Here is a 144179-nt window from a genome sequence, read left to right as displayed (position 1 = left end):
GGATGACCAACATCCACTTAGCTACTCGGCGACTAACGCCACTGAGCTACTCGGCTTCACTAGGTCTTCAGCTCCGTCTTCGGGTCTTCAACTCGGTAACTCTCCCCCGAGTGCTCTCGCGCGTCCCCCTTTATACCCCACCTGCGGACGTCGCTGCGAGCACCCACTTATTCGACCAATCGCCGGGTGCTGGCTACGATCCTCTTTTCCCACATCTCATCGTGCCTCACCACTCACTCCGCGCCGCCTCGTCATCTGTCACTCCCGGCGCGCGCGTCCACACCACGCCCACAACGCGTGCCCAACCCCGCACCCCGCGCCGCCCCGTGATCCATCACTGTCACAGTCGGCGCACGTCAATACCACCACTACATCACCCCCTACCACATAGCTCGCAGCCGCCCCGGCTGCTACAAAAATTACAAACCCTCCCTGTGTGCCCCGTAACACAACACAACAACAAGAACAACAACTAAGCTAACAACACAACACGACGCGAACACCACCATCCGCAACCCTCAACCAATGCCACCGCGACAACAGAACAATATATATACAAACCGGCGAGTGACAATAGCAATGTGTATACAAAAAAAATAAATGGAAATTTTTTTTTTTTTCTTTCGACTCGTGCAGTGTCCCCTTTTCTTCCGAGCGTCCCTACAACGGGACATTATCCCGGCAGAGGGGAACACCGGGCGAGCTCGGTGTAGAGCACAAAAAAAAAACCCGTCCTCATGAAAATTGTTGAGACCTAGCCCGAGTCCGCCTTGCCGGTCCGTCGTACGGCACCAGACGCGGTTGAACGTCCGGTGGTGCCGGCGGTTCAGGAAGACATCGGCCAGGCATCGAGGACTCGTGCGTGCCCCGGGGTTCAGGCTCTCGATGGTCAGCAGCCGTCAAGCCCGAGGCACCTGGGGGTGGGTCAGGTGGAGACACGTGAGGATCAGCCTGCGACACCTCCCTCCCCGAGTCGACGGTCACATCACACGCCTGGTCGTCACGGCACAGAACGGGGTCACACGGTGCCGCATAGGGCTTCAGTCGGGAGGGGTGCACATACCAACGGCGTTTCCCCCATTTAATCTGTATACTCTGGGGCCGTGCAACCCGCACAATTTCCACCGGTCCCCTCCAAGGTCTCAACAACTTGGGGGACGTAGCCAACGGTGCATGTGGACAATGCAGCCAGGCCTTATCGCCTGGTTTCCAATCATGCGTATGCACCCTCCGCTCATGCAATTTCTCGTTTGCAATTTGCCGCGCCCGCGAATTCAACCTTGCCCCCTCCCGCGCTTCAGTCAATTTGGCGATATTAAATTTGATGTGGTCTGCCAATTTAGATTTTGCACGTGGCTGGGAAATCCCCAGTTGGACGTCCATGGCCGGATCGGCCTCCCGCCCATACATAAGAAAAAATGGGGAAAACCCTGTCGCCGCATGAGGGGCCATTCGATAGGCCGCGAGTACCCCCGGCACCTGTAAGTCCCAATCAACCTGATCGTCGCAGACCTGTTGGCACAACATAGACGTAATCGTTCTGTTCAGACGCTCAACCATCCCGTCAGTCTGCGGGTGGTAGGGGGAAGTACGCACTTTCTTTGTACCCAACAGGTCGCACACCTCGCGCAACAAAACGCTCGAAAAATTCTTCCCTTGATCCGTCAGCAAGCGTTCGGGGGCGCCCTTGTCCAACACATAACCCTGGACAAAGGCGTCCGCCACCGCCGCAGCCGACTGGTTGGCGAGCGGCCATGCCATAGGCCATCGGGTGAAGTATTCCACGCCAACCAGCAGGAACCTATTTCCCCTTGGTGTAACCGGAAAGGGCCCCAAGATGTCCAACGCTACCAATTCGTTTATACGCGAAACCTGAATGGATTGCAGCGGTGGATTAGCCGCCAATGGTGGCGGTTTCCTTTTGGCGCACTCTACGCATCCCTTAAGAATATTCGCCACGTCGTTACCCATCCCCGGCCAATAATAGTCTCGCTGGATTAGGGCGAGCGTTTTGTGAAAACCCAGATGCATGAGCCGTTCATGAGCTGCCAGAACAATCCTACCCCGCATAGCAACAGGCACCACGAGCACGTGACGCCGGGACATGTTGTCCCACCTCATCAACAGGCCCTGTCTGCACACCCAGGAACCGACCCGCGCCTCCCCTTGTTCGGGAGCACCAACTTTCCGACGCAGCGTAAGTAGGGAGCTGTCGGACATCTGGAGGCGGCCCCACTCAATGAGGGGCAACGACAACAGCGAATCCCTCCCCGTGGGGGCGTCCTCTCCCGGGGTGTCAGTGGCGGCGAGCGCAACTCCCGGGGCGCCGGCGACCGGGGGTTTGCACCGCGCTGATCCCAACAAACATGTGCAGTCCGTGCACGGCGGCAACCGCGACAAGGCGTCCGCGTTTGAGTGCCGCAACCCTTTTCGGTAAATCGTCGTGAATTGGTAGTCTTGAAGGACCTCCAACCATCGGGACAATTGGCCCGATGGCTGCGCCACGCGCATAGCGTATTGTAGAGCCGCATGGTCCGTCCGGACCGTAAAATGACGGCCGTAAAGATACGGCCTGAATTGCTGTGTAAAAACACAATGGCTAACAATTCACGACGAGTTACGCAATAGCGTTGTTCTGCGGGGGAAAGAACCCTACTACCGTAGGCGACCACCCGTTCAACCCCCCCGACCAACTGTGAGAGCACCCCCCCGATACCCGTATTGCTGGCGTCCGTGTCAAGCAAAAACGGTTGTGTGAAATCGGGGTAACACAAGGGGGGAGCCTGCACCAAAGCGTCACGGAGGGAGCAGAACGCATCCTCCTCCTCTGCCCCCCAGTGAAACCTCACACCCTTAGCCGTCAAAGCGTGCAGGGGCTTGGCTATGGTGGCAAATTGCTTGACAAAACGACGGTAATAGGAGGTAAAACCAATGAAACTACGAACCTCCGTGACCGAGGTTGGCGTTGGCCATGAGCTGACGCAATGCGTCTTAGCAGGGTCCGTCGAGATCCCTGAACGACTCACGATATGGCCCAAATACCTGACAGATTCCCGAAGCAGAAAACATTTAGCCGGTTTAAATTTTAGCTTAGCGGAACGCATCCTGAGGAACACCGCTCTCAGTCGCTGGAGGTGCTCCTCGAAAGTCCGACTAAAGACGATAATATCGTCAAGATAAATCAAACAGGTATCCCATTGGAGGCCTGACAAAACCAATTCCATGAGTCTCTGGAACGTGGCGGGGGCGGAATGTAAGCCCATGGGCAAACGGTTGAATTCAAAAAGGCCCCCAGGTGTGCGGAAAGCAGTTTTAGGTTTAGACTCGTTATCGAGTGGCAATTGCCAAAATCCAGAAAGCAGATCGAGTGTGGAAAAAAACTGCGCTCCCGCCAAGGCATCCAGCGACTCATCCATCCTGGGGAGCGGATACGCATCCGCCATCGAGATTTTGTTTAAGCGGCGGAAATCGACACAAAACCGCAAGGACCCGTCCTGTTTCTTTACTAGGACAATAGGAGCACCCCACGGACTAGAAGAGGGCGAAATGATATCGGCCGCCAACATATCATTAACCGCCGATTGCACATGTTCCTTCTCGGCCGGGCTTTGCCGGAAAGGATTCTGACGAATAGGGGCCGCGTCCCCTGTAGCTATGTGGTGGCGCAACAGGTCAGTGCAGCCGATATCGTACTTATGTTTGCTGAACACGTCAGCAAACTCAATGAGCAAACCCCTCAATGCTCCCAATTGCACCCCGGACAAGTTAGCAGAACCCGCACACAGCGAGTCCAACCACTCAGTCCCCTCATCACTTTGAGGATGCGACTCGACAGTAAAATCTGCTTGAGCCACGAGCCGTTCCTCAACGGGCAGCGGCGCGGCGTGAGCCAGCACCGTACCCTGCGCAATTACGGCCGGCCGCGACCCCGTATTCAGGACCATTACGAACGGCTCACTGTCCCCTCTCACCATGGTTTGAGCAACCGCTAAGTCGAGGCCCTTACTGGCTCTGTTTGACGGCCCCAACAGCACCCCCTGTGCCTCCGCACCCACCTCGAGTGGCTTCCTGAACCGAAGGGGTACTAACATTTGCGATCCCGGGGGTACCCGTACAGTGTGAGTCGCCAGCGCCTGCACCGTCGCACAAACCGTGCGCACTTTGATAGGGCTCGACAAGAAGGCAACCCGCCGACCTGACGGAAGCTCTATGCAGGCCTGATCAATAAGAATTTTGATGGGCATTTTTGACAAAAAGTCCGTACCTAGCAAACAGGGAACGGCCAGCGATGATGATACAAAAATAGGGCCCGCTAATTTAATGTCCCCAATGCAAATAGTCGCCCGAATCTGGCCGATGATCCCCAGGGATCCCCCATTCGCCGCATAAAATGGCACGTCTACCGGCAGAAGGGGTCTACTTTGGACGGGAAGGATGTTATAAATAAGGTCCGAGATGATGGTGGCCGACGCACCCGTGTCAACAAGCACCCGGACCTCAACCCCGTCAATGAACCCCGTTACCACGGACGACCCGGCTGACGCAGCCACGATCCTGTGGGCCAATTCGGACCACTCGACTGCTTGCGGGCCGCGTACGGACCCCCCCCGCCGAATTGAACCCCCGGCACCCAGCCGCGAACCCCCCACCGCGAAGCGGCGACCCGAATGTGCCGTGTTTGTGGACCGAACGTGTGAGGTGCCGCGACTCGCCGGGTTTTGTTGGGATGACTTGTGGCCCTGGTCGTCGTCCCGACGTGGTCCTGCGGTGCGCGGACGCGGGGCCCGGCACCCGGCTGCGACGTGACCCCGAAGGCCGCAGTTGTAGCAGACGACGGACGTCGTAGGTTTCGGTTGCTCCAGCTTGCGGGGCGAACGTGTGGGCGAACGACCTCCCGTTCTCCACTCCCCCGGACACGGTGCAGCGAAGGCCCGCTCCTGCACCGCAGCTGGCTGAGGTTCGGCGATCGTGGCGGCCAGTGCCGCATTCCCCGGCCATTTGCAGACGACCCCCGGCTTGCGTTTGAGGACCTCGTACGCGTGAATGCTCGTGGCGATCGCCAGGGAGCAGATCTCCATCTCGTCTGCCACGTTGATGGGGACCCCCAACTCGTGGGCCAACACCAGCAGCTGCTCCGTCACCATGGCGTCCTTCCCCTCCTTATCCATGCGGGGAAAAGCCGCGTCCGCCAAGGCGAGCAGTGCCGTGCGGTAGGCTAGCGTCGTTTCCCCAGCCACCTTCCGCCGATCGTAGAACTGGTGGCGGCACGTGGAGGGCGGCCCGAACACCTTCGCCATCAGGTGTAGTGCGGCCTGGAGCGTAGAGCGGGACGACCTTGCAGCAGATGTGAAGGCTGCAAGCGCGTCGTCGTCAAGCATCGCTGGCAACGCACGCAGGGCAGTGGTGTCGGACCACCCCGACATCTCCTGATGAGCGAGGAACCTTCGTTGGAAGGCTCCCCAGTCGCCCCCATCCGCCTTGAACGCCGACAGCGCGGGCAATCTTTGCTGGAGGACCCGATCGTCGTCGACGTCGGAGAGATTTTCCCGCGCTCCGCTGGAGTTGTGTAAAATGTCGGCTCGGTTGTCAGGCGCAAAATGGAGGGCTCCGGCGCGCGCCGATGACGTGGGCTGCGCTGCGCGGAGGTGTCCGGCCACGTGGCGTCCGTCTTTCCCGCCAATCGGTGGCGGCCCCCCAAAAACGGCGGCAACTTCCAGGCTCTTGGCGCGAAGCGCCCTTTGGCGGGAATCCTCCACCGTCGCTTCCTCCACGACCCCCGCAGCCGTTTTTCCGCTCGCCGGAACGGAGATGTCGGCCAAGACAGCGGCGGCGGCGAGTAGCAACTCCGCCAAGCGGGCGTGCGCGTCCTGGAGGCCGGTGTCGGAGGCAAGCGGAGCGTCGGCCATCACCGCGAAGTGCTGCATCGGCGGCAACTCCTCGTCCTCTACTCCCGAGGTCGGTGTCCCCGGTACGCAGTCGTCATCCCGACCTCGCTCGTGGGTACGGGTAGTCTTCCTTGTGTCCATACTTCTTGAAGACAGGTTTACTTCTGACGCCAGTTGTAATGTAGTAACTCCACGGGAGACGACTTCACGGGTAACACACTCTTTATTTTATCAAACTTGGTTACAGGTGACTAACACCTACTTTGTATCTCGGGTGACAAACACCCACTTCGCTACTTGGCGACTAACGCCCACTGAGTTACTCGGATGACCAACATCCACTTAGTACTCGGGTGACAACCACCCACTTAGCTACTTGGCGACTAACGCCCACTGAGTTACTCGGATGACCAACATCCACTTAGTACTCGGGTGACAAACACCCACTTAGCTACTTGGCGACTAACGCCCACTGAGTTACTCGGATGACCAACATCCACTTAGTACTCGGGTGACAAACACCCACTTAGCTACTTGGCGACTAACGCCCACTGAGCTACTCGGATGACCAACATCCTCTTAGCTACTTGGCGACTAACGCCACTGAGCTACTCGGATGACCAACATCCACTTAGTACTCGGGTGACAAACACCCACTTAGCTACTTGGCGACTAACGCCCACTGAGCTACTCGGATGACCAACATCCACTTAGCTACTCGGCGACTAACGCCACTGAGCTACTCGGATGACCAACATCCACTTAGCTACTCGGCGACTAACGCCACTGAGCTACTCGGCTTCACTAGGTCTTCAGCTCCGTCTTCGGGTCTTCAACTCGGTAACTCTCCCCCGAGTGCTCTCGCGCGTCCCCCTTTATACCCCACCTGCGGACGTCGCTGCGAGCACCCACTTATTCGACCAATCGCCGGGTGCTGGCTACGATCCTCTTTTCCCACATCTCATCGTGCCTCACCACTCACTCCGCGCCGCCTCGTCATCTGTCACTCCCGGCGCGCGCGTCCACACCACGCCCACAACGCGTGCCCAACCCCGCACCCCGCGCCGCCCCGTGATCCATCACTGTCACAGTCGGCGCACGTCAATACCACCACTACATATGGATGGCTTTATGAACGAATCTTTGTTGATAGCTAGTTAGCTTGCAAAAACTACCATCTTAGAGAAATCAATTTCGTGTGAGCCAGCCGCATTAAAATAATGATCAGCCAAGGCAGAAGTAATGATCTTACTGTGTTCAAATCTTCCTTATGCTCACGAACACGATCCGAGACATGTCACTTAGTTTTACAATGTAACTTACCGCAGATACAGCTGAGTTTGTAAACGCTGGGATATTGCATGTCAGGAATCATGTCATTCAGAGATAGGATCAGATCACGAATTTTATGTACTGTGTTAAATCGGACCTGGATCTTGTGTTTGGACATGATTTTAGAAATCCTTTTGGTGACCCCTGCTATGTATGGCAAAAATATGTTTTTTATTGGATCCTCAGATGACTCCTTCGTCACGGTTGGGGTGATGGCTTTGCTGATTGTGTAGTCAAAATATCCATTCGCCTTGAGAGCTTGGTGTATGTGTTTGAGTTAACTGGTTAGGTGTTCATGGTCGGAGATACATTGAGCTCTATGGTGTAGCGTTTTCATGAGGGAATTATTCTGGGATGGATGGTGGTGGGAATCAGGTTTTAGTTAGGCATCAGTATGGGTTACTTTCCTGTAGACAGAATGGCTCATTGAGCCATCTGGTCTCTTTTTGATATAAATTATATTTCAATATAAATTATATTTCGTGATACTTTACATGTTTGAAGGATGTGTATATTGATAATAGGGTTTTCCCCTTTTTTCTGGCAACAAAACAGGTGTTAAGATGTTAAAACACCAAACTGAAACCTTTTACAAGGAATCATGTCTGCATTGACCACAATGCTTATGGTCAGAATGCAAACAAAAAACATGCTCTGATAATATATGCATTGTCCTTGAAACTGATTGGTCCACACCAGAGACAGCTTTATTTTTAGCCTGGTCTCAAACAGTGTTAGACCAGAGGACGCTAAAATATGATAATAGTTCAGTTCATTTATTAGGTTTCGCCCTGTGAGCCATGCGGCTCTTGAACCGCAACAAACAAAAACATTAACAAGAAACATCTTAAAGTGACTACGCGCAACAAAAACATCCAGGAAAAAACAGCAAAGTCTTCCAGAAAAAGCACCGTATATCAACGCTGTGTGCAAAAATCCCAGTGGGATTAAAGTTATCAGTCGAACTCTGTACTACAACAAACTAATATGGCTAAACCAAAACGTTTTCGAAATCACCAAAATATATCTATAAAAACAATGTAACAGTGATCATAGGAACTGTGATTCAAATTTAACAATAAACGATATACATAACATGTACGACCAAACTTTGCAGCCATAGCTGGCAGTATGAGTCACTCCATAACAGCATCAGTATCAGTAGGAGTATCAACATTTTTCAATGCACCTTTGAAGATCAGCACACTATTATCAAAACTCAAGATCATACTTTGCAGCAGTCATCCGGAGCGATACATTTGATTTTAGGCCACTGAATAGCAGTGGCAGCTAGGGGTGTATACCTCTTCTAGAGCAGTTTTGAGTGAAGATCTCACAGGTAGTGATCCAAGTTGCAGTTTATTGGCGAAAGCATTCCAGACCCTGGGGGCATCAATAGCAAATGCCCTTCCTCCAGTATTTGTACGGCAATAAGGAATGTGAACCTGGTAAATGAGCGAAGACCTTAGGTTACATTTGTTCTTCGAAACAGTGAGGAGATCCAGCAGGTAATCTGCTGATTTATTTGTAAGTACATCGTGAATAAATAAGATCTGATGCACAAGCCGTTGATCATTAAGAGAATTTAAGTTTGACCCAATATAGAGATCGCAGTGGTGGGTCCTATACGGGCAGTTCAATGCAAATCTTAAGTCCGAGTGATACATTGAGTCAAGATTCTTCAGTACATTCAGTTTTGAATCAAGGATGACCACAAGATACTTATAGATCTTGACTTGTTCTATTTTTAAAAAATTTAAGGAATGTAATGGGAGAAAAATAACTTCCTGCTTATTCCTGGTGAGAAGCATAGTACCTTGGTTTTGGAGATATTCAGGACTAATTTAAGAGCAACTAGCTAATATTGTAGTTTGCTGAAATCACCCTAGAGCTTAGCAATCACGTCATCTGGAGAGCGGCCAGCAGTAATCAGTATCGTGTCATCTGCAAAAAGATTTACTCTGGAATGATCCAGGTCAGTCAGTGCCAAAGTCATTGACATAAAACGAGAACAAGAGGTGGCCGAGGATGGAACCCTGTGGAACCCCTTCTGTTATCTTAACACTGTTTGACCTTACTCTTTTTGACCTCCAATCATCTATGAATACAGTTTGGGTGCGAGAAGAGAGGTAATTGTTTAACCATTCCACTGCGTGTTTGGAGAGACGGAGGCAACTTAGTTTACTAAGCAGGGTGTTGTGGTCGACTGTATCAAAGGCTTTGGACAAGTCAAGAAAAAGACTGGCGCAGTACTGCTTATTATCAAGGCTACTGTAAATGTGATTTAGAGTCTAATGCAGCAGATGTGGTGCTGTATTTTTTTCGGAACCCAGATTGGTTTCGATGTAAGAGATTGTTGTCGGACAGCAAACTGCTAATTTGGTAGTTCATTTTTTTATTTATTCATCAACGCGGACAAAATTGAGAAAGGTCGGTAGTTATTTGGATCATATTTAGGGCCCCCTTTGTGAAGTGGACGAACATAGGAATGTTTCCATTCTAGAGGTACTGACGCTTCTTTGATGGACAGGTTGAAAATATGGGCGATAGTTTTGTAAATTAGGTGACCAAGAGTTAGCAGAGCAAAGACGGGAATACTCTCCGCTCCGGTAGAGGAGGACCCTTTGAGGTAGGAAAGTTGTTTCAGAACATTACTTTCATGGATAGGCTGGAAACTAAATTCGTTTAATGTTTGGACAGGTGTGTAGGAAATTGCATGAGCAGGGGTGACTCCCAATAAATGATAAAAAAAGGTCACCAGCTTAAGAAAAATGAAGGTTAAAATTGTCGACTACTTTTTGGGTCTCTGAAAAATAGTTTTCATTTCGGTTAAGCTCAACGGAAAGATTATCTGTGTTAGGTGCCCTTTCGATACATTTGACTGTTTTCCAGAAGATCCTGGCATTGCCATGTGATTCCCGGAGAGTGGAGGACAAGTAAGCATTTTTTACATGCCGTATTTTTTTGACACATCTATTCCTTAAAATCCTCAATTCTAGCCAGTCTTTGACCAAATTACTTCTCTGAGCATATGCCCAAGCCTTGTCCTTAGTTTTCATGAGCTTAGTAATCAAAGGATCAAACCATGGTGGGCAGTTGCCTTTAATTTTAAATCTAACTGACGGAGCATGTTTGTTGATAATTTGGAGAAACGTATACCTGAAGGTCTCCCAAGCCGTAGTCAGGTTGGGGATATCACAGACCTTGTCAATATCCGAGTGAAGCACATCATTAGTAAATGCCTGTATGCTGAAGTGTCTGATGGAGTGCTTATCAACCAATTTAGGGGGAGCTTTGGGTTTGGCTAACGATCTCACCCCAAATAGGAAGGAGTGATCACTAAGGTTATAACCCAGAACACCAGTAAGTGGGAAGTTGTGAGAAGCATTAGTCAATAGGACGTCAAGCAGAGAAGACTGTCCCGGATTTTTTAGGTTGGGTCTTGTGAGGACATTTATTAATTGTAATAGGTTAAATTAATCTGCAAAATATGTGGCCACGGCCGGCGGGTTTAGCCAATTCCAATTCCGATCACCCATTAAAATAATTTCACCTTTAGGGAGGCCCCCAAGAAGCTCCCTCAGTGCGTTCCCAGCTTCAACATCCTTACCACTAGGTGGTCTATAGCAGCACACTACCAATATCTGTAGATTTTTAGGGAGAGTGATATTTTTTTAAACAAGGATTGAGCTGGTGAACATGCAATAGCACTACGAACATATATGGCAATTCCACCTCCTTTAGACCCTTGGTCAAGTCGAAAAAGGTTGTAGTTGTCAATCGTAATCTACAAGTCATTGACGGCCGGAGTGAGAAATGTTTCTGTAAGGCAGAAAATGTCCAGGTCCAGATTTGCCACTTTTAGTTTTAGGTGACTTAATTTAATCACAAGCCCTCTGATGTTGACGTCGAAAATACCAACACCTTTTCTGCCAGAAAAATCTATGTAATTAAATGAGTTCTTTACATTTGGGCCAGGGTGAAGCTCAATACCTCCCAGAAATAAGAAAAGTAGAGTTAATAGTTTGCACAAATATTTTCTGTGAAAGGATGAAGTGCGGCGAACCTTGGACGAATAGCAGCAGCTTGCAGATGGTGACATTTTAAAAAGCAAAATGAAGTTAGGAAGGAGTGCTGGTGAAGTAATAGGACAGAGATAGGGTTTAAAAGGATACAATTATGGAGTGTAGAAGTGGCTATAAGCTATTTCACTAGCAGGTGTAGTGGCAAATAGAGCATCAAGTATGGACGAGAAATAACGACGGCTGCCAGTGGTGGAGTTTAGTTTGGTACTAGATATGGCCGGGAGGGACAGCAGTAGGATACACAGCAGAACTGCCATCTTTAAAATAACAAAGGTCCACAACAGTTAAACACACAAGTGAAAACGTACAGGTAGGCCGAGCACGAGAAATGTATTGCCATACTCGTCGCACATGTACTGCTTCTCGCCCATGTGCTTGAGAGTTTGTGGTGGCGGTCAGCTCCAGGTCACGAAATTGAATAGTCGTTCAAGTTATTGCTGTTTGTAAGCACACCTTTGTGCGTTGCTATTTCTCTCTGCTAGTGTGGATGTGACCTAACACTTCACTCTTTTTTCTCTCAAGGAGAATATTCGCGAACAGGGCAATAACCTGATCAAGCAGGTGAAGGGTAAAAACCTCAAGGAGCGGGTCAAGACGGTCGAGGGCTTCCTGCAGAAGCTTCGGCTCCTTGCTGACGAGGAGCGTTTCTGAGCAAACCAGGAAGCAGCAGTTAAGGCAGGCTAGGGAGTAGCAGCTCAGGCAGATCCAGGGAGCAGCAGCTTAGGTAGACGCAGGGAGCAGCAGCTCAGGCAGGCCCAGGGAGTAGACGCTCAAGCAGGCCCAAGGAGCAGCAGCTCAGGCAGGCCCGGGGAGCAGCAGCTCAGGCAGACCCGAGGAGCAGCAGCTCAAGTAGACCCAGGGAGCAGCACCTCAGACGTATACTGCGTTATGGCATTACTATTCGCATGAATGACGCTCTATAAAAAATACTGCATGTGATAGCTACAGATCTTATGAGCTGTTATTGAAGAGTCATAATGTCTTGTTCCTTCATATCCAAGTCGAGTGTAATCATGTTACCTTGTTGGTTTACCCCATGAAGGCCGACAGCATATTATGTGCTATACGCCAAGAGTATGAATCCTTGCAGTCACGAAAGCTTCAAATCTAGAACACAGTGATTTGAGGAAGATCTCGTCAGGCTTTCTAGAGCTTCTTCTCGTGGCGGCATGAGCCGCCAGTTGCAGGAGTGCACCTTAACCTCTGCAACATTCATGAACAGCTAGGACCAAGATAACATGACAGATAATTAATCCTCAAATTTACATTGAACAAAATTACTCAAAGATTAAGGGGTGACATAATCTGCAATTTATGGATCTCGGTAAAATTGGTAAGTTATTAAACACCTTCGGTGAGTAAACAAATGAAAGTTTTAACATTTAGGCCTACTAATCTGGTACTAGGCGAAGCTTGTGGTAAGATAATTGATCTTCAATTTAGTTAAAAAAATACTTATAGATTAAGAGGTGACTGATAATTTCCCATCGAAGGACCTCTGCAAAAATGTTCACACTTCAGCAAAAAAATATTCTTGCTGTGGTTTTCCCACCTGATGATGATTGCTTGTGTTGCAATTGAAACGTAGTGATTTAATTTATTTTATACCTACGTGACTTTACCGAAAAAAACAAAGAGCGTGTATAGATTGCTAACATGTGCCCCCCCCCCCCCCCATACCCAACTCAATAATAAACTGCTAATTCAGAATCATCATCTGTATTTATACTGGAGGAATCCGATTATCTATGAAGCTCGTTTCACATATGTCCAGCAGGGCGGATCATAACGTTACAAAAAAATACTAAAACACAACAAGAGCACAAAGTATAGGAAAGGCAAATAAATCACTTAAAAATACAAATAAAACTAAATTATTTGGTATATTACCAGGTAAGCCCACTGAGCTATTAACTTATTTTCCAGAAGCCACCTGGCACTGTTGCAGAAGAAATTCAAAATTAATGCATACGTCCTTATATACAACACATACCGTCAACAAACGCACGCGTTGTTCCGTCAAATCTCACCAACAGATAACCGGGAAATCTGCACAGCGATGGTACGAGACAAGAACCTGATATCGCGTCTCCGGGACTCCGAGTTCCATGTGCTCCTGTCCGACCCATTCGCCATGTGCGGCGATGTACTGGCGCTCATGCTGGGCATCCCCTACGTCTACTCGCTACGCTTCACTCCGGGCTACATGGCCGAGCGCCTCTGTGGAGCGATGCCCGCACCTCCGTCCTACGTGCCCGTGCCCATGTTCTCTCTGACGGACGAAATGAACTTTTGGCAGCGTGTGCAGAACTTTTTGCTGTACAGGATTTTTGAAATGGTCGCGATGCACATGGGGCAGGAGTCGAACAACATCTACAGTGAGATTCTTGGTAAGTCTCTGAACGTGTGTATGTTGTTGTTTATTGTTGATCGGGAGTGGTAGGGTTAGCAGTCAGCACACTGTGCTACGAACCTGGTGACCCGAGTTCAATTCACACTCACGGCCAACACCAGTGACGATTATATTATCTGAACCAGTCCTGGGCCTCCCCTAGGTATACTCATCCTCAAATGAGTACCTGGTGCAGTGTGTAAGCATCACCACTTAGGGAGACAGAAGCGGTCCGGCGTGGTGCTGGCCACCTGCCCGCTCGTGTGACGTGTCGCCATTCATAGGTGCTACTTGCTAACACCACTTGCCCCAATAGTCTGTTAAGACTACGTGGGATTTTTGTCTTTGTTCATTGTTGGTTCCAGAGTCGTTCATATATGTGTGCATGCATATGTAGTGTCGTGTGTTTCTTCTTCCTTCTCACTCGAGGCTTGTGTGTTCGTGCGGGTGGCGTGCGTCGCACACACTCAGTCGGAGATGAGGTAGTCGCAGTAGGCAATGTCCTCCCCTTTTATTGTTGTCGAGTTCACGCCACCACGCGGGCCCCCTCTCTCTCACGACCACACTGCCGCATGCCCCATCCCAGACACAACCCTGTCTAGATTGCACCGGTGGCATCGACCGGGACAGCCAACTATTGTCCGGCCACGCAATGATCGGGCAAAGGCAGCAGTGATGAGGGCGGCGACAACGACAGCGACGACAAGACGAGTCCAATCCAAGAACTAGCAGCCCGGAGCTTTCGTTCTCCGCTGCATAGATCCCCCTCGGTGTGGTTTGGCTCCGCCCTAGCCATGCCTACCTTCTCGAACCAGGGATTCCCCACGAAGTTAACCGTCACCCTTGCCCTAGTTTCCGCCCTGCCAGCACACCCGTGTATATGCTCAACGGTGTGTAAGCTCAGTGCCACCTGCAGTTGCAGCTACTGTACAACAGTCGGCGCTATGTCACTACACATGTGTAGTGGCATAGCGCTGGCTGCTGGCAGAAAAGGGAATCTGTGGCTTACGGTAGTCTTGACATCAGCAGGCCAGGATATACACGAGAGGGGGATCTTGGGGAAAGGTCACAGAAGGGGCCCACCAGGTCCCCGCTAGTAGGTTCCAGAAAGGGGGGTGGCTGGGGTGGAGCGAGGCCACGCTGACAGTATAAGAGGGGCCCCTGTTGCTGAAGTCCATCGTCGCCATTCTTCTTGTCATCTTCATCATTCTTCTTGTTATCTTTACCATTCTTCTCATCGTCGTCTCCGTCTCTACCATCTCGGGGCGCCACTAGTAAGACAGCCTACCAACTGTTATAGCTAACATAACAGGTTTTTTGGGTTAGATCGCGTAAATAGATAAATGTGTCGTTATAACCCGTCACCACCCGACACAGCCAACTAGTAAGGGTTGTCACGTAAACAGAACATGCCAATTCATCACTAGTACAGCACACCGGTGTGTTTAGAGCCAAGCCACATCATTTACAATCTGAGTATGGCGTTTTGCCAGTAATTACAACTAGCTTCATTAGGAGACAGCCAGGTTTGTGGAGAAGTCTTACTGTTTCGTTCCTTATAAAGAGGGGTAGATGTGGTGACCACACTTCTGCGCGCTTGTGCAAGTGGGGGGGGGGGGGGATTAATTAGTCACATTATGCATGTGCATTATGCGAGCCTTTTGAATGTTGTCCTTCCAGTCTATTGTGTGTATTAAAATTCCTCGTGCCAATGGTAATCCCTTTTGAAGTATGATGCCCTATTTAGTCATGCATTTAAATAATGTACGCAGCACAAAGACAGTAGCTATTCGAATGGTTAAAATAATTTTTATTTGAAGCTTTTGTGACATGCAGGAATCCATACTCTTTGGTTCTTTCGGTAAAGTCACGTAGGACGATTGCTTGTGTGGTGATCGAAACGTCGTGATCTATTATTTTTTCTACCTACGTGACTTTACCAAAAGAACCAAAGAGTGTTTTTCATTTTATTTCCATTTCAATAGATTATCTAGTTAGTCTTGGCCAGTAGTAGCTAGTTTTGCACGTAACTTCAACATTATCAAATTAAATTGAGTGCCCTTGTTGGCACGCATGCTCCTCTACTGCTGACAGTTGTATTTGGGAGAATTTAATATTTCTCTGTTCTTTTAGTATCGTGCTGATCATTCGTCCTTTTTGCCCAACATAACATTTCCCACATGTACAGTTAATCCTGTACACACCTTCTGTTGATAGCTTCGGTAATACATTTTGTATTAGATAATAATTCCTGTATTTTTATGTACCGTGCCAAATCTGGCTCGGATATTTTGTTTTTCCAAACATCTGGCTAGTTTATCAGTTACTCCCGCAATGTACGATATTTTGATCGTTTTCATTACTTGGGCAGTTTCAATGTTCGTGTTATTTGATTTGGCTTTGGCATTTAATGCCTTGTTTATTTGTGCATCACTGTAACTGATCATTTGCAGCGCTTCTTTAGAATGTTGAATTTCACTTCTCAGACTGTCACCATCTGACACTTTCTTAGCTTGATGATAAGAGCAGATTTCTGTGAGGGGTGATGGTGTGAATCTGCATTCAGATAGGCGTCAGTATGCGTTTTCTTTCGGTAAACACTGTGTGTTATTTTACCATTTCGACCTCGTCCGAGCAGAATATCCAGAAATAGTAGAGTTTTGTCAGCTTCCACTTCCATGGTGAACTGGATGGATGGGTTTTGCGAGTTAAGATAATTTAGAAATGCGTTCAGTGTATCTTTGCCGTGTGGCCAGACCACCAATGTGTCATCCATAAAACAAGCAGAGGGTTTTAGTGTGCTTGAAGCTATTGTTTTTGTTTCAAAATCTTCCATGTACAAATTCGCTATCACAGGAGACAAAGGAGAGCTCATTACTGCTCCTTCCTTTTGTTTATAGAAGTCACCTTTCCACAAGAAGTAGGTGTTTTTTAGAGAGTATTCAGCTAGTCTTGGGATAGCTTTGACTTATCCGTTGGTCGTTACCAGAGTTCCAAGTAATTTGACTCGTTGACTGGAACCCTTATGAACAGAGAAGTCACATCAAAACTTACGAGAATATTATTAGGGTTAAACTTAATATATTTCATTATATTTAAGAGATGTTCAGCATTTTTGATGAACGAAGAAGTCCAACTAATGTAGGTGCTGTATTTGTTTCGTTATGTATTGTGCTAATTTGTACGTGGCAGAGCCTATTGTACTAACTATGGGTCTTAATGGGACGTCAGGTTTGTGAATTTTTGGTAGCCCATGAAGTATTGGTGGTTTTGATGCCCTTGGTTTTATCAGTTAATGCTCTTCCTTGGGAATTGATGACTTGGGAATGATAGCCGTTGTTTTACGTTCCAATGTGCTGGTTGGGTCTCGTTTCATCGAGTAAATCTTTGATTTGATTTTCATAGTCCTTACGGGCATCACAACAGTTGATCGGCTCTCCAACACACCGGTGTGCTGTGCTAGTGATGAATTGGCATGTTCTGTTTACGTGCCAACCCTTACTAGTTTGCTGTGTCGGGTAGTGGCGGGTTTAAACGACACATTTATATATTAACGCGATCTAACCCAAAACACCTCTTATGGATAATATTGGTTGTGAAAGCCTACGTGTTAAACTGTTATAACTATGTAGTGATAATAGACGGACTAAATAGTAAGTGTGTTAATCCCGATGGTGCTCGCTAAATAAAGAAGTGCCTCCAAGTCTTATCGTCTCCGAGTTAGTCACTACACATGTGTTCACATATGTCCATGCGCATCGCTATGTGTGTGCGTAAGTGCATTATGGGGAGTGGTAGTGTAGCAGTTAATGTGATGTGCTTTGATCTCCGGCAAATGGTTTTTACAGCTCCACGTGTTCTCTCACAGGAGAAGGGACTACACTATGTCAAGTGATGAGCGGTGCCGAGTTATGGCTCATCCGGACCAACTGGGACCTCGAATTTCCACGTCCGTTCCCTCCCAACTTTATCTTTGTCGGGGGGCTCCACTGCAAGCCCGCAAAACCATTACCTGAGGTAAAAAAAATCACTAGATTATACACTATTACAGTCTGTTCTCCTATAATACGTGTTTTTATAACATGAACTGGATACAATGCAATGAATATATGAAGGGACACTTTTTTTAACGCAGATGCAAACTGGAAACAATGCAATTGAATGAACAGAACTACGTCGCACGAGTTGGAAAAAGCGGTCATATGGCTGCCTCAGTATTAGCATCATCACAAAAAGCGGGACACTGCTGGATGCTTCTATATGTTATCCTGCATATGCATCTCACGTGGTATCGCGGACTGTGCTTTACCCCATGTTATTTATTGTACCGCGATCTTTTCCATAACGCGGCGTTATTCTGGAATGCAACTACTACCGCGTTATAGAACAGCCTGGACTCGGAAGCTGCTACTACAATCCGTGTCTCGTGAAGAACATGTTTGGGTTTCCCTCTTTAACAATTGTCACTGTACGTTTTCTCTCTGTGTGCGTTACCAGGACTTTGAAGAGTTTGCCCAAAGCTCGGGTGAGCACGGCCTCATTGTGTTCTCGCTGGGCTCCATGATCAAATACATGCCTATTGAGAGGGCTGAAGTGATCGCCTCTGCACTGGCTCAGCTCCCACAGAAGGTACAGAAATTCCTCGCCAACCACGGGTGTTAGGTTCCTGGAAAAGGCCGCGGTAGGTAAAGTACAGGGGGCCTATGGGAAATACGGAGTTAGGGGAACCTGTGAAGGCCGAGGTCTACCCCACCACCCTCGATGGGCAGGTGGGGCGCGACGTCCGCCTCCTCCACTCCCTCCTCCACCATGTCGATCGGCTCCCGCCGGGCCCCCGCCGACTGGGTGATCACCCCCCTCGTGCTGGCACTCTTTCTGAGGGACATGGCTGCAGCGCTAGCTCACCGCCACACGGGGTTACTCCGCACACGCCCACGTACATCACCACTAATACGAAGGCCGTTGTGTGAATATGCGCGCGCGCGCCTTCGGGTGGTTAAACCCTAATCCGCTTGCACACAAAGTCTAATGCCAGGGCTGCTCGAATTTGCGCACGCGCCTCAGAGTGGTTAATGCTATTGTTGTCGCGTGAACACGCACGAGCATCGGCGAGCAGGTTTAGCGCGCCCCGCCCTGATACTCGCGCGGCTCAGCTGCACGGACGCGCGAGCATCGGTGGCCGTTTATGTTTTACTCCATGCGCGCCTCACACACACAACTCAAATTACCAACAACACGCCGAGGTTCCACCCACACACGCACAAATCACATTGCACCGATACTCTGGACTAAAGTTTATTAACGGCGCGTCTAAAGAAAAACCGTGTGTGGCCCGAAGCAAATATTCTACCAGCAGCACCTAACCTATTACTATCCAATCCCTTAGGTGTACCCCCACTTTATTACTCACCTCACAGATGCACTCACGGTGTCGCACGGATGTTGTGGGAGTCGGAGGGTCGACGATCAGAGACGACTCTGCCTAGGATTGACTCGTAGCGGCACCTGCTGGCGTCTCACGGAAGCTGCGAGTGGCTGGGAGTCGGTCCGGATGGTTGAATGGCTGGAGAAGTCCCTAACCATTCTTCACTCCCTCCTATTATGCCCTGGGATTCCGAAAATCCAGGGTATATGACGTCATCCTGCGTAGCCAATCGTGCGCCTAACTTTCGATTTTCGAACGTTTCGCGGCCGTTACCTAGGGCATTATGTCACGCTATCCCCCCCCCCGTCCATTGTTTCCGCGCACGCATTACTCACCCCTGACTCAGCCGGTAAACGCTGAGTGGCCGCCCGGCTCAATACACACCCGTGGTGTCCACAGGGATTTCCCTCCCCCTTTGAGGGGGCCGCAATGTAATTTGGCCTGGGGGGATTGGCCAATCTCCTGGCACCAGGAAACTGTGGGACATCCCTGATAGGGGCCTTTCGGATGAAAACCCATGATGCCAGGCGACCCCCCACCGGGACCCTACATGTGTGTATGCGTTCAGGGCGGGTTCGCAGCACTTGCGGAGTGGCTCCGTGATCGTGGCACCACAAACCACGTCCTTGGTCAGACTCGTTATAGCTTAACGAAGTTGCCTGTTTTTTCTTCACTAAACACTAAAATAATATCGTACATTACACAATGACATAATAGAACATAATAACCATTCAATCAACGTTATACATATTTTAATATTAACGATGATGATGGCAACTAGGTGACGTGGGAAGGGCTGGTTTGAATGAGGGAATCAGCCCCCCCCTCCATCTTCTTCCAGGCCACAGGTGCAACATGAGTAAGTGAAACATTATTGTGTCCTGTACAGTATGTCCAAGAAAACAGACGGGCAGCTGATCAGCTAAGCCGCGTTCCGGGTGGCAACTGTAGCATGCAGGGGCGGCCTGTCCATATAGGCGAACTCGCCGATCGCCTTGGGCGTCAAGCTAAGTGGGACGCCAATTTCGAAGAATAAAATACAAGTAAAAAAATACGAATAAAATTACAAAGATATAATTTCAATTTTCATGCGCATACATAGGGAATATGAATTATGATTCATTTCTCAACGTTTACGATAATTATTTCACGTAAAATATTTTATTTAATGCAAAAATAAATACTGTGAATCGGACTGAAATGTCGTCTAGCTGTCGTGTACAAATCTATAAATAAAATTTTGTGTTTCTATTTTATCTGATCTCAGAAACATTGGTTGAACAGTTGGACAGATGGACAAAGCGAATAATTATGACTTAAAAAAACGCTTAAAAGACGTTAAATGAGAAATAGGAGTGGTTAAATCTTGACTTAAAGCTTTCGTGACTGCAGGAATTCATATTCTTTGGGTCTTTTGGTAAAGTCACGTAGATAGGTTCAAAGAAAATAACAACATTTTCATTCAACCTATCTACGTGACTTTACCGATAGACCCAAAGAATATGGGAGATATGAGTATTTTTTTTACAACTTTATTAAAAACCTCAGCCTGGATCTGGCCTCAGGGTTCGGAAGTGGGGGCGCCTAGGGTGCTAGTTGCTGGCAGCTCGTCTAAGGTCACCCCTGGTAGCATGGAGAACTGTGGGGGCCGACGTCTGCCCCATAGCTCACAACGTTTGCCCCCTCCACTCCCTCCTCCACCGCGTCGATCGGCCCCTGCCGACCAGGTGATTGCTCCGCCCCCCCCCCGTGTTAGTGCCCCCTCTAAGGGACCACTAAATCGCTGGCTCACCGCCGCACAGGGTTATTCCACACGCACACACACTAACGCTAATGCTACGGCGGCGGCAAGAACGCGTGCGCCCCTGCCAGCTGGTTAAACCCTAATCCGCTTGCACACAAAGGCTATCAATAAAGCCTCTGCATAAATATACGCGCCGGCGGGTGTTGATCCGCTACCCCGCACCAGCGTTAAGACGCGCTCTAAAGTGGCAGCGCGAAAGCGCGCGCGCGCACCTGCAGGCGATTCATTTAACACGCACGCGCGTAAACATGCGCGAGCGTCGGCGAGTGGTTTTAACTTACCCTGCCTCTGCCCTAATACTCGCGCGGCACAGCTGCACGGATGCGCGAGCATCGGCGGCCGTTTATGTTTTAATACACGCGCGCCTCACACACACACTCAAATTACCAACACAATGCCGAGGTTCCACCCACACACACAAAATTCACACTGCACCGATACTCTGTATAGGAAGAGCTTAGCCTAACTCTGTCTACGAACCCAGTCACTCAAACGTCCTACCACGTACCTCGAAGCTGTGTTCACGGCGTGGCAGGGACGCTGTGAGAGTTGGAGGGAGAAGGACGAGATAAAACTTTACCTATCACTGCCTCGTAGCAGCACTCGCTGGCATCACACGAATGCTGCGAGCAGCTCGAGGAGACAAGACAAGAGTCTAAAATCGTCCTGGGCTACTTTTTGTATTTTCTAAATCATGCGCTTACCTGCGGCGGCGTCCCCCTTGACCGTCTCTACCGTGGCCTAATCTCAGTCCGCGGCGGCGGGCGCCGGCCACCCATTGTCTCTTGTTGCCCATTGCGCTTTTCTTGCCTAATATTCCACCCTCCGTCCCCCCCCCAATGTTGTGAGTAATTCTCTTAGGTTTTGTCGGTAAAGTCACGTAGGTAAACATTTTTAATTAATAAAAGTAAAATAAAACAAATTAAAAAATTTCACGACGTTTCGGAAGCAACACAAGCCTCCGTCTTCAGGTGGAACCGTCACAGCCACGACAGCTGTATCAAGTAAATGAGATATCACAAGAAATACTACCCCGTATATATAATAGTTGAGGGGGGAAGGGCCAGGAACGGCACACTTTTTTATTAATATGGTAAGGTGAGGCTTAAGACCAAGAGTAGACTGCATAACAAAGGACTGTGCCTTCGTTATGGAGAGGTGCGGTTTGTAACTAACACATGGCATACATAACAAAAGTGTGAAAAAAGAAAAGCAAGTAAAAACTAAAACTGGTAAAACAACAAACTGGCTGTCTATCAATAACCTGTAATAGTTGTCTGTCAAATAAGATGGTCCAAATAAGTGTAGTTACATCTTTTTTGCATGGTTAATCAGATCTTTCCAATGATTACTCAGTTTGTAACCCTCATCACGGTTGAAATTATGTCTGTGTTTGTATATTTGTATGGTTTCGTGTACAAACCTTTGATGGTAGCCAGGAGGTTTGCAGAGCACCTTGGTCTCGGAAAAGACAATTTCATGAGAGCCCACAGAGTTGTAGCAATGATCGGCAAACGTAACTCATTGCGGTTGGCCCAGGGAACATTTTCTTTCTGCGCCCATACAATTTTAAACCAATTTTAGGGGCATCACAATGTAACCTGTCCTGCGAGGGTCTGCCAATCTCCTGGCACCGGGAAACTTTGGGACTTTCCCTCTAATAGTCCTTTGGATTAAAACCCGATCTGCCAGGCAATCCCCCGCCAGGACACTACGTGGGTGCAAGTGCTGCGTATGTGCGTGTGATCAGGGTGGAGGGTAGTGGACAATCGCGGCACTTGCGGAGTTGCTCCGCGGTCGTGGCACCACAGAACGTCGGCCCTGCGGAATTTATAACAATGACGTCACAAAACACAATTACGTCACGCTGTAATGCAATGACGTAATACCTCTCTCACGTGACTTCCTTAATGCCGTGCATACTCGTGGATACTAAAATGTCCAAGTCGCAGTTGGTAAATAATAAGCCGTGTATACACCAAACCGCAGTTGGCAAATCACGGGTGGCGAGGGATTTCTGCATTTATATCGGTTTAAAAAATGTATGAGTTGATGCTGCTGCTGTTGCATTGGCAGTGGTGCGCAAGTAGAAATAACAAACGAAAAAATCTCAATTCGTTCGTTAAAAACAACCCTATGTGTATGGCCTTGAAGTAATATATATATATAAACTATCAAAATATTTTTTTTTACCAGGGAATGTCCAATGAGCTTTATAGCTCTTTTTCAGAAGCAACCTGGCCACAAATGATATGTAATAGGGGCCATTACCATTCTTTATAGCCCATAAAGATAGAAGCCAGGGATATGAAGTGGATAATACGAGTTGGAGAATGCACTTCACTACATGGGGCCTAACGAGAATTATACTTTTAAAACATATCTTCTGATGAACCAGTTTAAAAAAATTGGCTTATAAATAGATAACTAATAGTAGCTATTAAGTTCCAGACACACTGTTAAATGACTTTACCGAAAGAACCAAAGAATATGGATTCCTGCAGTCACAAAAGCTTCAAATCAAGATTAAATAAACTTATTTTGCTTGCCACTAATGAACCAAAATACTTTAAAGATATTCGCACCATACGTAGCCAACTGTGATAATTGGAGATGCGGGGGAAGGACAAACTAAACACAAAAATGCAGTTCTAAAGTACTGACTCTTCAATCGAGATTATTTCAAAATCCATAGCTTCAGTGGCTTCCTAATATCGGAAAGAAGAGCGTTCCAGACGGCCATAAAAGCGCATTTGAAAGTGCGCGATGCAGTGACCATCTTTGTTGAAAGCCTACCAAAAGCCCCCTTGTTGATCTGGACGAGATCAACAAGGTATTGTGGTTCATAGCAAGGTGTTGTGTGGCAGCACTGCAATTTATTTGCCGTAACGTTTAACAGTAATGCAGCAATTTCAATGCTTACATTTGAAGGTGAAATGCACGGGTTTGTTTTGCACAGGCCACCAGTGCGTAGTGTCTTCATAACAGTATCTTGTGATTTTATTGGGTAACAATAGCCTTCTGATTTTGCTTGATTTCTAAAAGAGCTATTTGAGAACACCAGTAAGCGATGACAATTAAATAGCCAATGCACTGCCCGAACAATCCAAGCAGATGATGCACACGCGTTATGTTTTCTGCAAGAGAAACGCCGAGACAGGCTGATGTTCTGCAGATTTGAACAAAGAAAACGTGCACGTCATTGCATTGCTTCGATTATTATAACGCGTTATGGAAAACTCGTGTTATAACAAAAAATATATAATATAGGGGGTAAATCAGTCCACAATAAGACGTGAGATGCATAACCAGGCCAAACATAGACTGAGGCGCATGGGTAGCATCTAGAAACATGCAGCAGCATCCATATGCCTTGTGTGATGCTACGCCGAGCCAGCCATATAGCCGCTTATTCCTACTCGCGCGACTCAGTTCCATTCGTTAAATCGCGTTATATCCAATTTGCATCTGCGTTATAAAAAGTGTTCCTTAATACATTCATCGCGTTATATCCAATTCGCGTTATGAAAACACGTGTTTTAGGGTAACCGACTGTATCTTGCTTCCCTCATTTCGTTGTACACCCCTTCTCGCCCTCTCCACTCACAACCCTTGCTGTCTCTGTCTCTGTTCCCCCTCCTCCTTGTGCCCAATCACAATTCCATGCTCTCTTGCTTCTGACCTGCCTTACAATGGAAGGAGCTGCCTGTCCCTATGCGTCAAACAATCAGCCAGCAAGACCTTTTTTTCCGAATGCAGCAAGTCCGCGCTTAACGTGGGGGTTGCGTTCCTGAAAATTGCCTTAAGCAAGCGAATTCGCGTTAAGCCAAAGTACATTTTCCAACGAGGAATATTGGTGAAGGAGGTGAATGCCGTTACAGACCGTAATTTTACGATTGATTTTATCTGACAGTACACTATATTTTACGTGTCTCTTTCTAAATGTGTTGTGTTTATATAGTTTTTTTCCAAAAATACGCTAATCGTCACAGTCGTTCATTTATATTTTAAGCGCGTGAGAGACATATATTATTGGTTCTTTCGGTAAAGTCACGTAGATAGAAAAAAATACGTTATTAAAAAATAAAAAATAAAAGCCAAAAAAACCACGACGTTTCGATCGCAACACAAACGGTCTTCATCAGGCGGAGAGCAAAGAGGGGGAAAACCTCCAACTGCAACTGCTTATAAGGGCTTTCAGAGTGAGCAAAGCTGTGCGGCGTAAACAGCATGGGCGGGGCAGCCAGCGCCAATGTAGGAGCAAAGCACCACAAGAACCAGGAGTCAGAGGTCGCAAACGGGTTTTGATTCCTTACCCGTACCCGTACCCGGCCGCACCAGGGTCGCAAACGGGTACCCGTACCCTACCCGATACCCGGCTACCCGTACCCAGTGGCAGGACGATAGTACCAGCAGTGGCTTCACTAGGATTGGTGTCACCCAGTAACTCATGGTGTCACCCCCCATGGACTTCCTTTCGTACCTGACTACACATAATCCTTAGTAATGTTTGTTTGTACCAATGTTAATTGTAAATCATAATTCCCGTATATCACTGAATGTAATGGCAATAGTAGTGATGTAAACAACTAGCAAAATACAAATTACATCTTTAAATTGCAATATCATACGCACAACCTAAATGGATTTACATTTACATAGTTCCATGTGGTTAAATGAAAATTCGGTAAGAAAGCAATATAATTCGAAGTAAAAACGTTAAAGAACTTCATCAAAATTACGTTCATTTTAACATTAAATATTACCGTTACATGAGATATATTAATGGATTAGGTTTGCATGATCAATAATGGCCCAAATAATGTAGAAGTTGTACACAAATGCATATGTAAATATACTCCTAAATGAAATAATGGGGAAGAAGATGAAAACCTGCTCCCGGTCTTCCCTGCTACGTGCGAAAGCACAACGAATATCATCACAACGGCGGCCGAATGTCCGACAAAGGTATCCTGACCTGAAAAGCAAAAGCACAGAGAGGATTTCACATGATCAGAGCAATGTGAATGTCTGTCATAGCAACATACGTAAATAACGACCTGAAGGACACGTTCCAGGTCGTGCCACACACCTCGTCACACTACATCGTCATCAAGATCAACGACGTGACAGTGGTTAATGTCTACAAGCCTCCAGGTATGGAATGGCCATGTCCGGCATTACCGCAGCCGAGCCACCCTATCATCCACATAGGCAACTTCAACAGCCACCACACCTTGTGGGGTTATAGCGCCAACGATAGAGCTGGTGAACAACTGACATCATGGGCAGCGGCAGAAGACCAGCACTTGCTCTATGACGCAAAGTTGGCGAGGTGGAAAAAGTAATCTACGCCCGATTTATGTTTTGTGTCTCGGGACCAGAACGGAAATCCGATGCTGTCGACGAGAACAATCCTAGACGACTTTCTAAATATCAAACATAGACCTGTAGTGATCCATATCGATCTTCAAATTCTGCTCTTCCGCTGCGCTCAAAACCGAGTTGGAATGATACCTCCACGCGCAGTCAACTACCGTCGCTTCGTTGGTCTCATCAAGGCAGTTGCCAAGGCCAACATCGCAAGAGGCTTCAGAAAAGTCTTCACTCCATGTTGGGCTACAGGCAGTGCCTTACCTGTTGGACCAGGTCTACCTCCACCCCCCCCCCTCCCGTGCCTATTTAAAGCCACAACAGCAGATCATTCTTTCTCAGCTGGTGACGGACGCTTGAGTCGCGACCGAAACGTCGTGTTATTTTTATATATTTTTAAATCCTTTATATTAAGTTCGCTTGCTTGCTTGCGTGCTTGCTTGCTTGCTTGCGTGCTTGCTTGCTTGCTTAGGACCGTGCAAATCTTTCGCTCGTTTTTTAACTCACTTCCCGTGGTCCAATCGAGCTGACATTTTCCACACAGACTCGTTGTGCGAGACAATTAATGTTCGTGAAAATTTTTTTAAATTTTTTTACACTTTTTAGGCAAAAAATAAATTATTTTACATTTATTCAAATACCACTCATTCATGGCTTTGGCTGAACGTCACAATGTAGGAGCCCAGCGCGTAACCCCTCCACAGACCGTGGCAGAGTAGCGCAGTTGGTATCACCCTCGCTTCCCATGCCAAAGGTCGCGGGATCGATCCCCGCGTCCTCCACAGGCGAATATATTTTTTAATCCTTTATATTAAGTTCACTTGCTTGCTTACGACCGTGCAAATCTTTCGGTCGTTTTTTAACCCACTTCCCGTGATCCAATCGAACTGACATTTTGCACACAGACTCGTTGTGCGTGACAATTAATTTTCGTGAAAAAATTTTTCCGAAATTTTACATTGTTTAGGGAACAAAAAATTAAATATTTAATTACCAATTGCTTAATGCTGCCAGACAATCATCTGACCCATAGGTGGCAGCCATCTCAAGCCAGAGGACGAGAGGACTCTAGCCGCCACGCATATAAAGGATTTATAGTGAAAAACTTTGTTTTTACGGGTTATACTTGTTCTACCTACGTGACTTTACCGAAAGAACTAGAGAGTATAGATTCCGGCAGTCACGAGAGCTTCAAATCAAGATTATATTTATGGAATTAAAAGATAAAATACATTAATATTATCCAGTACTCTACATATATGTTATGCATTTATGAGTTACTAATCTTCGTGTGTGTCGTCTGCTGGCCTTCCCGTGTCGTCTGAATCTTTCACAAAACTCCCAAAAAACTCCTAAAAAATTCCCATTTAATTTATTATGCCGACCCCGCGATAAATCGAAGCCGCAATGGGGAAAGTCGCGATGCAGAAGGATCGACTGTACGTGCATTTGCTTGCTGGTTGTACCACAACTGTCGTGTTAGGTCGTGTGGAGATACACGGGAGAGAAGCCGTCTTCCCTGGGCTCCAACACCAAACTGGTGCCCTGGCTACCACAGAACGACTTGCTGGGTACGTCCTGCTTGTGGTGGTGTCATGATTAAGCGGGGAGTGATGGCGCAGTGGTTTGCGCGCTGTGCTGCGAAGCCGGCGGCCCGAGTTCGATTTCCAACATCGGTGACGATTGTTTGAACTGGTCCTGAGCCTCCTCCCCTAGGTCGACTCGGCCTCAAATGAGTACCTGGTGCGGTGTGTAATCATTGACCACTGGGGAGACAATGACAGCCGTGCGTGGTGCTGGCCACCCACCCCATCATGTGCTGTTAAAGCCTTTTTGGGTGCTTGTTAGCAGAACCTGCCCCAACAGTCTGTTAAAGAATATATGGGGGATGTTTGTTATTGGTGTCATGATTTTAAAATATGATTCAACTGCCCTAAAAACCTATTATTTCACAGACGCAGTCCTACGTATTGAGTCCAAACCTGGACGTTGTTTGCTCTCCTCTTCCCTTTCGTAATCCCCAAGAACCCTCTGTCTCTATCACTCAATCATTGTACAACCTCTGTCAGCTACATCATTCCATTGTGTCATCGTTTTGTCAGCTATCTATGCCAGGCAACTTGTGTTAAGGCGCTCTATACATATACAATTAGACTTGATTTTGAAGCTTAAGTATAGCAGTGACAATGGACATTAGCTTTGTCACAATACTCCAATCCCTCCAATGTCCGAAATCCTCCCTTCCTCTGGAGCATCATATATTTTTCGTTTGTTTTATTGCCTTGCAAAAGATATCTATTTGTCGTCCTAACATCTTAACACTTGTTTTATTGCCAGAAAGGGTAAAACATATTCCTATATTTATCATGTTTTGTTTATTGTAATTCCCCCCGTACCTCCGATTAGCATGGTTGGCTACGTATGGTGCGAAAGAAGTTCAACATGCACACGTACATCACATATTTCCCCCTGCGAGCACTCTCCCGCCTCTTCCCTTTCATCTCCATCTACTCTCCTGATCACTCTTCGCTCCAGCAGTCAAAGCTCCTGGTCAATATAAGCTCAACCTCCTCTGCTAGAGCCTGGATCTCCTCTGGCGTCAATCTCCTGTCCCTTTTCAAAGCCAGGCTCAGGATTTCCCTACATGTGACTGATTGACTGCGTCTCTATGTAAAGTAAGTATGATCACTGTTTCTGTACATAATGTTGAGATGTGGTCATAGTTATACGCGATATAAAGCCACAGTGTACTGTGTTAATTCTCCATAATAACGTTCGCTCTAATCTAAACGTGTTGTTAAACCCACCACCACCTGATACAGCCAATTAGTAAGGTTTTTCACGTAAACAAAACGTGCCATTTAGTTACTAGTTCAGCACACGCGTGTGTTGGAGAGTAAACCCACAACGTTTACAATTTGAGTACAACGTTGCATATATGTTGTGGATTTACTCTCCAACAAACCGATGTGGCGAACCAGTAACTAATTGGTATGTTTCATATACGTGACAAACTTTACTGATTGGCTGTGTTGGGTTTGTGGCAGGTTTAACGACACATTTATGTTAATTCGATCTAACCGAAAAAAACCTTCATCGTTGATAACATTGGTCGCGAAAGCCCATGTGTTAAACTAACATGAATGACATTTGCACCGTCTCTCCCCTCTTTTGAAGGGGTCTGTTAATCGGTATTATTGACGCAAGCACTATCTCTTCTGACGTGAATCTGTTCAATTGTTACCGACTCTACAAAGGGGGTTGCTGCAAAAATCTAACATCGAAACAAATCAATTACTTATCATCAGTGTAGTAACGCTAATAGTGAGGCTCCCTTGCTGTGAAAGGCCACCCAAAAACTCGCGCCTTCATCACGCACGGCGGGACTAACGGGGTCTACGAGGCCATCTACCACGGCGTTCCGATGCTCGGCTTCCCGCTTTTTGGCGACCAGAAGGACAACCTCTTGAGACTTCACAAGCATGGGGGTGCCATCGTGCTGGACATCAACACGGTCACTGCCCCAGAGATCCGAGACGCACTGGGCTTGGTCATCCATAACAGCAGGTGTGTGTACAAAATACAGGACGTCGTGGGTTCGATGATGACCCTGACGCCTGTTGTATATTTTGAGTTTGCATGTTCTCTCTCCCCGTGGTCGCGTGAATTTTTCTCTGGGTCCTCCGGTTTATCCATCAAAATTTAGAATCAATATGCGTTCAGAATCTTTGGCTGATATACATTTCAATTTGATAAGGCACTTCGTTCAGCTATCATTTGTGGCCAGGTCGCTTCTGATAAAATAATCTATTTAGCTCAGTGGACCCTGCCTATATGTATAAAATATATGTTTTATGTAGGTTGAACTTTTTTCACACCATATGTAACTCACCGTGCTAATTGGAGTTGGGTTAGCCCCGCAACATTGACAGGATGTGCAACGCCATTGCCGATCTACGGAACTAATCCACCCACCGTACTTTAAACCGTGCTGGTTTTCCAATAATTATAATAATGCCATTTGTGATGGTCTGGAGAAGCCTTCATCCAGTTTTTGCGATGCTGAAAATAACGTAACAATTATGCACCTTCATGCGTTTACTTCGGAGGCGTTTTAATGGAGCATTAAAACGTGCAGCAACCAGATTGCTGTACTTTCTAATTCTCTGGTAAAACGTGCATCAATCTGGTTTCCTGAAACAGTTATTATATTAACATAAGGGAATATCTACATTTTACACGTGAAGATGTATTGATTCGTTTCAAGAGATACCACTACAACATTACTCTAGATACAAAATATTAAGCTGTTATATCACAACTGCAGTTGTTTGAAATAAAATGTTGCATGGTTCATCAGTTATATTAATATGCATTGTTTCCAGTGTACTGAATGCAGCTTACCTCAGCAATGCCCACTCACCCTGGCGGTCGTGGCCTAAGCTCGGCCACCTTGATAAACAGAACGTACACCCACAGTGTTAGCTTTAACCCATATCTACCCTTAATCGATAGTTCACATTTAAACCATTATCATTTACGATGGACTTAGTTTTCTCAATCGTGCACTTGCTTACACAAACAAGTTTGGCAAGTCCTCACACTACAACACATTTTTGCTAGAGCGCGATTCTTCCATTCGGGAACACTTTTCTCACAACGTAGAACGTGCCCTAGTACAACGCGGAATGCACCCAGTTATAACACGAACACGCCGTAATAACGTTGGACGTGCTAGTTATAACGTGTAAGATGCCTATTGTAACGCGGAACAAGTACATACTATCTCGCCAAAACTTATCGTTACATTATTCACGGGGAAATTGTTTTTTTGCCCGTTTTTCGCTGAACGAGGCACTTTTCAGGAACGCGTGAAAGATCATGTGTACACGTACATTATATGAAGCTTTCCAGTGTGAGTTTGCTCGGGGAAGTATAGCATGCTATTTCGTTTTCAACAACATTGGTAGGGCTCGTGCCAAGCGTGCAAGAAGCAAAACATGCAACAGGCCTTAGATAGACGCTTTTCCAAGGGAGGGTGCGCTTCGGGCCAGCAGAACTGTGATGATGAGACATCTGTTTATAGAATCAGAATATTTACGTATGCTGGAGGAATCCGATGAGCTATGAAGCTCTTTTTCACAGATAGCCAGTCAGGGTGGATACGAACGTAAGGACAACAAACAGTTACAAAAACACAACAGGAGTGCAAAATATAAGGGGGGGAAAGCCAATCACAAAAAGCATACACATGAAACTAAACTATTTTATTTCATCATGTAAAGCCCACTCAACTATTAAATATTTTTTTTCAAAAGTGACCTGGTAACAAATGATGCCTCCACAAAGTGGCTTATCATGTGGAAATGTATAGCAGCCACATAATCTAAAGGCGCGACCACGGAGAGAGACACGTACACTCCAAATATACAACAGGCGTCAGGGTCGGGATTGAATCCCCGACCTCCTGCATACCAGGCGAGGTAGTTAACATCTCGCCACTGGCTTGGGGATCCAAGTGTTAGGTAACCCATTTGATTTATTTTGCCAGTTCAACAAAAACATCCTTTACGGTATAACTTTGGCGCTGCTATGTCTGCTATGCAGGCAACACGGGCCGGCATTAAGTGTTGCCAGATTCCCTTGTGTATACCATGGAAACTAGCACGTGTTGTGAACGCATACAGATGGAGATTCTGTTCTAGGCTCACTCTCGCATCGCCCCGTGATACTCATCACTGATGCTTCAGCGTCTGGGAAAACACCGGTAGCACTGCATTAATGCATGTTGAACTTATTTCGCACCGTACGTTGCCAACCATGCCACATTGGTAACCGCAATGGTTGGCCATTCCTTTGCTCTGCAACGCGTGACGTCCACAGTTACCAAGAGAGCATTGAGCGCCTCTCCCGCCTCCACCACGACCAGCCCGAGCGACCGATAGACCGCGCGGTTCACGCGCTGGAGTTCGTGATGCGTCACGGCCACGCGCGCCACCTGCGGCCCGCGGCGCATCGACTGACCTGGTATCAGCTGCACTGCCTGGACGTGTTGGCCTTCCTGAGCGCTGCTGCAGGGCTTGCCCTCGCGCTGCCCGTCCTCCTCTGCCGCCTGTGCTGCCACCGCAGGAAGGCGGCCAAAGTGGCAGCTAAGAAGAGCAAGAAGGAGTGACCGGAGTGTGGACACGGTTTCGCATCTTCGAATCAAACAATAGTTGATGGTTTGATCCTCACGTAACACAGTGAGAATCACAACACCATTGTTATTTTCTCTAACCCATGAGGTGAATATGCTCGTGATTCTAATGAACGAAATTTAGCAGGAGATATATGTTGTGGTCGTATCTCTTTGTCACGTTGGAGTGTGTTACCAAACCCCCTTTGTTCGAACACAGACAGCCGGAACGACAGAGCTAAGAGTTAGCAGGGGACCATGTTTACTTCCGTTTTTACAATTACATGGTATGAATCAATCGCACACGTTTCAGAAGAATGCTTATTATTCTCACCCTTCACATCTCAAACTCTTTAAACATAAGGCTACGTAAAGCCCAGACCTACATGGTGAGCAAAAATCAGTCCACAATAGAGCATATAAGACCAAACTGTTGAACTTTTTATTTTTGTGAATTATGCGCATGCATAAAATATCTTCTGATGTGCATACAAGTCAGTTCATCAGCCTTGGACCACGTTTATTCACAGAACACGACGCCACGTATGTTTCTTGAATTAATATGTTTTTGTTATAACACAGCGTTGAGCACTTGTGGTGTCTGTGTTCATTGCCAAACACGCACTTCTACAGATCTATGAGATTTGGCGCAGTGCAGGCTACTATCTCAGTTGGAAGCCTGCGGTGCAAAAGTAGTTAGGAGGTGTTAACTCCCTCGCCTAGTATACGGGAGGTCGTGGGGTTCGATCCCGACCCTGACGCCTGTGTATTTGGAGTTTGCATGTCTCTCTCTCTGTGGTTGCGTGGATTTTTCTCAGGGTCCTCCGGTTTTTCCTTCCACGTTTAGAATCAACATCACACGCTTAGAATAATTTGGATGCTATACATTTACACACGATGATAAGCCACTTTCGTTGAGCCATCATTTGTGATAGCCAGGTTGCTTCTGAAAAAGAGCGTGATAGCTCAGTGGGCCTTACCTAGCAATATAACACGAAATATTGCGTAATATTTTAGTAAAAAAAAATGTTTAAAAAGTTACATGGCACATCTGATGCTTGGGTCATTTCCTCACCTATTCTTACATTTGTGTGTCGCGCTTCATTCATTACACTCACAATTAACATTTTTGTACATATCAGTTATCCAAATGGTTCACAGCATTGTTAAGTCACTAAATAAATAGGCAGGCAATATGTCACCTTCACTTGTCTTGCCTACCAACCAAAAAATAAAGAAAGATTTTCGCATCTCATTATCCACACCGTCTTCTCCAACACACAACCGGCGTGTTGAAGTAGTAGATAATTTGCACATTTCTTTTACGTGACAAACCCTTACTCATTGGCTGTGTCGGGTGTTGGTGGGTTAACGACACATTTACATTCACTAGACCTTACCCCCTCCCAAAAAAACGTTACTTTGAATATACTTTCACATACCCACACATACACATGTCATGCATTCATGGATATGAGTGTTCAGTAACACCTCCACCCACTCCCTCCTGCTGCTGGATATACTGGACGTTATTTTTTTTTGGGCATGAAGCAATCAATCAAACCAATAGGCCTCGGGATTCTTATGGCCGCCCGTTTGATCACATCCATTTAACAACTAAAAGCCAACCACGCAATTAATTTTATTACACATGGGATATTTGATCCGATGAATTACCCCGAGAGCACGGGGATTTATTGAACTAACAAACAAAAACAGCTGTCTAACTGAACATTTCTCCTTAGTAGGTGTACAGTGCAGAAAATCGGAAATTTTACACGAGAACGGGTCCAGTCGCGGCCTTGCATTTAGACCAGGGGTCGGCAACCAAAATAACAAGAGAGCCATATTTCAGAATTCGCATATCTGTCAACCCTTTATCAGTGCCTACCTTAGGGGCCGTCCATAATTGACGTCACGTACCTAGGGGGGGGGGGTGTCAGACATTTGTGACGATGTGTGACGAGGGGGGGGGAGTTTGAAAAATGTAACGTCACATTCAAAATCGCAACTTTAAATAAATATAGAATTGTTATAACAACACTAATTGTTATAACAACACTCCTACAACATCAGAGTGCAGCGCCACAAAATGGAATTATGATTTTGGGGTGGGGGGGCAGAGGTTTGTGACGTCATATTTGAGGGGGGGTCTGACTTTTTGTGACGCCAAGTGACGAGTGAGGGGGGGGAGTCAAAATCGTCCAAAATCGCCTGACATCATTTATGGACGGTCCCTTATTATATACCAATTCAGACCTGATTGGTCACCCCGTGCCCTTATTAATCTCAACGTTCATCCTACAAAGTCCCATCACAAGTGTAGTGGTGATAACTATTCGCTGTTCGCAAGCTGTGAGAAAGCGGATGGTAAACAGGGTTTTCCCGCTCGTTCAAACGGTCAGGGTCAAATCGGGTAAGGTGGGATCCAAACGTCAGATTGGGAAGGACCAATCGGCGGGTTCCACAAGGTGGCCGGTGATTGAACAACCCGGCCACGAACTGGTATAAAAGCCAGAGCGCTGAGAGCTCTTGGCCAGTTCTGCTACACAAAGACCCAAGTCGGCCGAAGACATCTAGGACCCTGGACCAAGCCCTCCAGCCCTTATCTGGGCTAGGGCTCAGTGTAACCATTGGTCATGGAGAGATCCCCTAGGTCCAGCCAGAGGACGCTGGGATAGCAGATAGCAGGGAGATCAGAATACGGGAAGACCGTATGGGTTGACAGGTATGAATTCGGTATGTAAACTAAATATTACCTGGTTACACCAGCCCACAGAGGATTATTGTGTCCGTCCGTCCGTCGTGCATTCAAAAATGGGAGGGGTGGGGCTGGGTGGAGAGGGGAGGGTTGGGAGCGGCTGGGTGGGGAGGGTGGGGCTGGGTGAGGGGTGGGAGGGGTGGGGCTGGGTGGGGAGGGGCTGGTCACCCCGTGGTGCCCTTATAAAACTCAACGTTTAGCCTACTCACGCCGGCTTGTGCCCGCCCTCATAGTCGGCCATATTTGCGGGATACACCACGCCGCCGTTGACCCTGGCCATTGACCGAGCAACCCAACGTTCCTACCAGCTCCCTTTGCAGGAATGTGTTTCAAGAGCTGCAATGCATAGTGAATTACGTCACGAAGCAGCAATTTAAAGAGCTGCATGCGGCTTCGGAGCCGCAAGTTGCCGATCCCTGATTTAGACCATAAACTATTTAATGTAAAAAAATAAAAATAAAACTCCCAGCAGAAAAACTGCACTCTTGCAGGTTAACACCCATTTAAAACGAAACAAGGATGAAAATCTCAATTAGATATGATATTTAATTTGAGGCTACCTCAAACATCCTCATGACAACATCTGGAAAAGAGATTAAAAATCCAGGAAAGTTAAAATCAAGAAGTCACCTGAAATGGCTTCCTGAAAGAGATGACACGACCTCACAAGAACAATCAATCAAATTTAAAGTCGGTATTAACCATGAACATGAATTGATTATCATGTTATTATGATGCATGTTTGCCAATGGTTAAGATTATGTGCTTCATCCGTTATAGCTGCTCATGAATATGCTAGCCTGTAGCAAAATGGACATATTATTTTAAAAAGTGCTGAAAGTGTGATAGTATCCATGAGAGAAATAAACTAAACCTTTTAATATACTTTCAAACCGCACTTCATGTATAGCTATCAGCTGAAATGAAGATCGTTTTTCTTATTCTTTGGTTCTTTCGGTAAAGTCACATAGATAAAAAAAAATACTTTTAATCAAATAAAAAATATTAAAGCAAAAAACCCACGACATTTAGTCGTGGGTTTCGTCGTGGGTTTTTGTCTTTATTTTATTGGCTTTCCAAATTCCCCTCTGCAATATAATTTCGTTTTGCATAATACTTCCATGTTCTGCCATGGACAGATACGCTGGTCTGAATATTTAATGCATCTCTGATGCTGTGCGCCGACTGGCAGCCGTGAGGACTAATCACGAGTGGCAAAACAGCATACAGCCTAAGCATATGGGAGTGAACACAAGAGATGGAAGAACAAGGCCAAGGGTCAAAGAGGAGGGGGTCTATCAGGATGCTCCCAGAACCCGCGAGAGACTTCGCGAAGAGGAGCGTGGCCAGGGGCGGGGCATGGCCGCGCGAGGGGGGATATAAGGGAGAGAGAACGGAGTTCTGGGCGCGCGGGGAGTTCGGGGTCATCATCGTCGTCGCTGCTGTCTCTTCGTCGTCGTCGTTGCTATGTGGCTGTCTCACTATATAGTTAAACATTGTCGTCACTATATAGTCAACCAGCTGTATAGTCAGCCATCGCCGTTGTCGCTGTATAGTCAGCCAGTTATATAGTCAGTCAGAGATACGAGTTAGTGACTGTGTCATTAAAGTCGTAACTGTATGCCGACGAGAAATAAATGGGAAGCCCTCTACAGTCCGTGTCTGAAGTCGCTACGTTACACTGTGATGTGAGTGCTCATCCTTTACCCTGTTTGAACAATGTAATACTAGCCAAATTGCACCTTCTGTGATATAGCAACAACAACTGCCAGTTGCCACTAAGCGGTGGTGACCTCTTTCGCACCGTACGTAGTCAACCGTGCTAATCGGAGGCTCGCTGGCAGGAGGTCACGGGACCCATGGCACCTGGGTTTGTCACGGCCATGGGTTGACTGACTGAGATGAAAACAACCACCTCATCTAATATACACCCCTCAGATGCCAAATCAGGTTGTCTACATATAATCGGTGTTAACATGTTGTATTTTATTTACGGTGACAATTTATAAACAATTTATAAACTTAGCAATACGATTGGCCATACTGCTCACAAAGGCTCATTTAAATGTTTTAACGGTTACAGTCTCTTTGTAATGTGGGCTATTTTATTTTTGCTGTGCCTTAAGGTTCATTACATATCATATGTTCTATACCCGTTACACTGGACATGCTGTGATTAACCTATTCAGTGCTCAGCAATTTATCACAGTATTGGCCAGGTGAATGAGCCTCTGGATGAGGGAGAATATTTGTATCAGATTGTGGTCTGATTTATACTTTACATAGGGATCAGTATGTTTTACAAAAATAAAGCTCAATTTTTTTTCCATGTGTATTATGTCCAAGCAGATCATCCAGGAAGCGGAGGGTGTTTACCCTCATAGACTTCTGTGTTTAAAAAAAAATAAAGGTTATAAAAATGTATTTCAGGTTATACCTCCCATGTAGCCAAGAAACAAATGTGATGTCCACACATCTGAACCAATGAGATGGTCAAAATGCACTTGCAGTAAGTGCTCGCGTCTCATCTGGTGTCGTGCTTGCCAGGGACATTTTCAAGAACTTAAATGCCATTTGAACCCAAGGCCGAATCTTGGCACATTCTGATCTTAATTGTCGAATATACAGTCTGTTCTCCTACAACGCATAGTTTTCATAACACGAAGTGAATATAACGCGACGAATGTATTATGGAACACATTTTTGTTTATAACGCGGATGTGAATTGGATATAACACGATCGAGTGAACGGTACTACTTCGCATGAGTTGGAATAAGCGGTTGTGCGGCTGCCTTGGCGTAGCATCACTCAAGTTGGAATGCTGCTGGATGCTTCTAGATGCTACCCACGTGCCCCAGTCTTTGTTTGGCCTGCGTACGCATCTCACGTGCTATCATGGACTGTGCTTTATCCTATATTATATATAAGCTGCTTTGCCCGTCCTAGGACGGAAGCTGTAATGTTTACGAAAAAAAATGGGCAAAGTATAATTGTATTTTGTGTAATTAAATGGCAGTGAATCTTGCACGAAAGTATGTCATCAAACACTTCACTGCATTTCACTGTAGCGATGTATTAATGGCAGTGAATCTGGCACAAAACAAAGTCATAAAACACTTCACTCCAGTTCACTGTAACATTGTATTAATGGCAGTGATTCTTGCACAAAACTACGTCATAAAACACCTCACTCCATGTGACTGTAGCACTGTATACAACTGACCTTCAATTTGTTTAATTTCACTGCTCTGATACTTTATTCTCTTCGTCTTTAAGTCGCTGGGGTTGAAATAAATTGGAAATCGATACAATATCTGGAAAATCACCGAGAAATGTCGATTTTACCATAATGTAGAAGCATAAATTAGACTTACTGAAGAAATAAATAAAGGCACCAAATCCACTTTGTTGCTGCGTATAATAATTTATTAGATTCACTTTCAATAAAGAAACGTCAAATTAAAAGCGAATTTGCGAACAAAAAAAGTATTTCCACTAGATCTTCTGCGTGAGTGTAAAAATCCACTCACTCATGAATATTAATGACGTGGAGTGACGTTACGTGTGAGACACACAAACAGACATTCTTGGCTCATTATAGTAGTAATTATTTAATAGAACGCGATTTTTTCCACAACACGGTGTTTTTCAGGAATGCGTAATCGGAGAGCAGACTGCATGTAGATACTCATGCCAATCAGTATAGTTTGGTGCTGTTTTCTATTTGGAAAAGAGATGCTACTGAGCGTGTAGTCACATATGCCAGTTGAGCACACTACCGTAATATGGGTACACTACGTAAGTCATAATAATAGACCCTGTTCATCCATTACATCCTTTATTGGAAAATCTGCACTATTGTGGCTAATTCATCATCCCTATTGTCAAAACCTAAAGCGTCCATCTAATTGCCTATTAAACATTCATTGTACAATAATTGGAATACTGTAGGTGCAAACCTGTCAATACCTTACCAGTGCCTCCCTTATTACAGACCAATTCAGAGCGTATTTTGTCATCCCGTACCCTTATACATCTCAACGTTCATACTGCAAAGTCGCATCACAAGGGAGAAACACAAACAGATAGACAAAAGTTGTTTTGCCCGTATTGAAACGGTATGGACCTGAAAACGAAATATCCCTGTACAGTACAAGAATACGGGTAAACCGCATCGGTTGACAGGTATGTAGGTGACAAAGTCGTTATCGTTGCAGCACCACCAACATTTTGCAAAAACCATGTTTCCTCCCTTAACGTCGTAAATGTTCTTTTAAATAATATCCTGAAGAAGAAGATTTGTGCTGGATATAAAGCCACATTTGCAAATATGATTTGTAAGTTTGATAATGTGTCATTTTTTCAGAGACTACTACTCTGTGGTGTTATATTGGTGTGGTATGGGATTGTTGTGACGTTGTTATTGCTGCCTTGCACAATCTTTATCGGAAAAAAACGTAATAAGAATGTAATATTGTATGATTTTATATTTCTTGACTTGCTTACCATTTTCTCTATTTTGCTATCCTATTGTGCAGTTCTATTGTTTTCTGATGTAACTCACTGACCGACCCATATTGGACATCTGTGAAAAAGATCGGATTCCTCCTGCAGTCTAAATTAATATTCTGATTCGGAGGTGAATTGTTGCATAATGCATAAGGAGTTGTTTGCTTGTAAAACAATTCTGGCCTTAATAATGATAATACTTTCATTTTATGTAGGGTTATTTAAGCTAATTTCATCCCACAACGTTGTACATTCATTATATATAACGTCAAAATCCCATTAATAGCCACTACTAAGCAAATGAAACCCCCCCACCATGCACGAAACTCTTTGGTTCTTTCGGTAAAGTCACGTAGGTATTAAATAAAATAAATCACGACGTTTTGGGCGCAACACAAGCGTCCGTAATTAGGTGGGAAAGGATGGTCTGCTGCTGAGGCAGACTGTTTTAAAATTTGAAATGGGTGTAGCCCAAGGGTCATAAAGAAGTGGCCGGGGCTAGTGATGTGAATGTGAGAAATTAGCATGTAACTGTAAGATAGGAGGAGAGCGTCCTCCTCGACGAGGGCACTGAAGTGGCTATGTTAATGTGAGAGATTAGCATGAAATAACAGCTGACATAGGCAGGTAGGATGGAAACATCACAGTCAGTTAAGACTTTACCTGGTTAATAACGTTCTTCCAATGATTGCTCAGTTTGTACTCATCCTCTCGGTTGAAGTTGTGTCTGTGTTTATATATCTGGATGGCTTCATGAACAAATCTCGGAAGGTAGCCGGTAGGTTTGCAGATTACCTCCGCCTTGGAAAAATAAATTTCGTGGGAGTCCACAGCGTTAAAGCAATGATCGGCAACGGCAAATGTATTGGTCCTACCGTGTTTCAGATCTGCCTTGTGTTCACGAACGCGGTCCGAGACATGTTGTTTCGTTTCCCCAATGTAACTGCTGCCACAACCACAACTCAGTTTGTAGACACCAGGGTATTGCATGTCAGGAATCACATCCTTTACAGATGGGATTAAATCACGGATTTTGTGTACTGTGTTGAAACGAACCTAGATCATGTGTTTGTTTAACATTTTGGACATCTTTTTGGTAACCCCTGCTATGTATGGCAAAGTTATGGTTTTGGTTGGATTCTCAGAAGGTTGTCTCCCCATAGCTGGGGAGGCAGCCTTGCAGATTGTACGGTCCGAGTATCCGTTCATCCTGAGGGCTTGGTGTAGTGCTCCAACTGACTTGCTAGGTGGGGCTGGTCGGAGATGCAATGGGCCCTATGGTGTAGTGTTTTGATGAGGGATTTCTTCTAAAATGGCACCAAAATAACAGTTATCTGGACGAAGAATTGCAACACCATTTTTTTAATGTCTGTAAAATGCAACAACGTATGTCACACCGTGCTCTGTGCATAATGCAAACTCTAATGATTAACTACACTTAAGAGTCTGGATGACCAGATGTGGGGATGGGGTAAGTTATTTTACATGCAAATTGACTAGTGCTAAACTGTTGTGAATTTATGACTGAGTTTGTCATGGTAATAAGCAGAGTGACCCTGCATTATTGAAGGTGTGTGATAACGTAACTGCACTTCGGATGAATAAGCATAATTGTGGTTGATTCAGTGATTTCACAGGGGATGGAATTACGTCTGTGTTTACTATGACTGTGTGAGTCAACAAAGTGTTTGGTGCGTGCGATACCTCTCGTGTCATGCGTGAGAGCAGGGGCTTCCATTGGCTTGACACGAAGTGCGAAGGAGCGCCATGGTGCCAAGATTTTAACTGCCTCGCTTGGTATAAAGTAGGTCGTGGGCTTTATCCCGACCCTGATACTGCTCTATATGTGGAGTCTGCGTGTTATCTTTCTCTCTCCCGGTCCTCGGGTTTTTTCTCTCCACATGTCGACATGGGCTTATAATATTTAGCTATTGCTATACATTTCCACGTGATGACAAGCCACTACGTGGTGCTATTATTTGTGTCCAGGTCTCTTCTGAAAAGAGCTATAGAGCTCAGTGGGCTTTACCGAGTAAAAAAAAAGTTTAGTATGATGTATTGTGAGAAGTGAGTCTCATACTTGCATGGTGTAAAGTGAACTTCGGGAATTATAAAGTGGGAGGTGTATTGCACGGCCCTGTATGGTGTGAGCCAATGAGATGATTAATGGTTCATCTGCATAATAATTACAACTATTTGAACTTGGGATTTTGCGTGCGTGCGATGGGAATTTCAAGCATTTATCGGCAGTATGGCATATTTTATATCCCGATAACATACGTCTATCTATGTATATGTAGGGGTTATTACGGGAGAAAAAGCGGACGGGAAACACAGGGGTGTCTGCACCCACACACACGGGTGTCTGCACCGACGTCCGCATCCGTTAACCACTGGGGGCCATGGGGGCTCTGTGATCCCCCATAACCCCGCCCCTCCGAGGGGATCCCTATAAAACGCGGGGAGCCAGAGAGCTCGGGGCCAGTTGAACAAGAAGCTGACCAGTGAAGTCTGAAGACCGGCAGATTAGGCCCTGGGACTCCCCTGTCTCGCTGCCCTTGTCAGGGCCGAGCTGGGTAAGCCAGCGGCGCGGCCCAAGAGCTTCCGGACCTCTGCTCTTGTAAGAGCAAGGTCGGCTTAGCTGGGTGCCGGGATCTGTGCTTACCAGGGCCAGATCAGACAGCCTCCCGTAGCCTATTAGAGGAGGACTGGGAACAGGACAGGGGACTTAGTACTAGGGGTGGTTTCCCAGCTAGTACGAGTGAAGGGGCCGTTACCCCTTCAACTATTGTGTCTGTCCCTGAGTTAATAAATAGAGTGTGCCTCAACTCCGTCGTCGTCTCCCTGAACTCGCTACATATATGTTGAACTTCTTTCACATCGTACATAGACAACCGTGCTAATCGCAGGTGCAGGGGAAGAAAAATCACGGGTACCTTGACCATGGTTAGTTGAAACCTCGTTTGTGCTGTGCTGTGCATTGTCCGCCACCATACTTCACGATGGCGGGGCACACATCGTGTTGGATACATACCACCGCACCTCAGATTAGCCACATACGGTGTGAAATAAATTCAGCGTATTTCATACCTGTCAACCCATACAATTTACCTTCTTGTACAGGGAAATTTACTTTTCAGTTTCATACGGTATATATCCGTTTCAATACGGGCAAAAAAACGTCAATTATCGTCTATTTGCTTGTGTTTATCCCTTGTGATGGGACTATAGAGGATGAACGTAGAGATGTATAAGGGCACGGGGTGATATAGCAACTCATCCCGTGACCTTATGGGTAACAAACTTTACATAACCCATGAAAACCGCATCTCAAAAACCCAGCTGTATGTATGAGTGTCAACAGGCTTACATCTAACATATATCAAAGTCTACGAGCCTAATTAGGTTTTTGATTGAGTGCGCACTCTCCTACATAAAGTGGGTGATATTTCTTCCCACATTGTAAGTCGGGTTGTCTACTGCATGCTCAGAGGACTGGCCCCACGATCCGATACCGGTGTAGGGAATTGTGGGGTGTCACTGTGCAGTGCCGGCCCTAGAGAAGCACGGCGTGTGGTGTAACGACATCGCGGAGACCACAATGGTGTGGGTGTAGTACCGGCCCGACCACCATCTCTGCGACAGTTCACCAACGTTGGGGAGAGAGCGCTGCTCATTCCGCACCCGCCTCGCTGAACTCCTCGAATTACCGGAGCGGTGCAAAGAGCCCGCCAAATCTGAGACTGCGTCGAGTTTGCCTGTGGACATTCCATCCCTCAGGCGACGACTACCCTTTGTTGAAGAATTTTCAGCCACCGAAGGTGACTGGGTGGCCTTCAAGCACCGGTTCCAGACAAACTGCGACTTGGTGGGGTGGACAGAGGGGGAGGCGCTGAGAGCGCTGCCCGCTGCGCTTGACGACGACGCCTTAGCGGCGTTTTTCACCATCCCGCCGTCGGAGAGGGCTACAACAAGCCTTTGCTCAAATGGCGGCAATCTACGAACTGCCATCAAATGTTCGCCAAAAGTTCACTGCACGGAGGAGAGGGGAGCTAGCAAAGGCTGGCTTCCTGAAGATGAACCACGACGGAGTCAATTCGCTGGTCCTCTGGAGATTGTTGATCTTGGCAAAGGACAAAGACAACTTGTCTTCTCTCAAGGTTGAAAGATGCATTGAGGCGCACCTGCTCTTGCAACGACGTAAGGGGTTGGTGGCGTGTACCGCGCCCCGTGAGGCACGTGATACACCCGAATATGTGGAGCCCGTCCAAGCCTGCGCTTCAATCCAAGGCGGAGGCTGGCGGGGGGATGGCATAGTGCAAGGGGGATGAACAATACGTTTTCCCCTTTTTTCTAGCAACAATCAGGTGTTAAGATGTTAAAACACCAAACTGAAACCTTTTACAAGGAATCATGTCTGCATTAACCACAATACTTGTGGTCAGAATGCAAACAAAAAACATACTCAGATAATATATGCATTGTCTTTGAAACTGATTGGTCCACACCAGAGAGAGCTTTCTTTTGAGACTAGTCTCAAAATGGTGTTGGACCAGAGGATGCCAAAAGGCGATTGATGGAACTGGTTCTGGCTGACCTCCAGTGGGACTCGTGCCTGATATATCTCGACAATGTTATCGTTTTAGCCGTATGTTTAAAGAACATCTGGAACGGTTACGTGCTGTCTTTCTTAAAATGCGTGCGGCGAATCTCAAATTTAACTGCAGAAGTGTCACTTGCTCCAAAAATCTACTCGGTATCTTGGCCACATAGTCAGTAAATCAGGGATAGCAACAGACCCGGACAAAGCCACGTGTGTGCATTCTTGGCCGACCCCCACGTCAGTGGGGGAGGTGTGCAGTTTCATTGGTTTTGCGTCTTATTTAAGCCATTTTACTCTTTTGTCGCCGGGTTCACCACTATCGCCAAACCTCTCCACGCCTTGATGGCAAAGGGTCACGGGTCCTTGGTGATACATACGGAGAAGATAGGGTAATAAAACCCTCGGAATACCTGTGGTACGAACTTTGGTAGATCACAAATCTTGGTTAAATATAAACCAAATAATAATTATAAAGTATTAGACCTAGGGTCATTCAGAAGAGATACAAGGCGAAATAGGTAAATCACACACGACCAAGACAATAAGTATTCCATAGAATCAGAGCCTCCCCAACCGCCTTTGTCTTGAAGCAGCACATGGTAGCAATAAATTACATATGCAGGGAGGGTGCCTCCCCCTGATATATCAAACACCATGAAAAAATTCCAAACTACGACGGAAGTGCTGTAAACACTGCTCAAAATATACCTTGAGTCACTTACAGAGTCAAAACCGCGCAAAGGGATAAGGGGTGGAAAATCATATTTATTTTTTCTCTCAACTTGCAGCCCATAAGATTGAACGGAAAACATGGTGACAAGAGAACACTTCAAAAGACGGCGCCCCTCTTTGTGAGAGACAACAAGAAAAATGTAACACGTCCAACCGTGAGGGAAGATAATGGGGGAACGCACTCCAACAAAAGAGAAAAGGACCCCCCCCCCCCCCGCTTCCCTGTGAGTGGCAGGCTCTGGGGCATGGCCTCGAGATGAACCATGGGTGTCGTGTCTCGCAGAGAAAAGGGGCGATGTATTGTGAAGAGTCGAGTTCGGCATGGACCGACAGAGTATCGCTGAAAGTTTTATTCTACATCTAGCCTCATGTTTTGAGTCGCTTGCTGCAGAGTGGAGAGTATATAGGGGAGTACCGTGAGGGAAAAGAGATCGAACCCAAATAAAGGACACAGGACAGAGAGAAGCGTCCGAGTCTTTTATTACACAAGGAACGCTGTATTGCGTAAGCCGTTAATTCAACAAGAAGCAAGAAGACACACACACACATAACGCGCATATCAGGACTAATAAGAATGCTCCAAGAGTTATCTTGTTTCGAAAAGGATCATCCTAAGATGGTGCGTTAACTATTAGCTGATCGTGACAAACACTGTTCGGTCCATTGAGCTGCATGAATATGGTCGTTTAGAAGTGTTTTAGTTATTCGTTTTCGTTAATTGCGTAAGTATAATATTGTTTCGGGATATTCTTTAATTACATAACCCCACCAATGATTTCATTGATGTCTACTTTCGCCATTGGGCACCTGTTTCTTTATCACTGTTCGTATGAATATTGTCACATTATTTTTTTAAAGGAATGTTTCCTATCGCCGTGTATGCTCGCTCTACTCTGAGGAATTAGCCGATTTGTTATGCTTAGTTTAACAAACGTAACCATTGAGGGTTATTTGTACTGATCAATTAGTAGGACATACTGTCTTGACAATTATGGGCATAAGTGTTCGAATGTTAGAGTGTTTTTATATATTAAAGTTGCCGAACACAGAAGAGTCTGAGTGGTGTCTTCCTAAATTCATGCATAATAATCTTAATAATAAGAACTCTATCCTGCGGTGAGATCTGAATTTTGAGACCTGACATAAAACACACTAAAACATAATCAGTAAGTTAAGCGAGAATGATTGTATTATCAGGATTGGTAATACACCCCTAGACAATGAAGCCGAGCCTAATTAGATACACTTGCATAACGTCATACAATTGCACCTTCATTTTAGTATCACAATTGGTAATACCCCTAGACAAAGAAGCAGATAATAATTAGCATGAAGGCATAATTAACATAATTACATAAACTAACATAATTTCGTACAATTACGAATTGGTCAATTTTCATTAGATTTTTATTATTTTCAAGACCTAATATATACAACAACATCCTCTTGGCTGAGGTTGAAACCTCTGAGGAAGCCGACGGTCCTGTGGCGCGTGACACCGTTATTGACTTGGACCATGCTGAGTGGGGGCACCTCGAGGTTGAAGATGCTTCCCTGTTCAATTTACGACGCCATGTCAAGGAGGTGGAGGGGGGTGGGGATCGACGGGGTGTAGCCTCTGTCATCCTCATAGACGGATTGCTCATGCATTGGGACGGAGGGTTGTGCCGTTACAACATTGTCGTGCCTACTGCCCTATGGGGTAAAGTCAACTGGGTGGTGCACGAGCGACTGATGCACCTAGATGTGCATAAGATGCTAGCCACACTTAAGCTCGACTTCTGGCCTGGCATGGCGGAAAATGTCACTAATTTATCGAAGGGGTGTGTGCGGAAACCCCCTTCTAAACCCTGTTGTCCACCGTTGCAATCCATACAGGTCTCCCGCGTAAATGAGCTAGTCGCTCTTGATATCCTTGGTCTATTTCCTAATACCCCGCATGGGAATAAGTATTTCCGAGTGGGCGTCAAATATTTTTTGCGCTGGCCGATGGCCTGGCAACTTCCCAACTAGTCAGCGGCAGCCATTACCGAGGCATTCATCGATGGCTATGTGATGGACAAGGGAGCCCCTGAGCGTCTTCTGACCGATCATGGGTAATCATTTTTTTCGAAATTGCTGCAGCAGGTGTGTGACTTGTTAGGAACAAAGAAAGTACGTACGTCGCCATACCACCCACAGACGGATGGAATGGTGGAGTGCTTGCACAGGACTCTGATTTCCATGTTGAGCCATCAGGTCAGCGAGTCCCAGCTTGACTAGGACTTGCATGTTCCCGGGGTCCTGGCTGCCTATAGAATGGCCCCTCACGCGTCCACTGGCTACTTAACATTTTTTTAATGTACGGAAGAGAACATGACCCCCCGATTGATGTCTAATTACGAGCCGAGCCAAAACCAAAAATTTCGAAGTCCATGCGCTTTACCCTTTAGAGGATTTTGGAAGCGCGTGAGGCTTCCAGAGAAAAATCCAATTCGTGCCAATTGGAAAATGAGCAGCTGAGGGGTCTCCGTCTTTCTGCACATGAGTGGGCTCCATTTGACAGAGCTTGGATGCACTGTCCCCAGGTACCGGTGGGTATGTCACCCAAATTGTTTAAACCCTGGAGGGGGCCGATTGATGTGATTCAGGTCATTTGGCCCCAGCGTGTTCAAATTTGCTGGGCTCGGCGGAGTTGGTTTGTACATCCCTCTCGCCTCAAGCCTTTCATCGCACCATGTGAATTCATCCCATCTCTACTACGCAGGGGCCGAGTGTCAGATGTGTCCGGTGAGCTGAGTTGTGTACCCGCTGAGGTTGGTCCTCAAGGGTGTCATGTGATCCCGTCCTCAGGTGCCGCGCGTTTAACGTCACCAAAGCTGCCACCTGCGCCGTCTCCACAAGATTCGGGAGAGGAAAGCCCGTCTGCCCGGCCGACTGCTCTTCGTGAGTAGCTGGGTTCGACGGGACATTTTCAAATTCCCCCTGGAACCCGCAGGGAGAGTAAGCCCACCTACCCTGGGGGCCCGGCCACAAGGACTCGATCAAAGACTCTTTGGTTTTCGTGATCTCCATGGACACATGCTCCCACACCGTCAGTTGGTTGTCTCACTTGGCAGGCCGTATTGGTTATTGGCTGAACCTGGCCTTTATTGTGCTTGTGGGTGTTGTTACACAGTGAGAGTGAGAGATGCTGGTGCTGGAGGGGGTCCCGAGGTTTTGCGTGTTACTGCTTTTTTTTAAAAATCTCTCTTCCCTTCTCTCTCTTCCTTTGTTTTAGCCTATTGTTGTTATGTACTTTCGTCCCTTTTCCTTGTTAGTTACTGTATATTCTGTATATAGTGTACATATTGTATAGATGGGTTGGGGTATTTATTTTTTGAGGCACACAAAGGGGTTGTTTGTTTTATACTTTTGTTGAAGGGATTGTCCACAGCCAGGAGGGCTGAGTGCTATGAAGGGGGGGGAGGGGGGTGATGGTGTGACATCGCGGGATGTCACTGTGCAGTGCCAGCCCTAGAGAGGCATGGAATATGGTGTAACGACATTGCGGACACCACAATGGTGTGGGTGTAGTACCGGCCCTAGAGGGGCCCGGTGAGTACTGATGGATAGCGGTAGATGGCACCACGCTTGGCGTGCACTGCCAGCCCTACAGGACAAGGTGTGGGAGTGCTGGCCGCAGGAATGAGGTTTCTGAAGGCCATGGTATTCTGGTTGACCCGAGAGGACACGTGACCAGTTAAGTCTACAAAGGGGCCCAAGTGGGGGCTCGGGGTGGTCCCGTGGTTAGCATCCAGATCCTTCCCGAGGATTCTGAAAGGTGGTCATGGCCAAGGACGGAGCTAGCCATGCCGCAGAGAATATAAGCCGGGTCCCAAGAGGGACCAGCGTTGTTGTTCATCCTGAAGAAACCTTCGTCAACATTCTACGTTCTCCGTCAAACAAGTCTCCAACACGTGGACCTGGACCCGAGCTGTGGTCCCGGTCCATGGCAGCTAGTTACATTGTAATTAGTGTAGTTGGCCTGGTGGTCACCACCATAGGTTGTTATTCTGTTAAGGGGAAGTTACCCCGTGTATTGGAGTTAAATAAATGTGTTGCCTCCAAGTATACATTTGCGACTGAGTTGAACTCACTGGATGTAGCATATAGCAACTCATCCCGGGACCTTGTGGGTAATAAACTTTATGTAACCCATTAAAACCGCATCTCGAAAACCCAGCTGTCCGTATGGGTGTGTGTCAACAGGCTCACATCTAGCGTGGATCAAAGTCTACGAGCCTAATTAGGTTTTTGATTGGGTGCGCACTCTCTTACATAAAGCGGTTGGTATTTCTGCCCACATTGTAAGTCGGGTTGTCTATTGAATACTCAGAGGACTGGCTCTGCGATCCGATACCGGTAAGCAAACAAACAAACCCACCCCTCACATTTCTATATGACGAGATGTTAACTCCTTAGCCTGGTATCCATGAGGTAGTGGGGTCCGATTCCGACCCCTCGTTGAGCTATCATTTGTAGCAAGGTCGCTTCTGAAAAAGACCTATATAACTCAGTGGGCCTAACTTGGTAAACAAAAAAATTGTTCATGGTTTTTATAAGAACTCTAGGGGGGATACCATCTCTGCCGGCAGCCTCGCCTTTAATAATTGCAGCACGATCCTCTCTCACTTCCTCTGTGTTGATCGCTGTGGGGAGTTTTGTGCATAAATTGAGGGCATAGTCTGGTGTAATTGGCGATAGATCTCTCGCTTGCTAATTTTTTCGAGTGCTCCTTTTGTGTCCTCCACTAGTTTGGAGGCTATAGAGTTTGGCAGGACTCTTGCAGTCCGGTATGCTGTTGCATTAGCAGGCACCAAGGTGTTCTAGTAGGGCCCAGGCACGGCGGCTGGAGTATGTTATATCCAGGGCCTTCAACTTACTCAATCCACCGCTGACGTCTGACTAAGTCTAACGAGTCCAGCAGGGCCTTTTGCAGCCTGCGGGCTGCCCGACTCGTTGTACTTGTTGGAGCCGATCCTGGATCTCTTTTGTCCAGCACGGAGTGGATTCTTACCGGAAGCCTCAGGGGATGCTCTTCTTGGTGGCTGCAGTGAGAAGGCAAACAAAACGGTGATGGCATTCCGGCACCACGGGAATTCGACTTGCCACTCCTGCTACAGCCTCCTCATAGTGGTCTCAGTCAGCGTTGTAATCAGGGAACAGCTGGATTGAGGCCAAATTTCTTATTCAGCATTCAGCTGGATTTAGGTTCAAAGTAGAATAGTATACTGGAGTCAATGCACATTTTACATGACCTGGGAAATCGCTGTTTCGCTCGGTTTCCTTGCCTCCCACGTCTCAGTCTCATTTGGTGAAGTGTGGTACAACAATACCAACGTGCAGATACCTTCATACAGCAGTGGATCGATCTGCCACCGCACCTCAGATTATCCATGTATGGTGTGAAATAAGTTCAGCGTACTACATACCTGTCAACCCATACAGTTTACCCGTATTCCTGTATAGGGAAATTGAGTTTTCAGGTCAATACGGTATATATACGTTTCAATACGGGCAAACAAATACAATTGTCGTCTATTTGTTTGTGTTTCTCCCTTGTGATGGGACTATGCAGGATGAACATAGAAATGTATATGGACACGGGGTGAAAAAAATGGTCTGAATTGGTCCGGGGTTGACAGGTATGGCGCTTACATACAGTGAGGAAAAAAAGTATTTGATCCCCTGCTGATTTTGTACGTTTGCCCACTGACGAAGAAATGATCAGTCTATAATTTTAATGGTAGGTTTATTTGAACAGTGAGAGACAGAATAACAACAACAAAAATCCAGAAAAACGCATGTCAAAAATGTTATAAATTGATTTGAATTTTCATGAGGGAAATAAGTATTTGACCCCCTCTCAATCATAAAGATTTCTGGCTCCCAGGTGTCTTTTATACAGGTAACGAGCTGAGATTAAGAGCACGCTCTTAAAGGGAGTGCTCCTAATCTCAGCTTGTTACCTGTATAAAAGACACCTGTTCACAGGAGAAATCAATCAGATTCCAAACTCTCCACCATGGCCACGACCAAAGAGCTCTCCAAGGATGTCAGGGACAAGATTGTAGACCTACACAAGGCTGGAATGGGCTACAAGACCATCGCCAAGCAGCTTGGCGAGAAGGTGACAACAGTTGGTGCAATTATTCGCAAATGGAAGAAACACAAAAGAACTGTCAATCTCCCTCGGCCTGGGGCTCCATGCAATATCTCACCTCGTGGAGTTGCAATGATCATGAGAACGGTGAGGAATCAGCCCAGAACTACACGGGAAAATCTTGTCAATGATCTCAAGGCAGCTGGGACCATAGTCACCAAGAAAACAGTTGGTAACACACTACGCCGTGAAGGACTAAAATCCCGCGGCGCCCGCAAGGTCCCCCTGCTCAAGAAAGCACATAAACATGCCCATCTTAAGTTTGCCAATGAACATCTGAATGATTCAGAGGACAACTGGGTGAAAGTGTTGTGGTCAGATGAGACCAAAATGGAGCTCTTTGGCATCAACTCAACTCGCCGTGTTTGGAGGAGGAGGAATGCTGCCTATGACCCCAAGAACACCATCCCCACCGTCAAACATGGAGGTGGAACATTATGCTTTGGGGGTGTTTTTCTGCTAAGGGTACAGGACAACTTCACCGCATCAAAGGGACGATGGACGGGGCCATTTACCGTCAAATCTTGGGTGAGAACCTCCTTCCCGCAGCCAGGGCATTGAAAATGGGTCGTGGATGGGTATTCCAGCATGACAATGACCCAAAACACACGGCCAAGGCAGCAAAGGAGTGGCTGAAGAAGAAGCACATTAAGGTCCTGGAGTGGCCTAGCCAGTCTCCAGACCTTAATCCAATAGAAAATATGTGGAGGGAGCTGAAGGTTCGAGTTGCCAAACGTCAGCCTCGAAACCTTAATGACTTAGAGAAGATCTGCAAAGAGGAATGGGACAAAATCCCTCCTGAGATGTGTGCAAACCTGGTGGCCAACTACAAGAAACGTCTGACCTCTGTGATTGCCAACAAGGGTTTTGCCACCAAGTACTAAGTCATGTTTTGCAGAGGGGTCAAGTACTTATTTCCCTCATTAAAATACAAATCACTTTATAACATTTTTGACATGCGTTTTTCTGGATTTTTTTGTTGTTATTCTGTCTCTCACTGTTCAAATAAACCTACCATTAAAATGATAGACTGATAATTTCTTTGTCAGTGGGAAAACGTACAAAATCAGCAGGGGATAAAATACTTTTTTCCCTCACTGTACCTACCACCGATCACAAACACAATCCGGTGTTAACAATTTAATTAAAAATAACTTGGTTCCAGACAACATTAATTTGCTGTTCAAAGTACGCATTTAAATACACATTTGCAACTGCGTACTTTTGGTTTATTGGACTTTGTTAATTTTTTATTTCAGTAGTAAGTAATTACAGAGCCGACAGTCTTATTCCTGTCTGCTGCGTGACCTCCAACCACTCATAACGCTGGGAAATGAGCTACAAACTGAAAAATCCGTTCGGTTTTTTGTATAAACAATATTTTGCTATGGAAGGATACTGGAAAACACCAAGAACCAGAGTACCAACTCCACGTAAAAAGGAACCCGAGTCTGGATTTGAACCCAGGAGACTCTTGTTATCAGGTGCGAGTGTTACTCATGCGAGGATGTAGCATATCGCAACTCATCCCGTGACCTTGTGGGTAATACATTTTATGAAAGCCATTAAAACCGCATCTCGAAAACACAGCTATACGTACGGGTGTGTCAACAGGCACACATCTAACGTGTATCAAAGTCTACGAGCCTAATTAGGTTTTTGATTGGGTGCACACTCTCTTACATAAAGCGGGTGGTATTTCTGCCCACATTGTAAGTCGGGTTGTCTATTGAATACTCAGAGGACTGGCTCTGCGATCCGATACCGGTAAGCAAACAAACAAACCCACCCCTCACATTTCTATATGACGAGATGTTAACTCCCTAGCCTGGTATCCATGAGGTAGTGGGGTCCGATCCCGACCCTTCGTTGAGCTGTCATTTTTGGATGCCCTTCGTTGAGCTATCATGTGTGGCAAGGCCGCTTCTGAAAAAGACCTAGATCACTCAGTGGGCATTATCTGGTAAAATAAACCAACATAGTTTATGGTTTCTATAGGAATTTTAGGGGGGATACCATCTCTGCCGGCAAACATCACCTTTAATCATTGCAGCAAGACCCTCCCTCACTTCCTCTGTGTTGATCGCTGTGGGGAGTCTTGTGAAGAAATTGAGGGCCTAGTCTGGTGTAAATGGTGATGGATCTCTCGCTTGATTATTTTGTCGAGCGCTCCTTTTGCGTTCCACACTAGTTTGAAGGCTATAGAGTTTGGCAGGACTCTTGCAGTCCGGTATACTGTTGCATTAGCAGGCACCGAGGTGTTCTAGTAGGGCCCAGGCACGGCGGTTGGAGTGTGTTAATTAAATTTCGATTTCCTTGCCTCCCACGTCTTAGTCTCAGTGGTAAAGTGTGGTACAACAATACCAACGTGCCTTCACACAGCAGTGGATTGATGAAAGGGCTGGACATGTGCACGTGAATGTGCTTCATGGATATCGGTGTGATACAAACCGTGAATAAAGACTTGCAGAGCATATTAGGAGTGTGCGAGTACTGGTATGATGGTGGTATGTGCAATAGTTGATTGAAAACTCTCTTTTTAGATGAAAAACTAATTTCTTTATAACTGCTTGTTGTGTTGAGTTTGTTGTCGTTCCCCCTTAGCCTCCGATGATAATGGTTGGCTACGTACGGTTCGAAAGAAGTTCTACGTACATACACGTCCCCCTCATGCTCTTCATTTTCAATCTTCTCTCTCTCTGTCCATCCTTCTCCCTGAGCCCAATCTCGTTTTCAATATTTCTCCCTCCTTGCATCCCACCACTGAAATCAACTTCCCCTGTACAGCAGTGACGTGCTGTGAGGTCAATGGCTGGGGAGGCAATGGCTAGTGTCAGAGCCAGATTCACACACGGAGGGGGGCGTGGCCTCACGGAGGGGGCGTGGCCTCGCTGAGGGGGCGTGTCCTCACTGAGGGGGGCGTGTTAGACATGTCTCCCTCAGGGAGGCAGATGTGATAGCTGCCTCCCCTGGCGCTTTTTCATTGCAGTTTCATGACGAGACCAGCGAGCCTAAATATCTTGATACACATACGTAAAATAAGTTACCTGGAGTATGGAAGGCGAGGACATGAAATTAAGGGGTCTACAAACATTACATTGGTGACATACTGAGATAGTAACAGGCACACGCTTATTGCCTGCGCTCCATCCAGTTACTGAGGGGTTGGGCAACCAGAGGGGAGGCTGAGCTCGTCCCTGCCTCACCTCTCGTCTCTTCATGTATTTGCAGCAGAGCTCTGCAATTTTTGCGATTTTTACTATTAAAATGATTGTAGTCGTACATAAATGACATTTATAACACAGATCAGTGGAAAATTGTAATATTGATTTTATTTGATTATTCTTTTTTTTTACTTTTCGTAGCAGATATTTTTCATTAGAGTATGACAGCTGAGGCTCTGCTTCCCCTGCCTCCCCTGACCGTACGTCCCTGCTGTACAGTTAGCAGCAGTGCCCTTAGACTCAACACTGCCCATAGACTCAACACTGCCCATAGGCTCAACACTGCCCACAGTCACAACATTGCCCATAGATTCAACACTGCCCATAGACACAACACTGCCCATAAACTCAACACTGCCCATGAACTCAACACTGCCCATAGACTCTACACTGCCTATAAACTCAACACTGCCCATAGACTCTAGATTTGAGGTTTTCGTGACTGCAAGGATCCATAATTTATTTCTTTTTTTCGGTAAAGTCACGTAGGTAAAAAATTAAATAAATTAAAATGAAAACTAAATTAAATCACGACGTTTCGGGCGTAACACAAGCGTCCGTCTTCAGGTGGGGACAAACACAGCGAAAGAACAACCGCTTAAGTATACCTAAGAGATGGCTGTGACGCGGGACTATAAAGCTGCGGGGGAGGGGGGGTGCAGGTTGAGTGTGGGGGCGGGGTGTGGGCTGGGAGGTGCGCATGGAGTTCAACTAAAGCTTTATGATGCAGGGGGCGGAAGTTGAGCTGGTTGATAAGAAAGCAATTTTATTTTGCAAGGCAGCTAGTTTATATTCATATCCATATTCCCAGTCTTTCACTCCCAGATTTACACACTACCATCACTTAAAAATTTGATTCCAAGCCCTGCTTACTCCCATCATTTGGAAATTTGCCGCGCATTGTTTCGAGCGTGCAAGGTCAGCTCCCTAGCAACTCTAATTTACTCCCCTGCAGCATAACAAAGAATGTCATTAATCGGCTTAACTTAGCTTTCTTATCAACCAGCTCAACTTCCGCCCATTGCATCATAAAGCTTTAGTTGAACTCTATGCGCACATCTCAGCCCACACCTCGCCCCCACAGTCAACCTGGCTCCTCCCCCCCGCAGCTATATAATTCCTCGTCACACCCATCTCTGAGGCATATTTAAGCGGTTGTTTTTTCGCTGTGTTTGTCCGCACCTGAAGACGGACGCTTGTGTTGCGCCCGAAACGTCGTGATTTAATTTGTTTTCATTTTAATTTATTTTATTTTTTACCTACGTGACTTTACCGAAAAAACCAAAAAGTATGCCCATAGACTCAACACTGCACATAGACTCAACACTGCCCATAAATTCAACACTGCCCATAGACTCAACACTGCACATAGACTCAACACTGCCCATAAACTCAACACTGCCCATGAATTCAACACTGCCCATAGACTCAACACTGCACATAGACTCAACACTGCTCATAAATTCAACACTGCCCATAAACTCAACACTGCCCATGAATTCAACACTGCCCATAGACTCAACACTGCACATAGACTCAACACTGCCCATAAACTCAACACTAGACATTGACTCCACACTTCCCCTTCCTTAACCTCCTTCCGTTCCTGTCTTCAAGCCTCACCTCTTCTCCATTGCCCATTCCCTTCCCCTTCCCTCCTCTCGCTCCTCCAATCCGTCTCTTCCCTCCTCTGCATTTTTGTAATTAATCCCCATGTGCCCTCAGTTAGTGACTCATTCCTCGGCCCTTGCACGCCCCTCGCCATCTAAATCACCTGGTTTATGTTACCGCTTTAAAACTTTGTAAAGCTTCTTGAGCGATAGTTGTTTCTACATGTAAAATAATACGTATATAAATACAACTAAAGTCAATTGTTGTATTGTACAAGGTAAGATCTACGGATCTGTATATATGTTTTTAGAAGTGACCTGGCTATCACAAATGATAGCTCAATGAAATGGCTTATCAAGTGGAAATTTTAAGCAGCCAAATACTCTGAAATGCACGTTTCTAATGGTGTAGGGAAAACTCGAATGACCTGGATAAAAATCCACGCGACCTAGGGCAAAACGTGCAGCCTCCAAATACAGTATATGGGATCAGGGTCCGGATCGAACCCACGACCTCCTGTATACCAGACGAGGTCATTAACATCTCGCCATTGCGGCGCCCTTGCTTCTGGCATTCGAGTATAATGGTTATGCAGGCGATGATGACAATGGATTTTTTCTGTTTCTGTTTGCAGACAATGCTGTTGGTATGTGCATCCCTTTGTCTCATCGCTGGGTTTCCACAAGTCACACATGCTGGGAACGTTCTCGTGTGGCCAGCCGAGGCGAGTCACTGGTTAAACATCAGAGTCATCATGGACGAGTACGTATAAAACCTTTTTTTAATCAGTAGAATATGTACACAGAATATGCGTGCAGGTGGCGAGGAGGTTGGGTTTGATCCTGAAGCTGACGCCTGCTGTATATTTGAAGTTTGCATGTTCTCCCCGCGGTGGAGTGGATTTTTCTCCGGGTCCTCCGGTTTCTCCCTTCACATTCATAATCAACATGCATTTAGAGTATTTGGCAGCTATACATGTATACGTGATAAACGACTTAGTTGAGCTATCATTTGTGGCCATGTCGCGTCTGAAAAAGGGCTATATAGGCTCAGTGGGCCTTGCCTGGGAAAATAAAAGTTTAATAGTGGAAGCCTGTCTGTGTGCCTTAAAGTCCACGATCCACTCGGATAATTCCAAGGCGATCATTGCTGGCAATCATCACAGGCAATGGTTGCTGCAGAATATACCAGTGTACACATGCCATTGTCGCAAATGTGAACAATTTTGCTTCAAGATACCCTTTCCCCAAGTGGGCAATCGGGGCAGCAGCTTTTAATAGTATCAGGGACAGACACTACAGCATGAAAATAAAATTGAGAGGATATAGACGGATGGAGCAGAACACCTTAAAATTGTTTGCTCTTCTGAAAATCAAAGCATTGCATAGAGCAGTGGTTCTCAACCTTTTTTGGCTACTATTGTACCCCCCTTGTTGAATTTAGTTTGAACAGAGTTCCCCCCTTGCCTGAACCAACATGGTTCTCAGAAATACATTTATTCATAATTAACGTCAATATTTTAACCAATTGTCCATTGAGGTATCCTAACTAGCTATTATCTGAAAGCGATTGCAAACAAATCAACGGACGCTCTGCATGTGTGACGTAATTAGTTCACGCTCTTTGGTTACTATTGGAATCCCGAATTGTTTACTATGAATGAGTTTATAAAAATATTTTATATCGTTCTAGGTTACCATATGGATGTAATCTTTATTGTGGTTATTTAACATTGGAAAATTCATACAAGATGATTACAATCATGTCGTATGGCCACCTACCCCCAGGAGTTCTCATTTCCCGGTTGAGAACCACTGGCATAAATTAAGTTATTGGCAAAGTGACTCGTAATAATGGACTACAGCAAATAATGTCTGTTAGCTAACTAGTGACTAGGACTAGGTCTGATCCATCTTTAATCATCAGGTTAATTTATAGTCTGTAGACCAATCATTATTCAGCATGCTAGCTTTAATTGACTAGAAAGTAACGTGTCGTTCCAATCCATCGCTCATGCTTAATGCATTGCCAGTGATGGTTGCCGACAATAATTGTCTTGAAATTTCCCGAGTGGATAATGGCATGCATGGAACATGCGGCGGCGGTGAGGAATGCGTGTGTATACGGACATAGTCCATTATTTAACATATATAAATGATTTACATATATGTGTCACTCACTAATGGATGATGACTCCCTATGCTGTGCGGGTTCTGGGTGTTTGTTTCAGAATCAGAATATTCATTTATACTGCAGGAAGAATCAAATGAACTATAAAGCTCTAATTCACAGATGTCCAGTCAGGGCGGGTCAGAACGTTACAACAAAGGATACAAAAACACGCGAGGACAAAGTATAGGAAAGGTTAACAAATCACTTTAAAATATACAAAACTAAACTTTGTATCCTACCAGGTAAACCCCACTGAGGTATTAACTTATTTTTCAGAAGCATCCTGGCCACAAATGATTGCTCAACAAAGTGGCTTATCAAGTGGAAATGTATAGTAGCAAAATTATCAAAATAATCTCAGAATCAGTGCGGATGGGTATAGTGCTGTCATATGATCATCTCAATGGTTAAACCATTATAATGTTTATACATAAGTTTGATGAAACAAAGTAGTTGTACATACATGCCTGTGCCTAATGTGTGCTTCTACAACAATCTGGCATGTCTTGAACCCCTAGGGGCTGCGTGCACCCCAGGTGAAGAACCACTGTCTTAAAGTTACCATTTGTACACATCACGGAGGGCAGTCGTTTCCCACACACGCTTCCGTATTATGTACTCTTAGCACTGAATTGTCAGAGATAGAATTTAGACATGTTTAACTGTCATTTTTTTGTGATTAATGACCGCAGCTGAGACCATCATCTCACTATAACTTGAGAATATGGTTTAATCACTGGAGGCTGTCTGGATTAGAACCCAGTTCTCAGTAATGCCAGCTTGGCACTGTAATCTCCGAGCTATACAAGCTACCTCGCCACGTCTTTTTTTGTTGTTTAAATAACATAATTTACTTTCTTTCTGCCAGACTCATTAAGCGTGGACACCAGGTCACCGTGATTGTCCCCACTGGGGCGATATTCATGAAAACCGAGGACTTGGGTCACGTGCAGCACGAGCTACTCAAAGTCAACTACACAAAGGAAGGGCAGGAGGTCATTATGAACGAGTTCTTTCAGTTTTGGATTTTTGAGTTCTCCACTCACTCGTACTGGGAGATCTACAAGCGGCATTCTGCGATAATGGTGGAATTTAAAAAAAGTAAGTCATAATAAAAAAATAACGCCACATATTTAGGAAAGCATCACAGAGTCTCCATTTTTTTTTTGAAGCACGGTGCTTTTCTGGAATTTATGGTCAATTCTTCTTCTAGCCATGCCTCCTGGTATACAACTTTGCGTCATTTCCTCACAATCAATGTCACGTGTAAAATAACTACAGCTGGACTCGAATAATCTATGCTCCAAAAATGCAAATCAAAGGAATCTGCAGTATAATGTGCCGGCGAGTATTGTTTTGTTTTTGTTGTATTGTCTCTGGTGTAGGCCAAATAGTTAATTTGTTCGTTTCTCAATCCACTTGTTCTGGTGAGGGTCGCGGCGGCAACATGTTGAGCAGGACGATCCAGTCCTCCATTTTTCTGGCGACAGACTCTAGCTCTTCCTGAGAAATTCCCAAGCATTCCCACGAGCGGACCGGCCCCTGGAGTCTTCGCCCAGTGGGACATGTTGCCTGGTATAGTTCCAGGGGGACTATCGGGGGGCATCCTTACAAGGTGCCACCTCAACTGGCTCCTCTTGATCTGGAGGAGCAGCAGCTTGACTTTAAGGCTCTCCTGGATTACCGAGCTCCTTACTCGTTCACAGAGAGTGAGCCTGGCAAACCTTTGGAGAAACCTAATTTCGGTGCCTTGTACCCGCAATCTCATCCTTTCGGTCATTACCCAAAGCTCATGACCATACGTGAGGGTGGGAAGGTAGATCAACCTGTAAACCTAGAGCTTTGTTCGAGAACTCCGCTCCCACTTCACTACCACAGAACGATTCAGTGCCCACAATACTGCGGATACCACACCAATCTGCCAGCCAATCTCCCGCTCCCACTTATCATCACTCGCGAAAGAGACCTCGAGGTAATTAAACTCCTCCACTAAGGGCAGCTGTTCCCCCCTCAACTGGAGAGAACAATTCACCATCTCCTGCGAGTGAACCATGACCTCAGATTTGGAGGTGCTGATCGTCATCCCAGCCGCTTCACACTCGGCATCAAACCTTTAAAGTGCATGCTGGAGATCACAGACTGACGAGGCAAAGAGGACAAAGTCATCTGCAAAAAGCAGCAATGTCACCTCCATGCCCCAGTACTGGATGATCTCCATACCTCGGTTGCACCTTGAAATCATGTCCATGAAAATAACAAACAGGCATACAGACAAGACGCACCCTTGGCGGAGTCCAAGACCAACAGTGAATGACTTTGATTTAATACCAAGAATAGGGACACAGCTCTCACTCTGGGAATACACGGATCGAATAGCACACAAAGGCGGCACCGGTACAGCATATTCCCGCAGCACCTCCCACAAGACATTGCGGGGAACACGGTCATATGCTTTCTCCAAGTCTAGATAGCAGGCGTAAACTGGAAAAACATACTCCCATGATCCCTCAAATATCTGTGAGAGGCAAACGAGCTGGTCCATTATTCCATGATCATGACGGAATCCACATTGATCCTTCTAAATCTGCGGTTTGACCACCGGGCGTAGCCTCCTCTCCAGCACTCTGCCATAAGCTTTACTTGGGATGCTGAGGAGTGTAATTACTCTGTAGTTGGAGTACATCCTCTGGTCCCCTTTTTATTGGAAACCACGACCTCAGTTTGCTAGTCCAGAGGTACTGTACTCTCCTTCCATTCAACATTGAAGAGGCGTGTTAACCACAATACTCCTACACTGTCCAGCGCTTCCATCAACTCTAGGCAAATCTCGTCCACCCCAGCAGCTTTGCCGCTATGAAGGCCCTCGACCCCCACAGCGACTTCAGCAACTGTGATTAGATCTGGCTACCTCCTAAAACGAGGACATGTTCCCCTAGTTGAGGAGCTCCTCAAAGTATTACTTACACCTCTCCACTATCTCCTCAGTTGAGGTCAATGTTACATCACCCTTACTGAAAAGAGCCTGGGCCACGTCCCGTCGAACCCACCTAAGGTGTTGGATGGTTTGCCATAACATATTTGAGGTTTGCCTGGTAGTCCCTCTCCATGTCCTCTCCAAACTCCTCCCACGCCCGGGCTTTGGCTTCAGTGATTGCTGCAGCTGCTGCCATCTTGGCAAGCCGGTATCTCTTAATCAAGTTGGGAAACTATTTTTCCGAGCATGGCTCAGAAAGCCTCCTTCTTCAACTTGACAGTATCCCTCACCACTAGTGTCCACCAGCAGGTCCTAGGATTGCCGCCATGACAAGAACCAACTGCCTTCAGGCCACAGCTTTTCGCAGATGCATCCACAATCGAGGTCCTGAACATCATTCACTCAGACTCAATGTCCACGACCTGCCCTGGAGTGCAGGAGAAGTTTCCCCGGAGGTGGAAGTTGAAATATTTCTGCACTGGGTCTTCCACCAGACATTCCTTTAAAACCCGCACTATTCGTTTGGGCTTTCCACGTCTATCTGGTCGGTGCCCCAAGTGTCGGATCCAACTTACCACCAGATGGTGATCAGTTGACAGCTCTGCCCCTCTCTACACTCGAGTGTCCAGAACATACAGCCTTAGATCCGATAATACAACTATCAAGTCAATAATTGATCTTCAGCCCAATTTACTCTGGTACCAAGTATACTTACGGGCATCCTTGTGTTCACACATGGTGTTTGTTATTGACATTCCGTGACTAGCACAGAATTATAATAACATCTCATCATTCGGGTTTAGATCAGAGGGGCCATTCCTCCAAATCACACCTCTCCAGGTATCTCCATCGTTTCCCACGTGAGCATTGACGTCACCCAGTAATACTATACAGTCGGTAGGAAGCATTTTGTTGAGCACTGCACCCACCATTTCCAAAAAGGCCGAATACTCTAAACTGCTGTTTGGTACATAAGCACAGACAACAGTCACGTTTTTACTTTCTGAGACCTCAAGTCTCAATGAGGCGACTTTCTCATCCATTAGGACAAACTACAAATGAACAGCACCCAGGTGGCGGTTTGTGAGTATCCCCACACCTGTCCAGAGCCTCTTATCAGGGGTCACTCCAGAATAGGAGAGAGACCATCCCCGATCAAGAAATTTAGTTCCAGTGCCAATACTGTGTGTTGAGATGATACTAACTATATTTAGTCGCAATCTTTCCAGCTCTGGCTCCTTCCCCCCCAGTGACGTGACATTCTACGTCCCAAGAGCTTGTGTCCATCACCATAGTCTACTCCATTTGAGACCATCCCTCTTCCTGCCATAGGCCAATACGTTTCAAGGAAAATGCATGCATTATCAAAGCATGTTTGTTTGCATGTTTTATCACAAGCACGTGTGGTTAATGCAAACTTGATTCCTTGTTATAAGTGTCTGTTTGATGCTTGAACATCTTTAAACCTTCCTGTATTCTTTCCGGAAATGGAAAGGCCATTTTTTAATCAGTCCGGAGTTAGCTGCACTTTTCCATTGAATACCCTCGATCCCTCATCTCGAAGGTTCACTCAGCCATTTGCAACTCAATTAAAATATTTCCACGTTTTCCCTTTCAAATACCCTTTTCCAGTCACAGGAGGGCTCACCATATCAGGCAATTAATTCTGATTGGTTTCTATTGTTCAGCTAGAATTTATGATATATGGCTCACCACTGACCAATCAGAGACTCCCTGTGCCGTTGAATTGGGATGCCGTGGTGGCAAGATGTTAACTACCTTGCCTGGTGTGCAGGAGGTCATTGATTGGTCTGATTCCAACCCGAATTATGCCTGCTGTATATTTGGAGTTTGCATGTCTCTCTCTCTCCCCGTGGTCGCGTGGATTTTTCTCCGGGTCATCTGGCTTTTATCTCCACATTTAGAAGAAACATGCGTTTAAGAGTATTTGGATGCTGTAAATTTTCACATGATGATAAACCTATCTTGTGGCTAAGTCTTTTCTGAAAAAGAGTTATATAATTCAGTGGGCCTAAGCAGGTTAAATAATATGTTTTTCTTCTGTTTAAAATAGCGATTAAAATTACCACAAAGAGGACCGTCTGCTAAGGACATCTGTACTGTGCAGAAATGGCTTGCACACAGGCAGTATCGGACTCGTCTTTCTTTGTTTCAAGGTTTTCCTGCTGAAGTCTTCACATCGAACAAAGATCGTCACCGCATTGCGCACTTTCAGATGCGCTTCTGCGGTTGTCTGGAACGCTCTTCCTTCCTATATTAGGAAGCCACTGGAGCTATTTCTTTAGAACCGCTTTTTACATTTAGTTTGTTGTCCTTAACCCACAACTCCGATAAGCACGGTTGGCTATGTACGGTGCAAAAGAAGTTCTAAATACTTACACACTTGCGCCTTTCTCTCTGGTTCCACAATGCTTTGTGAGGCATCACTTTAGTGAGACACAGAGCTTCAGATAGACAAACAGCTACAGGGAGAAAAATGGAGCTGCAGATCCACAAAATTAACGCATGTTGACAAAGATGTGAAAATATATCTAGAGAGACAAGCGGAGCTCCAGAAGGACAAGCAAAAATGATACGTGGGGCTGCATAAAGATACACCTATGTCATTTGCACACATTTTAGTTGATTTTATACTGATACATATATTTCAAATGTAGACCCATGTGGCAGATTGGCTCAAGTTTGGTCTGAGAATTTTTTTTTTTATAATCAGGGAATTCATCGCGGATCAATGAAGGTGCTATTCGCCTGCTGTGCTTCCCATATAAAATATTTTCCCGAAATCGGCTAGAAATATTTTTGGTGGATTTTTGGTCAGTCTCACCTCCATGGTGAATGGTAAGTTATAGGATTCACAATGCAGTTGCCCCATGTTGACACGGATTATTTTTTGTAAAATGTGACTTGATAAGTGTTATAATTGTGTTATAATTTACAATAAAAAACATGTATATTTCATAAACCAATATTGCCAACACTTTGGTGAAATGGTGTTGGTGATCTGTGTGCTAAGATTCTTAACGTTTGTTTTTGTGAATCTTCAGCTTTAGTGACAATAAGAAGGGTCCTGAGAAAGACCCAAACAATATTCCCCGGCATAACAATACATAGCAAATGTGGGTCTCTCAAAATCAACAAAAAATATAAAGTTAATAGTTAATAATTATTAGTCTCTTGTTAAGCGTAAACCATGTATGCATATCTGCAGAAAGACAAAAAAAGGCAAGGATTCCCTTGTAGCCTTAATAGGCTGTTGGGTCAAATGCTGCTAGCGAGCACCTATAAAGGCTGCCACAGCACACGTGAGGGTAGGTGGCCAACACCACGCACGGCCATCTTTGTCTCTCTAGTGGTGATGTTTATCCACTGCACCAGGTACTTGTTTTGGGCTGAGTTAACCTAGGGGAGGCCCACGACTGGTTTAGATAATTGTCACTGTTGGCCGCCAGCGGGAATCGAACTCAGGTCGCCGGATGCGTCGCGCAAGCCCGAGAACTGCTACATATCTGCACACGCACGTTCACACAGACACCAAGGACACGTGCATGGCGTTGAAACGGGACAAGGGCCTGATCTCTCGTCTGCGGGACGGCCAGTTCGACGTTCTCCTCTCTGACCCCATCGCCTTCTGTGGTGATGCACTGGCGTTAATGCTGGGCATTCCCTACGTCTACTCCCTGCGCTTCACTCCGAGCTACATTATCGAGCGCTACTGTGGGGCGATGCCCGCGCCTCCATCCTACGTGCCCATGCCAGTGTCTAATCTCCCGGACCATATGCACTTCTGGCAACGAGTGCAAAACACTGTGATGTATTTTCTCAGTGACTTGATGCATATATTGATGGATGGAAACAATTCAAACAGAATATACGCTGAATTGCTTGGTAAGTGTTTATTTAACCAACGTTTAAATTGTTGTCGAAAAAGGACACTTCCAAATTGATATATAAGATTAAAATACTGAAGGAGTTAATATTTAAAATTTTTACGGAAAATCATTTTAGGTAAATACGTTTTTACGAACATGAGATCGTGACACTTGCGTGTAATTACCTGTGAGAAAGTGCTGAAATGGCTGTTTCTTGAATTAGAATTTCATGGTATAAAAGACAACCCGCTTTAATTGCCAACTCTGACCCCACAGGAGAAGGTACAACAATCTGTGAGGTGATGAGCGGTGCCGAGTTCTGGCTCATCCGGAACAACTGGGACCTCGACTTTCCACGCCCATTCCCTCCAAATTTTGTCTTTGTCGGGGGGCTCCACTGCAAGCCCGCAAACCCCTTACCCGAGGCAAGTTACGCGAAGCAATAGCTTATTCTACAGCGACATCACCAAAAAAACACCACGGTTATCAACAGCATACTCAGCACCACATCGGGAGCACTAATAATGTCACCAGTTAGATAACAAAAATCATATACATAACACCAATTGAATAAGAAACACCACTACATATACCAATACATTCAGATGCACCACGAGAATCACATCACAAAAAATAATTGAAATATTCAACACCATGTTATGGTGGAATGCTTTTGTGAATATTTAGCAAGGACATTCGCACCTGAAATAAGCTGTGGGTTGAGTGGCTGGCGACGTCAAGGAAACGAACAGACGTAGTGCGAAGGGCAGCAACTGTATCTTAGCTTTCAATGTTGGGTTCCAAAAGTCCATCGTCCTGTCCACATCGTCGAACCTGGGCAATGGTATGCATGTATAGTGTAAAAGCGCTAGCTGGTGGACAGCAGCGGCAGCTGTGGTGGACAGACAGTACACACGCCGGTGAGCATGAGCACGGTGTTTTGGCAGAGCAGAGAAACTAGGGCAAGGGTCACGAAGGACCCCACCTGGAGGCCCCTGGAACCCGCTATCAGGTTCAAGAAGAGAGGCGCGGTCAGGGCTGAGTCAGGCTGTGCTGGTAGTATAAAAGGAGCCGAGAGTGGGGGCTCAGGGCTGTCGGTTCTGGGAATGGACTCGTCTCGTCGTTGCTGTAATCTCGTCGCCGTCGTCGCTAAACGTCTGATAGATATTGCGTTACGAAGGATAGTAGTTGGTAATCTTAGTCAGTGCCGTCAGTGTTAGACAGCTCGTGTTCTGTACAGGTTAGGCTAAGCTACTGCGGAAAGTGTGCAGGCGAGACCGTGGAAGTTGCTAATAACGAAAGTGCCTCCTAGAAACTGTCTCTGAATCGTTGACAATACACGTATTTATATATATATATACCAGGCCCCACGGAGTTATAAATATATTTTTCAGAAGTGACCTGGCCACACAAATGATAGCTCAACAAAGTGGCTTATTACCACATGGGATATTTATAGCAGCCACACACATTAAATGCACGTTGATTCTGAATGGAGGGAAAAAATCCACTCGACCACGGGGAGAACATGTAAACTCCAAATATACAGCAGGCATCAGGGTCAGGATCAAATCCAACACCTCCTGCATACCAGGGGAAGTAGTTAACATCTTGCCAAGGGACAGCCTAACAGGGTGAAGTACGGTGAGGTCTCGACTCCGTGAAGGCCTGTTAGGAACCCTGATAATACCCTCGTTGACGGGGCTCTGCAACATGTCCGGCAACTGAAGAACAGGCAGAAGTGGGTACTTGCATCCTCAATGGCTGTGGACATGGGGCAGCAGCAGTGCCTCTATGATCTTGGGCAGAATTTGCTGCTGTCTGGGTCAACAGAAAAGCTGTTTTTTCTTTACTGCGCTCTTACCCATTGGGGACAAAGCATTGTGGGTAACCTAACAACTTAAAAATGCAAAAACAACCTTACAGTACCAGGTTTTCAGCCCCTACTTTAAACTGTGTCCATTGCAGACAACGAGCAGGTAATGCTCGGATGACTGGTCGAGCTGAAAGCCACCGCTGGGTAAGGTTTATGCCACAATGGATTTGCCAGCAAGGACACCAAAGAAAGTCAAGCCAAACCTGCGAGAAACATTCCGGATTGGTGTCTCACCATGAATGGGACATGATACCAGGAGGCCATCGTACACTATTGAACACCAACTGGAAAAATATAACATCATAATTGCCGATATCACTGAGGCCAGACTCATAGAAAGTGATCAAGCCACCGTCAATGGCACGACTATCCTGCATTCTGGAAGTCAACATCACGTTTGTGGGGGTCGCACTTATCATCGAGCCGCCTCTCAACAAATCCCTTGTAACATGGACACCTGTCTCACCACAAATTTGACTGGCCAGAATGCAGCATCAAAATGGACATCTGTTGGTCATTGTTGTATATGCACCAACTGATGAATTAAACCACTTCTATGATCAATTAAGTGGTTTGCTATTTTATATTCCAAAGCATGACACAATCGTGATCCTTGGATATTTAAATGTCGCTACAGGCAATGACCGCAGTGGCTTAGAATCTGTCATAGGGCCTTTTGGCTCCAGGATTGCCAATGAAAACGCGGCCAGATGTTGTCCTTTTGCTCATCTGAGCACCTCACTGCTGTCGACTCATGGTATCGTAGACTGAGCATCCACAGCCAAACTTATATCTCAAAATAATAAAACAAAAATAGATAATATCCTGACCAAGGACAGAACCATCTATGAGTCGTACCTGGTTTTGCTGTGGAGTGGAGGCACCTGCTAACACCAACCACCGCCTGGCTGTAATACGAGTTGACCTCCACCTATCAATACCCAGAAAATCTTCAGCCATAAAGCAGAATGATGTCCAGAGGCTCAGGGACAGCCACGATACTGCTGATACATTCTCCAGGGCAGATGTGCCTCGTTTGGCAGCCTCCACTTTTTCACCAGATGACGTTGATATATAACGTGCCTGGTGCCATGTACGAGACTCGATTACATTGGTTGCTTAAATTATGGTAGGCCCTCAAAAGCCTATTCATACACCCTGGTTCTCCGATTCCACCTTAAAGGTTTAAAAACAAAAGGCAGCTGCACGGCAGACTGATAACACCAAGGAACATCGCAGGCTTCAGGGAATTTTTCAGAGCTCGGGCAAAAGCTGACCAAGAGAAGTATCTGAACTCACTGGCTTATGGAGTTGAGTCGGGACTGTTACACAATGACATAAGGGTGGACATACTGCCATGGCTCCCATCACCAAATTATAAGGCTCTGCATGGTCATCGGTGGAGGAATTCCGTATACAATGGACTGAGCATCATGCACCAGTGTTAAATCACCCACCAGCAGATGCTTGTCCCCCATTCATAGACACTGCATCAGCAATCAATGCGGATTCCGACTGTGAAACCAACACAAACCCTTCTGCATCAGAGGAAGTTCAGCATGCCATCATGAAGATTCATGATGATAAATCAGTTCGGCTAGATGGTATTTCTCCAGAACTGTTGAAAGGTGCTCTGCATCTTATTAGCAGAGGTTTACATCAGCTCTTCATCAAGGTCTGGATGTCCAGAGAGGCACCTGCTGATTGGAGAGACAGTATAATTATGTATCTGTACAAAGGGAAAGGATCCCGTAACGGCATGTAGTAATAATATACATATATCCTCACTATCTTTAAATTGAAAACTAATTTCTCATTTGAAAACTAATTTCTTTACAACTGCTTTTTGTGTTTAGTTTTCTGTCCTTCCTAAGCACCTCTGATAAGCACGGTTGGCTATGCACAATGCGAAAGAAGTTCAACATACTGTATATACATTTCGACCCTGTTGGTAACAATCATCAGAAAATCTAATCAGCTCCATAGCTTTCTCTACAATATCAGCCGACCTCGTCTCTAGCTGATACCATACCTATTTAGGCTCCCTATATTTGGAAAAACGAAACGTGCTTGGGTATGTGGTAGCTATGCATGTGGGCTACATGACTCAGCCTATGCAGGTTCACCTGTTAGAGGAGCCCATTGATTTTGTCAGATCTTTCAAGGATTTCTGAGGTCCTCACAGATTATAGTCTGGTTAAACTCAGGATAATTCATAGGCAGGGCAATTCTTAATTTAAAAGGAGGTCTACTTTTCACAAGCATAGAAAATAAATGGTTTATATGGATCCACTAAGACCACAAACTTCATATGCAGTAATAATCCAGGAAGCTTCCACACAGCATTGTTTAGCCAATAAAAAAAATGCTGCTGCACGTCATGAGCATAATATCCATGTCGTGGTGAAACTGGGCTGATGTGAAGGTCTCATCTCTCAGTGGCATGCTCCAGGTAAAAAAAAGTTTAACATACATACGTAGATACTCCAGTAGCAGGAAAGGTTTTTACACGTGTACTTCTGGGCAGGTTGCAACCACTCCTGACAAAACACCAGCGCCCACAGCAATCAGGATTCAAAGCTGGTTGTTCTACGATGGATGGTGTGCTGGCACTCTGCCTACTTGCAGAACTGCACTGACCGCCCATTGAAGGTGGCTTTTTACTCTGTGGATTGATCCGATCTCTGGTCTGCCTTGAGAGGCATTGGGATCCCTGGCATCCTGCCGGACCTTGTAAAAGATCAGAATGCAGGCACAAACGCAAGAGTTTGTGTCGAAGCCATATCTGGGATGTGTCAAGGATGCATCCTCGCACTGGTTGCTGTTTTGTTGGGTGATCAAATGGATATTTGACATGACCCGCGACCTTGGAGTCAGGATTGGCCGGCACCACTTCATTGACCCCAACTACGGTGATGCAGTTTTGTTTGTTTAGAAGTCTGAAACGTTCACAGCAGTCCATCAACATTTCAACAACATGAGAAAAACAATGGGACTAAATGTTTCATGTAAGAAAAACCAAAGTCCAGAACTTGGGCTGCGGACCTTCAGAAGTACCCTGCGTAATCAATGGCAACACTGTCAAACCAATGGAGGAATATCTCGACCTGGGATTTGCAGAGACCACTGATGGACAATCTAGACCTGATGTCATGCGCTGGATTGGCCTGGCCTCAAGAATAATGGTCTGATCCGCAGTTGGTCCCAGAAACAAGTACGTCTGGGCACCAAATTAAGAGTCTACCAGTGCTGTGTTTTGTCAGTGTTGTTGTATGGTGTGGAGGCCTAGACATTGCTTCAAGCTAATTTGTATCAGTTGCAGTCCTTCCACATGTGATGCCAAATATGTATTGTTGGCATCCAATGATTAGACTTCATTATAAAATTCAACATTGCATCTAGGACTGGTCTCCTAGCAATCGAGAGCTCAGTTCGAGGGAGACAGCTGTCACTTTTTGAACACATCACCTGTTTGGATGCATAAACCCCTGCAGCAAATTGCGTGCTTCAGTTGTCAGTTAACGTTCAAAGTGGACTGCGACCCTCAAAGGAATGACATCATCCTGTGGCTCCCGCGTGAGATGTCGATCAAACAAATCACTCAAGACCCCGGTGTATAGGAGCAAGAGCAGTTTATGCGAATGCTGTCGCAAGAGGCCACACCGAGAGCTTATGGTTCAGAAATATTTTCTATTTGCCTGTTAATTATGATTTACTGAAACTTGGGGAAAGTAATGCATTGTATGATGAAATAAATTGCTTATGTTAATTGCAATAACAAATTTTTGACCTTTTGACCAGGTTTATAGATGACCCACAACATTCGAACATGTTTGGTAGATAAATAGTTGTTGCACTGGAAACAACTAAGATAAATTCATTGGGAAACAGTTTTACTTACGATGCAAAAAGGGGGCTAAATCGGTGTGGCACGGGCATGAGAGGGGATGGGCTGATGCAGTATAGGAGGACGTGGAGCTGAGTAGATTTTCCAGTGACTGGTACTCGTGCCATCAAGATTGGCCTCTGTTGGTGAGGCTTATGGAAGATCCTTCTGGGCATTTTGAGATGGGTGCCCTTCAACAACGATGGAGGGCAGAATAACGACGTCCACAGCATGGAGCGGAGGGCTATGCGGCTAAAATGCTGCAAGTTGACAGTACAGAACAGGTAGTGCATCTACCAGTCATCTCAGTCAACTCATAAAACCTGGGTCTGTCGGGTGACAGTGCCAACAAGCAGTGACTTCAAGGTGCACCTAACCTGGCACAAGCGCCGTGGTGACATCCCCTTCCCTTAGTGTTGCATATGTGGTGGTGGTATTGGAACAGGCGCGAACACCAGCTACGGTTAACGCCATGACTTACCTGTGCGGGGGGCGGTTGTAATACATCCCTATTCGGGACCCCTCTCGAGGGGAGGGGGATGTGGTGCTACGATCCCACAAAACCCGCCCCTCTCGAGGAGAGGGGGATGTGGTGCTAGGATCCCACAGAACCCCCGCCCCTTGGTGGGGAATCGTATAAATGGCGGGAGCCGGAGAGTTGAGTTGGAGCGAGCTGAAGACGAAGAACCAATGAAGCCCGAAGTCCAGCTAGCTATAACCCTGGGACTCCTCTGACCTGCTGTCCTTCTAAGGGCCGGGAAGAGCAAGCCAGTGGTGTGGCCCCAGAGCCGCGAAGGCCGATGTCCTTGTAAGGGCCGGATTCGTGTGGCTGGTGGTCGAGACCTGTGCTTGGCTGGGCCAGGTCAGGTAGTCTTCGTGAGAGTGTGAAATACAGGTGGGAAGTAAGCGAGCTAGCTTGGTGAGTTAGCTCGGGAATACTTCCCTTGAGAGAACTGTTGAAGAGGCCGTTACCTCTTCAAGTATAGAGCTGTAACATATTTAGAGTTAATTAATACGTGTTGCCTCAAGTTCAACCGTCTCTGTCGTCAAAAAGGCCACTACACATAGCGGGAGCATGTTATCTTTCCGAGGACAATTCAATAAGAAGTGATAGTGTCATACTATAAACTAAACTGTTATTCTTACTAAACTACACACTTTTTTCTCCTGATGACGATTGCTTGTGTTGCAATCGAAAAGTCGTAGATTTTTGTTATTTTGTTATTTTCTTTGCACCTATCTACGTGACTTTACCAAAAGACCCAAAAATATGAATTCCTGCAGTCACGAAAACTTTAAGTGGGCTCATCTCTGATGGGGATGAGTCTGACTATAGGAGGGAAGCTGACAACCTGGTGACCTGGTGTAGCCAGAACAACCTGGAGCTTAATGCTCTTAAGACCGTGGAGATGGTTGTGGAGTTCAGGAAGAATACAGGCCCACTCACCCCCATCACCCTGTGCGACTCCCCAGTCAACAATGTGGAGTCCTTCCGCTTCCTGGGCACTATTCTTTCCCAGGACCTCAAGTGGGAACTGAACATCAGCTCCCTTATCAAGAGAGCTCAACAGAGGATGTACTTCCTACGGCAGCTGAAGAAATTTAATCTGCCAAAGACAATGATGGTGCGCTTCTATACAGCCATCATTGAGTCCATCCTCACCTCCTCCATCACCATCTGGTACACTGATGCCACTGCCAAGGACAAGAGCAGACTGCAGCGTATCATCCGCACTGCTGAGAAGGTGATTGGCTGTAATCTACCAACACTTGAGGACTCGCACACCTTGAGAACCCTCAGGCGAGCGAGGAAGATTGTGGACGATTCCTCTCACCCTGGATACTCTCTGTTCCAGCTACTCCCCTCCAGCAGAAGGCTGCGGTCCATCAGGACCAAAACCTCACGTCATAAAAACAGTTTCTTCCCATCCGCTGTTGGCCTCCTCAAGGCCAAGGGCTTAAAATGACTTTTACACTTAAAATTACTTTTACACTTACTATAACATTTTTCTACATAATTACACCTTGTCATACTTACGTGTTTTCTTATTTGTATTTTTGTATTCTAAGATTGTATATTACGGCTAATTCACATTTTACATTTCACATTTTATATGGTCTACTTATTCATAATTTTACATACTTTAGCCCGTTAGTATTAGTTATACTTTGTAACGTTAGTTATCTCGGCCTCGCTGTGCGCTGCGTTGCACCGCTAGTCGAGTAGATAACCATGTGTTCAATAAACCCTCGGAGCCAGGATGACCGTCCAACTCCGATCGTCATTTGTTGATTGTAACAGGTAAAACTGGTGAGAAAACACAGATACAGCATCTGTTATAATTCGGAAACACCCACACAATGAACACCACAGCATCAGAACATTGTCTCAGATAACAATAGATCCTGGAAGGACCAGGCCCCCACATTACCCCTGTACAACTAGACAAAGGCACAAGCTGGTGCGTTGCATACAGGCACATAGTGTAGTCATCCCACTGCACCCCAAATGTACAGCATTACACTTAACACTAAACTGTGGATGAGATACTTCGTCATCACTCTCAGGATCGCAACATAGGCACAAGTCTGACTCGACCTACTAAATCACAAGTAACATCCACAATAAGGAACGTCACAGGCTTCGTTACTAACTAGGCCTCGTATTTACTACAACAACTTAACGGCACCATAAAGGCATTTACATTGCTATAACGGTCATTCCAACATTACAACAGCATTTCCAATATTATAGGAATATAAACAACTTACAGATAATGCTTCTTAAGCTCCCACAATGGACAAGTGCAGCTGTGATCTCATTGAGATGCGATGCGTGCCGCCATCTTGACTTATCTGTGTAATGGCTGACGCCCGCGTGGTACAGTGGAAATCTAACATCGTCACTTCCTGGTCACGTGACCAACATTAGCATAAAAAAACAGGAACTTCCTGTGAACACACGCTCCACATCTGCCGTGAGGCAAGACACTCCCTGTCTGGTATCTAGGAGATACCACCATTTATTTCCTATCTCATAAACAAGTGTATAACAACTTCAACGGGTCGACTTATTGTCCATATCTTTGCGAGAGAGAAGTAGTACTATCTCGACTATGTGCCTGATGAAAGTTCTTGCGACACCTTGCTTCGCAATCATAACCTCGACCTTTCGAACTTTTCCATCGGCACTTGGAATCGACTTGAGGATGCGGCCCATTGGCCACTCATTCCGTTTGGCTTGGTTGTCCTTCAGTAGGACGAGGTCGCCTTCTTGGATGTCTGGTCTATTAGACTGCCACTTGTTGCGCACTTGGAGTGTCGTAAGGTACTCGTTTTTCCAGCGACGCCAGAACGTGTTCGCGAAGCTCTGCACTTGTCTCCATTGACGTCTGTAGAGGTCTGCAGTGCTGGCCTCCTCGGTAGGTGCTGTGAGCACATCTGTCTTCTGGCTAAGAAGTGTAGCAGGAGTCAAGATGAATGGTGACTCCGGGTCGGTTGAGACGGGGATCAGGTGTCTTGAGTTAATTATGGCTGAGACCTCGGCCATGAGAGTGGTCAAGACCTCGTGAGAGAGCCGTGTGGACCCGACATCACATAGCATGGAGTCGAGAATGCGTCGAGCAATCCCGATCATGCGTTCCCAGGCTCCACCCATGTGCGAAGAGTGGGGAGGATTGAAGATCCATGTGCAGCCTTGGTCACCAAGGTATTTCCTGACAGAATAATCTTCGACATTCTTCGTATTGATCTTAAGCTCTTTACATGCTCCTATGAAATTGGTTCCACAATCAGAACGGAGTTGCTTGGCTGGCCCTCTGATGGCGAAGAATCTCCGGAGTGCATTTATAAAGCTCGAAGAGTCCATGGGCTCGATGACTTCGATGTGCACTGCTCGTGTACTCATACAGGTGAAGTATTGGAAATGACGGCAGGAAACTCCTTGACGGGTAACACACTTCTTTTATTAAATCTTCACTTATCTCGATACAACGTGTAGTCTCTATTCTTCCGCGTACGGTCACCAGACACCGGTACAACTCGTAACCTCTTCTCTTCCTATAACACACCGTACTGAACTCGTGTAGACTCCAAGCCTCTAGCTACACACGCCTCACTCGTCTCGTGTAGACTCGCCTCGTGTAGACCCTATGCCTCTGACTACACACACATCACTCGTCTCGGGTAGACTCTTCTTGTGTAGACTCGTCTCGTGTAGACCCTACGCCTCTGGCTACACCCATATCACTCGTCTCGTGTAGACTCTAGGCCCCGGCTACACACTCGGCATGCTGACACTGCATGCTCACACTACCCCCGCCTCTGGGTTACACAGAGTCCCGGTCCTCGCAGGACAGCGGGACTAGGTACCGCAGGGCCCTGGCTCTTCTTCCCGTCTTCAGTCTTCGCTGGTTACACTCTCCCCGTGCGCCTGTGCGCATCCCCTTATATAGTCGTTCCTCCCGGGAGACGGAGCGGATGCGGACCTCGATGCGAGCATCGCTTGTTAGTGAACCAATCACAACGCGTTATCTGTACGATCCTTTTTCCCCAACGCGTGTTTCCACTCACCAACCAATCACGCCGTGCTGCCACTCGATCACTCCCACACCAGCACGTCACCGGCACCCAGCCAATCAACACCACACAACCCACGATCCCGCGCTGACCCCTGATCCCTCACCGTCAGCGCGCGTCACCACCCACACATCCAATCACAACGCACTGGCACCTGATCGCTACCCCAGCGCGTATCACCACTACACAGGTGAACAGCACTGCCCAACGTTTGCTGTTCGCGAGCCCTCCTCTGGTGCGGCGGGAGATGACTGTCCACGGTCTGAACACGTCAATCCCTACAAAGGTGAAGGGAGGTTCCACACTGAGTCGATCGGCTGGGAGGTCTGCCATTTTCTGTTCTTCCTGTTTTCCACGTAGCTTGCGACACCGGATACACTTGTGGATGGTGCTGGCGATGCACCTCTTTGCTCCAACGATCCACAGCCCTGCAGATCGGATTGCTCCTTCTGTGAAGTGCCGACCTTGGTGCTTGACCTTCTCGTGGTAGTGGCGCACGAGTAAGATTGCGATGTGGCTCTGGCTTGGGATTATGAGGGGGTTTCGTTCATTCTCATCTAATTTTGCATTCCCTAGCCGACCACCGATCCTGAGCAAGTCGTCTTTGTCCATCCCGGGGTTTAGCTTCCTGAGGGTGCTGACCCTAGGAAGGTCTTCTCCCTTGTTGATGGCCTTGATCTCACTTGCATAAGCTGCCTGTTGCACACAGCGGAAGATTGATTCCCTTGCTCTGGAAAGCTCATCTTCAGTGCGTGGCACTGTGCAGTGATGCCATCCATTGCAGCTACCAGTGGTGCCTCTCATTGGGCGATGGAAGCAGTCTGCAATATGCGTTAAATGTGCTATCGCTCGCACGACCGTCGTCCATTTCGAGAAATGTTCAAAATGGTGTGGACTCAGTGGACTTCTTGGTCGCACATTTGTTACGAAAGTTGTCACTAGAGGACGAATCTCCTTGTCGGACTCGGGCTCTAAGAGTCCAAAGGTCTCCTTGGTAGTACATGGGCCAGCGTCACGTCGTAACAGGAACGCTGGACCCGTCAGCCAGATGGTTTGATTCAGCAGAGATGCAGGGATGGACCTAGTTGCGAGATCTGCTGGATTCTGGTCAGTTGGAACGTAATTCCATTGCTCCGGCTGCGTCGATCTCCTGATGCGCTCCACCCGGTTGCTGATGTAGGTGTAGAACCTTCTGGTTTGGTTGTTTATGTAGCCTAGTACGACCTTACTGTCCTTTTAGAACTTGACCGGGTCCAGTTTGACGTCAAATTCGTCTAAGATCAGTTCCGCCACCTCTGTAACAAGAACCGCTCCACACAGCTCGAGCCTTGAGATGGTATGTTCCGGTTGTGGGGCCTTGCGGTGGAACTCCTTCCAGAATTCCCACTCGGACGATAGCTCCGAGTCGAGGAACGGAGAGGCCACAGTCACAGCGACCACCGCCACCAGCAGAGCGACGAGCAGCGGCTTCACCTTAGTCTTCTTCCCGTCAGTCAGGACTGGCTTGGAGAAACATGGAGGAACAAACTCCAACGAAGACGGTGGATGCACAAGCGAAGTCATGGTGGTTTCTTTGTAAGTCTGCACGGTACAGCCTTGACTTCTCTCGCCGAGTTCCTCTTTCAGCGTGAAGTGGTTGGGGCACGGTTTGAAGAGCGACGTGCATCCATTCGTGAGCACACTCGTTCTGAATGTGCTAATGTGGTCTGGTTTGTGTATTCCCTTCAGACAAACGTCACCTACGATGACCCATCCTAGGTCGAGTCTCTGGGCATAGGGAGCGTCGTGAGGTTCATTGCGTTGGTTACGAACCTTGTGGACTCTCAGCATGTCCCTGCCAAGCAGAAGTAAAATCTGTGCCGCGTGATCCAATGGCGGGATGAACTCTGCTATGGATTTCAGGTGTGGGTGGTGACGTGCAACTTCGGGCGTGGGAATCTCACTCCTGTCGTCCGGTATCTCGTTGCACTCTGTCACCGTAGGAAGGGCTAGCTTCATGGTGCTATCTATGGTTTCCACCATGAGGCCGCTCGCTCTTCTTCCCGCTGTCTCCATCAGTCCTGAGCATGTTCTGAGCGTGTATGGAAAGGAATTCCCACCTACACTTAGCTGATCAAAGAACTCTGACCTTGCCAAAGACCTGTTGCTCTGGTCGTCCATTATGGCGTACATCCTTACTGCCCTTTCAGGATGTCCTTTGGGATAGACTCGGACGAGGCATATCTTTGAGCAAGACCTTCCTTTGAAGCCTTCTCCACAGACTTCTGTGCATTTGGTTGTGATTGACGAAGTGAGTGCGGCGGTCTCGCCTTGCTCCCCGCCGTGCTCTGCTTCGGGATCGGAAGCCTTAGTGCTACTGGGTTTCGAGTAAAATGTGTGCAGAGCAGTTGTGTGTTTGTCGCTGCCACATTTCTCGCACTTGATATCTGTCTTGCAATTCCTTGCAAGGTGGTTTGTAGAAGCACAGCATTTGAAGCACACTCCAAATTCTTTCAGCATGTTCTTCCACTCTTCCAATGGCTTCCTCCTGAACTCACGGCATTTCTGGAGGGAGTGAGGTTTATCATGCAATAGGCATTGCTTCTCTGGATCCTCTATCTTTTTCTTTGTGGTGGTTGCCTGGACGGAGTTTGCGAATGTCGCAGGAGAGACCTCAGTCTTGTGTACGGAAATTGGCACTCTCGCTGTTCCTCGTTTCGCCGTTGTCCTTTCCATTTTTGGGAGATCTGGACTGGAAATCCCCGTGGTGCCAAACATGAAACTCGGGTCATTTCTAGTCTTAGCCAGGTTGCGGATAAACTTTGAGAAAAAAGAGAATGGGGGGAATGCAACCTGATGCTCTGACTTGTATCTTGAACCCGCTGTTCTCCATTTTTCCTGCACGTCAAATGGCAATTTCTCTATGATGGGGTTCACGCCATGGTAGGTATTCAAGAAAATGAGACCTGGTAAGTAGGGATCAGCCTGGGCTGATTCAAGCTCCATCAAAAGATCTCCAAGCTCCCGTAACCTTTTATTGTCTCGACCAGAGATTTTGGAAAGTTCTGCAACTTCTTGAAGAGAGCCTTCTCAATGGTTTCTGGGCTACCATAGCACTCTTCGAGCCTCTCCCACACCACATGCAGGCTTGAGGCGGGGTCGTCAATGTTTGCTGACCGGATCCTCTTTGCGTATTCTGAAGATTCATTTCCTAACCATTTCACCAACAGGTCGAGTTCTTCACTTGCAGAGATGTCTGCATTTCGGATTGCATTCCTGAAGGTAGATCTCCAGGCTCGATAGTTCTCAGAGTGGTCATCAAACTTAACGAGTCCTGTGTTGATTAGTTCGCGGTGAGCCAGGTACCTAGCAAAGTCCCCTAGTCCTGCTGATCCAGAGTGTGTCCATATTGGCGCTTGTGAGGTGCTATTATTTGCTGCATTGCCTTGCATGCTGTCATTTGCGATGGCGTTGGACTGTGGGCCCAAAGGGTTTCGATCACGTTGGCTGGATCCCCTTATATGACTGTCTGGAATGTGGGTCTGACTTGGTGCATCCACGTCTGACCCCACGTGCGCGATGCCGAGTTGGCGACTAACTGCCAGGGCAGGATATGCATTTCCACCATTCCTGTAGACAGCATTCATGTTCATTCGGAGTGGAGATGGCAATGCCTGAACGTCCACCCTTTGTTCAGTATGGTTTGGTGGAGGAGCATTGATGCATTGTTCAGACCAGTCCAAAATAGTTTTTCTGGTGAGTTGATCACAGTCCTTGACAGGTATCTGAGTGCCAAACTCACTCCAATTCTCTTCCTTATCCAGGTTAGCTGCTGCCTCGAGCACCTCTGCCTGGGCCATTGCAGCAGCTGCTTCCCTTTCGAGTTGTAGGGTGTTTAACTTAGCATCCAGCTCAATGTTCTTCCGCGTGGCGGTAGCCACTAATATACTCTCTTGCTCTCGTGCGGCAGCAGTTGCTAATATACTTTCTTGCTCTGCTTTCCTCCGTGCGGCAGCAGTTGCTATGCTTGCTTTTTCTTGTATGTGGGCCTTTTCAATTAGCATGGCTTCCTCTTCAGCCATGTAGGCAATACGGGCGTTTGCTGCTTCTGCGCGTGCCTGAGCTGCTGCCATACTAGTAGATGATGTCTTTGAGTGTGCTGAGGCTTTAGATTTTGTGGTGGACCTGGATGAGACAGAGTGCTGAGATCGTGTCTCTCTTAAGCCCTCCACACGGTCCATTGCATCTTGTATCACTGCCTGCACATTATCATCGAGCAGTTCGAGGAAGTGCTCGTCTGCGCACTCCCTCAATGCCCTCATCTGTTTTCACCTTCATCAGGAGCGAGATGTATTTATTTGCCAGGAGCTTGTAGCTTGAGCTGCTCACATTCACTCGCTGGATGGCCTGCTGAATTGAGGCCACTGTGTCCGAGGCATTTGAAGCTTCAGATAAATCTGCTTCAACCCGGTTCCATGCCCGTTGTATCCTGGCATCAAGGTCCTGTTTCTCAGCCTCATAGCTTTCCAAGGCCCGTTGCGTCAACCTGACCTCCCTCTGGGGCCTTGAACTCCCTTGGTCCTCTTGAGGCAGGATGGGAGATCCTGGATTGATTGGTTCACCTTCTTCAGCATCTCTCCCTGCTGAACTGTGGCTTTCCATGCTGCGATGCTTGCAGTACGATTTTAATGTAGACTCGTTGCAGAGTTCCTTGCTTGTTGCAGGCTGACTGCAGGGCTGGCTGCAGAGCTGGCTGCAGAGCTGACTGCAGCGCTGGCTGCAGGGCTGGCTGCAGGGCTGACTGCAGAGCTGGCTGCAGAGCTGGTTGCAGAGCTGGTTGCAGGGCTGGCTGCAGAGCTGACTACAGAGCTGGCTGCAGGACTTCTTGGGAACTTTAAGAAGAGTATCTTTTTACTTGGCTGCAGAGAGCTGGCTGCAGCACTTGTTGGGAGCTTCAAGAATAATATCTTTTTACTTGGCTGCAGAGAGCTGGCTGCAGCACTGGTTGGGAGCTTCAAGAATAATATCTTTTTACTATCTCGGCCTCGCTGTGCGCTGCGTTGCACCGCTAGTCGAGTAGATAACCATGTGTTCAATAAACCCTCGGAGCCAGGATGATCGTCCAACTCCGATCGTCATTTATTGATTGTAAGAGGTAAAACTGGTGAGAAAACACAGATACAGCATCTGTTATAATTCGGAAACACCCACACAATGAACACCACAGCATCAGAACATTGTCTCAGATAACAATAGATCCTGGAAGGACCATGCCCCCACATTACCCCTGTACAACTAGACAAAGGCACAAGCTGGTGCGTTGCATACAGGCACATAGTGTAGTCATCCCACTGCACCCCAAATGTACAGCATTACACTTAACACTAAACTGTGGATGAGATACTTCGTCATCACTCTCAGGATCGCAACATAGGCACAAGTCTGACTCGACCTACTAAATCACAAGTAACATCCACAATAAGGAACGTCACAGGCTTCGTTACTAACTAGGCCTCGTATTTACTACAACAACTTAACGGCACCATAAAGGCATTTACATTGCTATAACGGTCATTCCAACATTACAACAGCATTTCCAATATTATAGGAATATAAACAACTTACAGATAATGCTTCTTAAGCTCCCACAATGGACAAGTGCAGCTGTGATCTCACTGAGATGCGATGCGTGCCGCCATCTTGACTTATCTGTGTAATGGCTGACGCCCGCGTGGTACAGTGGAAATCTAACATCGTCACTTCCTGGTCACGTGACCAACATTAGCATCAAAAAACAGGAACTTCCTGTGAACACACGCTCCACATATGCCGTGAGGCAAGACATTAGTATAGTTAGACTGTACATCACCTATTTAAGTTAAGATTCCTACATGTTGAATGTATGCACCTTGCGGCCATAGTAAATTCCATGAGCAAACTTTCATGGCGATTAAAACCGTTTCTGATTCTGACATAAACTTAACTATTTTTATTTTACCAGGTAAGGCCCATAAGAGGTTTTTGAGTTAGATATAAATGTGTCGTTAAAACCCGCCACCACCCGAAACTGCCAACTAGTAAGGGTTATCACGTAAACGGAGCATGCCAATTCGTCACTCGTACAGCACACCGGTGTGTTGGAGAGCCAAGCCACAACATTTACAATCTGAGTATGACGTTTTGCCAGTAATTACAACTAGCTTCATCAGGCGACAGACAGATTTGTGGAGAAGTCTTACTGTTTCGTTCTTTATGTAGAGGCGTAGAGGTGTTGACTTCCCATCTGCACTCTTGCACAATGCTGGGGGGGGGGGGGGGGGATTACTGCGACAACGTACATTATGTATGTGAATTATGCAAGCCCTTCGAACTTGTCCTCCCTGTCTATTATGTTTATTAAAATAGCCCTATTGAAGTATACTGCCTTTTGTAGGCATGCATTTAAATAATGTATTATTTTATTATTCGTTTCCACGCAAAACAAATCGGTAGCTAACCGAACGGTTAAAGTTACTTTGATTTCTTTCAATTTCGATAAATTATCTAATTAGTCTTTGTCAGTAGTAGTTAGTTTTGCACAAAACTTCAACATTATCAAAATCAATTGCGTGTCCTTGTTGGCACGCGTGTTCTGCTGCTGCTGACAGTTGTATTTGTGAGAACTTAATATTTCTCTGATGTTCTTTTAGTCTCGTGCTGATCATTCGTCTTGTTTGCCCAACATAACATTTACCACACGTGCATTTAATCCTGTTCACACCTTCTGTTGATAGCTTCGGTAATACATATTTTGTACCAGATATTAATTTCTGTATTTTATGTACCGTGCCAAATCTGATTCGGATGTTTTGTTTTTCCAAACATCTGGCTAGTTTATCAGTTACTCCCGCAATGTACAGTATTTTGATCGTTTTCATTACTTATTTGATTTGGTTTTCGAATTCAATGCCCTGTTGATTTGTGCATCATTGTAACCGTTCATTTGGAGCGCTTCTTTAGCATGTTGAATTTCACTTCTCAGGTAAGGCTCACTGAACTGTTTAGCTATTTTTCAGAAGCGATCTAGCCACAAATGCTAATATATAGGCTTTCTATTGTCGGTATGACACGTAGCCTTTCGCGACCCATATCATATATATTAAAGGTTTTTAGGTTAAATCGCGTAAGTAAAAATGTGTCGTAACCTGCCACCACCTGACACAGCCAACCAGAAAGATTTGTCACGTGAACAAAATGTGCCAATGATTTACTACTTCAGCCCACCCGTGTGTTGGAGTGTAAATCCAAAACATTTACAATTTGAGTACGACATTTCGCTGGTAATTATATCCAGCATCATTGGGAAATTTACTAGAAGCAGGTGGATTGCTTCACGTCTTAAATAGAGTAAAATTGCGTCATTACTGTGAGCCAAACAGGTGGGGAGAGCAGAAGGGTGGATTATTATAATTACATAAAAATAGATTGTTAATCAGTTCATTAGTATGTGATGCCTTTATAAAGCATGCACTTATAAGGTTTGTGACTTTATAACTCAACTAATACATTGGAAGGTAAGACTACTGCAATAAGTGGAAATTCATTAATTCCCAAGGCTGAGCAATACCAAATTAAACCAGGGCCTAAAAACACCTGGACTATAAAGGTCATCAAGATTCACAAAATTGGTGTCCCATTAAGACCAATAGTATATACAATAGGCTCTGCCACATAAATTAGCACAGTATGTGACAAACCAAACACAGCCATACATCATTAGGACCTCTTCATTCATAAGAAATGTTGTGAATGTGATTAAATATATTAAACTTAACCCTAATGATATTCTAGTAAGCTTTCATGCAATTTCTCTGTTCACGAGAGTTCCGGATATCGATTCAATTGCTCCATACGCTGGTACATGTGTGTGTCTCTCTTTTTGTCTCTGTGCGAGTCTTTCTCTACTTGTGTGTCTGTCTGTGCGTCTCCATGTCTGTTTGATCTATCTCTCAAATTTAGCAATCTTTGGAAGAATGTAATCAACCAGGTGGGGTGTTGACTGTTTTGTTGGCCGACTCTGTGTTGCATTGCATTATATTTCCAAGTTTACTATGTTTGTTTTCTCATTAATTTGTACCTGATAATGGTTGCTTGTGTTGCAATCGAAAGGTCGTATTCTATTATTATTTAACTTAATTTCTTTTTACGTGACTTTACCGAAAGAAGCAAAGAGTAATTCCTGCAGTCACGAAAGCTTCGAATCTAGTTTAAATAAGACAAGTTTACCCAAAGATATTCCACAATTAGCCGAGCATTGTCTAAATAACACTTATTTCTTATGGAGGTCATTTCTATAAACAAGAGGAATGAGCAGTATTGGTCTCTCCCTTTGTGTCCTGCCAGTGAAGAATTGTATTTGGAAAACTTTAAAGCAAGAGCACTTGCTTCAAGTACACCGAAACCCTCTGTTTGGTTTACATATGTGGATGACACTTTGGTTATCTGGCCACATGGTAAATATACACGTATTGAATTTATCAATCATCTCAATTCGAAATAACCCGCCATTCAGTTCACCATGGTGGATAGCACTCTTCTTTTCCTGGATATTTTGCTTGGACGTGGCCCAAACGGTAAAATAACAAATGTTTTCCGAAAGGAAATGCACACCGACACCTATCTGAATGCAGATTCACATAATCACCCCACACAGAAATCATCTCTCACCAAGGGGCTCATACATTGGGCTAAAACAATGCCAGATGGTGAAAGTCTGAGGAACAAAATTAAACACGTTAGTAAAAAAAGCTCTAGAATCAAATGGTTATAATCATGCTCAAATTAATAGCATTGAATGCCAAACCCAGACCGAACAGCAATGATGCTTAAAGCAATGTTATAAAAAAAAAATACTATACATTGCAGGAGTAACTGACAAACTAGCTAGAGTATTTGAAAAAATAAAAAGTGGGATTTGGCATGGTACGCAAAAACTAGTATCTTGTCCTAAAGATGAATTGCCAAAGTTATCAACAGAAGGTGTGTATCGTATGAATTGTTTGTGTGGTAAATGCTATGTTGGACAGATGGGACGAAACATTACAATAAAAAAAAAATCTGAAAATAAATATTAAATACTCACAAACACAACTGTCGACAATTGCAGAACATGCTTGCCAACAAGGATTATCATGATGTTGAAGTGTTGTGTATATGTAGGACTCGTATTCGGGTTGTCTTTCTCGTTCCGTTTATTTGCTCCTTAAAGTCCACATCTTCTCCTCATCACCGCTCGGTGGTTACTCGTTCGCGCCGCCACGACATCAATGGCGCTCTATGTCTCTCCGTTCCCAGAGTATGTCACTCCGCTGCTACTCTACTCTGTATCTCTCCGATGCACTGCTACCCCTCACTCTGTCTCCTCTATCCGCTGCTACCATTATCGTATCTTCTTACTCCTGCTCTTCGCTATTCCGGGCACCATCACTCCAACTCCTCTCCAGACTCCAGCTCTAACCAAGACTCCAGCTTCCACCAAGACCCCGACCAAGACTCCTATCGTATCTCCCTACTTACTCCTGCTCCTCTCTTCCCCGGGCACCATCGCTCCAGCTCCCACCAAGGTTCCAACTTCCACCAAGACTCCCCCAAAAGCTCTCGTCTCTCTGTTGCGCTGTGCCTTTTATCCCCGCATCAATTAGTCCCTATTAATTATCTCACCCCCCGATTACCCCTCGGCCCCCAGGCCCCCAGCCTCACGTGACTTTGTTATTGCCGCCAGAGCGGCGCCACTCATTAATCACTCACCCTCTTAACCAATCACCGGCCTGTGTCCCCGGTTGCCCTTAACACCTGTTACGCCACTTAACGCGTCTCCTCTCATGCCTCAGCAACAACAACATCGTCCTCAAATACCCCCTACTGTACACTTGCTTGTTTGCCTAGCAACAGACCCACAGAGCGCGTGGCGCGTGTATTTCAGGTCCTACATATAGATAATTATTAATGGCTGAAACTAATTCGAGAATCTACTGAAATTGAGATAAATACAAATAACTTTAACTGCTCTAACAGCTACAGGCTTAGTGCGGCCTGGAAGCGTATTATTATTAAGTAATACACCTTACAATGGCATGCCTTGTAAAGGCATCACGTACTAATTAACTGTGATTAACAATCTGTTGTGATATAATTACAATAATCCCCCCATCTGATCTCCACGCCTGTTTGACTCACAGTGATGAAGTCATCTTGCTCTCTATTCAAGACCGGAAGCAGGTGGTTCTCTTCATAATTCTGACAAATTGTAATTACTAGCGAAATAGCACAGTACTCGATGGGCTGAAGTCTTAACTAATTGGCACATTTGTTTACGTGACAAACCTTACTGGTTGGCTGTGTCGGGTGGTCGCGGGTTACGACACATTTATACTTACGCGATCTAACTCAAACAACTTATTATGCGTTCTATAGTGGTTCCTATCAAGTAACTCTGCATGTTTTTGCTCTGATTTCAGGACCTTGAAGAGTTTGCTCAGAGCTCGGGTGAGCACGGCCTCATTGTGTTCTCGCTGGGCTCCATGATCAAATACATGCCTATGGAGAGGGCTGAATTGATCGCCTCTGCACTGGCTCAGCTCCCACAGAAGGCAATACAAATATAATCCATACCCACAGTAGTGGGAATTTATTTTTGCCAAAAACAAGTTTTTGAATGCGCAAACCCTAGATTTAGTCAACTTTGATGTGCTGAATTAATATGGGTGGCTTGCTTTCGATATGTTTAACTTGATTTATGCAAGCCACCCACTTTTATTCAGCACATCAAATTTGATTAATTCTGAGGTCAAAAAAATATAATTTCTACTTTGGAGTGAAAATAAAAGTGCGTGCATTGTAAACTTTTTTTTTTACCAATTTTCGTTTAACGTTTTTAATCCCACAGTGGTGAATTTAGTAAACACTTGAACATAAATTCTGGTCATTTGCATACACTAAGCTTATGTAAAAATGAAGTGCAGCAAAGAAATGGAAGTAGTATTCGTCTCTAGTTTATGAAATAAAAAATGCGATTTACAGGGGGAGAACATGCAAATGGCCAATATGTAGTCGTCAAAGTTAGGATGGAACTCAGGACCTCTTGTATACCAGGCAAGGTTGTAAATACTTTGCCACCGCATGTTAACTGTGAAAAACAGCAAGGCTGTAACCCTCGAGGTCTATGAATGAATCACCCTGACTTGGAATGTGGTCGATCTGTTGAGACTTCGAAAGTAAAGCAGATCTGAACAGGGACAGTGGCTGGAGGGGTGCCCACCATGCACAAGCAGGTTGTTATTGGGCTGCGGGGGGCACGTTGTGTGTATTATGCAGACTTTTTATATGCAGTTGTACTATACGTCTATGATGCCCGCCTTTAGCGATCCGCACTGACCAGTGGCGGGTGAAGTATGGTCAAATGGCTTCCGCAACCAGCGCGGCGTGTGGTGGCCGTCATCCAGCAGTGGAATGACAGAATATATATATGCTCTTACGGGCATTTCACATTCCAATGACAGGGGCCATGTTTAACAACCACTGGCGATTGCGCACGAAGTGAAACCTGTTATGAGCATGTATCGATGGCAACGATGGCTAGCCTATGCGAGAAGTTGAACATCGAGCAATTGAAAGCGTGCACGTTGCCATATGACAGTGGAATTAAATGACATTTTGAGCAAGGCGAGACGTATAGCGCATTTAATTGTCGTCTTTGCGATCGTTAGGTACTGCAGTGTAGGAGAGACGGCAATACACATGGACTGCAATGTTAAAACAATGCGTACATACATACTGCAGTGTATATATTGCGACAGCGTATTCAACGTGCACAGAGAGGGCACTTCAATTTAAAGTAGTTATATCAGCAGTCCTAATTTGCCGATTCCAATGGCGATATCATGACGATGTTTAAATAGAATCGTGATCACGGCTCTCACCTGCGTGCGCAACTTGAGCATACACATGTTGCCCTCAGCCCGTCAGAAGGGGCGTTACTAAGCAAATGGAAACGCAATTCATAACAATTCAAAGGATGTCATTGTGTTAAGGATAGCAATCGTAGTAATTAGTGTTGTGTACTTGTTGGTCTCACGCGAAGGAAGAGGGAAGCACAGCGCTGGCCAGCATCAGCCGTTCGCTCTGATTGAAAAAAGGTGTTAAGATGTGCAAACTCCAAATGGAAACCTTTTAGAAGGAATCAAGTCTACACAATACACACATACTTGTGGTGAACATGCAAACAAGCATGCTTTGATAATATATGCATATTTATATTAAGCGTCAAATATTTAAAATGATACAAACAGACCACACGACAAGTTCAATGAAAGTGTGTAATAAAAAGGTGCATTCTCTAGCTGCTTGGAACTACTTTTCGTGTTTAGTTTTACCTTCCCCCCAGCACACTCTGATGAGCACGGTTGGCTACATACATTGCGAAAGAAGTTTAACATGCTTACGTACATAGCTGGATCACGTTTATCTGCAGATAATTCTAAACCAATGCCACAATGCTAAAATGTCACCACCAACGTGTTTTAAACATTGTTTTTATCAACGTCACCACAATGTCACCGTTCTGCTGTTATGGCACACTGGTCGTAACTTTTAAATAAAATGTATCTTTACTCTTTGATTCTTTCTATTAAGTCACGTAGGTATAAAATAAATCACGACGTTTCCGGCGTAACACAAGCGTCCATCATCAGGTGGGGAAGCCACCTGATGATAGATGCTTGTGTAGCGTCCGAAACGTCGTGATTTATTTTATTTATACCTACGTGGCTTTATCGAAAGAACCAAAGAGTATGGATTTCTGCAGTCAAATCAAGAATGAAAATGTATCTTCATTAAAGTGAGCATTAGGCTTTTGTTAGCCTTTTCTCTTCAACCGGAGTGTGTGACGTGACGCCGTGTGACCTGGTAGGTGGTGTGGAGATACGAGGGGCAGAAGCCATCTTCCCTGGGCTCCAACACTAAACTGGTACCTTGGCTGCCACAGAACGACTTGCTGGGTACGTAGAACGCTCATGATATTACATCACAGCATCTATAGACCGTATATAGTTGTCCTACACTTTTATCAGAACTGGCCAGGTAGTGCTGTAATGCCATCTATGCCCTTATTCGGGAATTCTAGTTGCCTGACAGTATCATCAATGTCAAAACATATTTAGAAGCACATGAGTCTTAGTTATTTTCCATTCGTGTTGCTGTCTTTGGAAATCACGAACATTCATATTTTGAAGATTCATAATTCATGCAAAATCAGCCATCCCACATGTACGAATAGTGCACTTCCTATTGTAGTACGGATGGCTTATTGTGTTTTTATGACATAAATGTTACGTTTGTGCTTGTTCTTTGGGGTGTGTCTCGCAGGTGGACCAGCATTTATTGCCCATCCCTAGTTGCCCTGAGGAAGGTGGTCCGCTGCATCTTACCAAAGCAGTCGATTCCGTGAACTGCAGATGCTTTTGTGCATTACGTTAATTAATACTGTATTGACATTTTGCGGGGATATTTAATCTCTATAAATTATTACATTTGTTAATTTTCACGTGACATGTTTACGAAAGGGGACACACACCTCGGAGTGTGTCCTCAAATGGCGTTGCAAATTATTTCGTGGGAATGACTTATGGCGTGACGTCGTGACAAGTACTCACAACGGCAATAACACAACACGAGACTGAGACACTTTAAAAGTTCAAGAGGTTTATCTTCCACTCTCAACAACTTTAAGGGAGATTCTGGTGCGGTGCTACATGCATCACACCTCTAGTTAAACCCGCAAATGCAATGGAACCAAGACCACTGAATATTGTACTTACATCAAGTCTGAATGTGCCCTAATATAAATAAGAGCTGATCAAATCAGCATATTATTCCCCGATGGCCATCTGAATCATTTATTTATCATGAAAATAATCCAACAAAATATTTAAGAGTGTATTGTCACTATCTTGATGTCAACACGTTGGTTACCACCATCTGGGACATACGAACGGTTAGTAGGGTTAGTGTTCTCAACACCTACGCAGACAATGCATTTCAACAGAACCTTCACTTGCCACAGACCGCAACACACAGTTAAAGAAAACATAAAGGAAAACACGGTTAAAAACTAAATTAAAACCTTTAATATGGATAATAGTGGTCACGAAAGCCCACGTGTTTAAAATAACATGAAGGACATTTGCACCATCTCTCCCCTCTCTTCAGGAGGGGGCTGTGAATTGGTATTATTTACGCAAGCACTATCTCTTCTAACGTGAATTTGTTAAACTACGCCTTTTGCTCGTTCAAGGAAGGGTGTATTGCAGTAAATCTGAAACTTGCAAGCGAAAAGCAGAACGCAACGTAATATTAATTGCATTGATGCATGTGCAATTTGTAACGGCAAGGTGACACAGACCTATTTAATTTTATGGTTATAATCCCTTGTTCATCATGACGTCCTTTTTACTTTGATGTCTCAATAGCATTACAGAGATCGCGTAACATAAGGGTTGTATGTTGACGTCGAGGAGGGGGGAGGAGGCGCTTCGGCCCCCCATGTGGAGTGACGTCAGCCGCTAATTATTATGAGGGGGGGGGGGGTGTCCATTTGGAGGACGTCAACTTATGATTATTAATGGGGGGCTGTTTGATGTGGAGTGAAGTCACCTGCTCATGATTATTGAGGGGGGTTGGTCGACGTGGAGTGTCGTCACGAGCATTGCACACAGACATTATTGGCTCATTATAGGAGGTAATAATAATAGGGGGTGGTGTCCATTTGGAGGACGTCACCCACTCATGATTATTAGTGAGGGCGGGGGGTGGCGGTGGGTGTCCATTTGGAGGACGTCACCAACTGATGAATATTAATGAGGGGGCTGGTCTATGTGGAGTGACTTCACGAGCGTTAAGGACAGACATTCCTTGGTGATTATAGTAGGTATTGTGGCTGACTCTACGAAGGGTGTTGCTCCAAAAATCTAACATCGAAACCAATTAATCACTTACGAGTGCATTAATGCTAACAGTGATACTCCCTTGCTGTGAAAGGCCACCCGAAGACCCGCGCCTTCATCACGCACGGCGGGACTAACGGAGTCTACGAGGCCATCTACCATGGCGTCCCCATGCTCGGCTTCCCGCTTTTTGGCGACCAGAAGGACAACCTCCTGAGAGTGCAGACGCGTGGGGTTGCTATTATACTGGACATAACCATGGTCACTGCCCCGGAGATCCAAGACGCACTCGGCTTGCTCATCAATAACAGCAGGTGTATACGCAAGAACAGAACATGTATCAAATCAAGATAGAACATGTATCACTCATTACGTTGAATGTTTAACATGGAGGCTTTCGCAACCAATATTAGCCATTATAGGGGGTTTTCTGGGTTCGATCACGTAAATATAAATGCGTCGTTAAACTCGCCACCACCCGACACAGTCAATTAGTAAGGTTTGTCACGCAAACATAACGTGCCAATTAGTTTATAGTTCAGCACATCGGTGTGTTGGAGAGTAAATATACAACATTTTCAATTCGAGTACCGTGACGTTTTGCTGGTAATTACAACCAGCCTCATCAGGCGATAGGCGAAACGTCAGACACGAATTGTAACATGTCCAAAATACACACACATTACCACGCTAACCTATGATACAGTTAAGCATAACTCGGCTTGAAGAGGCGCCCCTACGTTCTCCTAGTTACTCGCTGCTGTTAAGAACCAAACTGGCGTGTTGCATGTGCCCGCTGCACGTTGGCCATACTAAGCAACCGACCCCAAGGCTGCTGAACACACCTCCAATTAGCACGGTGGGCTATGTATGGTGCGAAACAAGATCAATACATAAAAACACAGAAACACCACCCAGGCACACATTTTTGTAATACAATTCCAACCACTTAATTTCAGGGAATTTGAATGTTGATGCAATTCACCACCAACACAAGACATTTCCTGATGTTGTTCTGTACTTCATCGGGATTCTGTATGTATGCATGTATGTGCTCAAATCGCATTTCAAATTGCAAACTTCTCTCGGCCGGGTCCTGTGGATATGAATGGATAGGTAAGAGAGCACACATCAGCTTACCCAAATCAGGCACAAGAGAAAATAATAGAGATATAAAGACCCTGAGTTCTGGGTTAAAAGGGCCAATTTCCCTCTCCCCTGCTTCTTTATCAGAATCAAGATATGTATTTATACTGGAGGAATCCGATGAGCTATTAAGTTATTTTTCACAGATATCCAGTAAGGGGCACGGGGTCAGAACGTTACAACAAGAAACACAATAGGAGTGGAAAGTATAGGAAAAGTACACAAATAACTTTAAAATATATACAAATGAAACAGATTTTTTTCATCTTACCAGATAAAGCTCACAATTATACATTTATAATAATTGCTCAACAAAGTGACTCATTGCAAGGAAATATATAGCAGGGAAATAATTAAAATAATATAAATGCATTTTTTAATGTGGAGGGAAAAACCGGAGGACCCGGAGAAAAATCCAGATGACCACGGGGAGAGAGACATACAAGCTCCAAATATACAGGCGTTAGGGTCGGAATCGAACCCACGACCCCCTGCATACCAGGCGACGTAGTTAACATCTCGCGCACCGAAGCTTACCAATAGACTGCCTGGGAAAAACCCCTAGGGTATCAGGTCTAATGGTTCGGGGCAATTCGTTAGGATTAAATCTAGATGTGTGTTTTGGTTCCTTCCTCCGGGCAGATTCTTGGCCAAAGCATATAATCACATTATATTAAAAAAATAAGCACAATGCAAAATAGTTTTGCAATAATTCTTCGTAAACATATATAAATATACTTTGTAAAAAATAAATAAAAACCAAAAAGCCATAACTACGCGGTCTATTGCATAACTGTTTGCCATGGTGGCGTCGCCCGATATGCAGGAGGTGTTGGGTTTGATCCCAACCCTGATATCTGTATATTTGGAGTTTGCATGTCTCTCTCCCCATTGTCTTGTGGATGGATCAACGTGCCTAAAGAGTATTTGGCTGCTACAAATTTCCACGTGATAAGTCACTTCATTGGGCTATTATTTGCGGCAAGGTCGCTTCTAAAAAAGGGCTATGTAACAGCTCAGTGGGGCCTTACCTCTTAAAATAAAAATGTGTTTAGTTCATAATTTCATAGTTTTATATTGCTTATGTCCTCCAACGCGTGATGTCCACAGCTACCAGCAGAGCATGGAGCGCCTCTCGCGCCTCCACCACGACCAGCCCGAGCGACCGATAGACCGTGCGGTTCACGCGCTGGAGTTCGTGATGCGTCACGGCCACGCGCGCCACCTGCGCCCAGCGGCGCATCGACTGGCCTGGTATCAGCTGCACTGCCTGGACGTGGTGGCCTTCCTGAGCGCTGCTGCAGGGCTTGCCCTCGCGCTGCCCATCCTCCTCTGCCGCCTGTGCTGCCACTGCAGGAGGGCGGCCAAAGTGGCAGCCAAGAAGGACAAGAAGGAGTGACGGGAGCCGGGTCACTGTGTAATTTTTTTGTAAAATTAAATTGATTGCGGTCCTTTTTGACGGCGTTGTGTGACTTGACAATTACGAAACAGCTGTTTCTGTACATCGTCTTTACATTTGATTGCATGTAAATGCTACCTGAATCCAAATTTTATTGTCTCGTAATTCCATCATGTTGTAACGTTCTTAGCCCGTGCCCCAAATAGACATTGTGAAAATGAGCTTTATAGATAATCGGATTCCTCCTGTAGTATAAATGCAGATTCTGAATTGTCTCAGGGTCCCTTAATAACATTGAGCGACTATTGCTTGCTATATTGATCGATAAAAGGGGTAATGCAAATGTAGGTTAACCTGAAATGCATAATATAAACGGGTCAGGAGACCTTCGTAATAACCTTTCACGAACATGAAAGGTATGCAAGTGGTAATATCGTGCATGCAGCACATACAGACATAAAATGGCTGTTTCTGAATTTAATTCACCTTTCAATGTACATTCATCTCACCATATGGTCCAGAAATGACATGAAATAAGTCTATAACCATTATGCTTCGTAATTATAGTTGATTTAGCTTTTCCCACATTAATTGGTTAATAGTTATGGGACCGGATTACTGCTGTAATCTCCCGACAGATCTACAGTCTTGCACCATGGGAAGGCTTTTATATGAACATATTCACCCACATTTCGAAAAAAATTACCCAGCAACAGTAGTAGCAGTATCATGACTTTTGCAATGGATCTGGTATAACAGTGGTGAACGTATGTGCAATGGCTGTTCGTTTGTCCTGGTGAGGGTCACGGTGGCAGCATGTTGAGTAGTGGTGGTCCAGACCTCCCTTTCCTTGGCGACAGACTATAGCTCTTTCTGGCGAGTTCCCAGGCCAGCTGGGTGACATAGTCCTAGATTTGAAGCTTTCGTGACTGCAAGGAATCATCTTCTTAGGTTTTTTCGGTAAAGTCACGTAGAAAGTAAAATAAAATAAAAACAAAAAATCACGACGTTTCGGAGGCAACACAAGTCTCCGTCATCAGGTGGGACCGTCACAGCCAGATTAGCTGTATCAAGTGAGGCAATGATTCAAGATGTAATCCCTTAAAAGCGAGTTGAGGGGGGAGGGAGAGGGAGGGGGGAGCTCATCAGACTATGGTAGCCAATGAAAGGAACGTATCGGGAGGGAGGGGGGGCGAGGCCAAAAGGGTGGGCGATGGACGTGGAAGCGCTTGTGCGCAAGCGGCCAATTACTGCACACGCCAACACAATGGAGCGATTGTGCGCAAGCGGCCAGCCACCGCTGGCCCAGGGGTCTTTACCCAGTGGGACGTGCCTGGTAGTGTTATAGGGGGGACTCTGTAGGAGGGTCATCCTTACCAGGTACCCGAACCACCTCGACTCGCCAAGACAAGGGATACCAGGACACTCCGCTGGAGCCAAGCCTGGGGGTGGTGTTCACCGGCAAGCGCCTGGTGGCCGGTTGACCCATGTAACCTGGTGGGGCCCAGCCCGAAATGGCTACGTGGTGCTGTCCTGGGGGCCCACCATCCGCAGGATGAAGGGTGAGGGGGGGCAATGCTAATATGGCAGGGAGAGACATGGTCTCAGACGGACTGGACCTTGCCGATGATGCAATATCCGATTCCCTGGAAATGCGTCAGGAATTTTAAACTCGTGAGCGGTCTGCACTGCTCCAAGAGCAATGGTTGTCAACCTTGTTTGGCTCCTGCTCTACCCCCTCCCCATCCATTGTTGAGTTTAGTTTCAACCGAGTACCACCTTTTCTGACCCAAAGTGGTTCTGAGAAATACATTTATTAACAATGAACGTGATTATTTTAACCAATTATTAATTTTGTGAGGTATTCTATAACTAGCTAATAACTGCAAGCAAATAAAAACAAATTCAACGAACGCCCTGTATGCGTGATGTAATTTGTTCGTGCTCATTGATTAGTCTTGGAAACCCGCATTGTTTACAATAAAATTAGTTTAGAAAGGTCTTTTACATCGTTTTATTTTTCCATGTGGATATTTTTTTTATCATATAGTTATTTTATATTGGCAGATTCATACAACATGATTATTCTCCAATGACTCTCACATGATATAATTTCACACATGTGTAATAAAGGACTCTTTAGGCGATGTAGGTCTCCGTTTGTCCTTTATTGGGTTCTTGTCTTGCACCCCGCGGCGTCCACGTTCGGACCCGCGCCTCTTCTGTCATGTGCCCCGCATACCCCGCAGCCACACCGCTACTCCGTGTGCCCCGCACACTCCGCAGCCACACCGCTGCTCCGTGTGCCCCACGCACTCCTCTAACTCCTCACACCCCACTGGCTCCTCACACTCCGCTAGCTACTGCTACCCCACGTACACCACTGGCCGATGGTGCCGTGACTCCGACCACGTGGCAAATGGCGCCACTCCTCCGCCACCACCCAGCGTGGCTCTCCCCTATTTCCACTCTCTTCCAACTCCCAGATCTCTTCCGGCTCTCACCCTATATCCTCCTTCTCACGTGACCCTGACTCCTTCCCGTACTGCCCCTGTCTCCGCCCCCACTGACCCCGACTCCCATTGGAGCCGAGGTGAGCAGTGGCTCCTCTCACACGCTCCCGTCGACCCGGCTCCGCCTCCGCAATACTCCGGCCCGTGTGAGTGGCGCGGAGGCAGCACCCACCCTGTCCTTGCTCGCATTACATATGTATAAATTATCTCACGTACCCCCCATTTACTCCCAGCGGTCCACGTACCCCACTGTACTATCACTCTATCAATCAAATTTGCCTTGCCAGAACTGCCCATGATGTTGTCGACCTAAAATAGTCGGAAATGAAGCCATTTATACCTTTCAGAAAATATTACAGGATGCTTTTAATCATATTTCTTCTCCTCGGAGGGATACGAATATGACTAAGGTAATTTTGCATTGTCCACCGATTCCCTAATGGTTTGCGAGTATAATGACAGGGTGACACCTGCTGGCCTGGGAAGGCATTCACGGGTACGGGCACAGAAGTAACAACCAATCAGGAAAGGAGGTGTATCTAGGGCAAAGGTAACAGGTGGGGTTAGCCGAGATACTCTGGGAAACTGCTCGAATGTTCCACGAGAGGGTGTAGCCGGAGGCGGGGCCTAGCCACACATGGGGGGATATAAGGGGGAGCGGACCCAGAGCTCGGGGCTCGTGTGTGGGGTCTTGGGTCCTGGCTGTGTCGCTGTTCATCGACATCTCTCTCCGTCGTTCGGCCATGTGGAAGATCTCCTGCGTAGTTTCCATCGCCATCATCGTCATGCCGCCAGCCAGCGGCATGGCCGAGTGAGGGCGAGGGGATCACGCTGAGTGATCAGCTGTGCGTGTAGCCAGTGAACGTGTTATTACCTAGAGTTATACTCAGTGTGAGGAAGAACAGTGTTGGCCTGTGTTGTGCTCAGTGTGAGTAATAAAAAAGAAGTACCCTCTATACGACATGTCGTGGAAGTCGCTCATTACACTAGTATAACTTCCAAGAGCGTTCTCATAGAAAAGGGCTTGACATAGTTAAAGTCAATATCGGAGGTGTTTTACAGAAATTTGTGCTCTTCAAGGTGAAACTCAACAACTTGTATTCCGATATTGTCTGCCGTTCTGACATTAAATGTGAATGATCTGAACTTCGTAAACGAATTTTCAGCCGGTCCCTTCAAGTTGGACTGGCTGAAAACAAGTGGTGGAGTTGCAATCTATTTTCAAAACAAAATCTCCTGCTCTCTCCTTCACACCATCCATAAAACAAGATGATTTGAAGCAATTGTGTTTAAACATTGATCTTCCTAGAAAACAGTTATTTCCTGTTACGTGTTGCTATAAACAACTTAATAGTTCCGGCACCATCCTGTCAAGTACCAATAGTTTTTACCTTGAAATTTAAATCGGTCCCAATGTAATAATCTCACCTGATCCACAATCTAAGATAGTTGGTAATTACATTATAATTTGTTTATGTGGTTGGAATTCATCTGAGCAACCACTGCATTGCCTTCATTATTTGCGCTTCACAAGAGGCGCAAAATTCCTCAATTAAGTTTAAAACATATTGATTGATGTCCAGACTTTGTATAAGTATTTCCTCCATGCAGACCAGGAAACTGTCTGCAAAATCCCAGTGTTTGGCATTTCCTGGATTTAACATTTGTACAAATAGATGAGAATTAAAAATATGCACGGAAAAATGGATAACTTGCTCTGCTCAACTATTTAAAATATACAACCTCATGAGCCATAATCAGTGCATAACCCACCAAATCCCACATCCAAGACGCCAGTCCACAGGCGTGTGTCAACATGTCCACATCGAGCAGAGAGCAAAGTCAAAATTTACTTTGTCCCTACCCTGATAGACTTTGCACTGGCCGCACCCTATCACGGAAAACATGTGTTTTTTTCCTGACCACATTGTAGGTCAGGATTTGTTCTGTATATTCGCGTGACTGGCTTCATGCGCAAGATTCTGGTAAGGAAAATAACGTTAATTTAATGAACTTTCACTGTTGGCAAACTCTGAGTTGTATGTTTGTTCAGTATCTGATGTGGCACGGGGAAGTAGAGAGCTTGAGCTTTGGCTTGCAGAGTAATGCACATGCATTTCTGGATTAAATAAATTTTCAACTGTTAATGTCAAACCTTTGTATGTACTGTATGTCCGTTGCACCTCTTTCGCACTGTACGTAGACAACCATGGTAATCTGATGTGCGAGGGAAGGACAACAAATGTGAATTTTACGATCTTGATAAACACTTTAAACATCAAAGGCAAATCATCCCCTTGTCAATTTGAGCGTAGATTGGCGCATGCCTACATTGATGCCCCGCAGCCATGGTTGAAAGTTTTAACGTACCAATGGCTAGGCCTCCGCAAGGTAAGGTAAAAGTTAAAAGGTAAAAACATCGAGCCTACCTATACCCTACCTTTTACCTTACCACAATACAACCACTCTACCCTACCTTTTACCCTTTAGCAGGTAAGGTAAAAGGTAAAAGGTAAAAAGCAACGAGCCTTCCTTTTACCCTACCCTTTACCCTTACCCCATACAAATTACCCGATTACAGGGTAATTACTGGGGTACTACACATGACAAAGGTTTATAACGGTAAAAGCTAGGTAGAGCGCTTTACTCATATAGAATACTCTCGATTATTCCAATTTTACACGCTTGTTTTCATCGTTGTTGTTGTCGTTGTTGTCATTGTTGTCGTTGTTGTTGTCGTTGTTGTTATCGTCGTTGTCGTATCCTCAAATCTTGTAACTCAATTTTAACCCACTTCCTAATGTGGTATCGACTGCACACTTGGTTTGCTTATGGCATACTGATGACAATACTATATTCTATCATAAAATATATATATATTTTTAAACATTATTTTATTTGTTATGTTTCGGCTTGGGTCTAATTGTCGACGCTCAACTGACGTTGGCTGTAATTGGCCACGGTCCCTGACGTTGTGGCAAGCTTCGGGGCCACTTCCTGGAGTCGTGGAGTTCTGCCATTACGAGTACATTTAATAAAAGCGTGTTTAAAAAAAAAGTTTTAAAAAATATTACTTATTTAATGGAGGCCACGGGCTGCACCACGGAGCTTTTAGCGGTAAACAAGGCACCGTATTTACCGGGTAATATTTCGCGCTACCTTTACCCTACTGGGTAATTCTTCCGAGCTACCTTTACCCTACCCTTTACCTTACCCCTTGGCATGTCGACACCTTTACCCATTTACCCGGTAAAAATGGTAAATTACCTTACCTTGCTGAGGCCTACCAATGGCCATGGCCAGCTTATCTAGAATGACCATTTATGACATCCACGGAGTGATAACTATTTTATCAACCTGAATGAGATATTGGGGTGCAGTTAAGCCATGCTCCAGTGTCTGTGTGTGTTTGTACTGAGCGCAACACCAGTGACGATTATCTAAACCGGTCCTGGGCCTCCCCTAGGTAGATTCAAATGAGCACCTGGTGTTGCATGTAAAAACATCGCCACTGGGGAGACAAAGGCGGCAGGGCGTGGTGCTGGTCACCCCATCCCCTCGTGAGTGTTGTGATAGCAGCGAAACTGGACCATCATGGTTCAATAATTATTACACGCTTTTTATTAACTCACTGTCTGTTGTTGTTGTTGTATCCTCAAATCTTGTAACTCAATTTTTACCCACTTCCCAATGGGGTATCGACTGCAAACTTGATATACTTATGTCAAACTAATGACAATACTATATTCTATCATAAAAAAACATAGATTTTAAAACATTATTTTTATGTTATGTTTCGGCTTGGCTCTAATTGTCCACGGTAAACTGACGTTGGCTGTAATTGGCCACGGTCCCTTACGTTATGGCAAGCTTCGGGGCCACTTCCTGGAGTCGTGGAGTTCTTAAATTACTAGTACGGTACATTTAATGAAAGCGTGTTTAAATGTTTTTTTTACTTATTAAATACATTGTTACTCACCGAGAGCCCCGTAGCGACGCGACCGCCGGACTCTACATTAGCTGATGACAAACTGTGCCACACGCCCTTTGGGAGCCTCGGAACCGATGAAGTTATTTTAGCTTAGCTTTTCGTAGACGTACGCATATGTCATCGAAATGGATAAGGGATAAGCAGGTTGAGGAAGGAATAGCCCTGCGACTTAGACACAGAAAGAACAATTATTTGCTAGTACAGGTATTGTTCCACATATAGAACAGATAGTTAATGAAAAGTTGTCCGTAAAGTGAATTTCTAAATATTATTTAAATGGAGATGCGTTCCGACGGACAACAAAAAAATCGGCTCCAAGACCTCAATAAAATCACACTTAAAAATGCAGAAAATCTTTAAAACTATTTAATATATCTAAAACAATTACAACAAATAAAAATAACAACAAAAACAATGCAGAAACCCTTTTTAAATCACGTATTTGATGGGAAATATATAATTTCACGATGAAACATAAATAATGCTAATAATAAGTTGCTAAAAAAAATACGCCACAGTACTCGCATCCACGTTCTCTTTTTTGTATTTCTGCCATAGAAACACGCGTTTAGATTCTTTAGCTGCTATATATTTCCACGTGATAAGCAATTTCGTTGAGCTATCATTTGTGGCCAGGTCACTTCTGAAAAAGAAGCTAATGGCATAGTGGGCTTTACCTGGTTAAATAAAAACGTTTATTTAAATGTTTCTATGATCTGCTTACCTTTCCTATAATTTGCACTCCTATCGTGTTTTTGTAATGTTTTGTTGCTCTAAATTTCTACTGGACATCTGTGAAAAAGAGCTTCATAGCTCATCGGATAATAACTTGCTGCATTTTAGCCGGCCGGCACTCTGCTCGTTGCTGTGAGCGTTGCTGTTCTGCCCTCCGTTGTTGTTGGAGGGCGACTGCCTCCAATTGCTTAGTAGTGTCATTCACGAGCCTGTGCTCTCCACTGTGCACACACATACACAGTATACTCACCCTCACGACATAATCACATATACCCAACCATCCATTGTCACTTCCTCAACAATCCCCTACCTCAACGGATATGCTATATCTCGGTTAAACCAACATTCTATAAATCTCTCGAGGGTAATTACGTACCAACCAGTGCTGGTGAAGTATGGATAAACAAATATACAAACTATCCACATGGTAATAATAATCTGTACTTATTAGGCGCCTTTCACAATATTTCAATGGTATGGTGTGGCCCTCAACCAGCAGTGGCTTCACAAAGAACTCTAAACTGTACGTAGTACATGTCGATGTATATGTATTTTATATATGTACAAAGGCGCAAATTGCTATAACTATTGCAGGTGGTGAGCATTTTATTGATATGAATGACACTGCCGTGTATCTATACTCCTGGCATATGGAGTGTTGGGACGCTCACAGTGTAGCTCAGTTGTTCTCGACTGGGGGTATGTGCGAATTTCCCAGGGGGTATTTATAAATGTTTGAAATTATATCATACGTGAGTCATTGGTGACTAATCACGTATGCATCTACCGACATAAAATAATATGGTAACCTGAAACGATATAAAATACCTTTCTAAACTCAGCGAGCGGGAACAAGTTACGTCACGCATGCAGAGCATCCGTTGACATTTTCTTATTCGCTTGCAGTTCCTAGTGTGTTAGGATACATCACAAAATGGACAATTGGTTAAAATGTTGACGTTAATTATTTATACATGTGTAATGTAGCTCCCAGAGACACCGTCTTGTTTTTCCATATATTTGTTATGAATAAAGTCCACTGACAACTCAACGAATAACTGCGAGTGACTATATACATTTGGGTAGTTAGACGACTCTATTCTGAGACAACATAGCTTCTAGTCTCATGACAACTCGAAGACGATGGAGACGACCCGTTCCAAGGCGACGGCAACGACGGCGATTCCCCACAGCCATAGCCCCCAGGTCCAGTTCACGCTGGCTCTTATGCCTCGCCCGATCCGGCCATGCCCATATTCTCGAATTTTCCTCACCGCACCTGGCTCTGTCAATCTCCGCCCTTATTACATTATCCCGCCATTGGATCCCGTGCTCCCCCTCACATGGCCCTGTCAAACGCTTGTCCCATCAATCATCATTAGCACGTCCATTAGTAACCATGGTCCTGGGGAACCATACTGTCCCTCTATCGCTCCGTACTGTCATTACAAGTTTTGTGGCGTAACACACATAGGGTTGCAAACAGCGGATGCATTCACGTGCAGGGTTGCAAACAGCGAATGCGTTCACACGTGGGGTTTGCAAACAGCGGGTGAATTTCAGGGCGAGCAGGTGCAAGCATTAGGACATGCAACAGCCGCCAGAGAGGCGCCAGCAATTAAGGGGAGAAGCAGTAATTAGGTGGGTGCATTTGGGGACAGGCAGGTGCAAGCATGCAAACACAGAGAAGGCGCCGGAGAGATGGGAGATGATAAGGGAGGGAAAGTATGTGCAGGAGGTGCCTGCCGAGGCGCCGGCTTAATAGGGAGCAACTGAGGACCGTTAATGAGGAGGGGAATATAAAGGGGTGTGCGGAGAACATGGGATTGAGTAAGTTGGAGCGGAAGGAACGAAGAGAACAAGAGCTGGAGACAAGAAGCCTGGGACCTCGCCCTTCATACCTCGTCCTCCCCAGCAGTGTTGGCTGATCCCCTGCTGGGGGCACAGATGAGGTTGTAGGTGTGTGAGAAGGCTGACAAGCTAGCAGAGTATTCAGTAACAAGCTAGCAGAGTATTAAGTAACAGGCTAGTGGAGTGTTTAGTAACAGGCTAGCGGAGTATTCAGTAACAGGCTCGCAGAGTAAGAGAGAGAGTAAGGAGCAGGAGTACGTTGTGTAAAGAGTGAGGAGCATCCACGCGGGATCCGAAATAATAAAGTGACACAGGAGAAAAGCTGACAGTGTCCGTATGAATACACCACTACACATGTGTAGTGACAGCTATGTAGCAGCATAGTGCTGGCTGCTGGCAGGGAAGGGGATCTGCGGCTTACCGCATTCCTGAGATCAGCAGGCCAGGTGATACACCAGAAGCGATATCTAGGGGAAAAGTTACAGAACGGGCACGTGGGGGAAGCCCCGGAACCCGCTAGTAAGTTCTAGAGAAGGGGCGTGGCCGGGGTGGAGCGAGGCCACGCTGGGAGCATAAAAGGGGGCCCTGAGCAATATCTCGGGGCTGTCGTATGGAGTGGGATCCCCGTCGTGCTGTTGAAGATTGTCGCTGTCGTCTCGTCGCCATCATCGCTGTTGTCTTAACTCGATATTGCACTGCTAGTGTTGTCTTCTTGGTTCTTTCGGTAAAGTCATGTAGAAGGGAAATAATAAAAATAAAACGTTATAAAATAATTCTCACGACATTTCGGCCACAAACGCAAGCAGCCGTCCTCGGGTGAAGAACAGGTCTGTCAGAAAGACAGCGTCTGAATGGGCACCACCAGGCTTGGCAGCGTATATTTAAGCTGGGCTGGAGGGGGGAAGGGGCGCCTTGACAAAGGAATTTGCATATCAAGATGAATTTAGCATATTTATGGGAAATGCAGATATGGGATTAGTCACTACAGACCTGTTCTTCACCTGAGGACGGTTGCTTGCATTGTGGCCGAAACGTCGTGAGAATTATTTTATTATGTTGTGTTTTTATTATTTTATTATTTCCCTTCTATGTGACTTTGCCGAAATAACCAAGATGATGAATCCCTGCAGTCACGAAAGCTTTACATCGAAATTTAAAAGCTAGTGTTGTGTATAGTCTAACAACCCATGTAGAGTTGTGTATAAATGAGCGACAGAAGAGTGTGTATCAGCGTAGGGTGTGTATTGTGCAAAGGGTGCTCGGTTAGAAAAAAGTGCCTCCAAGTCTTAGAGACTCCGAGTTCAGTCACTACACATGTATTTCTCAGAACCATGTTGGGTCAGGCAAGGAGGTACTCGGTTGAAACAGTTGTAGCCAAACAAGGTTGAGAACTACTCTTGTAACTCACTGAGTATTCTGTTTGAATACGACGTGGAGAAACTCCCATTGGTTTAGAGGCGAGCTGGGATTGCTCTAATTGGCTGACGGGAATAGCCAAACGACGCCTGATTGGCCAACGGCTGTCTGATTGGTCGCCCGATTTAAACGGTGAATGATCTGGAAGTTTGACTGTGCAACAGGCATGGAAATACCTAGAAAGGATATCACACAACATTTAATAACAAAAAAATACCAGGTAAGGCCCACGAAGCTATATTTCTCTTTTTCAGAAAGGACCTGGCTATCACAAATGAGAGCTCGACGAAGTGGATTATCATCACTTGGGAATTAATAGCAGCCAAATACTTTGCATGCGTGATGTTTATTTTAAGTGTGGAGGGAAAACCCGGAGGACCCAGATACAAATCCATGCGACCGTGGGGGGAGAGGGGGCAGAGAGAGAGGTGGGTCTGCTGAGGAAAGAAATTAGCATGTCAATGAGAGAGCTGTGTGGAAATCCACCCCGCGGTGGCCGGCTGGAGAGAAAGATTGAATGGTCCTATGCGAGCCTGGTAACTTTTAGAGAGAGAAATGGGCAGTTTGAGAAAACAAACTTAGCAAATTTTTGGAAATGTAATGCAATGCATCGCAGAGAGTTGGCTAACACACAATTAACGCATAGTCGGGTTGATTATGTTCTCCAGAGATTGCTAAATTAGAAGTTAAGTGTGAAATTTGACAGACACAGAGAGAGAGAAAACAAACTTAAATCCTCCTTGTAGAGGTGGTTCAAACTTGATTTGAAGCTTTCGTGAATGCAGGAATTACTCGTTGGTTCTTTCGGTAAAGTCACGTAGAAATATTCATAATCAACGTTTTTGGGTTTAGATCGCGTTATTTATAAATGTGTCGTAACCCTCCACCACCCGACACGGCCAATCAGTAAAAAAGTGTCACGTTGACAAAAGACAAATAGTTCACTGCTTTAGCCCACCGGTGTGTTGAAGCGTGAATCCACAACATTTACAATTTGAGTACGACGTTTCGCTGGTAATTGCATCCAGCATCATCGGGCAATTTGCCACAATGGTGAGGCTCTCCTCTGTCTCCCATTCTTATATAGAGCAGCAGCAGGGTGATGTCATCATTAACTCATTAACTCATCAGGTGCAACGATTTGAGGGGGGGGGGGTTATTGTAATTATATGCTAGATTAGTAATCAGGCAGTTGTTACGATGCGAGTTGTTGATTAGTAATCAGTTGGAATGTGTTTTATTGTGATCATGCTACGTTAGTGTTTGTTTCCCCTATAAGGAATTGTAATGTATCTTATTTCATAATACACTTCCAGGCTGCACTAAGCCTGTAGCTGTTTGAGCGATTAAAGTTATTTCTGTTTCTCTCAATTTCAATGGATTCTCTAATTAGTCTTTGCTAGTAGTAACTAGTTTTACACACCACTTCAACGTTGTCAAAATCAATAGAGTGTCTCTGTTGGCAAGCATGTTCTGCCACTGCCGACAGTTGTGTTTGAGATGGTTTAATATTTCTCTGGTGTTCTTTTAGTCTTACACTAATGTTACGCCCTGTCTGTCCAATATAGCATCTGCCACATAAACAATTAATCCGATATACACATTCTGTTGATAATTTAGGTAATTCGTCTTTAGTGCAAGTTACTGGTTGTTGAATTTTGTGTACTGTACCAAAGCTTACTGTAATGTTTTGCTTTTGCAAAACATGGGCTAATTTGTCAGTTACTCCTGAGATAAATGTTTTTTTATTGTTTTAATAATCTGATCGCTTTCAGCAGTGTTGCTTTGCGATCGTGATTTGGCATTTAGTGCTCTGTAAATTTGAGCATTATTTTAGCCATTCTGTCTTAGTGCTTCTTTAACATGTTTAATCTCTCTCACTAGACTTTCACCATCTGACACTGTTTTATCCCGATGTGTGAGCGTCTTGATAAGAGAGGATTTCTGAGCTGAGTGATGATGCGAATCTGCATTCAGATAGGCATCAGTGTGCGTTTGCTTTCTGTAAACGCTGTGTTTTTTTACCATTTAGGCCATGCCCAAGTAAAATATCCAGGAACGGGAGTGAGTTATTCACCTCCATTTCCATGGTGAACTGAATGGCCGGGTTTTGTGCATTGAGATGATTTAGAAAATCGTTAAGTGTATCTTTACCATGTGGCCAGACAACCAAAGTGTCATCCACATATCTAAACCAAAAGGATGCTTTTAATGTGCTCGAGGCAAGTGCTCTGATTTCAAATTTTCCATGTACAAATTTGCTATAGCAGGAGATAAGGGAGAGCACATTACTGTTCCCTCCCTTTGTTTAAAGAATTCGCCTCTCCATAAGAAGTAAGTTATTTAAACAATGGTCAACGAGTTTCGGAATATCTTTTGGTAAACCAGTATTCTTTACCAGTGTATTAAGTAATTTAAGCGACTCGCTCACTGGAACCTTAGTGAATAGCGAAATCACATCAAAACTTACCAAAATATCATTATGTTTAAGTTTAATATCTTTGATCACATTCACAAGATGTTCTGAATTTCTTATGAATGAAGATGTCCTACCGATGTAGGGCTGTATTTTTTAGTTACATATTTTGCTAATTTATATGTGGCAGAGCCAATTGTACTGACTATGGGTCGTAATGAGATGCCGATTTTATGGATCTTTGGTAGCCCATACAGTCTATGTGGTTTTGAAGCCCTTGGCTTAATTAGGAATTGCTAATTTTTTGGGATTAATGAATTTGCAATGATTGCAGTAGTCTTACGTTCCAAAGTATTAGTTGGATCTCGTTTAATTTTAATGTAGGTACTTTCTTCTAATAAATCTTTAATTTTATTATCATGATCGGCTCGTGACATCACTACAGTAGTGCGGCCCTCAAAAGGTGCAGAGATTTGAAGGCCTTAACTTTGCCGTTACCCCACGCACAATTCCAGTGAATGAAATAATTGCTGATTTAGAATCAACAGTAAGACTCCTTCCACATAATGAGGCAGGGATGACTAGACACGAGGTTGCCAAAATAATTGAGAATAGTAAAGCACCAAAAGTAAATATTAGCTCGAACGAGGCAAAAGCCTTAAGAGAGCTTCGTCTAAATAAAGATATTCAAATCCTAGTAGCTAATAAGGGCCGCACTACTTTAGTGATGTCACGAGCCGATTATGATAATAAAATTAAAGATTTATTAGAGGAAAGTACCTACATTAAAATTAAACGAGATCCAACTAATAATTTGGAACGTAAGACTACTGCAATCATTGCAAATTCATTAATCCCAAAAAATTATCAATTCCTAATTAAGCCAATGGCTTCAAAACCACATCGACTGTATGGGCTACCAAAGATCCATAAAATCGGCATCCCATTACGACCCATAGTCAGTACAATTGGCTCTGCCACATATAAATTAGCAAAATATGTAACTAAACAAATACAGCCCTATATCGGTAGGACATCTTCATTCATAAGAAATTCAGAACATCTTGTGAATGTGATCAAAGATATTAAACTTAACCCTAATGATATTTTGGTAAGTTTTGATGTGATTTCGCTATTCACTAAGGTTCCAGTGAGCGAGTCGCTTAAATTACTTGATACACTGGCAAAGAATACAGGTTTACCAAAAGATATTCCGAAACTCGCTGACCATTGTTGAAATAACACTTACTTCTTATGGAGAGGCGAATTATTTAAACAAAGGGAGGGAGCAGCAATGGGCTCTCCTTTATCTCCTGCTATAGCAAATTTGTACATGGAAAACTTTGAAACCAGACCACTTGCCTCGAGCACATTAAAAGCATCCTTTTGGTTTAGATATGTGGATGACACTTTGGTTGTCTGGCCACATGGTAAAGATACACTTAACGATTTTCTAAATCATCTCAATGCACAAAACCCGGCCATTCAGTTCACCATGGAAATGGAGGTGAATAACACACTCCCGTTCCTGGATATTTTACTTGGGCATGGCCTAAATGGTAAAATAACACACAGCGTTTACAGAAAGCAAATGCACACTGATGCCTATCTGAATGCAGATTCGCATCATCACCCAGCTCAGAAATCCTCTCTTATCAAGACGCTCATACATCGGGCTAAAACAGTGTCAGATGGTGAACGTCTAGTGAGAGAGATTAAACATGTTAAAGAAGCACTAAGACAGAATGGCTACAATAATGCTCAAATTAACAGAGCACTAAATGCCAAATCACGATCGCAAAGCAACACTGCTGAAAGCGATCAGATTATTAAAATAATAAAAATACCATTTATCTCAGGAGTAACTGACAAATTAGCCCGTGTTTTGCAAAAGCAACACATTACAGTAAGATTTGGTACAGTACATAAAATTCAACAACTAGTAACTTGCACTAAAGACGAATTACCTAAAGTATCAACAGAAGGTGTATATCGGATTAATTGTTTGTGGCAGATGCTAAATTGGACAAACAGGGCGTAACATTAGTGTAAGACTAAAAAAACACCAGAGAAATATTAAACTATCGCAAACACAACTGTCAGCAGTGGCAGAACATGCTTGCCAACAGGCACACTCAATTGATTTTGACAACGTTGAAGTGTTGTGTAAAACTAGTTACTACTTGCAAAGACTAATTAGAGAATCCATTGAAATTGAGATAAACAGAAATAACTTTAATCGCTCAGACAGCTACAGGCTTAGTGCGGTCTGGAAGCGTATTATTAAATAAGATGCATTACAATTCCTTATAGGGGAAACAAACACTAACTGATTACTAACGTAGCATAATCACAATAAAACACATTCCAACTGATTACTAATCTACAACCCGCATCGTAACAACTGCCTGATTACTAATCTAGCATATAATTACAATAACCCCCCCCCCCCCCTCAAATCGTTGCACCTGATGAGTTAATGAGTTAATGATGACGTCACCCTGCTGCTGCTCTATATAAGAATGGGAGACAGAGGAGAGCCTCACCATTCTGGCGAATTGCCCGATGATGCTGGATGCAATTACCAGCTAAACGGCTTACTCAAATTGTAAATGTTGTGGTTTCACGCTTCAACACACCGGTGGGCTAAAGCAGTGAAATATTTGTCTTTTATCAACGTGACACTGTTTTACTGATTGGCCGTGGTGGAGGGTTACGACACATTTATAAATAACGCGATCTAAACCCAAAACGTTGATTATGAATAATATTGGTCGCGAAATCCTATGTGTTAAACTCACATAGAAATAAATTAATTGAATATTAGAATACGATGTTTCGATTGCAACACAAGCAGTCGTCATCAGGTAGAACTAAATTTGAGAGGCACACAACATAGACACACAGAGACCCAATGCCTCTGTGTCGTGGCCTTAAATAGAGAGAGGGTGGGTGGGGCAGAGAGAGAGGTGGGTCTGCTGGAGCAGAGAAATTAGCATTTCAATCAGAGAGCTGTGTGGAAATCCACCCCGCGGCGGCAGGGGGAAGAGAAAGACCCAGCAAGATTGGTACATTTTTGAGAGAGTTGTGTGGAAATCCACCCAGAAGCGGCCGGGGGAGAAAAATTTGCATGTCAATGAGAGAGCTGTTTGGACATTCACCACTCGGCGGCAGGGGGAGAGAAAGAGAGTTGTGTGGAAATCCACCCCGAAGTGGCCAGGGGAGAGAAAGAGCGAATGGACCGATGAGAGCCTGGTAAATTTTAGAAAATGTGTGTCTCTCTCTGTGTCTCTGTGTTGTCTCTCTCTGCTTATGTGTCTGTATGTGAGTCTCCGTGTCTGTGTTTTGTCTCTCTCTCAAATTTAGTTCTACCTGATGACTGCTTGTGTTGCAATCGAAACGTCGTATTTTATTATTTCATTGATTTTCTTTTTACGTGACTTTACCGAAGGAACCAAAGAGTCATTCCTGCAGTCACGAAAGCCTTAAATAAAGTTTGATGACAATGTATTGATGTACATTTCTGTCTGCAGAAAATGCTGTTGGTGTGGACATCCCTTTGTTTCATCGCTGGTTTTCCACAAGTCATACATGCTGGGAATGTTCTCGTGTGGCCAGCTGAGGCGAGTCACTGGTTGAACATCAGAGTCATCATGGACGAGTAGGTAGACCCGTGGGGCCACTGGCCGCCACTGGTTGCTTTTTATGGGCCCCTGATGTGCAGACCCCTCGACAGTACACAACTATGAAAACATTTCCCATCATAATCCTGCTGTCAACCCCCATTGGTTTCAAATGTATGGTGGCCCACACACTGATGATGTCTTATCAGCAAAAGTGGCCCCCCTCTGAAAATTAGTGAAGAACACTTACGTGGAGAGAACACCGGATCATGATTTGTTAATGATTTTTTACAGAACGTACGGTACATATTCTTAGCCTATGTTCCCTAAGGCCATGAGCCACGAGGGATATGTCAGGGCAACCATTACTAACCAACATAACTGTCCATCGTTGCCGCTTCGTGGGCAACGATGGCAGCAGTCTCTAATCAGATCGGAGACGTAGGGTAACACATGCTATCAAGTCATGGTTTCTGCACCTAAAAAATATGGCATCTTTCGAATACAGAATGAGTGGAATCTACACGGATGGAAAAAAGCACCTTCTGATGGATTGCTTTTATGCTAAGTGATGCACTGCAAATTTAAAATGTAGTCTTTTGCACCCAATATTAAAATTCGTAACAAGCTTTGGATCAGATTTAATAAGCAAAATGTTTGTTGTAAACCCTCCTCCAACCAACACAGCCCATTAATAAAGTTGGCAGGTGAACAAATGTTGATACTGCTTCAGTACACCGGTATTTTATAGAGCATTTAATAATATTTAACCTTTTTCACCAGGTAGGTATTTATGTATTTACATTAACCTATCTATCAATTTAGTATCAGCTAATATAACATAAAAATTGATGTGAATTAAATGACTTCTAGGTATCACTTGTAGTCGCTTCCTGCTCCATTGTGAGTGCACATTATTGACATCACACCACCTATTTAAGGCACGAGACTGGAGGACATTTTTACAATTTAGTAACTGCCTGATGATGCTAGTTTTAACTACCAGTGAAACATTGTACACACGTGTTAAACAGTGTGGGTTGCTCTCCAGCATACCGGTGTGCTGAAGCAGAAGTATATTGGCACATATGTCGATGTAACTCATTTATTAATTGGCTGTGTCAGGAGGAGGAGTGTTTACGACAAAATTTTGCTTATGCAATATGACCTAAAATATCAATTAGTAAACGTAATATATTGTATTTACTGAGTGACTGGCTAACTGACTAGTAATAACGGACTGTATGAAGGAAGTAAATTCCTTTACATCATCGTCATCGTCACGAATAGGTGTCCACTGCACATTTTGTCATTTGTTTCCATTTCCTCTGCTTGTACCAATATGCTCAAGTAATGCCACATCTTTGTCGTCGTCAAGCCATTTTCTGTTAGGTCTTCCTCTCTTTCCGGTTCCTTCCGTTTTCCAAACAACACTTTAAATTTTCCTGCTGTTGTCAATCCCACAACTGTTCAAATGGTGCCAGTTTCCTTCTCATCACTGCCTGCATGCATCAGGTCTTTTTCTGTGTGCAACCTATTTCTGACTTATACAAATTCCTTCACAACCTTTCATATTGGAATTTTCAGAGCTAGAATTGAGAACTACGTTTAACGTGATGTATTTCGTTCTGTAATTGATAACAGGGCTTAGACCATAAACTCACTATACAGTCTGTTCTCTGATAACACGTGTTTTCATAACGCAAATTGAGTAAATGGAACTACATCGAAAGAGTAGGAATACGTGATTGTACGACTGCCTCGGCGTAGCATCATCGCACAAGTTGGGATGCGCCTAAGTCTTTGTTCAGTTTGTGTACACATCTCACGTGTTATCGTGCACTGCTATATTATATTATATTGATTAGAACGCTATTTTCCACAACGCGGTGTTCTTCGCGAACGTAACTGCCACGTTATAGGAGAACTGACTATACTTGAGAATGTGATTAAGTCAAAGGCAGCTACCTGGATTTCAAGCCCGGATCTCAGCAGTGCCGGCTCGCCACTCCAATCTCTGAGCCACTTGGCCACTTCACCACGTATTTGTTTGTTTGATCTATATAATTGACTTTCTTTGTGCCAGACTCATTGAGCGCGGACACCAGGTCACCGTGATTGTCCCCACTGGGGCAATGTTCATGAAAACCGAGGACTTGGGTCACGTGCAGCACGAGCTCCTCAAAGTCAACTACACAAAGGAAGGGCAGGAGGTCATTATGAACGAGTTCTTTCAGTTTTGGATTTTCGAATTCTCCAAACACTCGTACTGGGAGATCTACAAGCGACACTCTGCGGTGATGGTGGAAAACCAAAGGAGTAAGTCGTTTTGTTACGTCGCCCTGCCAAAAAGTGACCACACTTAGAGCCGTGGAGCCTCTATTAATAATAAACAAAACTTCTCACAAATATAGAAAAGCATCACTCAGTCTAAAGTGTTATTTTTCACGAGTGTGCAAGCCCTGACATTTATGGTCAATTCTGCTTATGTAAAGAATTGTACCGTTTCTTCATAATCTCAGTTGTGTCTTGAATTAGTTCAATGTGACTCGTAATGCATTTTTACAATTATACACGTTAACTGCACCTTTGTTCCAATTTACGAGTGCCACTCACACGGGTACATAATAAGAAATATCAGTTTCGTTAATTAAACATAATAATCCATAACCGATAGGATTATTTCAATGGCACTGCTGTAACAGACATCAATTACAATGTTCATTGCGTTTGCCAAGAAATAACTGTTAAACCAACAACCTCATCAGGACCAAATAAAACTCTTGGAGATGACCAATCTCTTGCTTGTGTAGCTGGTATGGGGTAAATGTAATGCATCACATATAATGACACTGGTCTACAGCCAAAATGCTTTCGAAATAAATGTAGTCCAACTTTACTTATTCTGGGCGACTGAGAACGAAAATGATGCAAAAAATTGTTGATTGGCTCTAGTTTTCAAGATATGCTACTGAGTCAGTATATATTACCCTTGACTTGGGAATGGTGGAGGATCTCAATTTAAACGATAAATTACTAAAACACATCTTTGACTGGATCTATGAATACATCTATGGCTGGGTGTGGACAGTACTTGTTTTTTGAGCAAAAAAATGAATGATGCAATCTGAACCTGGTATTGCATCATACATTATATGAATTGCATCATATTATTTTGGTCTGTCGTTAAAGCCACGTAGATAGAAATACTGAATTAATTCCTGCAGTCACGAAAGCTTTAAGTCAAGAATTGCATCATGTTATTCCGAGAAGTCATGGATGATGCAATCATAACTAGGCTTACATCCCTCTGCTGACCAAATTGCCCTATTTCAGCTATATAAATCATGCTGTGTCGTGCTCTCTTATTTCTCAGTGTTTGATTTTGCAAAGGGACACTTTTTTTCCGCCAAAGTGAGCAAAGATGCCTCGTACTTAGGTGAATAAAGCAGATAACTTCTGCTATGTTTGTGTTGAAGTGACTTTTGCATCACAAAAGCGAAGTATAATTGCTATGGTTAAGAAGGCATATCACCTTTATTTTGACAGAAAATGTGGAAATCAGGACAAGATGTGGGCCCCACACATATGTTGCAACACCTGTGCAACAAATCTTCGCCAGTGGTTGAACAGTAAACGGAAATCTATGCCATTTGCAGTTCCAATGGTTTGCAGAGAGCCAACAGAGTATATCACCAATTGTTACGTCTGCATGGCGCCTCCAGTTGGGAAAGGTCTGTCAAAGAAGAAAAAGTGGACTGCATTTTCCAAACATTCCATCAGCTATATGCCCAGTACCCCATGGAGAAGGACTGCTGGATCCTGATGCATCAGAGTCATTCTCACTTGAGGCAGATGAGGAAGAGGATGAAACTTCTGGTCCTGAACCATCAAGGTCACATGACCCAGATTTTCTCCCATCCTCCTCCACTAAACCACACCTCATAACAAAAGGTGAACTGAAAGGCCTTGTCAGGGATTTGAAACTACCCAAGAGTAAGGCAGAGCTGATGGGCTCCAGACTGCAGCAGTGGAATCTCCTGGTAGGTGATGTTAGGGTTTCCATGTTTTTTGACCGTCAAAAGGATCTTGTCCCATTCTTATTCATTGAAGGTGATCTTGTAGCCTGCAACAACATCGATGGTTTGATTGCAGCACTCAACATTGTTCATGATCCAGATGAGTGGATACTGTTCATTGATTAATCGAAGATGAGTCTTAAGGCTGTTTTGCTGTATAATGGCAATGTTTTGCCTTCAATTCCAGTTGGTTATGCAGTCCATATGAAGGAAACTTATGACAACATGAAACAACTTTTGAGGTGCATAACTATGACCAACATCAGTGGCAGCTTTGTGTGGATTTGAAGGTTGTTGCTCTCTTGCTTGGTCTGCAGACTGGATACACAAAGTACTGCTGGTTTCTCTGTGAATGGGATAGTCGTGTGAGAGATTCCACTACATCAAGATAGATTGGCCACTCCGACAGTCATTGGAGCCCGGAAGGAAAGTGTTCAGCATACACTGCTTAATGGGACCTCCTTTGCCAGTACTAAAATATGATAATAGGGGTTTCCCATTTTTTCTGGCAACAAAACAGGTGGTAAGATGTTAAAAAACTGAAACCTTTTACGAGGAATCATGTCTGCATTAACCACAATTTTTGTGGTCAGAATGCAAACAAAAAACATACTCTGATGATATATGCATTGTCCTTGAAACTGATTGGTCCACACCAGAGACAGCTTTCTTTTGAGCCTTGTCTCAAACGGTGTGAGACCAGAGGACGCCAAACAGCGTACAACCCAAAGACAATGCACTATCAGAGTAATGCGAGCTCGGGTTGAGCATCTACATCATGGGACCTCCTTTGCCACTACCAAAATGTAATATGGTTTTCCCTTTTTTCTGGCAACAAAACAGGTATTAAAATGTTAAAACACCAAACTGAAACCTTTTACAAGGAATCATGTCTGCATTAACCACAATGCTTGTGGTCATAATGTTGTCAGAAAAAAGGGGAAACACCTATTACATTAACATGACAGGTGACATTTTATCATGTAAAGCAACCATAAACACATCACAAGACCTAGGTTTATAATTTATGAGTAAAACTCTACTATCTACACAATATGCATAGACGTAAATTGTAAAAAACTTTAATATCTTGGGAACAGTAGCCAATCATTTGTTTTAATTTTCAAATTAGAATTCAGCACATCAAAATCCATAATAAACAGCACACTTCATCTCTGAAGCAGACAACGTCCAAAAAAATGTAGACCAGTGTCTTCAATGGAGTTAATGATGACCATGTATTGGACCCAAAGACTCACGTGACTGCACACTAGGCCACGCCCCTCCAGTGGAGGAATCAATTCAGGGTACAGGGAACCTATTCAGATTCAGACGGGCACTGTACAGCGATTTAGCAGTGAGGTGTTCATCTGGTCAGTCACAAATGCACGAATGCTCCTAAGAACACTTTGAAATGAAGAGTTGCCATTCCACAACCCTCTGATGTCCCTCGGTGGTGGAGTCACTCGATTTTCAAGAGGAGGGAAGAATGCAACGCAGAGTAACCACTCATGCCCTCTGAACTCGTATTATGTTGTTGTTTAAGTCATGGGAACAGAGGAATAGGGCGAGCCCGATACACTGTTATGAACTCCTTTCACACTACGTAGTTAACCATTAAAATCAGATATGCGAGGGAAGGACAACAAACTAAATACAAAAAATATATAATTCTATAGCCTCTGGTGAATGTCATATGGATGGTGGATGGCAAAAGCTAATTATGCCATCTAAAAGGGGATGTTGAAGGGGCAGATTTATATACTCCCAATGAGATGGGACTATGAGATGTCTCTAGCCAATGATGTCTAATAATTTACAGAATCAGGATATTTTCTATATAAAGGAGGAATCCGATGAACTATCAAGCTCGTATTTATAGATGCACGGGGTCAGAACGTGACAGCAACAAACTATTCGAAAACACGATAGGAGTGCAAAGTATATGAAAGCAAAGCAAATCACACAAAAACGTATGTATATATATTGTAGCAGGTAAAGCCCACTGAATTAATTCGTAAGCGACCTGGCCACAAACGATAGTTTAGCGAAGTGACTTATCACTTGGAAATTTATAGCAGTCAAATAATCTAAATAATCTAAACACATGTTGATTCTAACTGTGGAGCGAAAAATAGGAGGACCCAGAGAAAAAAAAACATCCATGCGAGCATGGAGAGAGAGACATGCAGACTCCAAATAAACGAACCCCTGACCTCTTGCATACCAGACGAGGAAGATAACATCACGGCACCGTGTTGCTCCTTAAGTAGATAAATACATGAATACTGGATACAGGCCTCCCAATACCTTCTCATTGATATTGTTTGATCATATTTTACCACACTGGTGTATGCAGGCGTGTGACATTGAGGGACCTTAGAGCACTGATGTACTAATTTGATTCAAACTCAATTGGCTGGATTCTTAGGTCGCGTGTTATGGGTGAAAGAGTATGGTTAATGATGGGTCTGCTCTCTGCGCCTGCTTGTGTTGATTATTTCGAAAATTTGGACCATGACACTTGGCACACGGCAGCCTCCACTTTTCAAGTAAACCCGCAAGGAAATGGTGTGATTCGAAATCGGATACGGCATTTACATTTACCGTTAATACAACTCGCGTATTACCCGTGGTGGCCTGGACAAATTTTAACCAAGAACCTCTTAACCATGCAGCGAACATGCGACCGCTGAGCCATGTTACCACCCCGTTATCTTTTCCCCACTTGTAAATCACATTTGCTTGTTTATTTGCTTATCGTTTTGTGTGTCTAACCCATGCATGCATATCTGCATACGCAGTCGCCAAGGAAATGTGCATGGCATTGACACGCGACAAGGACCTAATCTCTCGTCTGCGGGATGGACACTTCCACGTGCTCCTAGCCGACCCAGTCGCAGTGTGTGGTGATGCGCTGGCTCTAACACTGGGCATCCCCTACGTCTACTCATTGCGCTTATCACTGGGCTATGTGGCTGAGCGCTACTGCGGGGCGATGCCCGCGCCTCCATCCTACGTGCCTGTGCCCATGTCTGATCTCACGGACCAGATGCACTTCTGGCAACGAGTGCGAAATACCGTGATGTACGCATTTACTGACGTACTGACTTTCATCATGGCCAGAGAGTTGAACAGAGCATACAGTGAAGTGCTAGGTAAGTGCATATGTGTCAAGCGTTTAAACTTTGTTGAAAAAAAGTTAACTTAAGCAAACAATTTCAGAGCAAAAGAGTTTAAATGTATTGTTTTTCAGAAAGGTGTGGTGGATAAATGACGTATTGGCGGTGCACTGGTGGTGTGCAGTGTAAATAAAAAAGCTTAATTTTCACAATAATAATTTATTTTCCTGCGATTCGCAAGCCAGGTCAGAAAATCTTGCAGGTTGGTACATCAAAATCAGTTCTGGTGATCTCGAAGCAGTCGGAAGGCGAATGTTTATGAGCAGCTGAACACGAAGCTTCACATTCTGTTGCTGTATAGCAGCACCCAGCCATGATGACGATTGGCTGGCTCAGTGTTCCAAAGGCAATATTTGACTCCTGCCCCATGACTTGGTCGGACGGTTGCTCGATTTATTTACCGAATAATTTCTGAGCGGATGGTGGCATCAAAAGATTATGACTCATGGTATCACCGCACGTTCGAATTGGGAAGCAGCTGATGGAGAGTCTGCAGCCTGCTCAAGGGTCAATAGTGGGGACTGTTGTGTTGTTATGCTGCACCGGTGTACCGCCAATACTTCTAAATGTCTTGTTTTTTTTTACAAATATTAGATATGTGTGATTGCATGTGAAAGAGCTCTATAGTGATTCTCTCACAAATTGAAATTGTACGCTATATACAAAATACATCCTGCTTGCACTGCCATCTCTGACATCGCAGGAGAGGAAACGACAATCTGCCAAGTGATGAGCGGCGCCGAGTTCTGGCTCATCCGGAACAACTGGGACCTTGACTTCCCACGCCCGTTCCCCCCAAACTTCGTCTTCGTCGGGGGGCTCCACTGCAAACCCGCAAAGCCCTTACCCGAGGCAAATTAAGCAATGCGATAGCTTAACCAACAAAATTATCATCAACGGTAATAATAATATGGCCATCATAAATGACATGTACGGTAAACCCTCTCAATCCGCGAGGGTTACGTTCTTGAAAACCATCGCGAATGCAGAAACCTTGTGACTACAGGGGGTAAATGGAAAATTATTAATAACAATTACTACAATGCATAATCTACATATATAAAAGGGAAATTTGTGAATATGTGTGTCTGTTCGAAATGTTTAGCATACTTCCAAACATGCAACAAACTTGAAATGTGGCATTAGGATAGCTTCCAGACTGTACACAATGCAAAAAGTATAAAAATAGACTTTGTATTCTGGGGGGGGAGGGCGCAATAAGGCATATATATTGCACGGCAAGTGAGCGGTGACGTCACATCCGCGATGTCACCCGCATGCGGCTACGTTACGCAGTGTGCCTGCTAACGTCACGCATCCCCCCCCACCCTCCGCGTAGGCCAAATACAAGAATCCAAATACAAGAATCCAAGTCCCGGGCGAAACCGGGTAGTAAAGCTAGTAAATTATAAAGAACAATGTGTTTATTTTTTGGTATTACCTTTGATGTTGATGATTTGACGACGAGGGAGGTGAGCAATTCAGCAGCATGACTCCTCGGAGGTCATGCTTACTGAGGGGGAGTGCTAGCCGCAACACACTCCCTAATTTAATTCGCGTTCTTTTTAATGGACCTCACAGTCGACTCGTTTATACCAAAATGTCGGCCTACCACAGACCCACTCTCAACAGTATCTAGCCAAACACTTATACCTATTCACTCAACCTCATCACTTTTTTCCGCCCTTTAGGGGCAGTTAATTAGCAAGTGTGTATTGCATGAAGTAAAACATGCACAATAGCGAGTTAAGAGCGGGATTACTGCAAGACTGAGGACTTAACGGACAGCCGAAGTGGCGTGCATAATCTTCACAGACAGTTTCAAACGTAGTAACGTTCTGCGCACACCTCCACGATTTCAGTGGTCCGTAGGCACTACGTAGACTCGCGAATACTGAAGTCCGGCTGGGTCGCGAATAGGGAATTAGTGTACATTTAGTGCCTCCCGAATATGCTAAACTCGCGAATCGAGAACTCACGCATAGCGAGGGTTTACTGCACTCAGCACCAGCATCAATGCCACTGATGACATGACCGATCAGATAGCAACATCAAATATAAAACATCAATAGCATAAAATATATCACTGTACTTACCAAATATTAACGTGCACTATGATGCTCACATCGGACATACAACAGGGAACACGCCACGAACGCCTCTAAATCAATCGTGAAATACATTTACATAACATAAGTTTATTTTATTTGTTTACAGTGATCGACATATTTCACATATAACGTTACCAATTGGGGTCATTAATGATCCCATAATAAAAAAAAATGACAGTCTTTTTTTCCACAAACATGAATTACTATTTATTGGGCAAAAACAACAACTGCATAATTTTTTTATATGCATGATATTTCATCAATGATTAGTTTAACGATATTACAATTATGAAGATATATTCTGTATTATTATATTAGATCATTGACAATATTTTAAACATACCATTCTAGAAAATAATCAAACGATTATAATCTATATTCTTGGTTCTTTCGGTAGAGTCACGTAGAAGGGTAATAATAAAATAATAAAAATAAAACACAATATAATACAATTCTTATGACGCTTCGGCCACAACGCAAGCAGCCGTCCTCAGGTTTCTTCACGTCATGATAATTTTATTATATGATGTTTTATTTTTATTATTTTATTATTTCCACTCTACGTGACTTTACCAAAAGAACCAAGAATATGAATCCCTGCAGTCACGAAAGCTTTAAATCGAGATTATAATAAAATTATTAAAAAAACTGATATTTCATTATAATTTAAACAACTACATATATGCATATATAACTCAAAGAAAAGCACTAATTGCAAAACTGAAATATAAATGAACACGAAGAACACCTCTGTAGTGTTACACTTGATTTGATGCAAACAACTTCACCCACAATGAGTCCCTCTGGGTTCTCTTCCTCGGTGCCCTGCTACTCCTATTGGTCCACCTAATTAATAACTTGTTTTGTCAAACCTCTTCTTGGTTCTTTCGGTAAAGTCACGTAGAAGGGAAGTAACAAAATAATAAAAAATAAAACATAATGTGTGAGAATTATATTATATTATTATATTATGTTATTATATTATTTTATAATGTTTTATTTTTATTATTTTGTTACTTCCCTTCTACGTGACTTTACCGGAAGAACCAAGAAGATGAATCCCTGCAGTCACGAAAGCTTTAAATCGAAATTGTTTTGTCAAAGTCTATTTCCACACAGGTGACAGCCTACTCAGCACCTACATTGATTCCAAAGATGTCGCTGGATACAAAAGGCTATCAGAATGTGCCCACTACCTTTGACCAGCGATTCTGGGCCCATGGTTTCTTCTTGAATCACGTCCAAATTTAAAGCTACCGTGATCAGACAGCCGATCATCATGTTCATCGCTGGCTCAAATATTCAATTGTCAGAGCCGTCCGCATCAATCTCGACTCCACATTATTCTTCAAAACAGCTCACCCCGGATTAGCACGGTTGGCTACATACGGTGCAAAAGAAGTTCCACATGAATACGAGCACATACACTGTGGAACTCTCCACAGCACAACGTACAACTTCCTCTCTACACCAAGGACCAGGATCGTTACTGCCAGGCGACATTTCTCCCTGGCAGCCCCGAATCTGAAATCCCAACCCTCTGCACATTTGCCCGGCTCTTTCGCCTGGCTTTCAGGTTTTTCGTCTTTCATGTTCGTAATACACCGTGTGCATTACATAATTGCGTTATTAGTATCCTTATCATGCATCTGCCTCATCCCATCTGTGTGTGGCTGTGTCACTCTGAGCCCTCCAGATATCAAGCATGTACGTTGAACCTCTGTTGCCAACCGCGCTTGTCGGAGGTGCAGTGAAAGGATAACAGCGTCCCGTGTCAAATACATAACTACGCTTCCTGCTTTCTATAGTGTTTCAGATCAATGTAACCGTGCACGTTTTTTCTCTACTTTTGTTGATTTCAGGACTTTGAAGAGTTTGCGCAGAGCTCAGGTGAGCACGGCCTCATTGTGTTCTCTCTGGGATCCATGATCAAATACATGCCTGTCGAGAGGGCTGAAGTGATCGCCTCTGCACTGGCTCAGCTCCCACAGAAGGTAATACAAAAACATCTATGGCTACAGCAGTGGGGGAAAAAGGGGGATTGTCTCGCTGTTTATAACTGCTTTAAGTATTTAGTTTGTTGTCTTTCCCTGCATGCTCCGACGAGCATGGTTGGCTACTTATGGGGCAAAATAAGTTCAATATATATAGCTGGATGAAGTTTATCTGGAGGAAATGCTATAGCAATGGCAACATACTAAAATACCACCATCCACTTGTTAAACATAGTTTTATCAACGTCACCACAATGTCACCGTTGTGCTATGATGACACACTGTTCACAACCTTTAAGTCAATGTAATCTTCATTAAAGTCAGGATCAGGCTTTTGTCAGCTCAAGACAACCAGTCTGGGAACGTGTCTACAACGTAAGAGCTGTGTAAGAGTGCTGGTTGCCTCTTCCCTTCAACCGGAGTGTGTGACGCGACGCCTTGTGAGCTGGTAGGTGGTGTGGAGATACGAGGGGGAGAAGCCGTCTTCCCTGGGCTCCAACACTAAGCTGGTGCCCTGGCTGCCACAGAACGACTTGCTGGGTACGTAGCACTGTCATGCAGTGGTTGTCAACCTTGTTTGGCTACTACTGTCCCCCCCCCCCCCTTTGTTTAATTTAGTTTCAACCAAGCACCTCCTTGCCTGACCTCACATGATTCTGATAAATAAATGTATGAATAATGAATATCAATATGTTAACCAATTGTTCATTCTGTGAGGCATCATAACTAGCGAGTAACTGCAAGCGAATAAAACAAATCAATGGACGCTCTGCATGCTTGGCGTAAATTGTTCACGCTCGCAGGTTACGCTTCAATACCCGCATTGTCTACGATAAATTATTTTCGATTGCCAGATTCATGCATGATTATTCCCCAATGACTCATGTACGATATTTATACATCAGCTCACGTACCCCTTGGGACATTGATACGTAACCCCAGGGATCCGCATACCCCTGGTTGAGAACCACTGCTCAAATGATATGAAATGACAGCATCTATAGACCGAATATAGTTGCCCTACACTTACATCAGAACTGGCCAGGTGGCGCTATAATCCCATTTATGCTCTGTAATTAGGGGAATCTAGTAACAGATCACTTTCATATTGGATCAATACCTGAGAATGTCATCAATGTCAAAACTTATTTAGAAGCATTGAAGTTTATGATGCTATTTTTGGTAATCACAAATGTAAATGTTTGTAAAATTAATAATGGATGCTCCATAGCAGCTATCCCAAATGCACGAATTATTTATGCAGTGTTGGTGAATTTTGATGTTATATAAGTGCAAGCATTGTAGTTTATGTATTTGTTTTCTATGTTCTTTGGGGCGAGAGTGTTGCTGGTGGACCAACATGTGTTAGCCATTCCCCAGTTGCCCCGATATGGTTGGCTGCAATTAATCAGAGCAGTTGACTCTGTAAATAACAGATGCTTGTGTTTATTATTATTAAGTGTTTTTTTTAATCGACATTCATCATATTATCATTATTGTAAATTTTCCTAAATTTCTTTTGCCATTGATTTTATATTTTGTTTGTATACACAGAGTTATCCAAAAGTCATGCCAGCGTTAATTTAACACTGGCATTGAACATTGTAATTGTATAGTCTTTAAGTTAATATATTATCTATTATCATTGTTAATATAAATGTTTTTCTTCTTCTTGTGGGTTCACTTCAGATCTGTCAGCTACAAAGCTTAACCAAGAATCCTTAATTAATTGAGACAAAACACAATTGATGAATGTTAAAATATTACACCTTGAATCTTAAAAAAAAAAATCTCAAATCAATTTCAAAAGACAATTAATGTATTTGAATGGAACTCAGTTGGTAATTAGTAAAAAAAGAAATAACCCCATGTGTTTTGTGCGTATATAATAACCCTATGTGTGTTGACTTTTGGGCCACTCTGCAAGAGAGCTGTTTCCACTGCCAAAACAGAAAACATAACATTAAAAAAATTCGAGGTCGAAACTCTCATAAATGCGCATCGCTGATTGGCTGATGCATGCCCAGCACACTTACAAGCACTCGGATTGACCGAATTTGGCACCGGTGTGCATCACGCAAACATACAGTTAATCAACCCTTTAACATTAGTGTAAACCAGGGGTCCTCAAACTTTTTAAACAGGGGGCCAGTTCACTGTCCCTCAGACCGTTGGAGGGCCGGACTATAGTTTAAAAAAAACTATGAACAAATTCCTAGGCACACTGCATATATCTTATTTTGAAGTAAAAAAACAAAACGGGAACAAATACAATATTTAATATGAAGAACAAGTAAAGTTAAATCAACAAACTTGCCAGTATTTCAATGGGAACTATGGGCCTGCTTTTGGCTAATGAGATGGTCAATGTCCGGTTCCATATTTGTCACTGCTTGTCGTAACAAGTGATGCAAGTGTGCATCCGTTAGTCTAGATCTGGTTGGAGATTTCAAATGTTTCATTCTGGAAAAAGTCTGTTCACAGACATAAGTGCTGCCAAAGATGGTTGCCATTTTGAGTGCATGGTTTCTGAGATGAGGATATGTCTCAGAGGAGAGAGATGCATAGAAATTATGAAGGCTGCTTGACTTGAATGCGTCTTTCAGAGAGTCACAATTCTGCAGTTCAGCCAGTTCCATTTGGTAAATTGTATCCACATTTTCAATGTCAATAGAAAATGGGTTACGGAAAAGCTGTATGTCCTGTTCATGGAGATGAAGCTCTTTCAATCTAAATTGGAACTCCTTTTGCAATTTTTCCAGTGAATCCACACATGTTTTGTTTGGGAATGCAACCAATGGTTTTTACGCTAACAGATTTTGAGTTGTGGGGAGATGGCAGAAGTTGTCCTCCTTCACTTGTTTGATGAGGAGGCCTAATTTTACTTCAAATGCTTTGACATGTGATTGCATATCACAGATGAGCTTCCCCTTTCCTTGAAGTTGCAAATTGAAACTTTTGAGTAGCTCTGTTACATCTGTCAGAAAGGCAAGGTGCCATTTCCATTCTGTATCATTGAGCTCTGGTACTTCTTTGTTTTTTGAAAGCAGAAAAGCTGTAATCTGTGGAAGTAAGTCATAGAAACGTTTCAAAACTGTCCCTCGACTCAGCCAACGGACTTCTGTGTGGTACAGAACATCTTCATAGTCATCATTTAGCTCAGACAGAAATTCCTGAAATTGTCTGTGGTTTAGTGCATGAGCTCTAATGAATTTCGATTTAAAGCTTTCGGTAAAGTCACGTAGAAGGGAAGTAATAAAATAATAAAAATAAAACATAATAAAATAATTCTCACGACGTTTCGGCCACAACGCAAGCAGCCGTCCTCAGGTGAAAACCAGGTCTGTCGAGACGACAGCGTCTGAATGAAACAGCACACGAGCTTGGAGCATATATACAAGCTGGGTTGGAAGGGGAGGGGGGAAAGGGCGCCTTGACAAAATAATTTGCATATCAAGAGGAATTTAGCATATTTATGGGAAATGCAGGAATGTAATTAGTATGCAGGATTAGCAGCATCAAAGGGAGGGGTAGCATTAATACTCCTTCCCTTTATTAATGCTACCCCTCCCTTTGATGCTGCTAATCCTGCATAATGCACGGGCATAATTAGTACTATTCACATACCTTCATTTCCCATATCCCCTCCCTTTCATGCTGCTAGTGCTGCATAATGCACGGGCATATGTAGTACTAATCACATTCCTGCATTTCCCATAAATATGCTAAATTCCTCTTGATATGCAAATTCCTTTGTCAAGGCGCCCAGCTTATATATATGCTCCAAGCTCGTGTGCTGTTTCGTTCAGACGCTGTCGCGTCGACAGACCTGGTTTTCACCTGAGGACGGCTGCTTGCGTTGTGGCCGAAACGTCGTGAGAATTATTTTTATTATGTTTTATTTTTATTATTTTATTACTTTCTTTCTACGTAGCTCTAATAAAGTTAGCACAAGATACCACAATTTTCATAACAGAGTCCCACTTCAGTGATTTACTACACAGCGCTTGTTGGTGGATGAGGCAGTGTATGGCTATTGGATGAAAATGGTTATGTTTGTCCATCTCTTGGTTAATGCGAGCAATTACTCCTTTCTTAGACCCCACCATGCTAGGAGCACCATCAGTTGTCACACTGGCTAGTTTAGCCCAGTTCAGCTCCAAACCATTCATAGTTTGGCAAACCTTTTCATAGATATCCTCTCCTGTAGTTGTCCCTTTGATGCTTTGCAGTGCAGCAAGCTCTTCTGTGACTTTGAAATAGTCATTCGTCCCACGAATAAAAATTAGAAGTTGTGCAGAATCACGAACATCATTGCTTTTGTCGAGTGCCAAGGAAAAATAGTAAAGTTTTTTGTGGAGTTTTTCAAATGCTGATGCAAATTGTCTCCCATTTCTTCAATTCTCCGTGTAATTGTAGGTCCTGAAAGACTCACTGTACTAAATCAATCGGCCTTCTCTGGACACATCTCTTTGGCAACAGAAAGAAGGCATTCTTTAACAAATTCTCCCTCCACGAATGGTCTGTCAGTGCACGCTATTAGCTTGGCAACTTGAAAACTTGCTCGCAGTGATGAAATATTTAGCTGCTTCTGCTTCACAAAAGTATTTTGCTGAGTTAATGTATTTTTCAGTTTTAATATTTTATCTTTTCTCACTTCTCCGACCAAACAATCATATTTATCTTTATGTTGAGTTTCATAGTGTCGACGTAAATTATATTCTTTGAACACAGACACTATATTTTGGCATATCAGACACACAGCTCTTTCCTTGTACTGCATGAAAAAGTAATCATAAGTCCACTGTTCTTTGAATATCTTACACTCAGAGTCAATTTTTCTCTTTCTTGACATCATTGTTTCCTATGGAGTCAAAATTGCTATTAGTAAAATACCAATATATATACAGCGCTACAAAAACAATATACCAGCAATAACTTTGCCCACACAGAGACATACAGACTGCACTGCCCATCAATGCAGTCTGATTGGGGGAACTCCGCTTTTACCCCAGGCTCACACTGGTGCGGGTGCCATTAAAAATTTAATTACACTTGCAGTTTTGTTCACAGCGCAGCCGGCCCCTCCCACATGCCCTGGCTTCCTCTGAGTCCTGGGAGGTGGAGTAGTAGTCCGGCTGCGCTGTTCGGTTCCTCCCACCGCCTGAAGCTTGATTGCGGCCGGACTACAATTCCCATGATCCAGCGCTTCAGCCGGCCAGCCAATCGGCAGCGGCCGCCCCTCTCCCTCTTCCACCAATGACCGTCCTTCTCATGTAGAAAATAAGTAACAGACAGGCAGTGGCGGAAAAAACACCCTGCAGGCCGGATAAATGTCCTCGGCGGGCCGCATGTGGCCCGCGGGCCGTAGTTTGAGGACCCTTGGTGTAAACCATGAGGTCCCATGGGAGGCAAAACGTTAACCGTAAAACCGTTAACCGAAGTCACTGTTAACTGCGGGACTACTGTATGTATATACATAATATCAGTTGGCTGCGGTAGTGTAGCAGTTAGCACACTGCACTTGCAATCCAGGGATGGCCGGTCTGATTTGATCTCCTTGGGAGGCAGTTGAAGCAATTTGTTACGTGAACCCCCCCCCCCCCCCCGCTTCTGTCCTCCAAGCTACATAAATAGGTACACCAGTTCGGTACAACAGCAGGTTGCATGTGTTAGGGCAAAGTGTGAGAACTCCCACCTTCTTTCGCGAGCAGTGGCCTGAACAAGAAATTGCACCTTTATCATTATTTCACTCTCAGTGCTGTGCTACTACTACACTCCACATTCATCACAACTCCTTTTCTCTGAGCTATCGCATGCATGCTATAAAGTGGATGTGTTTATCCATGTGCGAATGGAGCAGTGGAACATTGGTTAATGCACTGTCCCATAAACCTGAAAACCATCAGTGGCGAGCGCATCACACACCTGCTTTCTTGGGTTTACATTGGCTACCAGTCGAGTGGACTATAAGATCCTGCTGCTGACTTACAAGACACCCATTGGATTATCCCCGCAATATATACAGAAACTGATCCATCATTATGGACCAACGTGGTGGCTGAGCCCTTCGGATCGCCTTCTTCTTCTAATTACTCTAAGATCAAAGCTCATTTCCTCTGCCGCTGGAAAGTCTTGTAATGTTTTGCCTTTGCCAATAAGAAAATCAGAATTGTAAGCTATATTTACCCCCTACTTCTGGGCGTTTATCCTGGTTCTGTTTATTTCCTGCTTTCGATACACGGAGTGCATTGGGGTCTACAGATAAAATGCACATTACAAGTGAAGTATTGGAATGACGGCAGGAAACTCCTTGACGGGTAACACACTTTTTATTACATCTTGACTTGTCACTATACAACGTGTGGTCTCTATTCCTCAGACTACGCACACACTTCACTCGACACGTGTAGACTCTATTCCTCTGGCTACACACACTGCACTTGACTCGTGTAGATTCTATTCCTCCAACTACACACTGTACTTGACTCGTGTAGATTCTATTCCTCCAACTACACACTGTACTTGACTCGTGTAGATTCTATTCCTCCAACTACACACTGTACTTGACTCGTAACGTCCGTGGAGCCTACCAGCCCACCCCAGCTTGGGCGTGGGCCACAACCTCTGAGTCCCACGAGCCGGCCCTCTCACGGACGTTCGGCCCCGGGTCCCAGGGTTCCGCCGCTGGGTCACACAGAGTCCCGGTCCCTACAGGACAGCGGGACTAGGTACCGCAGGGCTCTAGCTCTTCATCCCCCGTCTTCAGTCTTCGCTGGTTACTCGCTCCCCGTGCGCCTGTGCGCATCCCCTTATATAGTCCCCGCTCACGGGAGACAGAGCGTATGCGGACCTCGACGTGAGCATCGCTCCTTAGTTAACCAATCACGACGCGCTGTTCCTACGATCCGTTTTCCCCAGCGCGTGTTTCCACTACACACCGGCACACAGCCAATCACTACCACATAACCCCCGACCCCGCGCTGACCCCTGATCCCTCACCGTCAGCGCGCGTCACCAACACACACAGCCAATCACTACGCGCTGGCACACGATCCCCACCCCAGCGCATATCACCACTACATCACCCCCTCCCACATAGCTCGCAGCCGGCCCGGCTGCTAAACAACAACACAACACAACGTCAACACAACAGAAACCCCCCCCCCCCCCCCCAGTGTGCCCCGTACCGCAACAACAACAACACAACAACAACAACAACCTATGTACAAATCGACAACCAACACAATAAAAGTCAACAACAACACACACAACACCTAGATAAGAAGCTATGTACAGCCCGACGAACAACACAATAAAAGCGAATTCCGGAAAATGAACGTGTCCAGTGTCTCTGCGACCAAAGGCAGTGACGAGGCGCTCCGGCCGCCTCGACTCCTCATTCGGTAGATCATGAAAAGTAGCGCGACCTAGCGCGAGTCCGCCTGGCCGGTCCGTCGTATGGGACGGGACGCTGACGACCGTCCGGTGGCTCCGGCTGCTCTGGACGGCGCGGATCGGGTCTGGAAGGACCGGCCGCGCCGCGAAGATCCGGCCGCCGGTGGTCGGCAGCTGTCAGTTCCGAGACACCTGGGAGCGGATCAGGCGGAGACATGTGAGGATCAGGCAGAGACATTTCCCCCCTTGGGTCGTCGGTCACGTCACATGCTCGGCCCTCACGACACAAAGGGAGGCCATATGGAGGCGAGAACGGTTTCAGTCGGGAGGGGTGGACGTACCAACGGCGCTTTCCCCATTTTATTTGAACGCACTGGGGGCGTGCAACCCGCACGACCTCCACATGATCACTCCCTCTCAAGCGCGTCACCGGCACACAGCCAATCACTACCACATAACCCCCGACCCCGCGCTGACCCCTGATCCCTCACCGTCAGCGCACGTCACCAACACACACAGCCAATCACTACGCGCTGGCACACGATCCCCACCCCAGCGCGTATCACCACTACACAAGTATAAATGATCATTAGCATTGATTTGATCTTCACTAACCTACATTTTGACTTAAAGCTTTCGTGACTGCAGGAATTCATACTCTTTGGGTCTTTCGGTAAAGTCACGCATATATAAAAAAAAAATATCGAAGTTTCGATCGCAACACAAGCAATCGTCTTCAGGTGAATTTTTTTTTACAGCAGTCTAACTGCTAAGGCAGGTGAAATAGAGCGAGAGAACTACTGCAGCAAGAGGTTATATAGGTTTTAGATAGGTACAACCCAAGGGTAAGTGGGCGGGGGTAGAGATGGAATTTAGAGATTAGCATGTCAATCTGTTACTGTAATCCCACGACTACGGTGCCGAAGAAGCCATTGTATTGTATTGCCAGAGATTAGAGATTAGCATGTCAATGTGAGATGGCTCCCGCAGCAGCGGCAGTGTTAATGAGACACATTCAGTCTAATAAACAACGAGAGCCACCACCAGATTGAGGAAAAAGGGAAGCAGCGGCAGTGTTAATGAGACACATTCAGTCTATTAAACAACGAGAGCCACCACCAGATTGAGGAAAAAGGGAAGCAGCGGCTATGTTAGTGAGACATTTAGTCTGTAAATGTAAATAAATTTAACAAGGTAATGTGACTCAAAGAGTCAGAAATAACTGTGAACATCGGCAGGTAGGATGGAAGCAATACAGCCAGTTACGACTTTACCAGGTTAATTACATCCTTTCAATGATTGCTCAGTTTGTACCCATATTTTCGTTTGAAATGTGTTTATATATCTAGATGGATTCATGAACAAATCTTTGTTGATAGCCAGTGGGTTTGCATAGTACATTCGTCTTGGAGAAATCAATATCATGTGTGACCACAGCATTAAAACAATGATCAGCCATGGCCGAAGTATCAGTCTTACCGTGTTTCAGATCCGCCCTGTGTTCACAAGCATGGTCTGAGACATATCGCTTGGTTTCTCCAATGTAACTGCTGCCGCAGACACAAATTAGTTTCATCTTCTTGGTTCTTTCGGTAAAGTCATGTAGAAGGGAAATAATAAAATAATAAAAAGAAAACATATTATTTCCCTTCTACGTGACTTTACCTAAAGAATCAAGAAGATGAACCCCTGCAGTCACGAAAGCTTTAAATCGAAATTTAAAACAAATGAGTTTGTAGACACCGGGGCATTGCTGTTACGGATCACATCCCTCACAGATGGAATCAGATCACCAATTGTATGTGTAGTGGTGGTGTTGACGTGCGCCGACAGTGATGGATCACGGGGCGGCACGGGGTGCGGGGTTGGGCACGCGATGTGGGCGTGGTGTGGAAGCGCGCGCCGGGAATGAGGGATTACGGGCGGCGCGGCGTGGGTGGTGAGGCGCGCTGACACGAGGTGGGAAAAGAGGATCGTAGCCAGCGCCCGGTGATTGGTCAAATGGGATAGGTGCTCTCAGCGACGTCCGCAGGAGGGGTATAAAGGGTGACGCGTGAGAGCACTCGTGGTTGTTAACCAGTTGAAGATTGAAGACAGAGTTGAAGGAGTAGAGCCCGAGACCCTTAGTCCCGCCGTCCTTATCGGGACCGGGGCCCTGTGTGGCTCGAAGGCGAGACTGTGGGACCCGTGGTCCGACGCCCATGTGGGTCGGGACTGTGGGACCCAGAGTCGAGACGGACACCCCGGCTGGGTGTGTTCCGAGAGCCCGTGTTGGTGTAGCCAGGAGGACTGTGTAGGGTTAGGCTGGTGTTAGCCACCCGAGTAACTGAGTGGGTGTTGGTCACCCGAGTAACTAAGTGGGTGTTGGTCACCCGAGTAGCTAAGTGGGTGTTGGTCACCCGTGTAGCTAAGTGGGTGTTGGTCACCCGTGTAAATATAGTTGGTTCAAATAAAAGAGTGTGCTACCCGTGAAGTCGTCTCCCGCCGAGTTACTACATTACAACTGGCGTCAGAAGTAAACCTGTCTTCAAGAAGAATGGACACTAGGAAGACTACCCGTACCCACGAGCGAGGTCGGGAGGACGACGGCGTGCCGGAGACACCAACCTCGGGAGGAGAGGACGAGGAGTTGCCGCCGATGCAGCACTTCGCGGCGATGGCCGACGCTCCGCTCGCCTCCGACACCAGCCTACAGGACGCACACTCCCGCCTGGCGGAGTTGCTGCTCGCCGCCGCTGCAATTTTGGCGGAAATCTCCGTTCCAGCGGGCGGAGGGACGGCTGCGGGGTTGGAGGAGGGAGCGAGGCTGGAGGGATCCCGCCAGAAGGCGCTTCGCGCCAAAAGTTTTGAAGTTGGCGCCGTTTTTGAGGGTCCGCCATCGATTGGCGGGAAGCGCGGACACCACGTGGCCGGAGATCTCCACTCAGCGCAGCCCGCGTCATCAGCGCGCGCCGGAGCTCTCCATTTTGCGCCTGCAGACGGAGCCGACATTTTCCACAACCACAGCGGCGCGCGGGAAAATCGCTCCGACATCGACGACGATCGGGTCCTTCAGCAAAGATTGCCCGCGCTGTCGGCGTTCAAGGCGGATGGGGGCGACTGGGGAGCCTTCCAACGAAGGTTCCTCGCACATCAAGAAATGTCGGGGTGGTTCGACACCACTGCCCTGCGCGCGCTGCCAGCGATGCTCGACGACGACGCGCTTGCAGCCTTCACATCTGCTACAAGGTCGTCCCGCTCAACGCTCCAGGCCGCGCTACACCTAATGGCTAAGGTGTTCGGGCCGCCGCCGGGAGTGAGGGATTACGGGCGGCGCGGCGTGGGTGGTGAGGCGCGCTGACACGAGGTGGGAAAAGAGGATCGTAGCCAGCGCCCGGTGATTGGTCAATTGGGATAGGTTCTCTCAGCGACGTCCGCAGGAGGGGTATAAAGGGTGACGCGCGAGAGCACTCGTGGTTGTTAACCAGTTGAAGATTGAAGACGGAGTTGAAGGAGTAGAGCCCGAGACCCCTAGTCCCGCCGTCCTTATCGGGACCGGGGCCCTGTGTGGCTCGAAGGCGAGACTGTGGGACCCGTGGTCCGACGCCCATGTGGGTCGGGACTGTGGGACCCAGAGTCGAGACGGACACCCCGGCTGGGTGTGTTCCGAGAGGCTACGGGGCGTAAGAGCCCGTGTTCGTGTAGCCAGGAGGACTGTGTAGGGTTAGGCTGGTGTTAGCCACCCGATTAACTGAGTGGGTGTTGGTCACCCGAGTAACTAAGTGGGTGTTGGTCACCCGAGTAGCTAAGTGGGTGTTGGTCACCCGTGTAGCTAAGTGGGTGTTGGTCACCCGTGTAAATATAGTTGGTTCAAATAAAAGAGTGTGCTACCCGTGAAGTCGTCTCCCGCCGAGTTACTACATTACAACTGGCGTCAGAAGTAAACCTGTCTTCAAGAAGAATGGACACTAGGAAGACTACCCGTACCCACGAGCGAGGTCGGGAGGACGACGGCGTGCCGGAGACACCAACCTCGGGAGGAGAGGACGAGGAGTTGCCGCCGATGCAGCACTTCGCGGCGATGGCCGACGCTCCGCTCGCCTCCGACACCAGCCTACAGCACGCACACCTTCCGCCTGGCGGAGTTGCTGCTCGCCGCCGCTGCAATTTTGGCGGAAATCTCCGTTCCAGCGGGCGGAGGGACGGCTGCGGGGTTGGAGGAGGGAGCGAGGCTGGAGGGATCCCGCCAGAAGGCGCTTCGCGCCAAAAGTTTTGAAGTTGGCGCCGTTTTTGAGGGTCCGCCATCGATTGGCGGGAAGCGCGGACACCACGTGGCCGGAGATCTCCACTCAGCGCAGCCCGCGTCATCAGCGCGCACCGGAGCTCTCCATTTTGCGCCTGCAGACGGAGCCGACATTTTCCACAACCACAGCGGCGCGCGGGAAAATCGCTCCGACATCGATGACGATCGGGTCCTTCAGCAAAGATTGCCCGCGCTGTCGGCGTTCAAGGCGGATGGGGGCGACTGGGGAGCCTTCCAACGAAGGTTCCTCGCACATCAAGAAATGTCGGGGTGGTCCGACACCACTGCCCTGCGCGCGCTGCCAGCGATGCTCGACGACGACGCGCTTGCAGCCTTCACATCTGCTACAAGGTCGTCCCGCTCAACGCTCCAGGCCGCGCTACACCTAATGGCTAAGGTGTTCGGGCCGCCGCCGGGAGTGAGGGATTACGGGCGGCGCGGCGTGGGTGGTGAGGCGCGCTGACACGAGGTGGGAAAAGAGGATCGTAGCCAGCGCCCGGTGATTGGTCAATTGGGATAGGTTCTCTCAGCGACGTCCGCAGGAGGGGTATAAAGGGTGACGCGCGAGAGCACTCGTGGTTGTTAACCAGTTGAAGATTGAAGACGGAGTTGAAGGAGTAGAGCCCGAGACCCCTAGTCCCGCCGTCCTTATCGGGACCGGGGCCCTGTGTGGCTCGAAGGCGAGACTGTGGGACCCGTGGTCCGACGCCCATGTGGGTCGGGACTGTGGGACCCAGAGTCGAGACGGACACCCCGGCTGGGTGTGTTCCGAGAGGCTACGGGGCGTAAGAGCCCGTGTTGGTGTAGCCAGGAGGACTGTGTAGGGTTAGGCTGGTGTTAGCCACCCGATTAACTGAGTGGGTGTTGGTCACCCGAGTAACTAAGTGGGTGTTGGTCACCCGAGTAGCTAAGTGGGTGTTGGTCACCCGTGTAGCTAAGTGGGTGTTGGTCACCCGTGTAAATATAGTTGGTTCAAATAAAAGAGTGTGCTACCCGTGAAGTCGTCTCCCGACGAGTTACTACATTACATATGTACTGTGTTGAATCGAACCTGGATCTTGTGTTTGCTCATGATTTTGGAAATGTTTTGGTGACCCCTGCTATGTATGGCAATGTGATGGTTTTGATTGGGTCCTCAGGTGGTTCTCTCCCAACGGTTGGGGTGACAGTTGGGCTAGATGGTGGTGGGAGTCAGGTTTTAGATAGGCATCCGTGTGGGTGGCTTTCCTGTAGACAGTATCCCAATGAGCCATCTGGTCTCATTACGATTAAAACATCCGAGGTATATTACTTGTAAATTCCATCTCTAGCCCCGCCCACTTACCCTTGGGTTATATCCATCTCAAACCTATATAACCTTTTGCTACAGTAGTTCTCTCGCTATATTTCTCCTGCCTCAGCAGTTCGCCTGCTGTACAATTTTTTCACCTGAATACGATTGCTTGCATTGCGATCGAAATGTCGTGATTTTTTAAGTATTTTTTCTATCTATGTGACTTTACCAAAAAACCCAAAGAGTATGACCTGCATTTGGTATATAACCTTGCCCTGGCAATCCAAGCAGCCACTGTCAACGACGTAAAATTCACTCTGAAGCGAAACCTACACACTATGGGGCAGGGTTCTTTATTGCAAGGCCGGCGGGTCACTGGCGGCCCCTGCTGTCCTTTAGTGCGGCCCTTGATGTGGGATCCCTCGACAATACACAAATGTGAAGACAATCCCCATCATCATCGTGCTACTGTCACACCGCAAAGGTTTCACGTGTGTGGCAGCCCTCACACTGATGATGTCTTATTAGTGAAAGTGGCCCCCCTCTGAAAATCAGTGAAGATCACTGCCATGGGGGAATATTTCTAGAAATGGAAGCTCAAGCTAAATCCCCACACAACAACAGTCACTGCATTTAATCTTGACAATAGGAGCGTCAAGCACACACTCTGAAAGTTACCTTCTTCAGAAACTCTGTGCAACACGACATCTCTCCAACTTCTTTTGGAGTGAAGCTGGACCTGCCATGACCACTTGAAAAATATAACCGCCAAGTCCAAATCAAGGGTTATCCTTGTCCATAAACTGGCAAGCACAAGCTGGGGATCAACAGCACCCAGTGCTACGGACATCAATGATGGCCCTTGTGTACTCTGTAGCCATGTACTCTGCACCAGTATTGACCAGAAGTAGTCACACTCGACTTGTTGATGTCCAAGTGAACACTGCAATGTGGTGTATTACTGGAACCCTCAAGTTGACCCCAACACCCTGGCTACCCATGCTGTCACAAATCTCTCTCCCACCCATTCACTGCGACACTGCAACCAGTGCCGGATTAAGCTAGTGCGGGGTCTGTAGTATATACAGGGTGTTTAACAGAGATTAACCCAATTTGAAATCGCTATATCTCTGCAACCACGAACCGCCCATGAATGAAACTCTTACCCCTTGAAAGGGCGGGGCATAGAATTTCAAATGATTATCGCTAGATGCCTCTCCCAGCCCACAAACAGCGCCTAGCCTCAGTCATTCGCAAGACACACTGTCTCAACGTTGGAGAGGTCGCACGGGAACCCAAGACTTGGCGCTAAACTCTTGGCCCCAAAGATCCCCAGACATCACACCCTGTAACCTTTTCTTGTGGGGATACGTCAAAGACCGTGTTTTTGTGCCACCATTAGCGACTAATCTGGATGACCTCAAAAACAGAATCACGGCAGTGGTGACTTCAGTGCAAGACATTTTGAGAGGCGTTTGGGACGAATTCAACTATTGTCTCGATGTTGTCCGTACAGCAGGTGGAGGGCACATAGAGCATTTATAAAATGGTTAGCAAAACTTGATTACTCATTAAACCGTTTGTAACTGTTTATGTAATTGTAACATGTTGCCATCGAGAAATATACTGCTTTGAAATTTGGTCTATAATTTTAAAACACCCTGTATTATAAAGGGGCCCAAAATAAAATAAAAACTCGGAAATATGATTTTTTTTTAACACGATTTTTTACTTGCATAGTAAAGTTATTGTTTTTATTTGCTATACAGCCAGATAATACGACAAATAGCTAACCTTAAACACCCAATCGTTCATTTAAAAGTTGAAGGCAGTATAGTACTATAGTAATAGAGCATAATCACTTAACTGGAATTAATAGCTTGAAAGCATTTAGCCATTTTTTTCTGATGCTGTAAACATTATTTGCAATTTAGTTGTTTTAAGTTGTGGCTGCCCGATGTAACACATTCGTATCTGGACACCTATGTTTAGCATCCAGAATCTTATGAGATGGGGTGCATTCGAAGTGGTTTTGTTAATGTCTCTCTGTGTTTGTGTCTCTCTCTGCGTGGGTGTGCCTCTCGGTGTGTCTCTCTCTCCTTCCCTCGATGTGGTGTCGTTTGTTTGTCCAACGACCTGGATGTCTTACTAGTACAGCTACTGTTGCCGTTGGTTCGTTTACATTGACATGCTAATCTCTCACAATACAATGGCCACCTCCTCAGCTCTCGCAGCTCTCGCATCAACCACAACCCCCCCTTCCCCCATATATCGGTTCCCATCTTTGGATTTCCCACTCGCTTAGGCACAATCTCGAGCCCCACCCTCTTGCCCGATGCGGCAACCACCCTCTTCCCCCTTCTCGGCTCTATATATAAGGACGTGTTTCAGCAGCCTGTCGTGATCTATTATTTTTTTCTACCTACGTGACTTTACCGAAAAAAACAAAGAGTATGGATTCCTGCAGTCACGAAAGCTTCAAATCGAGTTTGAATATAAGATAATATACTTCTTTAAAGGCAGGCAATATATGTTCCAAGGGAAACATGTTAAACTGTATCATATTGTATAATGATTGTGGTGGCACAAGCTGGATGAAGCTAAATCAGCAAACCAATTAATTACCGCGACTGGTGTTGACTTTAACAATGATGTTTTTTTTTGCTTTTAAAGGCCACCCGAAGACCCGTGCCTTCATTACGCACGGCGGGACTAACGGCGTCTACGAGGCAATATACCATGGCGTCCCCATGCTCGGCTTCCCGCTTTTTGGCGACCAAAAGGACAACCTCCTGAGAGTGCAGACGCGTGGGGTTGCTATCGTGCTGGACATCAACACGGTCACTGCCCAGGAGATCCGAGATGCAGTCGGCTTGCTCATCAACAACAGCAGGTGCGTGCACAGCAACGGCATTACTTGTACGTGTACCATCCTTTCCAGTTCATTATAGACAGCAACAATTAATTAACACAAAGGAGTTGACATGTGGGATGATATAACGTCAATCCTATATCAATTAACCTACATTAAATACGGCAACATGAATGTAAAGAGATGGTTCTCACATTGCTCGGGGTTGATGTGAGTGTTCCTCTGGGGGTCTGGAAACTCTAGTTCTGCCAGCTCTGAGCAGTGGTGAACGAATGCTAAAGTAGCAGCAGTTATATTAGCTCAAGACACTAGTGTCAGGGGCATGAATGGTCTAGCCCAGTGGTTCTCAAACTTCTTTTTGCACCTGTACCCATGATTGAATTTCGCTTCAACCGAGTACCCCTTTGCCTGACCCAACATGGTTCTGAGAAATAAATGTATTAATAACCAATTGCCCAATTTGTGAGGCATCCTAACTAGTTAGTAATTGCAAGCAAATAACAAAAAAATACACGGACGCTCACCATGCGTGACAAAATGTATTCACGCTCACTGGTTACTCTTGGAAACCACATTGTTTACGATCAATTAGTTTAGAAAGATCTTTATATTGTTCTAGGTTACCATGTGGATTTACATTTTATTGTAGTTATTTAACATTGGTAAATTCCTATATTATTATTCACCAATGGCCCCATTGTATGATATTTCGCACATTTATAAAATACCTCACATACACCCGGGGACATTGCCATATACTCCCAGTGGTCCATGTACCCCCAGCTGAGAACCACTGGTTTAACCTGCTGTTAGCATTGGGGCATTGGTCCTCTGCATTTGAAAAATATACCACACTTTGCCCAGCAACCATAACAAAGGCTTTGGCCAATAATGCACTGCAGTTTACCCACATAGAACAACGTGTCTACCCACAATGCATCGCACCCTTGCCCGTGATTCAATGCAGCCACCCCGACAACAACATTGATACCGGTATGACCTTGAGGTGACCCGCACCATGCCCTCTCTCGCCATTACTCCCTCACTAGGCTCATCCTACCCAGGTATTATCCAGAAGCCTTCATCGCGTATTTCGACACTGATACAGCTTAGAAAAACCACAGATCACCCTGACTACGAGTTTAAGAGTGGCAGATGGTGGCGCCTGCAAAATGATCATTTAACGCATTGGCAAGATTAATTAACTATTGCGTCCCACCAACGCGATGTACCATGTACCTTCCTCTAATACATTATTCCCACGATGCCTTTATTCCCCAGAAATGTCCCCCATAAAATCCGTAGCAAAGTATGTTATATCAATGCGATTCAGAGGCTCCACACACTGTCCCGACAAAATGTCTATTATAGTTTTTGTTTTATTCAGAATAGACGCTCCTACCTCCTCTGTTTCCTGAGTACTATGTGATCCATTATGGGGGTTGGCAATACTCAAGTTATGGAGCCTCCGCTAGGCTGTGCTAGCTAGTCGCTGCTATGAATAACTAAACCGACGTGGTGCTTATGCCCGCCACGTCTTGGCCACACATGGCTACCCTTTTCAAATCTACTCACTCACTGGGCCACCAGGCACGCGCACATATAATATATTCTCCTATAATGTGGTGGTAGCTGCGTTCCTGAAAAACACCGCGTTATGGAATATTCGCGTTATAATAAATTAATGATATAATATTTTAGGTACAGCACAGTCCGCGATAATACGCGAGATGCATACGCAGGCTGAACAAAAACTGAGGTTCGTGGGTAGCATCTAGAAGCATTCAACAGCATACCGCATTGTGTAATGCTATGCCAAGGCAGCCGTACGACCGCTTATTCCAACTCGCGTGATGTAGTTCTCTTCACTCAATCTCCCATTCGCATCCGCGTTATAAAAAAGTGTTCCATAATACATTAATCGTGTTTCATACAATTCACGCTATGAAAACTACGCATTATAGGAGAACAGACTGTGTTTAGTATTTTTTATTGCAAAACATCTGTGCCGGTTTGAAACATTCAGGTTGGCCTTCCTTTGATTTACCATGGGTTTAACCAGACTGGATTGTGTGAGCTCATAGATCATTAAAATATCAGGGCACAGTCCCATCATTGAGCCTCTCTGGCAGGTGAGGCTGCATTGCCTCAGTCATGTAGCCTGTATGCTCATCCACTGCATGCCTAAGCCACTTCTGTTTGGCTGGATACAGGCAGCTAAATAAGCGTATAATGGGCTAGGGTAGAGAGATGGACTGATGTGGTATATATGGATGTGGAGCCAATTGGGCTTACCAATCGCTGGTACCAGCTGTGTCAAGATTGTCCTCTATAAAGGAAGCTCTGAAGGATGATACCGGGCAGCTGAATGCAGCTGCACTGCAACAACAATTCAAAATGAGTGAGTGCCATGTGACTAAAACGCAGCAAGTTTGCGTAGTAGGAAGTACAGGTGGTTTCATCTGTAAGCTATCTTAGTGAGTAAATCCATGGCACCTGGGTCTGTCGCATGATCTCAGGGCAGCAAGCTTTCAACGTGTCACGTGGCCTCAGTCCACCTAGACTGAAATATGAGCCGTGGTGATGTTGCCACCATTGAGTAGGGAATGGCCGTATCATCACAATTAAATTCGTTTTACTTCAAACGATATAAATGTGAATGTTGTTTGCAATAACCCTTGAAAAAACACATGCTTGCAGGGAGATATGTAACAAGAAACTTTAAATACAAAAAAAACTTTGGTTTTGCGTAAATTGTCTGCCTGTTGGCCCTGTGCTCTGATGCATGATGTCCACAGCTACCAGGAGAGCATTGAGCACCTCTCGCGCCTCCACCACGACCAGCCCGAGCGACCGATAGACCGCGCGGTGCACGCGCTGGAGTTCGTGATGCATCACGGCCACGCGCGCCACCTGCGCACAGCGGCTCATCAACTCGCCTGGTATCAGCTGCACTGCCTGGACGTGGTGGCCTTCCTGGGTGCTGCTGCAGGGTTCGCCCTCACGCTGCCTGTCCTCCTCTGCCGCCTGTGCTGCCACCACAGGAGGGCGGCCAAAGTGGCAGGAAAGAAGAGCAAGAAGGAGTGAGGGGAGCTGGGATCACTCTTATATGAAAATCAGTTATTTCCTTGGACAGAATTGAATGAATTGACAAAAGCAACACAGCTGTTGCTTTTGTCAATGAAAACACAATAATAGGTATTCTTTGGGTCTTTCAGTAAAGTCATGTAGGTATGTTCAAAATAATAAAACAAAAAAACTACGACGTTTTGATCGCAACACAAGCAACTGTTATGAGGAGGAAAAAATGAAGGAAAGCTACTCAAGGCAAGTTGTTTTAAAGGTTTAAAATGGGCGTAGCCTAAGTGTCAAAATGAAGTGGGTGGGGCACAAGTGCCGTAAAGTCGTAACTGGCTGTGATGTTTCCAATTTGTCACCTTCCGATGTTAGTTTTAGTTTACTAAAGATGGGACCTCCAGGACTCAAGTATAACCTTTTCTTGACTCCCCAATTTTACATTAATGTTAATTTCTAACATTAACATAACCATCTCCGCTTGTAATACAAATGTCAGGCTCTTTTCGAAGATAACTTCGGATTTGCTGAAAGCATACTACATTTGTTGAAAACAATATTTAAAAGAACATGTATAAAATCCAATGTTTTGGGGAAGAGATCTTCTTGATAGCACAGAGAGGCCAGAGATATAAAGGGGATAAAAATAGGCTTAATACAAATTAAATGTTTTATATATTCTAACTACCAGTTTTAAAAAATTGCATATGCATACTTACCTAGTAGTGGCTATTATGTATAATAATAAAAACAACTATTTCTAAATATTCTTTGGGTCTTTCGGTAAAGTCACGTAGATAGGTTGAAAGAAAATAACAAAACACTACGACGTTTCGATCACAACACAAGCGATCGTCATCAGGAGGAAAAAAGAGTAAAGCTGCTGAGGCAGACTGTTTTAAAGGTTTAGAATGGGTTTAGCCCAAGGGCCATAAACAAAATGGGCGGGGCTAGTGATTTTAATGTGAAAAATTAGCATGTTAATGTAAGATCGGAGGACGACGTCTACGATGGAAGGCGCGAAGGTGGCTATGTTAATGTGAGAGATTAGCATGTTAATGTAAGATCGCAGAGCCGCTGCTGTGTCGGCGCGTGAGGTGGCTGTGTTAGTGTGATAAATTTAACCTGTTAATGAAAATGTAAAATCAGAGAGCCGAAAATAACAACCAACATCGGAAGGTAGGGTGGAAACATCACAGACAGTTATGACTTAAACTGGTTAATAACGTCCTTCCAGTGATTGCTCAGTTGTACCCATCTTCTCGGTTGAAATTGTGTCTGTGTCTAAACATATGGATGGCTTCATGAACGAATCTTTGTTGATAGCCAGTGGGTTTGCAAAGTACCTTCTTCTTGGAGAAATCAATTTCGTGTGAGTCCACTGCATTAAAACAATGATCAGCCATGACTGAGGTATTGGTCCTTCCGTGTTTCAGATCTGCCTTATGTTCACAGTCCGAGACATGTTGCTTAGTTTCCCCAATGTAACTACTGCCGCAGAAACAGCTTAGTTTGTAGACGCCGGGGTTTTGCATGTCAGGGTTCACATCCTTCACAGATGGGATCAGATCACGAATTTTATGTACTGTGTTAAATCGAACCTGAATGTTGCATTTGTTCATGATTTTTCTAAATACACATATATCAAGAGCAAGTTATTAAATGTTTCAGGCACTTAGCGTTGTGGAATAATATGCTCCTGTGAACGAAAAGGCACACTCCACTTAGCAATGCGTTTCTGATCTCAATTATTTCAATCCGAGGAATTTAACTGACCTTACATTTCTGAGACTGAGAAATATAATGTGAGGTACACATATGAAACTAAAATAAAATTAAACAAAAAAAGGGATAATGTTTGTCTAGCACTCAATAATAAAGCTATACATGTGTAGTGACTGACTCGGCGACACTTCGCAACTACGGTTCCCAGTCAGGACAGCTGGTAAACTGCCTGACTGGCAACGCCGAGATGGTGAAGATGGTGACGATGGTGAAGACTCCAGCAGCATGACGGGGATCCCACTCCAAACGACAGCCCCGAGGTCCCCTCCCGGGGCCCCTCTTATACTGTCAGCGTGGCCTGGCTCCGCCCCGGCCATGCCCCCCTTCTGGAACCTACTCGTGGGTTCTCGATGTGCTCCTTCCACAACCTTTCCCCTCTGGTCTATCACGTGACCTGCTGTCAGTCAGGGCTTCTGTAAGCTGCAGATCCTCTTCCCCATGAGCAGTCAGCGCTATGCTGCTACGTGACCGATTCTATGTCACTACACGTGTAAGCGAAGGTAAGATGTTGATTCAGTCTACCCGCTGAACAGTATTCGGTTTAAATGAGGCAGCCTTCTGTCCTTTTTCTGGTCTCATTCCCACCAGAAATCCATACAAGGCCATGCACTGAAATGTTACCGGCACTTGTCGTGACACGTTCTGCAAGATCCGACTCCGTCCAGTGCTCACTGAGCTGCATTGGCTTCCAATTGCTGAACGAATACATGATAATGTCGCACACATTACACACAAAGTGCTTGCCACAAATGTAGGTGCTGTTGACGATCACTACATCTCTGCTGTAGCAGACGGACAGAAAAAAGTGTCCATACAAGACCGCCCCGTCTGAAACCACATTAGTGTTCCAAAAGCCTTTCCTCAGCATGTCTGACAAGGCGATGTTGAATAATCATTTCCAGGACCTTTCGCAGCACACGGAGGAGGGGGATTCCATGGTTTTTGTTTTCATCACAGAATCAGCGCTCACAATAGATCTCCCTCATTGAGGTTTTAATCCCAGCATCGAAGCATGAAATCTTGCAATTGGTTTCCTATTTGGGGATTAATTGGCATACTCTAGTACAGGGGTCCTCAAACTACGGCCCGCGGGCCACATGCGGCCCAACGAGGACATTTATCCGGCCCATGGTCACTAATTGGGCTGCGCTTGTGAGCACTAATTGGGTTGCGCTGGTGAGCACTAATTGGGCTGCGCTGGTGAGTACTCATTGGGCTGCGGTGGTGGGCACTGATTGGGCTGCGGTGGCGAGCACTGATTTGGCTGCGCTGGTGAGCACTGATTGAGCTGCGGCGGTGGGCACTGATTGAGCTGCGGCGGTGGGGCACTCATTGGGCTGCGCTGGTGAATGGTTCAATGGGCCAATTGACTGGACTTGCCACCCAGGCCTAAGGCTGCCAGCCCTCCCCTGGCTGCGCTTGACTGGCTCTCCCTCCCTCAGCTCCCTCACTTGCCCCTCGGCTCCACTCCCAGTGATATTCCTGTGTGCTGGGGATGTAGATCCCCAGCACACGCACCGCTGAGTAAATGATAGAGGGGTAATAACAGAGTGATCTCTGATCTCTGGAGGGGCTGCCTGCTGTCTTCCCGTGCTGGTCAGTGACAGACAGCCGAGGAGTAGGAAACCCAATTTAAATGACAGTAAGTGCATTTATATTCTGATTGCTATTCAGTTGTATGAGGTTATATGTTGTATGTTGTGTAAGCCCCGGTTCATACTGTTGCGATCTCTGAGCAGTGCGAGTTCAGCCATATGCTTGTATGGTTGAACTTGCATTAGATTCGGAAGAAAAAAGGCACATGTGCCTTCTTTTTTCCTGCAGTGGATTCGGATCGCATGGGTCTTCTCCCCCATACGATCAGATTCCTATGCGAGTTCGCAGATCGCACTGCGATCTGTGAACAAAACTGCAGGTGTAATTAACTTTTTAATGGCACCCGCACCAGTGTGAGCCTGGGGTAAAAGTGGAGTTCCCCCAATCAGACTGCATTGATGGGCAGTGCAGTCTGTATGTCTCTGTGCGGGCAAGTTATTGCTGGTATATTGTTTTTGTAGCGCTGTATATATATTGATATTTTACTAATAGCAATTTTGACTCCCTAGGAAACAATGATGTCAAGAAAGAGAAAAATTGACTCGGAGTGTAGGAAATTCAAAGAACAGTGGACTTATGATTACTTTTTCATGCAGTACAAGGAAAGAGCTGTGTGTCTAATATGCCAGAATATAGTGTCTGTGTTCAAAGAATAAAATTTACGTCGACACTATGAAACTCAACATGAAGATAAATATGATTGTTTGGTCGGAGAAGTGAGAAAAGATAAAATATTCAAACTGAAAAATGCATTAACAACTCAGCAAAATACTTTTGTGAAGCAGAAGCAGCTAAATATTTCATCACTGCGAGCAAGTTTTCAAGTTGCCAAGCTAAGAGCGTGCACTGGCAGACCATTCGTGGAGGGAGAATTTGTTAAAGAATGCCTTCTTTCTGTTGCCAAAGAGATATGTCCAGAGAAGGCCGATTTATTTAGTACAGTGAGTCTTTCAGGACCTACAATTACACGGAGGATCGAAGAAATGTGAGACAATTTGCATCAGCATTTGCAA

General features: G+C 45.4%; 3 protein-coding genes across 3 annotated transcripts in view; all 3 read left to right on the top strand.

The window, feature by feature from the left end:
* The window catches only part of LOC144953405 (UDP-glucuronosyltransferase 2A2-like), a 40739-nt gene extending 8271 nt beyond the window's left edge, over positions 1–32468 (top strand). Inside the window, exons 3-8 of the mRNA XM_078883982.1 lie at positions 13339–13692; positions 17563–17711; positions 18192–18323; positions 27780–27867; positions 29644–29863; positions 32180–32468. Of these exons, the coding sequence (XP_078740108.1) occupies positions 13339–13692; positions 17563–17711; positions 18192–18323; positions 27780–27867; positions 29644–29863; positions 32180–32468 (1232 nt within the window). The remainder of the gene's footprint in view (positions 1–13338; positions 13693–17562; positions 17712–18191; positions 18324–27779; positions 27868–29643; positions 29864–32179) is intronic.
* Positions 32469–56590: 24122 nt separating this feature from the next.
* Positions 56591–92974, top strand: LOC144953404 (UDP-glucuronosyltransferase 2C1-like). Its single transcript, XM_078883980.1, has 9 exons — positions 56591–56620; positions 56728–56858; positions 59137–59369; positions 64792–65148; positions 65409–65557; positions 85948–86079; positions 88398–88485; positions 90524–90743; positions 92686–92974. The coding sequence occupies exons 2-9, from the start codon at positions 56734–56736 to the stop codon at positions 92972–92974; spliced, it is 1593 nt and encodes a 530-aa protein (XP_078740106.1). The 5' UTR covers positions 56591–56620; positions 56728–56733.
* Positions 92975–101454: 8480 nt separating this feature from the next.
* Positions 101455–139797, top strand: LOC144953403 (UDP-glucuronosyltransferase 2A2-like). The gene is made up of 9 exons (XM_078883979.1): positions 101455–101472; positions 109427–109557; positions 111606–111838; positions 116403–116756; positions 117484–117632; positions 120754–120885; positions 121338–121425; positions 136512–136731; positions 139509–139797. Exons 1-9 carry the CDS (start codon positions 101461–101463, stop codon positions 139795–139797), a joined length of 1608 nt encoding a protein of 535 aa, XP_078740105.1. The 5' UTR covers positions 101455–101460.
* The last annotated feature ends 4382 nt before the right edge of the window (positions 139798–144179 follow it).

This window comes from Lampetra fluviatilis, chromosome 76 (genome assembly GCF_964198595.1).
Source record: "Lampetra fluviatilis chromosome 76, kcLamFluv1.1, whole genome shotgun sequence".
NCBI lineage: Eukaryota > Metazoa > Chordata > Hyperoartia > Petromyzontiformes > Petromyzontidae > Lampetra > Lampetra fluviatilis.
The sequence above is the reverse complement of the archived record's forward strand: the minus strand, read 5'-3'. Positions and strand labels throughout refer to the sequence as shown.

Coding starts and splice junctions, on each gene's coding strand:
- LOC144953404 (XM_078883980.1), top strand. CDS start 56,734: ATGCTGTTGGTATGTGCATCCCTTTGTCTCATCGCTGGGTTTCCACAA. Junction 86,080..88,397: donor TGGCTCAGCTCCCACAGAAG/GCAATACAAATA, acceptor GTGACCTGGTAG/GTGGTGTGGAGATACGAGGG. Junction 90,744..92,685: donor TTGCTCATCAATAACAGCAG/GTGTATACGCAA, acceptor TGATGTCCACAG/CTACCAGCAGAGCATGGAGC.
- LOC144953403 (XM_078883979.1), top strand. Junction 120,886..121,337: donor TGGCTCAGCTCCCACAGAAG/GTAATACAAAAA, acceptor GTGAGCTGGTAG/GTGGTGTGGAGATACGAGGG. Junction 136,732..139,508: donor TTGCTCATCAACAACAGCAG/GTGCGTGCACAG, acceptor TGATGTCCACAG/CTACCAGGAGAGCATTGAGC.